Below are 144,179 nucleotides of genomic sequence, written 5' to 3' on the forward strand. Positions count from 1 at the left end.
ACGGATGGAGTTGGGAGGTGAAGTATTCACCATGGGTCTGGCGCTCAAGCTGCACCAGAAGATCCCCCCGGGGGCGGTACTGGACTTCGGTGAGTTTCGGAGGGAGAACTCGAACACGGCGGCCTTCATTAGCGACTGGGGCAGCGATCAGGTGAGGGCTGATTTTTTTATTTTTCATCAAACTAAACATTCATCCTAGAATATTGATTGATTGGGAATTTGTGGTGCACGTCTATCTGCATATCAAAGGCGTGGGAGTGTGGACCACCTGAAAAAAAAGTGTTCAACAGCACAATGTTGTTGTGGCCACTGCAGTGTGGTCAGATTGGGAGTATGACTAGAAGCTTACGTAAGACTACTCGCTAGCTGTGTATTTGAACAGTTGAATATTGAATTTGAAACTGCATTACCTATTAAGACAGTCAAAGTTTCAAGAAAACAATTGTCAGGAGATTGATAAAACACTAGTCTACCACAATGTTCGAAAAGAGAATTTGCTGTTTGTGTGTGTCTTTTGTGTTTGAGTGAAATTTTGTGTGGATTTATATTTGTGTGCGTGGCGGTAGGATCTATTTAGCAGTGTTCTTTAGTTTGTTATATTAAATTTCTTTGTAATACAATTTAAAAATCGATCTAAAAATGTGATATTGATCCAAATCCTACATATCGTATGACCGACTAATTTTACCACATTGAGCATGATTAAAAATTTATTTGTTTTTAACCTTCTCGAATTCAGACATCCTTTGGTCGTAGCTTTTTAACTATTTTGGAAGCTCAAGTTCATGTACACACACAGCCGATATTCGTTTTAGAAACAGGTACAGGGATACCTCGATATAAGACAGCCTCGTTATAAAACAACCTCGATATAAGACAATTCGATATAAGACAATTTTTGTCTTATATCGAAACAAATCCCTTTGACATGGCTAGTAACGATACCAGAGCTGATTTTCCATTCTGAAATCAGCGCCATGAAGATGTTCATTATTTCAAAATAACCCCAAAAATAGTAAAAACTAATAGTTCAAACAATAATGAATAGTTCAAAAACCGTAAACACATAACATAGAGCAAAACTGGCGATCGCTGATGCAATTTTTTTTTTGAAAAAACCATGTTTCGATATAAGACAACTTTTAGAAATTATAAATTGTCTTATATCGAGGTATCCCTGTATGTGTTACTCAGAATTATTAGTCGCTTTGATTTTAACTGCTAATTTCCGTTAAATATTACACATTGGTTAATCAATTATCATTTATTAGATTGTAAAAAAATGAATATTTGATGAATCAGTAGGTAATATTCAATTAAAAATCAGCAGTTATGGTAAAAGTGACTAATAGTTGCGTAAAAATTTGTATATGTTTATGTATAGCTCGGAATCACAATACCCAGGTAACCAATAAGCATTAAAATAAGCAGTAAATCAGTCGTTTATTAGCATCCCTGGCGTTTTATACTGCAGGTTGTTGTTTATCAGCTTTTTGACTGCATAACTGTTGTAAATTGGCATCCACAATTCTATTTAAATTCTTCTTGTTGGTAACTAGCTACAAATAAGCATTGTCGGCACTATAAGAGGGCTAGCAGTAAAGTAGCCGCATATTTTGCCAAAATAGTATTTAAGTAGCATTTAAGGCAACTTAAATGCTTATTGGCTTGCTTTTAAATTGCATTGGAAATGCTTATTGGTTACCTGGGTATGTCTCCAGCTGCGTAATTATACTCACAAAACGGTTAAAATATTGCAGTGTTGAAAATTCGGCTAGGTGAGACTTCCAAAAAATATTCTACTTATTATGCGAAGTTTGCGTACCTTTTTATATCAAGCTACTAAAGTGATCTTATAAACGAAAGTTTCAAACTGATTTTTTCTAGAAAACATTTCATGAAACGTGTGTTATTTTGGAACCAACGATTTTCGAACTTTGAACAAGACTTAATCTATTTATATTGAAGTTTTTTTTTGTGTGCAATAACGCTCAATGCTGATATTCATGCCAAAAATCAGAATGATTTGCTGATGCTAAATAATTATTTTTTGTCATCCTCTTTCAGCCACTTTGATTGCTGCATAAAGCATTTCAAGCGAGTGGACGCATCGATCCGAAACGACTTTTTTACGATTTGGCTCCAAATATTATGAATATTATCACCGCTATAACTCGTGTGCTGAACAGCATTCCAGGTTTCATTCCAGTTAGATCTGATTATCATCTTGCCTGAATATAACCGGCATTCGAAGGAAAATCAATGTCCACCAGTAACACACTGCACTATGATTCAGGTTTACAAATTAGCTGGAGTAAATTCTTAATGCTTTAGCCTAGTTTTTAAGTCATGCTGCATCGGTATAATGTATTGATTAATTTGAGGTATACTGTAATCTCAAATTTATGATTTGTTTAAATACTTTATATTCTTCATTGACAATCACTAAGCAACTATTATTCTGCAGTTTTGGCCCTAAACTTTGTGTTCAAGGTATTAGCAACTTCAGTTATGTATTTTTACTTTGAAAGATAAATGGTGAGTTCGAACTTATTACCATTTCCGTACAATTAGGCATATTCTTAATATCTTTTGTAGTCAGCATAACTAGCACCAAGTAACAATTCTAAAGCCTTTTGCTTTTACTTGAATTTTTTAAAAGTTTTATCGCGGTATCAATCACTATCAAATCATCGTTTATACTGACCTTAAAGCAGCCTTTGATAGAATTGATCATTGCATAGTTTTGCATAAGCTACGTCATCTAGGAGCCTTAGATAATAGAACACTACGCGTGAAATTGGGAGTTTAAACAATCTAAACATGTTTCATTTTGCACTTTACTAATTTCACTTCGCGCGGTTAACTTAGAAAGGATCGGAGCCCATCACTTGGTAGGCGTATGATTTCCCGCGTTTGTTACTACTGCCAATCGCCGATCGGACGATTCGCGGTTTACAGACCATTCGTCACCAGCTTCGAACCTAAGCTTCTAACTGACTGTTTTAGGAGGCCTATACTCTTAAATGATTTTACCTCTAAATAGGTCGGATTTAGCTAAAACTTGGTTGAAACTACTCAAAATGCCCATAAAGTTTACAGACTCAAATGTTGGGTAAAAAATTCAACCAATTTTGACCACTTGCTACCGATAATTGAATTATTCTTTGTGTCAAATAACTCACTTTTAAGTTCCTACTACTACTATTTTGGTTGTTAAATTACTCAAAATCTGAGTTTGTACACTTTAAGGGCATTTTGAGTAGTTTTAACCAAGTTTTAGCTAAATCCAACTAATTTACGGCTAAACTCATTTAAGAGTGTAGTTAAGGAATTGTCGTCAACAAGCGACATCCCTTAAGTCAGAAGACCTAGGGGTCGCGGTCGAATAACCTACCAAGCTTAAAGTTGGGTGGAAAAACGAAATTTATTTATACTCGACTTGTGACGATGATCGCATCATCACAAGTCGATATTTTAGATTGATACATCGGTTTTTTCAATAATTTCCTAACGCTAAAAAGAGATAGACTACGACAAAGCAAAGGTTCTATCCGAAATATATTTAAATATTCAATTGCATTTGCTTTATGCAATACTGAAATTTGACCCTTTATCAAACGCTGTTCGATGCTAAATCACTGACGGTGCGGGTCAGCAGAAAATATGCCCTTATTCGTGCATGCTTCTGCTGTGCACATCAGTGTTAAGGAATTGTCGTCAACAAGCGACATCCCTTAAGTCAGAAGACCTAGGGGTCGCGGTCGAATAACCTACCAAGCTTAAAGTTGGGTGGAAAAACGAAATTTATTTATACTCGACTTGTGACGATGATCGCATCATCACAAGTCGATATTTTAGATTGATACATCGGTTTTTTCAATAATTTCCTAACGCTAAAAAGAGATAGACTACGACAAAGCAAAGGTTCTATCCGAAATATATTTAAATATTCAATTGCATTTGCTTTATGCAATACTGAAATTTGACCCTTTATCAAACGCTGTTCGATGCTAAATCACTGACGGTGCGGGTCAGCAGAAAATATGCCCTTATTCGTGCATGCTTCTGCTGTGCACATCACCGGCGCCTGGTCACATAACAGCGAGCGGAAGGGTTTGGTCGTTTTGTCTTGAATGTATTACTTTGATATTTGATTATTTTGATTTCTGCTAATTCCGGGTGAAGTACGTCTAGTACAGGAGTGTATGTATTGCGTCACCGTTTGGTAACTCGAGTGGAGTACCTCAAGGGAGCAACCTGGGATCTTTGCTGTTCCCGATATTTTTTAACGATGTTGTATGTTTGCTCGATGGTGACTGTAAACTCGTTTATGCTGACGATTTAAAACTATATTCGATGGTCCGACTGTTTACAAGCATATTTTAAATATTTTTGTGGAATACCGTTATGACGTTTCATCGTATTGCACAGCCAATTATTATCAACTACCACATAGAAAAGTGATGGAGAAACTGTGGCCCTTGATGGTGTTCCGTGCAGCCCACGGACTGATTTGACGGATTGTGAAGGGGAAATTTAGGTTAAATTTTTAAATGAATTTTTAAATTTTAAGTAGAACAGCTATGCAAAGTTTCAGCTAAATCAAAAAAGATAAATTAAAAAATATGTTATTTTTTCATCACTGAGCTTGGAATCCCTCAGCAGTTTGCGCTCGTACACGGCAAGGGTGCGTATGTCTTCCGTGCGTCACAGCTTCAAGTCCATAAAGGACTAGGTACTGGTTTAATGAGGGTTTTCAACCAGGTCGACTTCTGAAACGTCTGGGAAATTAGCGACGATTGGCTCAAGTTCAAATTGAAGGAAGACGACTGCTTGGAACAGCATATAGTATTATTCCTTATTGTACTTATCCTTTAAACATAATCGCTAAATAAATGTCTTCGACTACGATGAGTGATAAGTAATCCTGAATTTAAAGATGTATTACGCACTCGATGTAAATTAACTCCGGTCATGAAATCCTAAAAGTTTCTCCACAAATCAAGTAGGTATATTTGATGGAAAAGATGCAGAAATTATTTTTGAAAATGGTATACGTATTTGATATTAGACATGTTTTGCAGTATGTTGTACAGAGCTATCCATCAATTGAAGTTATGTCTGTCCCCCAGAAAACACTTTCCCCTGATGTAGTTAGAGGATCACTTCTGATCTAACTTACTGAATAGAAATACTTTCCTGCTTGGTGTGCTATGCAAATGAAGTGAAATTTAAAATTTGTTCAATCAGATTAGAATATACTGGAGTACCTAGCAGTATTCAAACTGTATGCTTATTTTCTGGTGCAATAAAACACGCAGGCGGGTCTCCCAAACCTGACTAGCGAGCTATCAGCACTTTAAAGTACCACACTAGCTGCCAACACTAGCCAGTCGGCTCGGCTTCTGTGCCATTTGTGTTGAATTGAAAAGGTATACTTGATGAATGTGTACGCCGTTTTTAATGCATGCACGCCCTGAATGGACAAATGTTTGATTGGAATTGTGCATGACAAGAGCGAGTTTCCGCCTCACCGGCAGCGGCATGCAACATCGCTCGACGGATGGATACGGTGTTGTGCTCTGTAGATATAGAAGCGTCGGATCCTGAGTTTTCATGCTCTCCTTGAAGAGTGGGAATGAGTGTAGGAGAGCGCAGATGTGCTCCATCGGTGCACTGGGGCAAATAAATCAATATCATTATATGCATATACTATGATAATTTTACTACAAATGATTCTAGTTAGTATATAGTTTTACAACTAAAGAACATCACAAAGGATCAATAGTCTTAGTCCGATATCTGGTAGACAGCGATGTGTAGGCAGGCTTAAATTGTGTGGATTTTTACTAAAGAAATTCAATTCGGTATGATTGAGAAAAAAAAATTGAATTGTTTGTAAATAATTGTAAGTGAACCTTTCCAATTCTGTTTGTAAAATTTCAACATCGTTAGAATTGATTCTGACCGTCACATTAAGTCTCATGAAACTTGCATAGGAATTCTTCTCTATACAGATAGTGGGACAGAATAAGATGGTTTATCAATGAAAACGATTTCGATAATATATTTATATCATTCCATCCATTTTTTAGAGCTGACAAAAAACCCAAATGGATAACACTTGCCCATTTTCCCCGGTGTACGACAGGTGCACTTAGCTGTTCAGTCCGTGAGACCGTTGCCTAGTTTTGTTCGATTCCTGACGGCCCGGCATGGCGGGAAGCGTGGTATGCAGCAACGGCTGAAACTGTTTCATCCCCTGAGACCTCAATGCCCCCCCTGGAAATGCAAAACATTGCCCTCGAGCTTTTTTGTCGGCAAGGAAGGGTTTGCAGCAGTGACCTAAAGAAGCTAGAGCCTCTCTCTCTTAGACAGCATATCCAGTGTACGTACCTATTCAGGCCGGCATCGGAAAAAGAAATATCGAGCATTTGATTTGCTATGCATGACCCGCTGGATGAAGAAATGGGGCTAAATTGAGAAAATACGAAAAACAGAAAAGATAATCGTGTATACGGTTTAAATTTAAAACATACTGTAATTATACTGTCCGTCGGAATGACAGCCCCAATTGAAGGTTTTGGATTGATATATTATTTAAATTGACCTATGATTATGTGACGGGGTATTTCTAGACTCGGTTTTTGTATTTGATGCGGACGTTTGCTTGGTATAAAGCAAACAGTAGAGATAGTGATGGGAAAATAATCTTTGAATAATTTCATACACGATTAATCAGTTTACATCAACTAGCATCTCGTTTCGGCTTTGTTTTAAAACGAAATACAGGTCGGACTCGATTATCCGGGTGAAATTTTTTTTTTAAATGTATTCATGATCAAAACGTGTTTAACATTATAAAAATTTTTTTTTTCACCCGGATAATCGAGTCCGGCCTGTATACCAAAAAATCAACTTACTAGGCATTTGAGGTGAAATTCTAAAGTACCCGAGATTGATCTATGAATAACAAAAAAATCTTCTGCATAAATTTTTGCAGTGTAAGAGATCAGACCTATGATCTTTTGCAAACTCAACGTTGTAGCAAACAAAACAAAGTCTGTAGGCAATGCATTTTTGTTAAAAATTTTTGGTTGCTACTTTAGTTATTGAGTGGTAGTGCTGCTGAAACTGTGGAATTTCAGATTGTCATACTTTATACAGGTCGGACTCAATTATCCGGACGAAAAATTTTTTTTAATAGGCATTAAAAATTTTTTTTTTTCGCACGGATAATCGAGTCCGACCTGTATAGGGCTTTAATCTTACTCGTTTGGAACGCAGCTTGACAATTCGATTAAATTAGAAATGTTGCCATACTCTATATAAGTGGTTCCAAAACATTTTTGACTCGCGAACTCCCTGGCGGAATTTCATATAGTATTTTGCTGCGAGCCAAAAAAATTTGGTGAACCCCCATTTGGAAAACGCTGCTCTATCTTTTACAGCCGTTTATCTTTAACAGAATAGCGTTTTCGTTGGGTTCCTCTTATGTTCGCTACCTTGAAGCGAGTGATGTGCAACGTGCGGGTTCAAGGGGTACTATTAAACCCCTTCGAATAGCGCGGAGGGTAACGGTAATGCGATGGGCTGCGTGTACATTATACAACATCGCTATGGCTATCACCTGTGATTGACCAAACTCGTGTTTTAGTCTTTTGACCTTAAAATGCGGTCAGGCATATATTAATATCCAGCGCCTCTGTGGTTCATAGGTACACGGGTACCAACGAGCCACATGCCCTGGCGGGTGTTGTGAGTTCAAATCCGGTTATAATCTCAGATTATAGCTTGGTTCGACCCTTGCACCTTCCAGCATTGGACAAAAGGTAGGAGCCACAAAGACAACTTGTTAAGCGTAGCTACCTATTACCCCCACCCCCTTCCTTTCCACTGTTTCCCCTCCATTCCCAAATATCCTTCTTCATTACTTTTCCTTACCGTCCCTTCAGCAATTGTAGAACCATCGTTTCACACAAATATATCACCTCTGGCCAAGACAGGCTCTCTTCAACAACCCGGATGTCGCTGACTAAGCAGCGTCGTCATGAGCTTCTTCTACCTTGTCCTCTTCTACGCTGTCCTTGCGCATTCTAGTCGAGTGCTTTTCTGCAGATCTCATTCGCTCTTCTTCTCAAGATGTGTCCGATCCACTTCCAGTTACCATCATGAATTTCAATTGCTATCGGCCTTTGATGACATCGACGATAGAGTATCTTGTTTCTTGACCCGTCTACAAGCTCGTTTAACTGCCCTTTCCAGTTCGACGTATCGTTGATGGGCAGTTGTCTTAGCCGATTTGGTTCGCATTCGCTTTATGCTCCTCTTCCCGTCATTGGATACGTGAGATGCACAAACATATCTCAGCGATAACAAGGTGATGGCTGGATGCAATATCGACGCTGTGGTCAATTTGGTTTTCTGTTGTGCCGTCGCTGGAAATCCACATGACTTTAAGTGCTGGTCTATGGGGATAGAGCTATCCACCAATGCCTATGTTGTTATTACCAGTTCCGTGGTCATGGCCAGGCCATAGCGTCCCATGACGCGTTCAAGGTCCACGTTGTTTGAACTAATCTTCGCGTAGAAGCAGTTTTGAATTTGCCCCTCCGGGGTTTTCTCAACCACGCTGTTCAGCTGGCTGTAGAAATTCTCTTTCTCCTGAAGGACGGCAGCATCTATTGCCGCTAAAAACTAACTAGAAAAATTTAAAAGTTACCACAATGTGAAAAGTCGCGTCATATCAAAATTCTGCTCAGGTAACCAGAAGCCTTCGATACGATTTCTCCCAAAATTTTGTGCAATAAGCCGGCTCAAAACTTTGATTTTTCAAACCATGCAACTGAATTAGTACGATCGTACTTAACCGGTCGAACTCAGACAGTCTTTAATAACGGTGATTATTCTAGCTTTCTTTCCATATCATCAGAAGTACCCCAGGGTTCGATTTTGGGCCCAATTTTATTCTCTTTATACATAAACAATCTTCCTGAAGTGCTGAAATTTTGCCAAATTCATATCTTTGCGGACGACGTTCAACTGTACTTCGACTGTTTAGATAATCCTACATCGGTTATTTCCAAAAAATCAATGAAAACTTAGCTAGAATATATATACCGTGACCGCCCCTAATTCTGCGCAGCTCCTAATTCTGCGCATTTTTCTTTATATGAGTATTTTTCAACATTGTGCATAAGTAGGACCATTGCGTTATTTTTTTTATAAATGTCTGTTGAATATTACGCCATTATTCACTAACGGGCCATAATATTTGAGGGCCAAATAATTTAACGTGAAACTGAAATTATTTTATATGGCAGAAAACATCGTCGTTAGCACCAAAGCTAAGATTGTCCTTCTAGAAAATTAACAAATTTATGATCGAAATTCCTTGCAATGATCAAATTACCCAGCATAATTAGAAAGAATAATTAGTTTTAGTCATGTTTTAGACAAAAAGAGTGATTGCATGCATTGCTTTCCTTAGAAAAATGCGATGCAATAATGCGCAGATTTAGGCACAGATTTTTTATTCATGTTCCAAATTCTGCGCAGTAATGTATCCTACGAAGAAATCGCGAAAGAATACGCAACCTCGCCCAAATGGCTGGGGTATAGAGGCATGAAAATTCAAGTAGAATCTTTAACTTGCATTGATTGGCATCCTGTGCTGTGTCTCGGGGTCCGAACCTACGAGCGCCAATTCATGAAACCATGTGCTCTAATTTTTTGTTAATGTCCAACCTCATGGGGCTGTCAGAGAGTGGGGAAGTGGTTTCTATATGAAAACACAATTTTTATTATTAGTCTACAGTGTAATGTTCAGTATGCAGAAAACCCGAATCAATTCGCCCTGCACGTTATCGAGAATAAAATATTAAAATGAGGCAATCAAAATGATAACAATATTCCTTTGCCACCTGGACAGCACAAGAAGGCCGGATCATGGATTTAATTATGGTAATGGCTAATGCCGGATTTTTTTGTGTGCTTTCAGCATATAAAGACATAAAAAGCATGGCAAGAGTATTTATTTTCACTTTTTGGATGCGCAGAATTAGGAGCAAATATACGCAGAATTAGGAACATGGGCAAGAAAGTGCGCAGAATTAGGCACCGTGGATAAGTTTACAAAACGAAAAAATACTCAATTGTTGGTCGATTTATAATTCCCATATTTTTTACCAGATATTATAGACCGTACCACTACACGTTGCTGCTATCCACGTTGTTAATTTAAATCTAGGATACTTAGAATAGCGGAAGAATCATAAAAATGTCTTAACTGCGCAGAATATGGTACGTTCACGGTATGTGGTCCAATTTTTTTTTTATGGGCTTATCACTTTGACCACAACTTTATTGATCTATTGTAATGTTGTCCGGGTGTATGCTGTATTCTGCACTGCATTTCTGTGCTTTATCGTTATTGAGTAAACGATAAGCTTATATTTTTTTTTATGCGTGCTTATGTGTTGAGGGTTTTACCCATGCTTCGATGCATGTCCTACTATACCAAACCTGTTTCGCCTCGTTATAGTTAGCACTGGTGAGTCCTCCTGAGGTTCAAAACCATTTCCTCATAAGGTGCTCATACCAGTATACTAACCATAAGAAGCGTCTTCGGGATAATGTAGAACTCAGCATGAAGGAAGGGTGATGAGGGGCCAGAGAATAAACCCATACTAAAGTCACTTTGACATCGAATGGCCTGATTCTACTAAGATTCGAACCCATGACCATTCGCTTGTCAAAGCAGACTCGGTAACCTTGCGGCTACAGAGCCCCCCTCATGTGGTCTAATAGAAACAAACTTGTGTTAAACGCCAATAAAACTAATGCCCGGATGATGTCTTGTGTTCGCCAGTACCCGGCCAGCGGACTCAGCTCCAGGATTTCAAGCTTTAGGCGGCCAGCTTCCCTTGGAAGTTGAGTATATTCCATGTTCCGATTCGTGTCTGTGTTTTCATGCTAAAGGTCGTTGCCGATAATCCCGATCGATTTGTCATTTGTCATTTGTCATTTGTCATTTGTTCAGTAGTGTAAGGTTCTACCTTCTAAAAATACTACTTCCGGTTTGTCACAGTAATTACAATTATAATGCTTGTTTAAAACTAGTCACTAATAAATTAATTTACCAATCTAACTACGGTTCCAAAAACTTATGCAGCCACTCTTAAAAATTGCTTCCGATGAAGAACGTTTTACTATGGGAGGCAAACTATTCCAATTAATAACACCTCGAACGAACAGTGAATTGGCGTAACTCGTTGTATTGTTTGCAGGAATCACTAAGTTTTGTAAACGACGGTGGTGTGATTGTATCAGTTTTCGATGCAGTATGGCCGGGGTTTGCGTAGACATTAATTTTTTCAGGAACATGCAGGATTGATATGCGTAGAAAACTTGTAGAGAACATCCCAGCAAATTCTTCTGTAGATGGCTTACATGGTCATATCGGGTTAAACCATATACAAAACGTACGCATCAGTTTAATGCCACACGTAGTCGATCAAACGAACTTGCACTGAGGCGGACATGGAAGATATCCCCGAATAAAAAGTGTGGCAGGATTAGCGATTTAAATAGTTTCAGCCTAGTGTCGACCGGCGCAGCAGAAACACTGGAGTATAGTGTTCGTAGATCAGCGTAAATCTTTCCACACTGTTGGCCTATTAAGCCGTCCCACTGAAGATCACTCTGGAACGTATACCCTAGGTTGTTCACACTGTTCGACCACTGAATGATCTTATCGTCTATCTTGATGAACGATACCGGAGACACAGATCGAATTTCTCGTCGTCGTCGACTTCTTATAAACAGCGCTTTACTTTTGGTAGGATTGATTACAAGCCCACTTCGCCGTGACCACTCCGAATTTCTTTCTAGGTCCGCATTCATCATCCTGGTTATTTCCAATGTGCAGGGACCAAGGCGACTGATGTATAGCTGTACGTCATCAGCATACATCTGGATGGAACAATACTTAAGAACCGTCGGAAGATCGTTTAAGTAACAGCAGAACAGCAACGGTCCGAGGACAGAGCCTTGCGGTACACCAGATGTAGATACGGCGCAGCTGGAACAGCTACCACCACAGTATACTGTCTGTTTTCTGCCTTGTAGATATGCATACAACATGTTCAGAGCCGCAGAGGAAAAGTTAAATTGAGCCTCCAGTTTTGACAGCAATTTCCGGTTTCTTCCGGTTCATTTTCTGTAACGTAGGATTTTCGGGTATAGTAGGTTGTTAGCTTCAGGTTGTTGGGTTGTTCAAGCTTGAAGGTGTTATAAGACTTGCGGCGATCGAAATGCGGGGCACGATTTTCAATAAATCCAGTCAATTTATTTGCTTTGCTGATAAATACCAGCCGTGAGCCGTGACAACAATACCAGCCGTGAGATTAAAAGATGTATTATCAGCGGAAGTCGGGCCTACTACGGACTCCACAAACACTTGCGGTCGAACAATTTGAGCCCCCGTACAAAGTGCACACTGTACAAAACGCTAATTAGACCGGTTGTCCTCTACGGGCACGAAACGTGGACACTGCTAGAAGAGGACCTACGAGCACTCGGAGTTTTCGAACGACGGGTGCTAAGAACCATCTTTGGTGGAGTGCAAGAGAACGGTGTATGGAGGCGAAGAATGAACCACGAGCTCGCGCGTCTTTACGGCGAACCAAGTATTCAGAAAGTGGTTAAAGCTAGACGGATAGGTTGGGCAGGACATGTTGCTAGAATGCCGGACAACTATCCTGCAAAAATGGTTTTTGCATCAAATCCGGTAGGAACAAGATGAAGAGGGCACAGCGAGCGAGGTGGCAAGACCAGGTGGAGCGAGATCTGGCGGAACTGGAGGTCAATTGCCATGGACCGAAACAGATGGAGAAATTATACTGCACAGGCCTTGTCGTAAGACGTTAGGCCAATTAAGTAAGTAAGTATGGTTGTTAGCTTAAGGTCCCTATCCCGCTGACGAGGCTGCCATCTTATAGTTGGCGGGAGCCACTGTGCCTTCTTCCCTGTTTGTGTACGACAACCGAGGTTGCGTACCCCAGCCGACCCCACATGGAGGTAGGGATAGGAGTTGGTAAACAGAGATGATAGATTTGCACATGTTCACCCTTTGCCAGGCCTATGTTATAATTGTCGATGATAATATAAATTGTTTATCGAGTAACGGTTCTATTTTTATGTTTAGAATGAATGAAAATGCAATTACACTTCGTTGTTCAACAAGCACTCATCCATTCTACCGAAATTGAAATAAAATAATTTGTTTTATATCGTAGATGTATTTCAAGAGCCGTTTCCACTAACTGATGTTCACTTTTCATATTCCGATTCGAGTTTTTTCTTCTTTCCTATTCGTTTATGTCGACCAAAATCGTTCAATCCCCGGTGGTTCCGACTATCAATTGGCTCGAAGCGCCCGAATCGATTTTCAATTTGAATATGTTTCCACTGCGCTGTGCAATGAAACTGACCGATATCAATCGACTGTCGGTGACAAGATCAGCGACGAATCGTTGCAAAGATGACCGCCGTAAAATCAAATGGTGTTTAATTGGATAAAACTAGCGAATCGTGCTCTATCGCTATTTCTTTCACTGCGAGAGTTGCGGGAATTGTTGTGCACTCAGCTCAACGTGGTTATCGTTAGGAAAGGTCGGGGTTCGTATATTTAATAGAGGGTTGTTGTTCCGGTAATGCCCAATAAATGAAATGTGTTTCAACATAGGTACAAAGTTGCACTTTGTTCGGCTGAGCAGTGATGTGAAATCAGAACGTTTTGTTTTGCATAGTCGAATGTCACATCTGATGTTGACTTTTTATGGAGAGCAACATCAACAAGAAATTTAGGTTCTTTTTTTTTCTAACAAATGAATAATAAGTTTTAGGACTGTTATACAACGAATGCTCATTATTGTAAATATTTAAACCACCATTAAGGCATAGCTGAATATGTTAGTGTACATTTATAACAAAAGAAAAAAAAAACATAACAAAAAATGAAATAGAAACGCTTTTGCGATATGAAAACGAAAGCTGATATTTATAGGTATAGCGGAAATGTTGCCTAATCATTTGATCGAAAAAATTGTTGAATATATTTAACCTACCGCATGCAACAGAATGCATCCCTGTCATATCGTTTCAATCAGCAAACATTCAAAAATACCACCATCACGAATAGTGTTGCACATATGCTTAGCATAGTTTAGCATGTAGTTGGGCGGACAAGGTGAACGTTCGTTACAGTTCTGCCAAGTGAACCGCTCTATTTACCCATCACCTTAATTTGGTACTTACCATTCCAAACCGCACTTCCCGAACTTCTCGTTTCCTGACTCGCAATCGCAGGAATGCTTGCGGTTTGCAAACCATCAACGTTCTTGCTTAGTCTAAAATGGCATAAGAACTGTAAATGTTGTATCTTTCTTGATTCATGACTAAGCATCAAGGCGCACTTTGGACAGACCGTGTATAGCTGTTTAGCATATTGCATTCGGGATCGCGTGGGTAGGTGTTCGGTATGGGAAGAAAGAGCTAGATGGCTAACCAGTGAAAAGGTTAGCAATAAAATGATTTGAAATTCTGCTGTTACCAGATAGTAGAAAAGGCATATTTTTTCTAGTGATTTCGTATCAATGGAAAAGGTTTCGTCGCTGTGGTTGAATATTTTGATATTTTAAAAATATGTAAAAATTAAGTATATTTAAGGTTAATTTTGGCACTGCAGGTTGAAAATCAGCTAAGTTGCAAATTATATAGGTACTAACGGGTGCGAACTGATCTTGCGGACTTCTTTACACGAAATTATAAGGCTTTTAAGTTTTGTTTTCTCAAAACCTTGCTTGGTGTAGCTCAATAAGTGTAAAAAATTTTAAAAATAGAGGAAAATGAGCAAAATGGGACATTTTCCGATGGCAAACAAGAAAGAGGTGGGCACTACAAGAATCTCCGGAAAATTTTACATAAGATCACTTATATATTTTATCAGCCTGCTGGCCGTATCTTAATTGCGTCTGTTTTTTTGCTCGTTAAAACAAAAAGCGGGTAGCATTTAAACATTCGATGGGGTCAGTCCCGGCGAAGTGGTTAGCATTCACGCCGAGGACCCTGGTTCAAATCTCAACCCCGCAGAAGTCACGAATGGCCCAAAGCTGGTTAAAGTGACTATATTCTAATAAAAAAAAATTTAAATATTATGTAACATTTTGCCCAATACCATGTTGCGGAACACCACTTCTCGGTTGACCTTAACGTAGAATATAGAGTTATGCGAGATGTACCTTTTCATGGAAAATCTTTTCGTGGAAAGTACCATTTCGCAGGGGCGATCCAAGGGACCGAGATCGGTAGACATTACGGCAGGAGTTCCTCAAGATTCCATCCTCGGACCGACCCTCTGGAACGGAATGAATAATGGTGTGCTAACGCTGAAGCTACCCAAATGGGAAATGATCGTTAGTTTTGCGGACGACATAGTACTGTCGGTAGCAGGAAAGACATTGGAAGAGGTTCCCAAGTAGCACTTGTAACTAATCATAAAAATAAAAAAATACAAAAAGGTTGCACAGCAGTTACATTTAGGATACTTGTAACGAGTTAGGTTACATAAAATTAAAAATAGTTACTTTTAAGTTTTCTAGTGACAAAAATCTCAAAAAGTTACCAAGTAGTTACCAAATGACCAAATTGAAACCTTTTTTTTCGAACTGTCAACAACTTGGTCGTCGCAAAACAGTCACCTTTCAGTTACGAGTTACCAATTAGTTATCAAGTGACACATATGAAACCTTTTTCCAAACTGTCATCGACTTGCTAGGTCGCAAAACAGTTAATTTTCCGTTACGAGCAGTTACGAAGTCAAAAATAGTCGGCTAGTAACATTTTCGCAACAACTTGTTCACTGTTCCTTGTAAACACAACGGATTAAGCAAAAACTAGATCTCAAGAATTTTACTTATGGTAAAGATAAACAATTGGTACACGGGTTGTAAAATGCTCTTGTAAATGCGTTTATTTACTTAATTGGTGGTACTTGGCATTTTCTCCGCACAGGCATTGGTATTAAATAAACAAATTTTGATTATTCTCAAACGTCAAAACGATCAAGTTACATCGAAACGAAACCGGCAATGAAAATAGGTTACAGGGTAACTTAGAAATGACGACATAAGAAATAAGTGACCACAACAGATTTAATATTGGTTGCCGTAACGGATAGTCTAACCAGGTCGAAAGCTAAGGTTACGTGCAACTAGAATGTAACTGAAATGTAACCTTCTATGATTAACACTGCTGGTAAACTGTTTTATTCAAAGTGAAACTATTCTTTGATATTAAATTAACACTTTCTTTTCACAACAATCACTAAAAAACACCTTTTCCCGATATCTATGAACAATGTCTGCTTAAAATCATTTCATGCAATATGCCGAAAACGATACAAAACTTCAAGGACGATGATGTAGTAGTTAAAACCAAAGGCAAAATGGCTATGAATTTTACTAAGAGATAGCGAAAACAATTTGTTTTTAATGCTCCACTAATTCATTATTGCTAAGAATAAATTTAAAAATCAGAAAATTAAAATTAAAATTTTTATATTTGTACATATTTGTTTTACAAAAAATCAATTTTTCTAAGAAGTAAGTAACGAAAGCTAGATTAAATAAGAGCGCGTAATTTTTTCAAAGCTAGAATAATGAATCTATACCTATAAAGAAGGATTTCTGTCTGTCTGTCTGTCTGTCTGTCTGTCTGTCTGTCTGTCTGTCTGTCTGTCTGTCTGTCCGTATGTTCCTTATAGAATCGAAAACTACTGAACCAATCGGCATGAAAATATGCATGTAGAGGTTTTTTGGGGCCAGGAAAGGTTTTAGTGATGGTTAGAAACCCCTCCCCCCACTAAGAGGGGGGGCTCCCATACAAATGAAACACAAATTTCTGCATAACTCGACAACTAATCAAGCAAATAGAACAAAATTTGGCATGTGGGTGTTTTCAGTGACAAGAATTTAATCTATGGTAAATTGAGACCCCTCCCCTCTTTATAAGGGGAATTATAACTCCTCTTTTCTTTAAAAGGGGGGGGGGGGGGCTTCCATACAAATTTCCTCATAACTCGAGAACTAATCAAGCAAATGGAACCAAATTTGGCATGTGAAGGTTTTCGAGGGCAAGAATATTTTCTATAGTAAATTAGGACCCCTCCCTACTTTAAGAGGGGGGGCTCCGGTACCAAAGAAACACAATTTTCCTCATAACTCGAGAAGTAATTAAGCAAATGGTACCAAATTTGGCATGTGGGTGTTTTTGAAGACAAAAATTTTTTCTATGATGAATTGGGACCCCTCCCCGTTTTAGGAGGGGGGGATCCTATACACATGAAATACAAATTTCCTCATAACTGAAGGACTAATCAAGCAAATGGAGCAAAATTTGGCATGTGAAAGTTTTCGAGGGCAAAAATATTTTCTACGGTGAATAAGGACCCCTCCCCATTTTAAGAGGGGGGGCTCCTATACAAACGAAATACAAATTTCCTCATAACTCGAGAACTAATCAAGCAAATGGAACAAAATTTGGCACGTGGGTGTTTTTGGAGACAAATTTTTTTTCTATGATGAATTGGGACCCCTTCCCACTTTAGGAAGGGGGGCTCCTATACAAATGAAATGCAAATTTCCTCATAACTCGAGAATTAATCAAGCAAATGGAACCAAATTTGGCATGTGGAAGTTTTCTAGGGCATGAATATTTTCTATGGTGAATTAAAACTCCTCCCCACTTTAATAGGGGGGGCTTCTATACAAACGAAATACAAATTTCCTCATAACTCGAGAACTAATCAAGCAAATGGAACCAAATTTGGCACGTGGGTGTTTTTGGAGACAAAACTTTTTTCTATGATGAATTGGGACCCCTACCCACTTTAGGAGGGGGGGTTCCTATACAAATGAAATTCAAATTTCCTCATAACTCGAGAACTAATTAAGCAAATAGAACCAAATTTGGCATGTGGAGGTTTCTGGAGGCAAAAATATTTTCTATGGTGAATTAGGACCCCTCCCAACTTTAAGAGGGGGGGGGGGCTCCTATACAAATGAAAAGCAAATTTCCTCATAACTCGAGAACTAATCAAGCAAATGGAACCAAATTTGACATGTAAGTGGTTTTGAACGCAAGATTTTTTTCTATGGTGAATTAAGACCCCTCTCTTCTTTAGAAAGCGAGTTATGGCCCATCTCCCCTTTAAGAGGGTGGGCTTCCATACAAATGAAATACAAATTTCCTCTTATCTCGAGAACTAATCAATCAAATGGAACCAAATTTGGCATGTGGGAGTTTTAGATGGCAAAATTTTTTTCTATGGTGAATTACGACCCCTTCCCCTTTTAAGAGGGGAGCTCCCATACAAATGAAATTCAAATTTCCTTATAACTTGAGAACTAATCAAGCAAATGGAACCAAATTTGGCATGTGGGAGATTTTGGAGTCTTGAATTTATTTTACGATAGTTAGAGACCTCTCACCCCTGTGGTAGGGGGATATGGACTCTCATACAAATAAAACAGAAATTTTTGCGAAACTCAAAAACTAATCGAACTCGAGAAATTCGAGACTCTTCGAAACATTAGTCAATACAAGACCACAAAAACTATCTATAGTAACACTAGATCATTCAGGACGAGACGGTCGCGAGTGTTGCCGGTGACCCGCCGTCGGAAGCACCGCCCACTGGGGGGCTTGCAAAACTCGAGATTGTGACAAAGATCATCCCAGATTCATAATTTATGTTTAACACAGGTTAATTTGTGGCAATACGAAGTTTGTCGGGTCAGCTAGTTTCACCATAAATTTGAAACGGCACTAAAATTTGTGTTGAAATAACAAGCGAAATTTATACACTCTTCTATATTCAACAGTTAAATTTACTGCTTGACGTTGACAGCCATAGATTGAAATAATAAACCTGCTGCATTGTTTTCGCTATGCAATAAAAGTTTCAAGATAACTAATTTGCCACCAATTGAAAGTCAATTTATAGTTTATGTGTAACTTCAATAGTAACCATTTTGTAACTATATATGTTACATATTGGTTATTGAGTAACTGTTAATGTAACCATATTTAGTTACATAAGTTGCGCTATTTCGGTTACACAACTGTTATATTTTAGGTTACTGTAACCGAAGTTTTACATTTAAATTTGTCGCATATCAGCCGCTGCGACTCAATTGTGACAACGTGTGCTACTTGGGTTGGAATGCTGGCCACCGAGACGATCGAAATGATAGAAAATTGGATGCAGATAGTGAAGCTGCAAATCACAAAACGGAAGTGCTGCTGGTCAGTAACTGCAATGCGGTGCAACGAGTGAAAATCACAGTAGGAGAGTATGCCATACTCCCGAAGTGGGCAGTGAAGCACCTAGGGATGATGATCGACGATCAGGCCAATATTGTTAGCCCCGTGGACTATGGCTGTGACAAAGCAGCGAAGGCCATCAACGCAGTGGCTAGAATTATGCCAAACAGCTACGGACCTAGCAGTAGTAAGCGTCGTCTCCAGGCAAATGTTGCCTTATCGATCCTCAGATAGGAGGTCCGGCATGGATTCCAGCGTTAAAAAACAAACGAAGCGCAGCGAAGCTGAACAGCACAGAATGTAATCATTCGAGGCAGTATGCTTCATTGCCGGGATGATTCCTGTCAGTATCATTCTCGAGGAGGATAGGGAGTGCTACACAAGAAGGGAAACTAGAGAAGTTCGCAAGCTAGCTCGAGTGGAGTCCTTGGCCAAATGGCAAGAAGAATGGGATGCGGCGTCAAACGCCGCATGGACACACAGATTAACTCTTTATCTAACGCAGTTTCTATCAGGGTACGGTTGCTTCAGGCAATACCTGCATCGGTTCGGACACGCAACGACACCTGTCTGTCCAGAATGCGAACAAGCAGAAGAAACACCGAGGCATGCAGTTTTTGAATGCCCAAGATTCACCGATGTGCGGAACGATACGCTACGAGGCTGTGCGCTCCCGAGTGTGTAGGTAGCAGAATGTATGCATACACAACACTGCCGGTTGTTTGTCGTAGGTTTTCGCCAGTGGAGTAAACGTTGGATGCTATGCTTTTTACACACGTTCGCGTAAGAGTGGGCATCGTTCGATTTGCAACGTTGAGCTTCCTTTCACTGCTCTCATTTCGCAGCCTAAATATACTAGTATACTAGTTTCGAACATTCTTGTAAAGTTATCTCATTTGGAATCGTTACCAAGACTTCATTGAAAAAGCACATCGTTTTCTGTAACATCAATTATATAACAAAAATTTACACAATAGTTTTTCAAAACAAGGAATTGGACTTTGGAGAATTGGACAATTATGTTTCTAGAAAAAAAAAATTCCGCTTTCATGTTTATACACAATACGAAATGTGAAAAGAATAATATTAATAAAAAATAATGTAACGCATTCCTAAGTTTATCTGCTAGAATAAATGTAATAGTTTGGAAAAGTTTTCACCTTAATTTTTATCTTTTTAATACGAGAAGCAAACGTAAAGATAGGTAGCACAATGCATTGAAACATATTTTTCTTACCTTTTTACCCAATCGTCGTTTCTTTGGTTTAGTTTTTGCTGCATATACGCGCAGCAATGAAACAAAGTTTATGGTAATTCAATTTAAGAATTAAAATACTCGTGAAAAAACAACGAAGAACATTACGAATTACGATCCGGTCGTTACTTTTTGCCAGCTAGCGCTAGCGTTGTCTATGTAAAGCGGTGAACTGGGGAGTTTTCTTCCTGTGAGAACCAAGTCATAGTAGCGAAGTGAACAAGACAGGACTAGAGGACAAGAAAAGCGACATTTTGCTCACTATATTTCAGTCGTTTCTTTTTCGTTACACTGACTCCTACATATCAGTTTGGTTCATAATTGGAGCATTTTTAGCATACTTAGACTTTAGTTATTAAAAAATATTTAGTGTCCGAAAAAATTGGTGTCTTAATTCAGCTCACCGTTTTGAATCAAACAAAAGAAAAACAAAAATAGTACGGTGAGATAAATTGAAAGACAGTTTGCTCCATGGTTTGGATCGGAATCGCATCAGTATCGAAAATATCATCTGACTGTAATATAGTCGTGAAATGTATAATAGTTTCGAACATTCGTGTAAAGTTATCTCATTTGGAATCGTTACAATTCTATGAAAAATCTCCACATTTCACTTTTGTAGATTTACAAACAGTATATAAATTCTTGGTATCATATGAATCCATCACCGACAGCTGTAGAGGAGTTTTCATTTGTGCTTTAATTTTTATTCAATTTATAGCCCTGGAACAATTAGGCTTGAAGGCTTGAATGAATGGAGGAACTGTAAAAAGTCAATTTCGTGGTTCGATTTATTGTTTTACAGATTTGATGGTTTGAGCAGGAATAGTAGTGCTATTAAATTAACAGGAGTTTTGTTCAATGGACCATTATAAAGAAATTAATTTTAACTAAAAAACTATTAAACCTTCATAAGGCAATGGCAAGGTCAACACCGAAAAATATTTTTTCGCCTCTCAATGAATATCGTTTTGATACTCAATAGCTTCTGGTATCTGGCAGCATTTTTTGACGCCAGCCACTTTTGTGGAAACAAATCATAATTTTTTAGCATCAACAGTAAATTTGGTTATAATCGTATAAAACCCGTTTAATTGTTTTGATGGTAAAAATTTTAATTACGGCTATTTCTTATGATGGGCTATGCGTCTCCACTGAAACAAGTGGAAAAGGAGACGCGAGGTGAATGAATTCCTTCAATTTCAATACCTGTGCATCGGATTTTCAAGAAATCTCTGCTAAACGGCTGATATCTGTTGATCTGTTCAGTTAATTATATTTTTAAATATTAGCTGTAAGCAGGTAGTTACTATAATTGTAATTGTTCGAATAAAAGCAAAAAATTTGAAAATTTCTACTACAAGTATTACTTTCAGTTAACTATATAACTCTGAAAGGTAAATCATGGTAGGTAAATAACAGAATTCCAAAAATCATATGAAAGATGAAACCAGCTAAGATTTGTCTCTTTTCATGTAAACGGATGAGCGCCATTGCTTATGTCAATTCTATTCCCGTAGTCCTTACTTTTTGTTCACCGCTTTTTGCAACTTGTCAGGAAGTTTTTGATGTAAGCCCTTTGCATTCCTTTGTTGGAATTGTCTGTTTGAACTTAGGTGTTATGTGCTTTGCTCTTTCATGCCACTCATATTCATCCCTTGCATTTCTATTTGCAGGCCCAAGAGACGGCACTGAACGATACCAGCTTCTACGAGGATAATGAGCTGTTTTACCGTCACTCGTCTACTATGACCGTCGTGTACTGTGTGGCCTACTTTGTAGTGTTTCTGGTGGGCCTGGTCGGTAATAGTTTCGTAATCGCCGTCGTGTTCCGAGCGCCCCGGATGCGAACCGTAACCAACTTCTTCATCGTGAACCTGGCGGTGGCCGACGTGCTGGTGATAGTTTTCTGTCTCCCAGCGACACTCATGAGCAACATCTTCGTGCGTGAGTATTCTGATGTTTATCTAATCTAATTGTTTGATTACCGTTTCCAGACTTCATGCAATAAATAAAGAATTAAAGTGATAATCCGATAATGATCTAATTTAACCACCTATTAGTTAAGCGATAACATTAAATAGGTGAGGTTTATAATTATTTGTGGCTTTCTTTAGAAGTGTGAGAATGTGAAAAATTCCGTTTCTTATATAATTGTTTTAGTGGGATGCACACTTCTATAGTCAAACACGCAAACCTATTCAACAAACTCCGCCGCAATCACATATCACAAATGTTACATTTGTTACATCAATTGTAGGACCATCGTTTCAAGAAATATTAATATGAATGCCTGACCGCATTTCAAGGTCAGACTAAAAAAACACGAGTTTGATCAAAACTAATTTGATATTTGATAATTTAGACATAAAATCGATCATGAATGTACGTAGCCCTTTTGATTTTAAGGTGAAGGTGGCTTCTTTATTTCGTTCTGCACGGAACCAAGCTACTGTTCAGAATTTCAATACAATATGAAAAGTATGTTATGTGACATGGAGCTAAGAGTTTATGTGCTCGACTTCTAGATTAAATGGTATACTTTTGGCAAAATATTTTAAATAATCTACTCAGTCATCATTCCATGGAAATAAACCACTTGAGATGATTCTTTTCTCGGTTTCGTTTATAGAACAATTGAGAAGCGGGGCAAAATACTCACTTTATAGATTCCAGTCTTCTACGGCTTTTAGCCATCTTCAATGGTTGAAGTATAGTGACATCAAGGGGCTGAAGAATTCCTGTGCACTTCGCGGAGAGACATACAAAAATAATTCCTAACTTTTAGCATTATTCAGCAGTCTCCCAGCATATGGGAACTGTATCCATCAACAAAATATATCGCAGGCAGCATTCCTTGCTTCACGAGTTGAGGATGAATAATCTTTTTTCTATATTTCAAGAAATAAGTTATAAATAAACAGTTCATCTATTCAAGTCCCTATTCCGATACGAATCAATCTAACACTAAACATCCAAACGATGGCACTTAGACTATTAGTAACTTTCGAATAAGCCTAAAAACATATCAATTCATGTAGCAAATCTCTATATGACACATTTCACGCTCTTGTACACAAAGAAATCGGTATTTAAAACTGCATATTTCAACTCATATTATACTGGATATGAACCAGTGACTATTGAACTACAAAGAAAACGTAGTTCTCAACACAATTAACAAACAGAACATTTATTAATTAGCACATTGAACACATGTACACATATTAAAACATGGTGGAAAAAGTGGTATTTCTGCGATGGTGTCCCATTTCGAAATGTAATTTGTTATACCTACCTAAATACCAATTTGAATCAAAAAGTAAATACTATGTTAGAAAGTACATTTGAGAGACCTAATTTAAAACTTGTTTAATAACTTAGTCACATACAGGGGTTAGACAAAATGTTCGGGACAGGCAAAAATTTGATGAAATTCAAACGGTCATAACTTTTACAAAATTGAACATTTTTAGATGAAACGAATTGCATTCGACGGGGAAATTTTCCTAGTTTTCCAAAAATGCTTTAAAATTTGCAATAGTCAGCGGACACCGGAGATATTCCGGGTTGTTTGGAGGTATGTCAAAAACTGATTTTTTTATTCGCCTGTATCTTTTTCTATCATGGAAATATATTAATTTTCATATTTTATCCCCAAACTAGATTTCATTTCCAGTCGATTGGTCGAAAAAGAACGGAAATCCGACGAGAAACAACCAAGATATGGCCATTTTAGTGAAACCGGTTCTGGAAATGTTGCCAGCAATGTCTTACCTTTATGGCCATTTTAAAACATGACCAACACCATTCCAATATGGATGTCAAACTTCAAAAATTTACGAGGGTTGAAAATCCTGAAGTTTGACACCCATATTGTCATGATTTCGAATATTTCCAGAAACGACCACTTCCGCCGGGGTACCTAGAACCTGCTACAGGGTTACCATGGCACGCTGCGAATCTGGAAATGCTTCCAGTGTCAATGGCTCATAAAACCTTAACGTTTGATGCTTATATTGACATGGTTTGCGTCATGTCCTAAACTGGCTAGAACAATAGATGTTACTAGTGGTGATTTTGCGAAAATGGCCGTAACTTGGCTGTTTCTCGTCGGATTTCCATTCTTTTTCGATCAATGGACTGGAAATGAAATCTAGTTTTGGGATAAAATATTGATATGAATAAATTTCCATGACAGAAAAAGATACAAGTGATGAAAAAAATCAGTTTTTAACTTACCCCCAGCTAACCCGGAATATCTCCGTTGTCTGCTGACTATTAAAATAGGTTCGATCGTTTTAATCTCAGTGCAAACACGTACGATGGTGTGCCGAAGTCAAACAATTCTTCTACTTTTACAAACGTTCTAATACATGCTGTAGCCAGATGCGAATGCCGACCGATGGAATTGTGTTTGCAGCAGTCCTGTTGAGCGTTAAGTTGCGATGTCCGAAAATTGAGCATGGATAGCAGCTGTGAACAGTCCATTTCACTGTTTAAGGACTTTAACTACGAATATCACCTGTTTCATTTTTCGTCTGTGTTCGAGTGTACGTTTTGAGATCTAGATGACGATATCTATCTCCGTAAGGAGGAAAATCCAGATTTCGTCAATGAAGATGACGCAAAGCGCAGTCGAACGAACCGTAGAATCTAGGTAAGTTGCCTCGGGAACCAAATTAAGTTTCAGTTCTCCAAGAGAACTTGGAGATAAATACAAGTTGCCGAGATGCTTTAGAGATGATTAATTCACGGTGTAAATTAAATGTTAGTTTAGTATCCAGTAAGACATCCAGGTCACTAACTTGGTCAATTTTGCGTAACTCAGTATTATCAATAGTATAATTGAAATTTATCGGACTTTTGAAATGGGAAAAGCTCATCATTTCGCATTTTGCAACGCTCACAATAAGCCAGTTCAATTTGCACCAGTCAACAAACAAAACGAGGTAGGTAGTCGTTTTATTACTTATCGTAGCAAACAGTTTCAGATCACTAACGTACACTAAGCATACGCTAACTTTCAGCCAGTACCCAACGCAACATCGTTAAAGAACAGCCGGAAAAGCACAGGTCCCATGTTGCTGCCTTGAGGAACTTCAGATATATAATACACACACAAATCCAGATATATAATACAAATATACAGCATAGGATAGCACTAGAAAGAAATGACCAAGTTATTCATTTTGCATATAATGAAATCAAACAAACACTTCTCATCTACTTAGTTAATGCTCTTGTAAAAAAAATCTATCGTAAAAAAGGACGTTAATTCGAATCTTGGACGTAAAAAGAGAGGTCGTTAATTCAAAATTTGGATGTAAAACGAGAGGAAGTTAATTCACATTTTGGACGTAAAACGAGAGGACGTTAATTCAAATTTTGGACGTAATAAAAGAGGACGGTAATTCGAATTTTGGACGTAGAAAAGTGCACGTAAAAAGAAATTACGTAAAATGAATGAACGCAAAAATAGATTCGAATGTATAAATTTGTTATAAAAACTCATTCGAATGTCTGATTTCATTAATAAGTCAATACAAAGACATGAGGTTGATCAATAATATTTTTAAAAATGGTACTTTGTAAACAAAACTAACAACGAGGGCTGTATAAACCTATAAATTATAGAGTTTTCTTTACAAACGTTGCAATTTTTATTACAGAAACGTTTATGGTAACATGCTAGTGTCGCCAGTTGTAATAAAAAATAATATCTATAATCTTACTAAACAGCTAATGCTTAACGGGAAATTAGCAATCATTGACTTTTCGTCGGAGAGCCCGATTTCGGAAGCAGTTTTTGGGTCCAAAAGCGGGGTTCTGTTTGTAAAAATGTAAATACTGCATTCTTCTTGCCAACCTGAACACAGCGAATATATTTTTATGAACAGAATTTTTGTTTCAAACAAAAAAAACTGCTTTGGAAATGGGCAGAATCGATGACTGCTAATTTCACCTTAAAGTATTGTTTCAAAATTAACATTACCGTTTTCAACGATAATTTTAATAGCCATCAACGCCGGAGTACCAAGCTGGGTTTTGCTGAAGGTCGCTCCACGACGGATCAGATGTTTACCATGCGTCAGTTACTAGAAAAGTTCTGGGAGTACAACTTGCAGGATTTTAAGGCTGCGTACGCTTCAGTTATAGGAAATGAGCTGTGGCAAATAATACCAGAGCATGGTTTTCCGACGAAACTAGTTACGCTGTGTGGTTCAAAAGCATGCGTCTGGATGCACTCTCTAACCCGCTATTCAACATTGCCGTGGAAGGTGCAATACGAAGAGCAAACGTGAAATGGTAAGGCTGCGGTGGGCTGGGCACGTAGCCAGAATGCCCGATGAAATAGTAGTCAAAACTCTTTACATTAGAGAACCAGGAAGAGGTCGAAGACCTCGGGGCAGACCCCGCACCCGATGGATGTGCGCTGTCGACGACGATGCACGTTTAGCTGGCTTTCGAGGGGATTGGAGTAGGCTAGGATCCTAGGATCGACCGCACTGAAGGACCATAATTCGTTCGGCGTAAGACCGATTATCAAAATACTAAAATGATTCGAGAAACTGGATATAATATCAAATCTGAGTAAATTCATATTCATCCATAAATATGACATGTTTTAGATAAAAGAAATTACAATTTGAATAAAAATCTATGATGTATAAAATGCGGTACAACGGACGGTAAAATGCAATACTCGAGCAATATCTGTAGCCGCGTAGGTTGGTGTCACCAAGCGTATCCATCAAATCAAAAGTACAACAAACTTCCCCATCCCGACCCAAAACTCACCACAAATATCGGGACATACGTACAAAGTTCAATCATATACGGTTGGCTGCAGTTGCAAGCGGTAGAAAAATTGTCTGCCCTACTTGCGTCACGTCTTCGCTACTGTGATCTCCGTTTATCTCATGTACGAATGTACCGTACATATGCCCACTTCGTTGCACTCTAACGTACCATCAGGATACTCAATTCCAAGCTTTGTGGAATGAAATGGTTTCGAAAAATTCAACCGCTTGGCGCATACTTAGAGTAAATTTCTCATCAACCTACGTAGCAGTGAGACTTCTGACATGAAAATTTGTTGAATATTATATGTAGGTATGTTATGAAATATGTACAACAATACACCGTTCCGCTCTGTGCTTATGAAAATAGTTTACCCAACTTCAAGTTTTTCAGCTCTATCTCGTTCCGACCCGAAACGAACCTAGCCCTGAACGAACAGAAACCGACTGCATCTCTGCGAAAATCAGATCTTAAAGAACAGTTGCAGTTACGAGCAAGCATTCCACGCATTTTTCTTGCTAAATTTTCCAACCAGTTTAATATTCTTTTCCATAACCAGAAAGACAACTGTCATTCGGAAAAATACGGCAACAGTCGGGTTATGCTTCAATTGGGCCCAACGGGTGCACACTATCAAAGTAGAGCACGATGACAGCGCGTTGAGACCATTCTCAACGGCCAGGGCTAGCGTAAAACGAAGAACGAGTGAGTAAGTAGTTTGTAGATTTTCCAATTGATTTGCAGCGTCACAGCACAGGATACTTGGCTCTCGAATCCTCATATCAACCGAGCGAATAAGAGGCATAGTCCGATGACGAAAAACAGCCATTCAGCTGGCAATCGAATCAGGTGGACAAAATGAAGTTACGATTGGACGGGTTTTGTAATTGAATAACCATTCCACTGGTACAGGATGCAATTTAATGACATTTTATGAAATGCTTGCAAGATACGAATGGCATTTTAGTGGGAAATTGTCCAATACTTTTGTCGAATGTAGGTGCTTTCGCTCAAGTGCCGAGCCACCGAGTTTTAATTTAGTACTGCAAATACATATTGTAAATATTCTTCTTTTTGTTGCACAATAGTAAAGGCATCGAGAGGCTAGTACGCGGCTATTTGTTAATGTTTGAGAATTTGAAAATGAAACTACTGTGCAAATTTGTCATTTCCAATCAAATTTTTAATAGCTCTTTTTTCTCCAGCATAAACATGAAGTGAAAAATAAATTAATATACTTATAAAATCTAAAATTGTTTAATGGAGTGTTTTTGCAGGTACTTGGAACATGAGTAAAACAGTGTTTCAAATAAACGTACCAGTGCAGTTGGTCCACAATCATGGGTCACACACAATTATTGATTGTATGAGTCATTTTAACTTTAACTGTCGATTAATGTGTGAATGATATACTAAGTAGCAGTAACGATTTGATCAATTATTAGCTAATATAAAATAGCAGCTAAAGGTAAAATGACCCATAATTCTGCGTAACCCATGATTGTGGACTGACTATACGTACGCGACATACAATAGAAGCATGCATAACAGACGTTGTTTACGTCTCTTTGTACCAATTATAATTTATGAAAAATTATTCAATAAGATTGAATCCGCAATAACAATCAACGTTTCCTTGCAGGCTAGGCACGTATCCAATTTTTTTATTGGACTTGTAATTATGCCGATTCTGGTATTCGTCTCTCACGAGACTTAACTTTCTATTCAACATACTTCGCAACTATTACTGTACAGGAGAATCGTAAGGTTAGGGTTAGAATTCTGCCGACATTCACAATTCCTACCAACAACTAGCACTAATCGAATATGCAACGATTGGTCCGTTATATCATCATCGTATTTAAAGGCCAACCCACCCGGGATGATTTTTGGCATTAGCGCTGCGATTATCCTGCACACTGTCAAGTCAGCAACAAATCGAAAGGTGAAAGATAGTGCCTATCAAAGTTTCCTTTCCTATGTTAAGCAAAATATTGAGTTTCAATTGATAACTGCTGATTGTTACTCGGAAGGATCTTCACAATGTAAATAAATGAACATTGATACTAATGGCCTAATTTTTTTGTTTTTATTTGCTTGCTCTGGTGGTGTGATTTACAAAAAATCCTGCTTCTAACATCATAACACTGTCAGTACCTAGCAGCCGTGAATAGATTTTTTTTTAAATTTTAATAAAAGTTGTCATTTTTGAGCTCGCTTTTGTATTGAATCCAATATTCAACGTTAATTTTTACGTATTTGGCTCAAACTGCTAAGTTGTAAATTATTTCATAAACATATAGAAAAAGAATCAGTCCTAACAGAAAAAATGTTTCGGAAGAGATATATAGTATCATCGTCTTGCTGCACCATAACATGAATAATATTCATGTCGAAGAGTTTTCAAATCCATAAAGAACCTCTATAGAATTGCTATTAGATATACATACCTGCACTGCAAGTGTAATATTGAAATCAATCTCATGCGACAAGGAAGTCGTAGTATAGTCATGAATTTGATCCGATTTTGCATTGTCGCATTCAGAGCTCTCTGATCAAAAACCACTATACTCCGAGATGCGGATTGATTCGAAAACTTTCCATCCCTCGGCGTACAATAATACCGTCTCGTTTTCTCCAAATTCGCAAACAGAAGTCTACTCTGCTACCGGGTACATGCCATTCTGCGAAAGCAAGCATACATTGTTAGCACAGTTTCTGCTCCAACTTGACACTGCATCCAAGTGAAAAATTACAATTTCAAATAAGTTACTTCTATGTTTTGACAATTTGATTTCATTTCATACACCGGAAGCGATCGATCTCATACTAGCAAAACCGCTATCAGTGTGACGAATTGCAATACTAGATATTTTCAATTTAAATTGATTTAATTTAATTTTTAATTTATTAATACCGTGAAGGCACCTAATTCCGATCACGTAAAAGGCATGATTCAACTTTAAGCCCTCACTGAAAAATAACTCTTTGACATTGTTTTTGATTGTGTTTCATGGAAAGATATTAAAACGCATTAATTTTTTTTACAGAAAGTAACAAAAATGCAGCCGAGTAGGATTTATTTCTAATTACCGTCCTAGTAATTAAAGTCATTCTAATTTTAATCTTTTCTTTGATGGGTTTAATGAATACTCCAAAAGTTCTTGTGCTGATGTGATTTAAACACACTGACTTACCTTCCGATCCGTGCACTCTGAATTCATTAAAAAGCGATTATTACAGCATTTTATTGAAATTACGCAACTGACTTTATTTCTTAAATTCGTCGTACCGTTTTAAAATCCGTCCATCAAAATTTTTCATCGTCCGAATTGAAAATTAGAACAATGTTAACGAAATTAGCGCGCATGTATTTGTGTAGGACGGCATGACATATGTTATTCTGCAAAAATTTCCGCTGGTCATGCAAGTTTTCCCGGCTGCAGAATAACGACAATTCGTTGCATGAGTTATTTTCATCTTATGAATGACGAGAATTGAAACGATTAGTCGACATTTTCTTCTTCGTCGCACGAATAAACATAGGAAATTTGGCTGCTGGGAATTCTTTTATGAAAATAGCATTTAAATCAATCTCAGCTTACTTTGATTGATTGCTTATGATAGTCAGCCAGCTAAAATGTTGGGGAATAACTAAATTTGCATTATGTGTCATAAAAAACGCTGCTATTTTTAATAATTTGTGTTGCATAGGACAGGAATAGGCAATTACGACGAAGCAGCAACATACCCTATCATGTATCAGTGCACCTAATTCCGATCAGCAATTTTGAGGGGTGATTCCAAATCCGAGCACAAGTGCACCTAATTCAGATCACCAATTTTGACTCCAAATCCGATCACTAGTGCACCTAATTCCGATCACATCATAAAACATTATTTAAGCATACAATTATTATCCACTAGTTCTAAATGGATCTAAAATGTTTTGTGTTTATGTATTCTGATGTTAATCCCCCTATCCCTCTCCTCCAGCTTGCGTTAAAGGCCATTAATGATAATAGATCGATAGATTAATAATAATAAAATTCATGTATTTGAGCATTCGAAAAGCAAATCTCCAGTATATGCTTGAAGCAATTCTAGGTATGGCCCAGGTAACTCTCCCAGATTCATACTCATACAGTATCATTTCATACGGTTGATCACCAATTAGCTCAATACCTGGAAAATCCTTTTGAGTGTTCTTGCATTAAAGTTTATAAGGGTTTCCATTGCAAACTTCTCCCACGCTTCCGAAATTTCTCCTTTTTGTTTAGCACAATACAGTAACGGTTTAGGCGTAGTATTCAGTAAAAGTTGGTACTTGACAGTGGTATCAAATTATAATTCATTGATCGCAACGTTGAAGCCAACTATGCAGAAACACAAAATTCGAAACTTAAGCCTTTACGAAAGGTGTATATTATTAAATACATTTTTGTTATAAGCATAAGCATAACCATAAGCATAGGATACCGCCCGTGTGCTGCTACTCCGTTATTGACCAGAACCGATGAAAATTGCAAAATGATGGCTGGAAAGAGCATACTTGGGACAGCACGGTATTCCTCATTGTGCAACCTTATCAGGTCCCTGCATGCTGATCAATACCGACGTCGGCCACGTCCGAATGCGGGTCCTGGAGGGATGGGAAGGAATGTTAGTCCAATACTTGTTGCTACTAAAGACCAGGGAATCCTCTGCATCTTCACAAGTATTTCGGGAAAGGAATTGTTGTTAGTAAATGGGGGGAGTTATATGAGACTAACCTGACTGTTCAAAAATTTTCTGGTAAAGCCAGTAATTACGAAAATTAAGATACCTTTAAAAAATACCTTTTAATAAATTTAATATAATGCCATTGGTGCTCATATACAACCATAATTTGATAATTTATATCTAAAAATATTATGCACATGCGAGATTTAAAGTGACTCGAAAACCTCGTGACAAATTTGAATTTATTATACCTGAAAACAAAAATCAGGCATAATGAAACAAGCCCATATAGTTCCTAAGTTGATAAGCATTTCCTCCTATCAACGCTAATATGCAGAGATATAGCGCCCTACACGCTTTATTAAATACATTTTTGTTATCAACGCTTTAGTACTTGTCATAGGTTTTCCACCCCTTAATCGCCATATTGCGGAAATCAAAAAGGCTTGTGGAAACTTTATTTGGAATGGATATATTTTTAGAGTAGAACGCACTTTTTATCAAAAATTTATTGTACAATAGAGATAAGGACGGAAATTTCAGACAGGGAAAATATCTCCTAGAATTTAAAATACCACGAAGATTAACGAAAAACGCAAGAGAATGGATTACTATTGTGATAGATATTATGACTCGATTCCAGTTGCACTCAATAAAACTGCTCTATAGTTATTTTGTAGATTTGAATAATTGTGTTCCAAAAATTGAACGTAAAATTAATCTTGATTGGGCTACAGTGTGGGAGAATAGTAATTATAACTTCCTAGCGATAAACGATCGTTCTAAAGTGTTCTGCTTCGTAAATAACATAATTCCAACTGGAGAAAAGCTTCTAGTCTATAATATTCGGCAAACTTCACAGATGTGTAGCAAATACGGAAGTGTGGACAGTATATCCCTCAGAATTAAAAGATGTCATAGTGCGAAAAAAATTTGGGATTGGTGTTCTCAGGTCACTCGACCACGAATAGGCATTATAATCAATCACATTGAAGATATAATCCCGCAGAAAATATGCCTAAAATCAAAACAACAGAAAGCAGCGTTGTGGTTAACAATACGGGCTATTTCCTTCAATTTAAGATACGAGAATCCGTCCTTGTTTGTTTTTAAAAAAACAGTTGAGGGAAACACGGTGGAACAATCGGAAAGTTTTCGTGAAAGAATTCGGTAGTTATCTAAATATCTGTGGAAGACGAAAATAAAATTTAGAAAGAAGACTGATACGTTAATAGGGTAGAAAGATATAGACATAGGACACTGTGATTGAATAACATGTACCTACTAATCTCAAGTTTTTAGTCTTGACCTTGAAATGAGATCATACATATAAATTAATATTTTTTGAAACAATGGTTCTATAATTGATGAAGGGACGGTAGAGGAAAGAAATGAAAATTTTTGGTGAAGGAGGGGAAGAGCGGAAAGGAAGGGGGGGGGGGTATTGGTAGCTATGCTTGACAAGTAGTCATTTTGACTCCTACCTTTTGTCCAATACTGGAAGGTGCATGAGTCGAACCAAGCTGTAATCTAAGATTATAACCGGACCCTGGCGGGTGTTGTGGGTTCGAATCCGGTTATAATCTTAGATTACAGCTTGGTTCGACTCATGCACCTTCCAGTATTGGACAAAAGGTAGGAGTCAAAATGACTACTTGTCAAGCATAGCTACCAATACCCCCCCCCCCTTCCTTTCCGCTCTTCCCCTCCTTCACCAAAAATTTTCATTTCTTTCCTCTACCGTCCTTTCATCAATTGTAGAACCATCGTTTCAAAAAATATTAATGTACCTACTATTTTTATTTTTATTATTATTTATCAATAAAAAAACTGTTATATTGCTTACTGCTAGCATAGATCCGTCGGATGATCATTTCTCAGTTATTTTCTACTGATTTAGATCTTGATTTGTTGCCGAATTGGGCTGAATTCATGCGTTGTCTTGCTGAAAATCATTTTTCGGTATTTCGCTTCGAAGGGTAACTGGCAGCTATTCAGAACTTCTATAACTGACGAAATCACCTTTACCTTGAATCCCACGAACTTTCCAGGCTCACAATCACCAATCCAAACCTTCAAATCATGAGGTAGGGTACCCCGGGGTAATATGCACCGTTTAAGGAAATTGTGGTTTTTTCTTGTTAAAGCTAAAAACTAATACCAATTTTATATACTGAGCATAATCTCATGAATATTGGTTAAAAATTTCTGTAGCTATCATGCTGAAAACTTTCGTGAAAAAGGCGTGCAAAGCGATTTTTGATACAGAGGCAAAAGAATGAAAACGCAACTAGCCGGTGCAAAATGCACCCATGCATACTTTACATCAATTAATGAGAATATATTCAATGAATTCAATAATTGTAATAAAATTCGTGCGTGCTAACTGAAAATGTCATTTCTAGTTTTCACCGAATGCTCTAATTACACTTCCTAAGCGCGGTAAGGAAGATGAATTATTGGAGGTGTGTTTTCTTCGTAATTCCGTGTACCCGAGTAGCATAATTTTTGAAACACAGTATTTAATCGCGTCCAGTGCTGACTGCAGTTGTTTAACAGTACCTGACAACATATTAGACATTCGGACGTAATTACGTATCATTTTTAAAAAGAAGCAAAGTAAATAAAGCATGTTTGCTGACGGTGCATTTTGCCCCGAGTAACGGGGTGCATTTTGCCCCAAAATTACACAAAAAATATTTTGGTTAAAACGAAAGTAATAAATATCAAAACTTCTGATGTTTTATCAGAATTGTGTAGTCCGAACCACAATTAATCGAATAATATTATTTGCCGGCTATTTATATTGTCAGAGCAGTTAAACAGTGCAATTAACGAAACGAAGAAAAAAGTTACAGCTTATTTATAAAAAACATATTTTTGTTATTATTTACGTTTGCTTATTAGATAGAACTGCCAAATTGACACAGTACTAAAAGCAAACATCGACTTAACTGGCAGAATTACTTTTTTGTTTTTAAAATGTGTTTTAGCTTAGAAATGAAGGGAGTGCATTTTGCCTCGACGGTGCTTATTACCCAAGGTACCCCTACTTTTGATACTTTCGTAAATCCTGCCATTGCACAATGGGCAAAAACGAGCTCGTAATGCCAATAATTAGAAGCCGCTAGTTTGGAATCTTGCAAGATAGCTATTTCTATGTAAAAACCCGATTAAATCCACCTAGTGGTGAAAGGAACCTTTGTTATACGGTCTTACTTGCTATTTGAGATAGAAATCGACACGTCTTCGGAACATAATTCATCTATTGGTTGTAGTTGCGTAGTGCGTTGGTTTACATAATATTTTTGAAAATTGAATAAGTTTACAAAATTTGAACAAAATAGGAACACTTTTAAATTTTGATGAAAAAAGGATCATGAAATTGCTGAGTAAGGATAAGTAAGTTGTTATTAATCTGAGTAAGTGCAAATAAAAGTAAGTTGTAAGAGGAAATCTTATCCTTTAGCATATACATTGTCTAGTAAAGGTCTAGTTTATAGGTTTTTGAACTATGCATAGTTTCCTGTAATGCCATTCTATTTGAATCACATCAATAGAGTTTTCTTGAATAATTTTCATCAATTTTTATTAACTCACGCTGTTGTATTTTATACAACACGTGTAGGTTTTTCAACGCCATATTGTTATAAAGTTACAAATCGTTGTTTAACGTATATTCTTCAACAAACTTATTGTGAGCAAAATATCATAATTATTCAATGCATTAATAATTTTAATTGTTGGGAAAATTTATGCAGCAAAACTATCAGCAAATGTAAAATGTTTAAAATGTATCCGTCTGCTGATGGTCGAGTAATTCGGAGTCAAAATTAGGGTATTCTTTATAATCAAAGTTCTACAGTTCCTAAACAAGCAAACATACAGGTATACTATTTTCAGAAAAGTTGTGTATTTTTACTATTTGTACAATTTTGTAGTACATGAAAAAGTCATACAACAATCACAAAAAGAGCAAAAATAGAAAAACTGATTTTACAAATTCATATACAATAAATAAGCTTTTCTATCTTCGCTGCAGAGATAGAAGGTAACTGTCTTTAGCAAAATTTATTGTAATAATATGCTCTACAACTTTGCAGAACACATCAATGTGTTATATTGATACTGAAGAAAAATATTTTATTTCACTTTTAGGGGGATTAATCAAAATTTAAATTCCACCAGACGATAGAGCTTTCAATTTCAAGAAACTCTTCCAAAGGTTCGATAAACCTAAAACCAAGTTTTTCCAGTCAAAACTCTAGTGCACACGTTTTCTTTGGTTTGGGGCTATTTTGAGCGCGAGTAACTGTGTTACGAAAGTTGGCGCGAGTGTTCGAAGGTTAATATCTTTTAACCGGTAAAACCAATTCTTATGAAATTTTGCATATATATTCGTAGTCTCAAAACCTCTCGTTTGATATAAAAATAATTGAAATTAGGTAAATTATCTTGGTTAAAACCATTATAAATTATTGTAAATTTTGGTGTGGTGTATACGGTTGCTCATAACTTTCAAATTAAACGTCCAATCAAAAAACCATTCAATAGTGATCTATTAGGATATATTATCTTTCAAATGAGACTAATAGCGCATAAATCGGTTTGGCCATCTCTAAGAAACAGGCGATAATTATTACCTTGTCAAAACAGGTTTTTTAAGCATAACTTTTAAACTACTTGTTTGTTAAATTAACTAATGTTTATTTGAGCGTCTTAGTAGAATACCTGAAACAATAAAAAAAAAAGAAAAAAAAAACTTGTTTGTTTTCAATTAAAAATTCCTAAACAATTTAGCTTTAATAAGGGCTTTCATTTGATACTAAGATCGTTGAAATCGGTCATGTAGTTTTGAAGAAACCCGTGTCACGTATTTTTCACATTTTTGCTTATAACTTTTAAACGCAACGTCGTGTCACGAAACAACTCAATAGTGATCTACTAGACAATAACACCTTTCAAACAAAAGTAATAGCGAATCATTCGGTTCATCCATCTCTGAGAAACAGGCGATAGAAAAAATCATTACATACATACACACACACACACACACACACACACACACAGACATTGCTCAAATCGTCGAACCCTATCGATTGGTATATGTGACTTGGCCCTCCGGGCCTCGGATCAATTTCGTGTTTTTCGACCAATTTTTAAACCTTTGTTATAGTATAACAAAGGTAAAAATGCAAGGAATCGATTGCTGACGGCCCATCTTGTACAGACTTCGGGAAGTGGTCCATTTTGCCCTATTATCCTCAGAAATCATGTTAAAAGCTAATTAAATAATATAGAAACTTCTTTGCTGCCTATGAAATGAATTCAAACAGCTTCCAAATGTTTTTCAAACATCAGAAAAATCAAATCCCATCCATTTCATACTGTGCGAAATGCAAGAATAGTCCATTTTACCCAATTCACCCCTAACTACATAGTAAAACCTAATTGAAGTGATTAATTCAAAGGCCGGGGTCTTCAGGAAAAATGTGTATTTTTACATACTGGATAACTTGGGGGAACAGCTGAAAGCAATAAAAGAATTGGATGTAAAGTTATAGGACAGAATTGACTTTTAAGGCTGTGAACTATTTCGCGAAATTTTTAACTTTTTAGTTAACATTTGGCAGTTCGATAGTTATTTCTCCTCGAGTGGGTTAAAATCAGTTCAGAATGCGAACCAGTTCATATTTGACAGATTGATAGTTGTTTTGCTCCATGAGAGCACATAAGGTGAGGATGAAGATATGTTTCTGTAATAGCAAATTTTATTCAGTCCGGGTTGTGATTGGATGTATTTTTAGTGTTCATTTGGTAAACAAAATTCATCTCAATTCAACTCGGGTTGAATAAACAAATTCGTTAAACGATAAGCATCCATAAATTGGCAAAAAATCCAACGAAAAATTAGTGAAACACATCGAATTCCTCGGGGTCAATTCCGGCGTAGTGCTTAGCATTCACGCCTCTCACGCTGATGACTCGGGCTCAAATCCCAATCCTGCAGAAGTCACGAATGACCTAAAAAATGTTAAAGTGACTGTAATCTAATAAAAAAAAACATTGAATTCCTCACCTGTGCATATCTCATTGGCTCTCAGAACAACCATCGAACTGTCAAAAATAACCATGCTTCAGAGTAGGGTTATTTTCGACAGAAGATGGAATAACTATCAAACTGTCAAATTTTAACTAAAAAGTTAAAAATTTCGCGAAATGGTTCACAGCCTAAGTGTCATTTTTAAACAAATAATTATATTTCGCAACTAGTAAAAGCTAAGGACTGTATCGAAAAGTCTTTAGCAACAACTATCCGTGAATAAAAATGAAATACGATTATTTTTTCAATTTTTGTTTTCGGTTTATTGAAGATCAGTACGACTTGAAACAATAACATGGCTTACATTAGTCAAAATATTAGGTTCTAAAGATTGAGCGCACTTTTGATGAAACTCCCCCAGCAAATTCTGCACAGTAGCTTTTGTGCACTTCCTGGATGATACTGTTCAGTTTTTCTTGAATTCCTCCATGCTTTGAGAAACTGTTCCTTTCCTCCTGAAAATGCTCTTCACAATTGACCAATAACGTTCAATTGGTCGAAGCTCTGGACAATGGTGGATTGATGTTTATCTCGACGAATTGGATATTATTGCCAGAAAGGCACTGTAGTACAGGCTAAGCGCAATGTACAGATGCCAAATTCGGCTAAAAGAGAGGGGAGACTGATACTGTTTGCTGAGGGCCACAATCTTTTTTACAATTATTCATCTTTGTAAATTTGAACATTTATTGCCCTCTTTATGAAGAAAATTCGCATCGCAGACCACAAGCAGGCTTTATTCTCGGTTTTTTGCTCAGTAGATGCTCATTTGACTACAACGCCTCAACTAAACCGAATTCGAAAAAGTAGTGTAAAGGGCGATTGTGGAGCTAATTATTATCTACATTATTGTTGAAGAAAGTATAGTTCTATCGTTTGTATTTATGGCGCTATGTGGCTGCTACCCCGTTGGTAGCAAAAAGAGTACTCATTTGGCTACCAACGGGGTAGCAATCGCATAGCGCCGTAAATAAAAAAGATAGAACTATACTTTCTTCAACAATAGTGTAGATAATAATAAGCTCTACAATCGCCCTTTACACTACTTTTTCGAATTCTGTTTAGTTGAGGCGCTGTAGTCAATTGAGCATCTACTGAGCAAAAAACCAAGAATGAAGCCTGACCACAAGTACAAATAGCTTACCATACTAAAACCTTCTGCTAAATTTTTCCATCGTAATCGTACTGTCGGTATCGACCACCACCTCTTCCGCCGATTTCGTGTAGAATTTTGGCCCTGGAAACGCTTTTGAATCCTGTTTGACGTCAGTTTCGTCGTCCATATAGATGCAGTTGTTGTCGTTGTCTATTATCTGTTTATAGTCACCGTGCCCTTATTTGGGATCGAGATTGTTGCTCTCCGGACTTCTTAGAATCCTCATGCTTCTTATATGTCTTTACAGAGCTGCTGACGTTGATGCACTGGATTATTGCAACGCTTGTTTTAAGTTCTTCTTCTTCTTCAGCATAGAGCCGGGGTGGCTCGTGCTGTTTCAAGCACTCGTCTCCATTCAACTCGGTCTTGGGCTACTCGTCGCCAATTTCCTAGTCGTCTCAGAAGTTGCAAATCGCTTTCGACCTGGTCGAGCCATCGTACACGTTAGGCACCCCTGTTCCTGGTGCCGGTGGGGTTGTTGAAGAGGACTATTTTCGTCGTCCGGCATCCTTACGACGTGCCCGGCCAACCGTAGCCTGCTAGACTTTCGCTAGATGTACGATGGGAGTGTCCCTAAGCAGTGCCTGTAGCTCGTGATTCATACGCCTCCGCCACTCTCCGCTTTCAGTTTGTACTCCGCCAAATATCGTCTGCAGCACTTTTCGCTCGAACATGGCAAGGGCGCGTATGTCCTCCGTGAGCAGCGTCACAGCTTCAAGTCCATAAAGAACTACCGTTAAGGGTTTTGTACATTGTTGGCTTCGTGCGGCGGTGTATGTTTCTTGATCGTAGCGTTTTACGAAGGGCAATGTAGGCCCGATTTCCCGCTTGGACGCGGCGCTAGATCTCCTTAATAGTGTTGTTGTCCGCGGTCACCAGCGATCCCAAATACACGAAATCCTCTACCACTTCTAGTTCGTCGCCGTCAACGGTTACCGTCCGTGGAAGACGCGCGTTTGTTTCCTTAGAACCTCTTTCTTTCATGTATTTGGTCTTCAACGCATTTATTTTTAGCCCAATTCTCCTAGACTCCGCTTTCAGTCTGGCGTAGTTTGCCTCCGCCGTCGCAAAGTCCCTGGCTATGATATCGAAGTCATCTGCAAAGCATCACTCACTCGATCTAATGTAAACCGTGAAAACCATGTTCTTGCATTATCTGCCATAGCTTGTTTCGATCGACTGTATCGTATGCTGCTCTGAAATCAATAAAGATGTCATGCGTGGGCACGTTTTACTCCCGACATTACTGCAAGGTCTGTCGGATAGTAAAAATTTGGTCCGTAATTGCGCGAGCCCCCATGAAACCCGCCTGATAATTCCCTACGAAACCTTGTGCTATCGGTGACACCTGGCGTAACAGGATCTAGGAGAGTACCTTGTAGGCGGCGTTTACAGCGTAATACCGCGATAGTTGCAGCTTTTTTTCCTCCCAAATCCTCGAAATAACCCAGTGTAGAGCCTTTGCTAGCGTTTCTCCGCCATGTTTATAAAGCTCTGCCGGTAGGCGGTCCTTCCCAGTGGCTTTATTGATCTTCAGCAGCTCGATTTCTCGTTTGATTTCTTGGAGATCAGGTGCTAGGACATTACTATCTTCCATGGGCGCTCCTAGGTTAATTTCCGTTACGCCTCCTTCTGCGACTTCGTCATTGAGGTGTTCATCGAAGAACTGCTTCCATCTGTCGACCACCTCGCGCTCGTTTGTGGTTAGATTCCCTCTCTTGTCCCTACATATGTCACATTGTTTTAAGTTTCAGTTTACACATTGTTTTAAGTATTTTAGCCAAATAAGACGTTGTTACCAATCGGTGTCGTTTAATATGACTTTTTACTTCAGAATCTACCGGGGCTAACTGGAACCAGGTTTTCTTCCAGACCAAGGTAGATCCTTCAAGAATAACTCTTTTCCTTATATATTGATGATGTTTTTACGCTTGTGTGGTGCACTTTAAACCGTTTTGCGATTTCGTTGGTAGAAAACACCGTTTTCAGTGTATCAAGTGTGCAGATTTTTTTTTCTGATTTCAATATCAATCCAAGGCTTAGCGAAAAGTAACAAAAAATCGAAATAAATCGATTGCACAACTTTTTTTAAGATATTGAAACAAACTTTTGCTTGGACGCACATAAAAATTACTTTACCCATTTTTGAGTAAACTAATTTTAAAAGTTGCTAATTACTTTTCGGTACAGTCCTTATATAGTTACTATATTCAGCAAAGTTGCCCATTTCAGTGTGTTTTTCTAAAGAAAATTTTGAAGGTATCCAAAAAATCACCCTGATAAGTGAATTTATAATCACCCTAATGGTTTAAAGACATGCGCTGTATTTTATTGGTAAATTTCTCTAAAGACACTATCGTTGAAAACTTACGCATTTTTCACGCAATAGCAAATGAACGTTTTTTTGTGGATATAGGAGAAAATCAAATAAAACGGACCGATTGTGAATTCATCACGGTACGAAATCGATGACATTCAACTCTCCTGATGTTTTTCAAACAAATTGGTGCTATTCGAATTTATTCCCTGGCCTTTGAGTTTCAATTAATTAATTAAATTGAGTTTCAAGGTTGGACTATGTATTTCGGAGTGAATTGGGCAAAACGGACTATTCTTGGATTTCGCACAGTATGGAATGAATGGAATTTGATTCTTCTGATGTTTTGACAACATTTGGAAGCCATTTGAACTCATTTCACGGGCTGCAAAGAAGTTTCTATACTGTTTAATTAGCTTGTACCATAATTTTTGAGGATATTAGGGCAAAATGAACGTCTTCCCAGGGTTTGCATAACATGGGAATATCACTAATCGATTCCTTGCATTTTTTGACATAGGAATAGATATCTTGTAGGATTGCAAATTAGCGGCTTCTAATTATTGGGATTACGAGCTTGTTTTTGCACATTGTGCATTGATCGGGGTCATTCATCAGAAAAAATAATCTGTAGTGGTAAAACAAACACTAAAACGTTCAAAAGGCGAATAAATTATAATTGCGATAATTTGTACGAAAACTTCAAAGCCACAAAGATTTTATTGGCATTGGCATTTTATGCTTAGCGAATTGCAAACGTTTCTGTTTGTCCTTTGGGGCTAGATTTAAGGTTTGTTCTTTTTAGCCTCAATAATATTGATGCTGGGGTGCAAAATCTTATCAATTATTTCCTTACAAATTGGTAGATTCAGGGTAGTTGATTTCTTTCCAGGTTTCTGGGTTCTGTTTCTTTCCATTCCAAGCCAGATTTCTTAAGTCGATGCGTCTTATGTATTGATGATAAAAACAAGTGTTTTAAAATATTATAAATTAAAAATATTATAAATATCGCTATTATATCATAGGAAATGTGATGGTTGCTTCACGAATCGAAACCATAACTTCCGACAGAAAGCATTTCGCGGAAAGATTTGGCATTGCAAAGCTTATTTGTTTTGTCCTCTGTCCGTTCTCTTGCCGAAACTATCCAATTAGTTGCCCAGCGACCTATTCTGTAGATTAGATAACGGAAATAAAAAATGAAAACTCTAATTAAATTGATAAGCATTGCCATAATCATACTTGTTGACTAATCGGAAACGAAGAGTAATCCCCACCAAAACATTTCGGATTGCAAATACCACTGCGAAAACCTTAAAATATAGCTAAAATAATAAATGCACATTCTTTTTGTACAGCTTTGAATGTTCAGGCGTCACTGTGGCTGTTTATAGTATAGGTCCAATAAATATTTCTTGGGTTATGTGTATGAAAATAACGTGCGGCTGTAGAAAATAGCCACCGAGTATAATAGTTTTCCATTTTATGCATTTTATCAATTTTCATAACCACTTTTATTCTGGTGACTGGTTTATTGCTAAGGTGATCAAATTTCAGATAAAGTGGTATTGTTAGGTGAGCCTACGGGAATCAAGCACAAGCATGGATAATATTGATTATTTTCGCCAGCAAAAATCAGTACCTAAAAGTGAATTTGTCGGTGCTTTTATACAGAGCATCCATTTCATTCAAACACTTATCAGTAATTCCGTGACCAAAATAACGTGCACGTAGCATCGTATTCGGCATAAAAATAACATTAAATCCCTATCTCCTAAATGCCTAGCAAACCGAAGGTTTATATAGTTACCCATCAAGTGCACTCTCTTTCCCACGCTGCTCCATGTTTCAACAGCAACGACAGCTCAACCGAAACAACTTGGATATAAATGCACCACATCAGCGGTGATCCGACAATGCACTAAATCCGGTGCTGTCCGACTCCCATCAGACTCTTCGAGATCGGATTCAACCGGATTGTCTCCGTTCACCAAGTGGACAGCGCTTGGTGGCTCACTGGATGGTACTGACATTGACAGTGTGTATGATATGGTGGTGTGAATATGGTTTTACTCCTGAAAGCAGCAGCCAGGCGGTAGAAACCGACACGATGGCTTTTCTCCGCATGAGTTGCAGACAGAATGTTATTTTCAAGTTTTTAAATTGCTTTTCGGAAAAAAAATCAATTGAAGCGAGTGAATCCAAAAAGCTCGGAGATGTGAATAGATAAAAGTTTATGTTTGGTGCCAAATAATACAGATATCAGACATATCGTCTGTTCAGGATGCGATTGGTTTATTTTTTTTTGCTTCAATTCGCTCATGTGTTCCGTTCCTTTATATAATAAAAAACAGTTAACAGAATGCTTTATTGACGCACAAAAGAGAGTTTAGAAACTAACTTAGTTTTGGCAAAATACCAGTGATTTGTTGTAAAAGTTTAAGCGCACATTATTTAGACCTGCATTATGCTTTTTGTTTAGGGGGAAGTCCTGTATGGCCGGACAGGCTCTATGCCCGGATCTTTTGTGGATCCTAATCGTGTATGGAGCTGGTTATTTCTACTAGTCTAGAGACTAGAGACGGATACAAATGAAACATCCTGGATTCTGTAGCATTTTTCATCTAGTTTCTTATTCATGTTATATAATTTGTATATATCTGGTACATTCGGCAAATTTGTGTATTTTTACTAGTTGTACAATTTTATAGAACACTAGCTGACTCGACAAACTTCGTATTGCCACAAATTAACCTGTGTTGTACATAAATCATGAATCTCGGATGATCTTTTTCATAATCTCGAGTTTTGCAAGTTTCTGAGGAGTTCAACCATAGATGATTCATTTTGGCAGTTACGTAACTATTAAAGCATCCCAGGTAACCAATAAGCATCACCAATGCTATTCAAATGTAGGCCAATAAGCATTTAAGTCGCCTTAAATGCTACTTTAATGCTATTTTGGCAAAATATACAGCTACTTTACTGATAACCTTCTTATAGTGCAGACAATACTAATTTACAGCTAATTACCGACACGAAGAATTTGAATACAATTTTGGATGCCAATTTACAACACCTATGCAGTCAAAAAGCTAATATACAACAACGTGCAGTACAAAATGCCAGATACGCTGATTTGCTGCTTATGTTAATGCTTATTAGTTACCAGGAATGGGTAGTTTAATATACAAATTTACAATTTTTCCTCACAATAAAGTAGAAAACAACTCCCCAGTCCCCTCATTGCATAGCCGGAATGCGGATAGTAATATTCGCCATGATTGTACAACATTTCGCCGAATATCATTTTGCGAAAAACCTTAAGCGGAATGTACCATTTCACGGTAAACTTTTTTGTGGAAAGTACCATTTCGCGATCCTCTCCTTACTCGCTGTCGCTCGTTCCAGGAAACCCAGGTAGACCTAGGAAAACAAATAAACCTAGATAGTAGTGATTTCTGCGGGGAGTTGCCTCCCCCCAGTGGCTGGCGCTTCCGACGGCGAGTCACCGGCAACACTCGCGGTCGTCTCGTCCTGAATGATCTATTGTTACTATAGATAGCTTTTGTGGTCTTGTTATTGACTAATGTTTTATGGAAGAGTCTCGAATTTCTCGTGTTCGATTAGTTTTTTGAGTTTCGCAAAAATTTCTGTTTTATTTGTATGAGAATCCGTATCCCCCTACCACAGGGGGAGAGGTCTCTAAATATCATAAAATAAATTCAAGACTCAAAAATCTCCCACATGCCAAATTTGGTTCCATTTGCTTGATTAGTTCTCAAATTGTAAGGAAATTTGAATTTTATTTGTATGGGAGCCCCCCTCCTAAACAGGGGAGGGTTCCCAATTCATCATAGAAAAAAATTCTGCCCCCTAAAAGCCCCACATGCGAAATTTGGTTCCAATTACTTGATTAGTACTCAAATTATAAGGAAATTTGTATTTCATTTGTATGGGAGCCCCCCCTCTTAAAAGGGGAAGCGGTCGAAATTCACAATAAAAAAAATTCTGCCATCTAAAACTCCCACATGCCAAATTTGGTTCCATTTGCTTGATTAGTTCTCGTGTTATGAGGAAATTTGTATTTCATTGGTACAGGAGCCCCCCTCCTAAAGCGGGGAGGGGTCCCAATTCATCATAGAAAAAACTTTTGTCTACAAAAACACCCACATGCCAAATTTGGTTCCATGTGCTTGATTAGTTTTCGAGTTATGAGGAAATTTGTATTTCGTTTGTATAGGAGCCCCCCTCCTAAAGTGGGGAGGGGTCCTAATTCATCACAGAAAAAATTCTTGCCCTCGAAAACACCCACATGCCAAATTTGGTTCCATTTGCTTGATTAGTTCTCGTGTTATGAGGAAATTTGTATTTCATTGGTACAGGAGCCCCCCCTCCTAAAGTGGGGAGGGGTCCCAATTCATCATAGAAAAAACTTTTGTCTACAAAAACACCCACATGCCAAATTTGGTTCCATGTGCTTGATTAGTTCTCGCGTTATGAGGAAATTTGTATTTCGTTTGTATAGGAGCCCACCTCCTAAAGTAGGGAGGGGTCTCAATTCATCATAGAAAAAAAAATTGTCTCCAAACACACCCACATGACAAATTTGGTTCCATTTGCTTGATTAGTTCTCGTGTTATGAGGAAATTTGTATTTCATTTGTATATGAGCCCCCCTCCTAAAGTGGGGAGGGGTCCCAATTTACCATAGAAAATATTTTTGCCCTTGAAAACTTTCACATGCTAAATTTGGTTCTATTTGCTTGATTAGTTCTCGAGTTATGAGGAAATTTGTATTTCATTTGTATAGGAGCCCCCCCTCCTAAAGCGGGGAGGGGTCCCAATTCATCATAGAAAAAAATTTAGTCTCCAAAAACACCCACATGCCAAATTTGATTCCATTTGCTTGATTAGTTCTCGAGTTATGAGGAAATTTGTATTTCGTTTGTATAGGAGCCCCCCCTCCTAAAGTGGGGAGGGGTCTCAATTCATCATAGAAAAAAAAATTGTCTCCAAAAACACCCACATGCCAAATTTTGTTCCATTTGCTTGATTAGCTCTCGAGTTATGAGGAAATTTGTATTTCGTTTGTATAGGAGCCCCCCCCTCTTAAAGTGGGGAGGAGTCCTAATTCACCATAGAAAATATTTTTGCCCTCGAAAACACCCACATGCCAAATTTTGTTCCATTTACTTGATTAGTTCTCGAGTTAGGAGGAAATTTGTATTTCATTGGTATAGGAGCCCCCCCTCCTAAAGTGGGGAGGGGTCCCAATTCATCATAGAAAAAAATGTTAACTCCAAAAACACCCACATGTCAAATTTGGTTCCATTTGCTTGATTAGTTCTCGAGTTATGCAGAAATTTGTGTTTCATTTGTATGGAAGCCCCCCCTCTTAGTGGGGGGGAGGGGTCTCTAACCATCACTAAAACCTTTCCTGGCCCCAAAAACCTCTACATGCAAATTTTCACGCCGATTGGTTCAGCAGTTTTTGATTCTATAAAGAACATCCCGACAGACAGACAGACAGACAGACAGACAGACAGAAATCCATTTTTATATAGAAGATGAGAAAGTCATACAACAACTACAAAAAGATCTAAAATATAAAAACTGGTTTTACTGATTCATATACACTCAAGTCTCTTTTTACACGGTTTATTTTTATGATTTATGAATTAACCCTGGTTTTTATGGCGATTTTTGAATTAACACGATTTTTTTACATCATTTTTCGAATTAACGCGGTTTTTTTACATCATTTTCAAATTAACACGGTTTTTTCAGTTATTTTTAAATTCGAGTGGCTTTTTCGGTTATTTTTTAATTATTATGGTTTTTTACGACGATTTTTGAATTAACGCGATTTTTTTTACAACATTTTTTGTATCAACGCGATTTTTTTAAACGATTTCTTTCATGGGGCTCCGTAGCCGCAAGGTTACCGAGTCTGCTTTGACAAGCGAGTGGTCGTGGGTTCGAATCTTAGTAGAGTCAAGCCATTCGATGTCAAGTCTTTAGCATGGGTTTATTCTCAAGTCCCTCATTTACCCTTCCTTCATGATGAATTCTATATATTTACCCACTGAAGCCTCTTGACAGTTCAAAAGTCCCTCCTATAGTTAAGTGTACTGGTCAGAAGAACGAAGGAGTCCTCGCCAGGGACGGCTATAATATGGGATAGTGCTGGCAGCGAGGAATAAGTGGGTAAAGTAGTTCAAGCTTTGAAGGAAGGGTAAACCCCAATACACACAAGCACGCATAAAATTTAATAAGCATATCGCTCACTCAATAGCGATTATAGCAAAAAGAACGGCAGTGCAGGTCATACCGGGCGATATTACAATAGATCAAATGTACTGGTCGCAGTAATGAGTCCACACTACCACAATATATCAAAATAATGGTCGCAGTGGTCAAATCTTCCGGCAAAAAAAATGAGTCCACACATGAAAAAAAAAACGGTTTTTTTTACACGGCGCGTATCTTGAGTGTATAAGAAATAGGATTTTTCTATCTTCGCTGAAGAGATAGAAGGTTACTGTCTTCAGCAAAATTTCTTGTAATAATATGCTCTAAAGCTTTGCAAAACACATCAATGTGTTACATTGAAACTGAAAAAAAATATTTCTTTTATTTTACTTTTAGGAGGATTAGTCAAAATTTGGATTCCTTCAGACGATAGAATTTTTAATTTTAAGAAACTCTTCCAAAGATTCCATACACTTAAAACCAAGTTTTCCCACTCAACATGGAGAAAAGTTTGATAACACTTCCAGGAGGACAAAACAGTGATTTTAGAAACGCTTGTTGCATAATAAAATCATACTTTATCAAACAATATCATTTTCGTTTTGTTCTGTTACTCAAGTATTCAGGATATTCACAATATACCATACTTACTTACTTAATCAGCTCCAGGCCGTGGTTTCCTCTGCTGTACGAAGAAGTCGTCTCCATTCTACTCGGTCCATGGCCGCAATTCGCCAGCCACGTAGTCTACGTAGGGTCCGCAGGTCGCCTTCCACTTGATCGATCCATCTTGCTCGCTGCGCGCCCCGCCGTCTCGTTCCAGTCGGATCGTTATTGAGAACTTTTTTAACCGGGCAGTCGTCCGACATCCTCACGACATGTCCAGCCCATCGCAGGCGACCGATTTTTGCGGTGGCAGCGATGGGTGGTTCCCTAAGCAGCTGATGCAATTCATGGTTCATTCGCCTCCTCCACGTTCCGTCTTCCATCTGCACTCCGCCGTAGATGGTGCGCAACACCTTCCGTTCGAAAACACTAAGGGCGCGTTGGTCCTCCACGAGCATAGTCCATGTCTCATGGCCGTAAAGGACTACCGGTCTAATCAGCGTCTTGTAGATTGTTAACTTCGTGCGGTGGCGAATTTTGTTCGATCGCAGCGTCCTACGGAGTCCAAAGTAGGCACGATTTCCTGCCATAATGCGTCTTTGTATTTCTCTGCTGGTGTCGTTGTCTGTGCTAACCAGTGAGCCCAGATACACGAACTCTTCTACCACCTCGATTTCATCACCGTCTAAATGAATCCGGGGAGGGAGGTCAGCATTCACTTCTTTAGAACCTCTTCCTTTCATGTATTTTGTTTTCGATACATTAATGACAAGTCCTATCCGTTTGGCTTCAGCTTTCAGTCCGATGTACGTTTCCGCCATCCTCTCAAAGGTACGTGTAATGATGTCAACGTCGTCAGCGAAACCAAGAAGCTGGACGGACTTCGTGAATATCGTCCCAAGCAACACAGCTTGTTATAGAATAGTATAACATTACATACATCAGAACTTCTCTATTCCCAGAAAAGCGCAAAAAATTGAAGTCTAATCAAACAACAATTGAAAGAAGTATGTATCAGGTTATTTCATACCATTTTAAAACGTTATTATAGCATAAGCTACAACTTGTTCTTCCAGTAGTTGAGATTTAGTAATTGAGATATAATAAAAACTTTGTGTTGACATGTTGACAAAAACAAACATTATTCATTTGATATGAGCTGTCAAATAAATTCATGTTATCACAAAACATCTCAAAACCTTAATAATAACGACACATGTTTTCAAAATACGTTTATAGTACTCTTAAACGACTACTTTCTCTGAAGAACTTGTTTTGTGTGTTACTTGGGGTGCCACTCGTGTCTATACCCGCTCTTCTTATCACACCCTCCAAAGCGATGTTAAACAGCAAACATGAAAGCCCATCACCTTGCCGTAACCCTCTTCGAGATCCAAAGGGACTCGAGACTGCCCCTGATACTCGAACAACACACATTACTCGATCACAATATACCATGCGCCTCCATTAAGTCACATTCCCTTACAAATTTAAAGTTAAGTTTTCTCAAAAAAGTTCTTTAGGCTACACCTATACGAGCAGCAGTGAAGTTCTGGATCGACAGGACTACACTATGGTGTATACGGTTACCCAAGTAACAATTCCAAGTTTTATTACGTTCGTATAGTGGTTTTCATTACCAAAATAATATTCTACTATTTTGGTAATATGGCCCATATGGGCAATATGGCCTCGCATAAAAAAATGATTTTGGTGTTGAACCTTAGTATTCTTCATAATAGCAGCAAACAATTGTTTGGTCAGGGTGTTACCGTTTTAAAGCTCTATAAAACTAACAGATTCGCAGTTGCTTGTCAAACCACAATAAGATCAATTTTAATTGATGCGCCATTTTGTATTGTTACGCCACACTTATGGTAAGTTTATAAGAGACGTAGTGCAGCCAACAAGTTTGAACGTGGTTATTATGGTTTTCTAGCTCGCAATAAGGTTGTTTGGACTCACATCCTCTTGGTATTGCGCAATGTCACAATCAAACCAGAGGTAATGATTAATACCGCAATAAAACCTTTATAAAATTCAAGTAAAACCAAGTGGCTTTAGAATTGTTACTTGGGTAAGCTCTAAGCCTGTGACCGAGAGTGATGTTTCCTTGTTAATTACATTTACAAAACAACGTATTACAGCCTGCTTAAAGCTTAACATAAAATTTTATAAGATTCTTAAAAAAGTTGCTATAAAATTATTTCCAAACCGTATATTTTTAAAAAAGAAATCATACTCTTAAAAAAGAACGCACTAGCATAAACAACTAATTTGTCAAAATGTATGCCAAAACCTGGTAAAAATTGAAAACTAAAATTAAGCAAAAATCTGTCCAATATTTTGAACTCTTTTTTATCCGAATAATCAGCGAAGTCACAAAACGACGAAGATATACAGGATAGAGATGCACAACGTTACAGGTATGAATGTAAAACAAACAATATATACCTCGACGTCCCAAAAACATTCGTTAATGTTTTGTTTGCAGAAAACTTGGTTACTTTTAGTAAATCGAACAAGTTTTAAGCGCTTTTTCAAGAATACAATAAGTATAGGTGAACTTCTTGCACTCTTGGAAAAATATCCTTTGCCTTGTGCAAAAAAAAGTTTTCTTTGCCCTTCATTGTAGATTCTGATAAAACTGGCAAAGGAAAAATGGCAAATAAGGCTGTTTTGACTACTTTCGAAATAGAAACCAAGGGGGTGTTATGAGCGGTTATAAATATGGCGTCCTCCAATATCATAAGTGATCTAACTCTTGTAAATATATGTTTGAACAAAGAAGAGATTTTTTACTACAATTTATATAAAATTTGATTAGTATCAGCTTCTTCAAGAAATTATGGATTTTCTTTATTACTTTAATTTTTCAATAATCTGACAAAAATAACCAAAAATAATCGAGAAACTGAGCGCGACAAGAAATATTTATTTATGTGGTTCAAATTGAATGCTTTTATAATAGTTTTTCTTTTTTATATTCGTTTATATACTACTAGTTGACTGTCAAACTTCGTATTGCCACAAATTAAACTGTGTTGTACATAAATCGTGAACCTCGGATGACCTTTGTCACAATCTTGAGTTTTTTTTGTTTTTTTTTGGGGAGTTCATGGGTGTTTTAATATACTAATTTTCCTCACAGTAATATAGAAAACAACTTCCCCCATTGCTTAGCCTGATAAAATAAAGCGGATAGCATTCAAATATTCGCCATCATTATAAACCATTTCGCCGAATACCATTTTGCGGAACATCAATTCTCGGTTGACAATAACGCGGAATATAGAGTTTCGCAGAATACCATTTCGCGAAAAACCTTACGCGGGATGTACCATTTCACGGAAAATCTTTTCGTAGAAAGTAAATAAACGCAGATAGGTGATCTCTTCGGGGAGCCGCCCCTCGCAGTGGCTGGCGCTTCGGACGGCAGGTCGCCGGCAACACTCGCGGCCTGTGGCCCTCTCGCGCTGAATTATCTAATGTTACCATTGATCGTTTTTGGTGGTCTTGTTATTGATTAATATTTTATGAAAGAGTCTAAAATTTCTCGAGTTCGATTAGTTTTTGAGTTACGCAAAAAATTCTGTTTTATTTGTATGAGAGTCCTTATCCCCCTACCACAGGGGTGAGGGGTCTCAAACCATCATTAAAAAAATTCCGGCCTCCAAAACCCCCCACATGCCACATTTTGTTCCATTTGCTTGATTAGTTCTTGAGTTATGCAGAAATTTGTGTTTCATTTGTATGGGAGCCCCCCCTCTTAGTGAGGGAGGGGTGTCTAACCATCATAAGAACCTTCCCTGGCACCAAAAACTCCTATATGCAAATTTTCACTACGATCGGTTTAGTAGTTTTCGATTCTATTAACGAACATAGGGTAGACAGAAATCCATTTTTATAGGCAAAGATTTGCATGGGAGCCCCCCCTTTTAGTGGGGGGAGGGGTCTTTTGCCATCGAGAGAACCTTCCCTGGCCCCAAAAACCCCTACATGCCAATTTTCACACCGATCGGTTCAGTAGTTTTCCATTCTATAAGGAACATAGGGACAGACAGACAGATAGACAGACAGACAGAAATCCATTTTTATAGGTTTGGATTTAGAAAAGCAATATCTGAGGATACCTTTTTTGTTTGGCTTCCAGTCAATTTAAAATATGTCTTGCAGGTGTTTTCAAAGAGTGGAACTACGTGTGGTGGTTTTATTACAGTTTTAAGCAACTTTTTGAGTCACTATTCATAGATATCGAAAAAAATTATCAGTTTTAAGAAGACATTTGGAAATATTATTGGGATTTTTTTAGAGTGGGCCACACTAATTTTTGTCAAAGTGTCGTAGAATTACAAGTTTTATTATCGTTTCAAGGAGCAAGTGCTGAAAACTTCTTCAAGGCACCCTAAAACTAAATTTGCTGCTTAAGGCAAATTTCGTTGTCCACCACCACGCAATCGAACTTCGTCGGTATCGTGGTATACAGCGACGTCGTGTTTTGTTTATCGTCGTGATTTAGAGTCACTTTTTAACTCGACTGTCCAGTTTCAAGTTGTTTGGCGACATCTCGGAAAAGGAGCTTGGGGTTACGCTTGAAAGCTCTAACAGCTTTTTTGGACTCTGCAACTTCTGACTATCAGTTTTTCTCGAATCCAGGTTTCCTGGTTGTCAATTAACGTTTCCTAAAGACTTTTATTACATTGTTGACAAATGAATTTTAATTATTCGCTAACTTGACGTATCAGTTTGGATTTGTCACAATATGCGGACAAAATTTTGATGCCAAAATGCTGGGTCAAAAAAAATTTTGTTTTTCCATTTTACGTTTTCAAGTGGCATTAATAACTGTTCTCTTTGATAAAGTGTTGCCATACTATATCACTCTCTAGATAATATCCAGAGCTCATCAAATTTACTGCATAAAAAACTTTGAAGCATTGCTAGACTAATGGTAAACCAATTTGTCGACACGGAACTGATGCGCCGTATGGCAATGAATGCAACGGAGCTAATTTTCGCGTATTTATCATCAGGAAGAGCAAACCGATTCAAACAATCGGTTTCGAAGTCGAACCTACCGGTTACCACCGAACAGACATCCGCTCCTGCTCGCACCAGACCGTTACACCCATCAGGAAAAGCATCGAGCACGTTCATCAAATGCACATCGTATGTTTAAAACAATCCATCAACGGCTCAAGTACATCCTGTAACAATGCACCGTTGCGCAGTTCGAATACTGCAGATTTATGGCTACTGACCAGAGAAAGGACGAATGGGTATCAATTCGCATCAGCACGGACGGAAATCACTACCACCACTGCCCTTCCGTCCGGCCTAGGGAACCATACGTCCCGCAAGATGAAAGTTTGATGGCGGTAGAGGAAAATAGCAATATCAATCAACATGTGTTGCACAAGTTCATTAATTGTATGTAGGGTAGATGCTCCAGTGGTTGTGGTAGTACCAGTAGTGGTGGAAACGCGAAATATATCATAATTATGGCGGATTTCGAGATAATTTCAATTTTCTATTGTTAAATATATATTTGTTAACAGTTTTATCTAAGATACACAGTTAAAATTAAAGATGTTGGTGCAAAAATTACAAATTCCTTTAGAGCAGACCAATGAAGTGCAATTGCTTAAGAAATTCGTCACAATCCATAACATTTTAACAAGCCTACGCTGTTATTCACCTGCTGCCATGCTCACTGCAAGCGTTACTAAGGGCGGTAAACACAATTCCACTATTATAGGCAAATTTTCCACTATTATAGGAACATTACCACTACTTTGGGAGCACAGACTAATGTCAGGAAAAGCAATATTTTAGATATATAAACCAGCAGAATGGTATAAGTTTGGTATGTATTTAAAGCCAACATTATGGTGCACCATATTATCATGTAGTTCAATTGGAAACTGATAAATTGCGTGTTCAAATTGTCTTTAAACGCTATCCCCCGACATAATCCCTCCATTACTGGAGCATCTACCCTAGTATATTGGTTTGCTCTGATCACCCAGCAAGCAGTCTGCTGAGATCCGAGCAGATGTACCGTCCGGATTCGAGCTTCGTACAGTTAGTATAAAATACCCAATACCTGATCTATAACTTGGACATCCATTGCCATTCTAATAATAAGAATTCAGGTGATTGAAGCTTGGAACAGAGATTGAACTAGAACGGTACTGCATACGCGATGTTTCGAAACACTTTGACACTGTAACTATCCCATTGTATAAGCGCACTAGCTAAAGAGTAGCCAAAAATATCGTCGTATAACCGTGGTAGAAAATTGAATTTTGTTGCGGGCTTTTGAAGCAACAGTTATATTGGCTATTCGTTCTCAAGTTAGGCAAAAGGGGTAATGAAGCGAAAAAGAAATTAATGAATGCTTAACTCTCCCAGGACTGGCCTGTAAATGCCACGTGTAATACAGAAAACAAAAGAAGTTTTTTAAAAATTGAATTAGTGGGATGACACACATGCAAAATCCTTCGAGGATTCTAAATAATGAAAGCAGGGAGTAATTAACGCGAAGCAGGGAGCAATAAGGTTTGAAACCGCAGCTGGCGTCGGTTACATGCAAAGTACACTTGATAAATCGTTATCTACACGAGATCGACTCCATTCCCCATTATCATTCTATTCCCACCCACATTACTCCTCTTCCCGCAGATCTTCCTTGCCTGAAATTCCTCTCAGGAAATACGCTTATTACCAGATGAGATCCGACAAAAACCTCCAGTAAACTGCAGCAAATAGATGGAGTATCGAAGGTAAGTGTATTATCATGTGATACGCCATCTCTACGACTTACTTCCGACTCCCTTTACGAGGGAAGCTGTCAGCAGATTCCCACACTTTCTTGCTCTGTCCGTTAGACGCTACCGACAACCACCCAAATAATATGTAAACAACACACATTTCAGGTAAACCCTCTAAAACGGTATAAATACCAGGATACCACATCCTCCCCCTGCGGAAAATAAAGAATTCAATGAACAATGAACATGAATAATACGATATTTTCGGTCAATTATACTGCCCATAAATGGAAGTTAGTCACATGTGCAAAACCGTACAACTCCGAAAAACGCTGTTGAAACCGCCATGCGTTTATTTGTAACTTGTGACTAACATAGTTTGATATTTTTTACTGTTAGAAATATAGTTTCGGGGTACGATGGTGGCCTAACAAGCCAGTCGTCGTATGTTCGAATCTCAGCTGGGCGGCGCTGATATAGAGTCAGTAGGATTGTTGCACCAGTCCCGTAGTTGTCCTATACTCTAATAACCGGCTGCGAGGTCTGTCGATAAAGAAGTGGCCAAGTTCTTAAGGACCTTTATACCTATGGCTTTGCTTTGAGCATGAGGAAGCGTAAATCCTAGGAGTATCAATCTAAAAAGCAGAAGTACAAAAAACGGCTCATAAAAGTGATGGTCGCAGATAAAACATATTTAACATATTAAAACATATTTCTAGCAACTACCTTTTCATATGTGAAAGCTTACAGCACACAATGTTTGCCCGAATTCTTCAAGCTCGTAAAGAACTACCATGTGCATGATGATGTTGGGTTTTGGCCGGACCTTGCATCGCGTGTCATTAGAGCAAATAAAACGATTATCTATCCTATAGATCCCAGGGATCCTAACCTTCCCAACATTCCGCAATCGTTCAGTCGAGAATAACTGAAATAACGTGTGTAAAGAAAAATCTTTGCCGCCATATTTGTTGTTGAAAATACGGATGAATTGATCGAAAGGACGTTTGTTTGGCGCTTGTGTCATGTTATGAGATAAACGCAACGCTACACCGTAATTTCAGTGATAATCGAGAAAGGTACTAGGAGAGGTACTCACTGCTGTGTGAAGTAGCCGACCGACAACGTTAACTACAGTACCATCATAAACACGTAGCCCCAATAATAAAGCAAAGCAAAACTAAAAGTATAAGTTTGAACGCATAACTTATTCTTTTTATTGCGTGTGAAATCAAAGTTGCACTTAGGTACATGGTTTTTAATGTTCTTTTTATGTGCATGTCAACAAATGTAAATTTTCACGATTATAAAGTGTGCATATTGAGTGTATATTTCTGTTCAACATTGACATGAAGACAAGTCAAAATAAAAACACAATTCACAAAAAATATTTTTCCAAATTTGAGCTTCAGCATCACGGTGATTTAAATATTAGTAGGTTCTGGGTTAATTTACAAAGTTTAATTTACACTGCTTTTTATGTCGCAAATTTGAAGCCAAAAATCCCGCGAGGATGACATGTTTGCGATAGTGCATACGTTTAATCCAAATCAGGGCAGTAAATAATCGCAATTGCAAACATATCCGCAAGATTATAATTGACTCTCGCTTTTTCACATCGGTTCGAGTATTTCCAATCTTATCAGCCGTTCCATTTTCTGCTACGTCTCCAGGCTGTCTGCCAGGGTGGTTGATTTACCTAACCTTCAGCTGCAGTAACTAGTTATGCCCCATTTTATCGATCTTCCCTCCTCGTCAACCCTGTGCACAACACTCGATGCCGATGTTGTATAATGGTGATTCAGGAACTGCTTTGGTTCTTAGCGGCGGTGAAAGCGAAAAAATTCTAAATAATACAATTTTCCTTGCTGAGTTTTGCTGCAACCAATGGCAAACGTGATTTAAAACGGATGTACGGGCGGATTCGGAAGGAGCAAAATTTTCCCACATTGCATTGCGTGCATGAGCTCCGTTTTCCCACAGGCTGCACTCTGTTTTTCACGCGACGGCCCTGACCAGGTAAGGCAGTACATAGTTTATTGACCGATCGACCTAGTTTTAAGTCTCTCTTTCTCTTTGGTAGAATTCCATTTCCTTGTTTGCGCCTATTCTCTCACTATAGCTCGGATTGATCTCGTTCTATTCTCTGCTCTCGCTTGCTGGCATTCATATCGCCAACGTCGCGGGTGTCTCAGGCCGTTGCCGTTGGTTGCCACCCGGAACGAGGATTTGAATCCTTGAATCTGGCTCCACATGCGATACCGCTGAGTCCGCACTGCTTTACTGAGGGGAGATAAATGCATCTATTAACTATTAACCACCGGAGACTAATGTGTACGTGTCGGCTAGATAATGAGCAGTCGGTATATTCTACCGCAAAGGTATTATATAGCGTTTAAGGATGTTTGGCCTCGGAGTTGCTTATGTTCAAGATAAAAAAATGTATCCTTTGACGAAAAACTATTTCTTGGTACCTTTCAAATGACTGTTTGGTTCGCAAGTTGAGGTAATTGACAAATTGACAGTTGGACGGGAAGCCAACGTATCAACAATATGTTTATTAGTTATGCCCATATTGGATTTCTCCTTACTTGTCCATCTCATTGCAATCGATAGTTTACGTTAAATTAATCAATATTCAACCTTGCTGAATCAGCACGTTTATTCTGCATTTTATGTTGATGGCATATTCTGGGTCATGAAATCTGACGATACAGTGGAAACCGCTATTACAAAAGATAGCACTCTCCCTGCTATCATGACAACAACGCAGCCAAACAGATCACATATCCCGGTTAACCACTCGTGAAATTCATTTGTAGTTCTTTATGCAAAAATAAAGCTTTGTGACGATGAATCTTTACGTTTAACGGTTTTGTAAAGAGAAGAGATTGGGATTATAAACAAAGTGGAAAAAAATTGGCGGCCATTTTGGATTTGGCCACCATGTTGGATTTTATTAAAAAATCGCCGTTTTCGCCATGATCTCCCCAACCGACTTTAATTTCAAGACCATCATCGGAAAGCTAAGAAAAAATGCTATAAGAAACATTCATCAAGTTAGATGTGCAATGGCATTAACTAAATAAAACAATTAATTTTCTGTAGCAAAATATTCCATTATATGAGAGTTGTAAACCTTGATACAGATAATAGGCCGTATGAATAAAACAGTTCACTTTGCTTTTCCCGTTTAAATCGTATGGGAGCATTTGCTCTAACTCTTTTATTCATACTGCCTAATAAATTGTTTCGTTTATTTAATGCCACTACACATGTAATTTGATGAATGTTTGTTATAGCATTTTTTCTCAGCTTTCCGATGGTTTTCTTAAAATTAAAATCGGTTGGGGGATCGTGACGAAAACGGCGATTTTTTGATAAAATCCTACATGGCGGCCAAATCCAAGATGGCCGTCGATTTTTTTTCACTTCGATTATAAACCCTATCTCGTCTCTTTACAAAACCGTGCCGTTTGTAGTTTGTTTCATATTAAATTTTGGAAATATCACAATTATATGAAAATTGTGAACCTTGCTGCAAATAACTGGTTATTTTATTCAGTTAATGCTATTGCACACCTAATTTTATGAATGTTTCTTGTAGCATTTTTCTTCAGCTTTCCAATGGTGATCTTAAAATGAAAATTGATTGGGGGGCTCAAGGTGAAAACGGCTATTTTTTGATAAAATCCAATATGGCGACCAAATCCACGATGACCGCCAAAATTTTTTTTACTCCATTTGAAAGCCCTGTGCTTCTTCTTTACATAACCGGGCTATTTGTTAGTTGTTTCATGGCAAATTTATGAAATATCACATGGAATAGATCTCAAGATTTGCTCAAAATTCAACTTTTTTTGAACCTGCTAGGCCCCTTGGCGAACGAGGGGTCGACTATTTGGAGGTATCAAAAGCGTAATTCTTATTTTTTAACCCTTTTCAACCAATAAGCGTAAAAGTTCCAATATTTGAAGACCTCGTGTCAGTAGTGGCCCCGTTTCAGCGAGAATTACTCAAAGTAAAGTAAAGTAAAGTAAAGTAAAGTAAAGTAAAGTAAAGTAAAGTAAAGTAAAGTAAAGTAAAGTAAAGTAAAGTAAAGTAAAGTAAAGTAAAGTAAAGTAAAGTAAAGTAAAGTAACGTAAAGTAAAGTAAAGTAAAGTAAAGTAAAGTAAAGTAACGTAAAGTAAAGTAAAGTAAAGTAAAGTAAAGTAAAGTAAAGTAAAGTAAAGTAAAGTAAAGTAAAGTAAAGTAAAGTAAAGTAAAGTAAAGTAAAGTAAAGTAAAGTAAAGTAAAGTAAAGTAAAGTAAAGTAAAGTAAAGTAAAGTAAAGTAAAGTAAAGTAAAGTAAAGTAAAGTAAAGTAAAGTAAAGTAAAGTAAAGTAAAGTAAAGTAAAGTAAAGTAAAGTAAAGTAAAGTAAAGTAAAGTAAAGTAAAGTAAAGTAAAGTAAAGTAAAGTAAAGTAAAGTAAAGTAAAGTAAAGTAAAGTAAAGTAAAGTAAAGTAAAGTAAAGTAAAGTAAAGTAAAGTAAAGTAAAATAAAATAAAATAAAGTAAAGTAAAGTAAAGTAAAGTAAAGTAAAGTAAAGTAAAGTAAAGTAAAATAAAGTAAAATAAAGTAAAGTAAAGTAAAGTAAAGTAAAGTAAAGTGACCCATTATGTCAAGAGACCAGTGATTAGAATATTCACTCAATCACTAGATAACAGGAGTATCGCTCACACATCATTTTCATATGGCAACTGGATTTTAGTTATCTGCTTGTGTAGAGCGAAAGAAACCCATTTTTCTGCTTAACAGAGAAAGTTGACATTTTCTACAGTCATTCTTCCCAGAAAAATGTTTATCCTCTCTCGCTGAAGCATGAAAAGGGGGCCATCCATAAAGTACGTCACGCTTATAGGGGGAGGGGGGGTTTACCTAATCGTGACGATTTGTGACGTAGGGGGGAGGGGGGGGGGTATGAAGTTATGTAACGTCACATTAAAAAAAAATCAAGTGAAAATTTATTCGGGAAATTATAATTTAGCCTTCATTTTAAGATACAACTATTGAAGGCTTCTATAAAATTAACTTTCTTATAGATTTTAAAACAAATAGTTAGATTTTTTGAATGAAAACTTTTTTTTAACATATATGTGTGAACAGGACTCATTTATTCCTCTATGTAGTATGAAATCTCCATTAAGGCTTTATAGAATATGCAGTACACCGCTGAAGAGCTGCTTGAGTACCGTTCTGCCTAAAAGATTTTCGCAACCGCAAATAGCAGTCGCTCAAACTCCTGAGGGTCTACGGGGTGCTACCAGAGACCCATGGCAAAGTTTTCCCTTGATATTCGTGCTGAACTCAATCGATGAACATAAACTTATACCAAAGTTCCACGGCTGCTTTTAAGGTTTTTGCTATAATTTATACTGCCCCTCAATCAAAAGCTCTCTGAAGGATAGAGTTTATGCCACTTGCGGATTAAATTTCGCAGCTAAGGTAGTGTTGAATGATTGCACGATTGAATGACTACGCAAAATGACAAAATCCGTCAGAAAAGTTTTTCCAATGCGTGTGTTGCTGCAAGACGTCAGCAGGATGTCCAGATTTTTTCAACAGACGAATTTGAGTGGATGGATGTAAAAGACGTGGATATGCACGAAACATTAATCGACGACACATCAGCGACTTCTGAAGCGAATCCGATCGCAGCAATAGGAGATCATCTTCAAAATCCGTGAATCGATGACTTATAAGCTCGAAAATTTTCCTTTTTTTATTCGCTGACATTCATTTGATAGCTTTAAATAAAAAGGTTGGAATGAATATTTAATTTTTTTTGTTGTGAAGGGGGGGGGGGTTGCCGTGACGTGACATACTTTCTCAGGGGGGTCACGATTATGTGACGAAATGTGACAAGGGGGAGTGGGGGGCTTGATTTTGGTCAAAATTTGCGTGACGTACTAAATGGATGTCGCCTAAATATGAATCGCAAGCAGGTTTGGCGTGGATTTCTAATGCAATAATAGGTTTATATTGAAACTATGGTGAGGTCCAAATACAATTCACTCAGTTGTTTTATTTCACTCTCTTGTCAGCTGGTTGCTTGGCAAATTCAATAGCAACTTGTGTATTTTCGTCTCTGAAAGATACAGCTGTATCATCTCACACGAGGAGAGTATAAGCTCGACTTACGAATATTTAAAAATTAACAAATCTAAAGATATAGGAAAGTAGAGGTAACCTACGCGCACGAGCGACAATAAATACGTAGGTATAAAACATCCTCGATTCTCTTTTGTTCAGTTGTTATTCGCAGTAGGCAAATTTCACCAATTACCGTCTATACGAAGGATAAATTAAATGCCTGCAAGAGACCATTGGAGGAACTTAAAGCGTTGTAGAAGACCACCAAGCCTCGCAACGTCCCCCAGCTGCGAGCGATAGAAAGTTTTTGTGTGCACCGGAAACGGAGGATCTATTCCAGTAATTTTCATTAACCAAAACGGACAAGCAGCTGATCGCCAAAATCTCGACAGAGGCTCACATCTATCGTAATTTGACAGAGGTTGGAAAACTCGCAAAATGAATAGGTACGCCGAGCATCGGCAAACGGTTTTTATCATGATAAAACAGCTACGCGAGTGGTTCAATTCGCCTATAACAATGAGCAACATACCCTCACGCTTCATAGCATCGCTGAATATACGAATATCGTGAGCAACGCAAAAGTGCGAATTACTGCTTTCTGCTGCTTGTAAAGCCACTAACACTACTTTAAACTATTCTCTTTTCGTGGTAATATTATTTTGAATACTTTTCGGCGTTCCCGGGCATTCTATATCCGATAAATCGAACACACTCAATGTTCAATATTCAATTTTTGAACGAATTCTGATGTTCACATTGAGGTTCTGTTCGGGATAAAATTCAAAGCTGATGCGTGCATTATCGGCGAGACAGGTGAATAGTGTATGTTCATGAGGGATGTTCATCGATTCAAATGATCACTTTTTCGCGAATTCTCCAACCACTGTAATTTGATCAAAAAGAAATACTCTATTTCTTTCAAAGTATTTTCCATCGATAGCTATACATTGTTCCCATTTCTCTGGCAATTTGTGGATGCCACACCTAAAGAATTATTCCTCTTTAGAAGCGATCCATTCATCAAACCATTTTCATACACTTTTGTAAAAAATTAAGCGCTACTTAGCAAGTGCGTGTCCTACCGATAACCGGAGAAAAGAAGCAGACCCAAGTTGCTGCCTGGCGGAACACCAGATCGATTAGAGAAGCAATTGAATAGGAACAGTAGGAGTAGGAACAGTAGATCCTATTTTGACACACAAACTTCGATTAATCAAGTGAGATCTAAATCAACAGGTGGCGTCCGTCGAAATACCTAGTGGCTCCATTTTGGCTAGCAGTATTCCGTAATTTTTTTTGTGACGATAGTTTTGTATAATTAACGAAACGGACGGTAGAAGAGAGGGATGAAACAAAGATGTCGATGAGATTCAACAGATTTGGTACCATACGTGAAGCGGAAAGAGTGGAAAATCAGATAAGGCAGGGTCATTGAAGCAACGCTTAAGAAGCTGTGTACCACTCATTTTTGTCAAAGCTGGGGGATTCATCAATCGAATAAATCATAAATCGGAGCATTACAATGACCCTCACTTACCCAATTTTTTGCTCTTATTTATGTTTTCTAATTGTGATATAAATATTTCATTAAAGCGCTAATACAGTACGATAGTTAGGAAGATTATCTGTGCATACTTTCTTTTTTAAATTTACCCGGTAGTCACGAATTAGTATAGAGAAACAATAGATGCAAAGTTGCTTAATTACACAAAGTCTGTATGCACTCACGAAGTTTCATCGGGTTTCGAGAGGCCGAGTTGGCGCGAATGCCGACATCAATAATATTATGCCAGGCCAACGCGGTCACGTTCGGTGAGACCGTCCAAGCGAATCGAAAGGACGAAAACGGAGCTGCTCCACGCAGTGCTCAACTTAACCTCATCGAGGGGAAGGAAAAACACTTATCGTGAGTATAGGTAAGTGAACTGCAAGTACGTGATGGGAATCTCTGCTGAGAAGAGTAAATCGGACACGTTCCGAAGGTTTTACGCCACGTGTGTAAATTGAACTGAATGAATGGAACTCGACCATATCCGGATATTTTAGATTCTGGCAGGATTGGAAAACGGTTGTGGGTAAATAGAGCGAACGTGTACACGAATAGAGTTTGTTCGTTGCGAGCAAAGCACAATGCGATTTAATTATTCTGCCTCGAAATGATCCTGACAGAACGGGCTGTGTGTTGAAATCACTGGATTACTGGTTTTCTGGATGGAAAATTGTTAAACTTGCATTCTCATTATTTGATGTATTCAACTGATGATGAATAAATCTCCGGTATGCCATAAGGTATATACAACCTATTTGAGAATGTGCATAATTATGTTTCATTCTTACCCTAAGCTACTGGCACAAGAAGAGCTAAGCAATTTATACTCTTACAAAAGATCCTTGAGTGCACACGGTATAACGCTATTTGTAGCGCACGACCCATGCAAGAACCGCACTGCATTCATCTTTCAAGGCAAAGAGCTTCAACTTGAAGTCTGTTCTATTATTTCAACCCGTCTTCGCATCTGTTTCATTCTATCTGCTGTCGGTACTATCGCAGGCACTCTTGTCATATAGATAACAAGCAGGTGAAAATTTATGCAGTGCCATTTCCGGGTTTTCCGGTCTCCAATCATCGCCAGCACGCGGTACGCTTTCGCCGATCAAGATTCTCTGGAGCGGTTGCTGTGTGGTCCATTGCCGGCAGTGCAATCCGGCTTGTAGGGTGGCATGAGGTACGTGATAAATGAACACTTTGGAATAAATTTTCCAGCCAACTTTTATAAATCATTATTATTATTATCATCATGCGGTGGATCATTCGACGTCATGCTGCACCCCTAACTAGGATGTTACAATTGGCAGTCCCATGAAACTCGTCGACGCGTCTCAGGCAATGCAATGGGGCACAATATTCTGTTGAAGATGTGCACCTTGCTTGAACTCAAGCTCACTCGAATGACACTAGGAGAAACTTTCTGATAATGCATCAACCCAGACTGCCGCTGACGTAAGTTTCAGAAGAAGCAAGAAAAAAAAAGAATAACTTCGCTGCCAGCATTGCCGGCTTCAGGTTTCCACACGAATGCCACAATTTGGCCCGATTGTGGCTGCGGTGACTGTGAATGACGTTGATTTTTTGCGCTGCATTTCACCGAAATTGAATCATTCCCGGTTTGTTGAATAAATCGGAAGATGAATTTTATTTTGAGACTAATCGAGTCATCATATATCCATGAATATTAGTTGAATCTTCTTCTGGAGCAAATTCAGCATAGAATACGCGATACGTTGTAATTTCAAGTAAGTTAACTCGTTTAAGAAGATTTAACATGCTTTAGAACGAATTATATTAGATTGAATGACTGTGTTGAACACTACGTGTGCGATTAATTATGTTCTAAAGATCAACAATTTCATCACAATTTGATCGAGAATTCGACAGAACGATGTATTTCAATGAAACACTGCTTCATTCAGCGGTTATATTATAATACTTTATACTTGAATCGGATTTAGAACAAGATACATTTGCCATTGCAGTTTTCAAAAATGTTGGGATTCTATGTAATGTAATCTGTGTAATTGGGTTTCTCTGTAATTTTTTATTCTAGAACAAAAATATTAATTTCGGACATGTTTGGTACACATTAGTTTGCCATAGATGTATTGCATTATCGAAACTCAACCTTTAAATGCGCACGCTGAAAAAATTCGTTTTTAAAAAAATTTACTTATCTAAAGGCGGTAATAATAATTTACTTTGGGGATGTTTTTCACTATGTTGTTTTAAAGCAACATTGGGCATTTAAGGGTTAATTCTTAAAGAATGCACCTTAAAACAAAAAAATTGTATCTAAATTATTGCCTTTGTTATGCTAAAACAAAGTTTTAGGGCTCGAACAAAAAACGCGAACTTGATGCGAATACAAGAGCGCCAGGTGTCATTAATCAATCGATAAGCTTCGACGAACTAATTTTTTACGAGGCTTTTAGCCTTAGGCTGGTTCGTTTCAGCTCGACGAACTAAGCAATGACTTTAGTTGTCTGTTTCTTAGAAATGGCTGATCCAATTTGTATGCTACAGGTCGGACTCGATTATCCGGGTGAAAAAAATTTAAATGGGTTTTTTGAAATGTGTTTACGTTGAAAACTTGTTTACCTGAAAAAAAAAATTTTTTTTCACCCCGACCACGTATGTGTAAAAAATGGAGTTTCCGGAGTTTGATAAATTTCTCATGGAAGGTAAATATATTTTGGCTTACTTACAAAAAATTCTACGCCCTTGCAAGCGGCAGTTAACCGTAACATTCGCCATGGCGCACTGGCTTATTTCCTTCGTGGGGGAATTAAAATACGAAGTGCCCTGCCAGTTGTTGCCTCCTGACATGCATGTCCATGTTCGCCAGGTACTTTTTCACTGTTTCGCCGGTTGCACCGACCTCTCGACCAAGCGCACACAGCGATGTAGGCTCGGTCTTCCTCTTCAGCATCCTTTGGAGCTTCTTGTCGCTCAGGGTCGTCGGCCGTCCGGAACCGGGCTTTCTTTCGATGCTCTGATTGTTGTCTAATAGTGCTGTTGATATCGCTCATATCGCACGTTCTTATCCACGGCAAGCTGATAATTCAAGAAGCGTGGAAGTGATTACTGGCTGAAGTAGATTACACTGCTGGAAGGACTTGGTCAGATCCGCATAGACAGACCGTACTTTTCTGGACTGACATCGAACGAGCTGGGACCACTCGAACTCCATATCTTCACGCATGCGAATGAGAATGCATACGCCTGCGTAGCGTATCATAGAGCAGTGGTTTGTGGACAGATTCGTAGTTCTTTGGACATGCCCAAGGCAAAAGTTGCTCCGTTGAAAGCCTTGTCAGTTCCACGACTGAAGCTGCAAGGTGCGCTACTGGGAGCGAGGCTGGCGAATGCAATTTGTGAAAGCCACTCCCTGACTGTAAATCGGAGATTTTTGTGGACTGATTCGATAACTGTGCTGGCCTGGATCAAATCCGATCACCAAAGATATCGGCAGTTCATTGCCTTTAGGGTAGGTGAAATACTGTCAAAAACTAAAATTGTCGAGTGGAACTACGTACCGTCGAAGTGCGATAAGGGTGCTCAGTTGGAGATGGATAGCTCTAGGTTTCGGGCTCCGGATTTCCTCCATCTTCCCGAAGAACCGTGGCCGAAAGTATCGCCGGACGGGACAGAAGCAAGTGCCGAAGAATTACGACCCAGTATGGTGCATCGAGAGATCGCCAGAGAGCAATTGATAGACTTCAGCAGGTTTTCGAAGTGGGAACGGTTGTTAAGATGTGTGGGCTATGTTAAACGCTTTCTCTTCAACACAAGGCATCGGCACCGGAACTAGCAACGGAATTCAGAGAGACGTCTGACCCAGGTAGAGCTTGAATGGGCTGAGAACTATTTGTGGTCCTCGGTGCAGGCAGAGACGTCCCCAGAGGAAGTAGCAGCGCTGAAAGCTAACGTTTAAAAGAAGGCGATAGAGAAAACCAGCAAAATCTACAGTCTTTCTGCGTTTCTGGACGACCGAGGAGTTCTACGCGTGAACAGTCCGTTGTGCATGGCACCATATGCAACCTACGATTTTAAATACCCGATAGTCCTGCTGCGAGAGCACCGTCTGACGGATTTGGTCCTAGATGCGTACCATCGCAAGTTCTTACACGGATACCGCGAAACTGTTGTAAACGAGCTCAAGCAGCGGTTCCACGTGTCGAGGTTGCGTACAGTCGTTGAACGGACTGCTAAGAACTGCCAATACTGCAAGATCAGAAAGGCGAAGCCGTTTGTTCCTAGAATGGCGCCTCTGCTTACATCTCACCTCACTCTATACCAGCGCCCTTTTTCATTTGTCGGGATCGATTATTTTGGACCAGTATAAGTTAGAATTAGGCGTAGCGTCGTAAAGAGGTGGGTAGTTCTATTTACTTGTTTGTCCATACGAGCTGTCCACCTGGAGGTGGACATTGTCATCGGAGTCCTGCAAGCTGGCGATCCGTCGGTTCATCGCACGCCGAGGGGCACCGTGTGAAATCTACACCGACAATGGCACAAATTTCCAAGGTACTAGTCGTGAGTACACTTCGGAGGGATTTGGGAGCGATTAGTACGGAGTGTCAAAACCGCGCTCAACAGCCTGTCCAGTTCCCGGAATCCAGACGACGAGACGTTATTGACGATTCTCGTAGAAGCCGAGTCGATCGTGAACTCACGACCTTTGACGTTCGTCTCGGTGCAGCACGAGGAGACAGAGCCGCTAAAAAATATGAGACCTGGTGGTTATTGTGGACGAAGGAACTCGCAACGGTTGGATCCGAAGTCGGATTGCGTCCGTTATTCCAGAACGCGACGGAACGATACGTCAAGCTTGGGTACAAGCATTAACTGGGTTGCCAGTCGGCGTCGGCCAGTTTCGAAGCTGGCGGTGCTGACTGTGGAAGCAACTGGTAAAGCAGAACCGGAAGTTCAGCGTTACGGGTCGGGGAATGTTGAGGACGCAGCCTACGACGCGGTAATCCCTCGGCTGACCTAGCACCACTGTCAACGTCAACGGTGACAGGTGACGGATGGATAACATAAGGAATTGAAGGAAAAGGGTTAAACTAAAAACTTAAAGTTATTAAATTGATTAAACTACTTATATATTATTTTGCATTTATTGCTGGGTTTGCGTGATTAACGGAAACTAAGTTGTAAGTACTCATTTATATACTGAAGATAAAAAATAAAACCAACATATGGCATTCTAGCTTAAAGAAACGGCAACATAACCTCAACGCCTTTCTCTTAAGATTTCCCGAAAGAAATCCAACAAGTGCCAAGATGTTGTAGATACCGGAACGGGCGTATCCGGCGTCCACAAAGTGCCGCACGATGTCTGTTTTCGACGCGGCGGGGTACCGTTGCTTGAACGCGCACACTTGTGAACGGAGTAGCTTCACTGTTTTCGCCATCAGGGTTAGAGTTCGACTGATAGAGCTGTAGAATTTGTTTGCAAGTAAGCTAATGTAATTACCTTCCATGGGAAATTTATCACACCATGGGAAATTTACCAACATGATGAAAACCTCAGCAATGTTTTGAAATCGATCTGTAAACACTTGGCGATAAAAGAAACCACCACCCATTTGATGGAAACTAGGCGTATGAGGACTGGGAATCGAACGGATGGAAATGGCCTTATTGTCGTCGAATTTGCGCTGAAACAATCCCGTGACGAATTTTACAGTGCATACCTACCAAAGCGTGATCTCTGCTTAAGGCATATTGGACTAAACTCGGATCGTCCTGTGTAGGGGAACTGTGGGTAAGACGAACAGGGTGGGTAAGACGGACAGGTGGTTGATTCTACCAGTTAAGCATTAAAATTCGTAAATATTTTGATGGGCATCCAACCGTCTTGCTATCTCATGATGTCTGAACGTTCCCATCATCATTTAGAACTTTCAAATTTTGATAAAGTACAGAAAAACTGAAAATTGGAAGTGATTCTGCGTTTGGATGTAACTTTTTTGCCATCGAAATTAAGCTTTTTGAGTGGTTTAATTCTAAATTTTTAACCATAACATGAAGTATTTCGATTTTATACCTTTTCAAGTAACGTCTGCATTGAAATAATACGTAATTTCATTTGCGTATGAAAAATTGTGAACGCTTTAAAAAAATGTATAATGATGGGGTGAAATGGACAACTGCTAGTGTGGGTAAGATGATCAGTGAACATATTATAATAAAATTGTGGATTTTGCTTCTTAGTGATATCTCAAGCATATAAACGAAAATTTAACCGGCAAACGTGAACTTCAAACAAATTAGCAGCGGCCAGGCATAAAACAGTATTTGGAATGCTTGTTCATATTGCCGCTGCCAAAAAAGTTTGTATTGGTTGCCTCTAGTGGGAGGGGGTGGACTGCCCCCTTCATTTTTTGCACGCTACACCACTATATTTTACATATTCAATTTGCTAAAGGTCTACAATAATAATATGCTTTCAGTTGGGGCGATTTACAACACCTGTCCATCTTACCCCCACACATTGTCCGTTTCACCCGCAGCACTAAAAAAGCACACTTTTTCGGACCATTTTTAATACTCAAAATACACATTGAAAAACATGTTTTGCTAAATATTTCACTAGCTGCTTTTGAAAACAATATATTGAACTGAAGTAAACTGTATTTAGGTTTTATAAATCATAAGTTCTCTGTATTATATTAGCTGTTCTTCTTAACCTGTTCGTCTTACCCACAGTTCCCCTACGTCAACGAAAGTCTTTCCAGTGAGGCGCGTAAAGCGAAAGTGGCAGCAATACGCTTAAAGAAGGATGGTAAGCTGGCATCGGTATACACTAGGTTGGGAGTCGTATTGGTGAAGCAAACTGTAAACGGACCATCAATCGCAATACGGACTGAGGAGGAGCTGAATGACTTTATGTAACTATTCTGTTTGTTTTTGAAGTTATGTGTATTATGTACTTTTTATATTGTAATTGACATATGAAGACTGTAATTTTTAAATGATTTATGTATTGTTTACCTCTACAATGATGCAGCCCTCTAAAAATTGTTTCCCCTATTATATCTAATGTTGCCTGCACATAATGACACCTCGACGAACATATCAGGAGTAGTGTTAAACGCGGCTCTGATTGCTGGCAAGCTAAACATATGCCACGGTAATGCCCAAAGTTTATGTGCGCGTCAGTCTACAAAATTGGATGAAGTTCGAAATGTTCTTATTAATTCTAAAGTAGAAGTGGCGTGTTTCACTGAGTCATGGCTTACTACGAAAATCAGTGATCGGAGTATTGGTATCGCCGGGTACAGTGTTGTGCGCAATGATAGATCATACAGACGTGGTGGAGGAATTACAGTTTACTACAAGAACCAACTAAAGTGCTCTAAGGTTTTTGGGACGGTGCTAACAACGGATTTAATCGATCTGACGGAGTGCCTGGCATTAGAGTTTCGGGTGTCCGGCAAAAAGATTCTGCTGATGGTAGTTTATGAACCAGATAATGATTGTTCGTCTTTTCTGACTGAAAAGCTAACTGAATATGCTGTTAGTTATGAAAATATTTTCATCGTAGGGGAGCGCTTCAATATACGCTTCAATCAGGTCAGTTTTCCCGGGTTGTCACAGCATGACCTTATATTCGCTTCGACAGACTTTAGTGTCTCAGAACCCGTACACGTGAACACTTATCGGGACTATGTCAACTTTGACCCGCATGCTTTGGAAAATGCAATACTCGCGATTCCTTGGAATAGTTTCTATGAAATTGAAAATGCAGATGCATCCTTGGAATTCTTCAATTTCCATATCAAAGAAGTACACGATTGCTGCATACCTCTACGAACCAGGACCAGCCGTCGGAGATCCAACGCGTGGTTTAACGACTGTGTTCGACATTGCCTACTCGAACGTGACCTTGCATACAGAGATTGGTTAACAGCTACACCGCAGTTGAAGGGTTTCAAACGACAGCATTACAAGAGGCTACGGAATCGTGCGAATGCGGAAGTTGCCCGAGCCAAAAAGTTGTACCTTGAGAGGTACCTGGATAGCAGGATGTCTTCAAAAGTTTTGTGGCAGCGTGTGAAGAGCCTGGGTGTTGGGAAAGATCAGACAGCGCAGCTCAGCGAATTCGATCCTGACGAAGTAAACAGTGTTTTTCTGTCGAACTATACCACCAGAGACACCATAGAAAGAGGTTCTTCAAGCGCAACATCCCCATCGCCGTACGCTTTCACTTTTCGACAAGTACATTGGTGGGAAATTACTAATACTATCTGGGGAATCAAGTCAAATGCTGTAGGACTGGATGGTATACCTATCGGCTTTATTAAGGTCATCTTACCGTTGGTTATCCAGCACATAACTCACTTATATAACCATCTCGTTGCGTCCTCTACGTTTCCGAGTTGTCGGAAACAAGCAAAGGTTTTGCCACTAAAAAAGAAACCTCATCTAAACGTCATCACGAATTTACGTCCTATAAGCATATTATGCGGATTGTTAAAAATATTCGAGAAACTTCTCAAAGAGCAAATGACTTCATATATTGACAGAAACAACCTACTAAGTGAATACCAAGCTGGTTTTCGTGTAGGTCAAAGCATCAAAACTGCCGTGCTGAGGGTTCACGATGACTTAGCGGGAATAGTCGATAAAAAAGGAGTAGGCATACTGCTTTTATTGGATTTTTCGAAAGCTTTTGACACCATTCCTCATCGGGAACTATTGGATAAATTGGGAGCACAATTCAACTTCTCTTCTGCAGCTGTGAACTTGCTCCAGTCGTATCTCCAAGGAAGAAAACAAACGGTGTTCTGCAATGGCCGCTTCTCGAATATGGTAGAAGTAACGTCTGGTGTACCCCAAGGCTCAGTACTTGGCCCTTTGTTGTTCTGTTGCCACATAAATGACCTTCCAACGGTTCTCAGGTATTGCTCTATCCAAATGTATGCTGATGATGTTCAACTCTACATTGGACGACTCGGCCCGAGTATGCGCGATATAATCCGCAGTGAAGACCTGGAAATGATCTCTGATTGGTCCCAGCGAAATGGTTTGGTGATTAACGCGGACAAAAGCAAGGCACTGTTAGTTACAAGCAGACGTCGAAGAACTGACAGGTCAATGTCATCGATACCCGCCATCATAATGGACGGCAAGAATATTCAGTGGTCAGAAAAGATTAGTAATCTGGGATTTATATTCCGAAGCGATCTTCAATGGGACGGTCTAATAACACAGCAGTGCGGAAAGATCTACGCTGGTTTGCGGACGTTATATGTGTGTATGTCTGCGGCACCGGTTGAAACTAAACTAAAAATGTTCAAATCGCTAATCCTACCGCATTTTCTTTTCGGAGATGTCTTTCACGTTCGCCTCAGTACAGCATGCTTCGATCGCCTTCGAGTAGCTCTAAATTGCTGTGTGCGCTTTGTCTTTGGGCTAAGCCGGTATGATCACGTGACCCACCTCCAAAAAAACTTGTTGGGATGCCCGCTGCAAGTCTTCTACTCGTATCGTTCCTGCATTTTCCTGAGGAAGCTGACAGCAACACAAGCTCCAGCCACACTGTACCGAAAATTGATACATGCCCGCGGTTGACGTTAGCAAAATTTAGTTATACCGGCAAATAACACCATGAATTACGCCAACTCATTGTTCGTCCGGGGTGTAATAAATTGGAACTGTTTACCATCTATAGTAAAGCGTGCAAATTCCGAAGTAGTTTTTAAGAGAGGCTGCATCGAATTTTGGAATCGTAATTAGTGTAATAGTTTTAGTTTAAGAAATTGTGTAGAAATGTAAGACTTTAACTTTAACTTTAACTTTAACTTTAACGACAAATCGGAAGTAGCATTTTTAAAAGGGTAAACCTTACGCTACTAGACAATAAAAGACAAACAAACAAACAAACAAACACTCAATTAGCTGTCTTAGTTTTTTCATCACCAATCGAAAAATGTCCATTTTTTAATGCATACGTTATGCTGGGTATGTTGTACTCTCGACATTTTTGAAGGATTGGTCGGAAAGCGAATGGCTAAATTGAATGTTCACTGATATCTAGGTCTCCGCCAGATTTACTATATGTTTTACTCATTTGGACGAATTTTATAAGAGCATGAACGATTTACACGAAAATAAAAAGCTTCTGAATGTGACCTCCGGTATAATTGACTTCAAAGTACAGACAAAGGGTTAAGTAACATATACCCGGGTCATTCCACGGGAAATTTACAGTCAAAATTTTTTTTCTCTTCGGAATATTTTTTTTACGTTCTTTGTTCAAAAAAAATCGACACGTATTTTTGTATTTCGATGTTACTGTTGAAATTCGCAAGATAAGGTTTTTTAAAGTATTGTAATCCGAAAAAATCACTATTTTTTAAATACTGATTGTAAACATAGTTTGTATATCAAAAAATGACTTTCTACCAGATGTGTTCACTATTCCACAAGCTTTCAAAATTGGTATACCATACCTCCTCTCGATTGTTTTTCAATAGTTAAATAGTGCATTTTTATAAACAATTGCATTTCAACTCATAACATCCAGAGTTTTCATTTCTCCATTTCCAAATTTTGCATGCTTCTTCGAGAAAGATGAACAAATATTTTAAAATAAAAAAAATCGAGGAAAAAAAGTTCCAATTTTGAAAAAATTGCAATTGTTTATAAAAATGCACTATTTAACTATTGAAAAACAATCGAGAGGAGGTATGGTACACTAATTTTGAAAGCGTGTGGAATAGTGAACACATCTGATAGAAAGTCATTTTTTGATATTACAAACTGTGTTTACAATCAGCATTTAAAAAATAGTGATTTTTTCGGATTACAATACTTTAAAAAATCATATCTTGCGAATTCCAACAGTAACATCGAAATACAAAAATACGTGTCGAATTATTTTGCACAAAGAACGTAAAAAAAATATTCCGAAGAGAAAAAAAAATTTGACTGTAAATTTCCCGTGGAATGACCCACCCGCATGGAATGTGTAGAGAGTTTCACTTACATAAATTTCATAACGAAAATATATGTGTGTGTTTATCTACTTATATAATGTCATACGATGAACAAACATTTTCGATAATGGGAACAACCTCTCTGGCAGTAGTTCGATGATTAATCAATTAGTAAGCTGGTTGTTTGCTTGGGCGTAGGAAAGGTTTTCGTCAATCAACGGCTGAGCAGCCAAAAATATAGGCGTCCGAAAACTAACATAAAACTACAGGGATACGTGGCCTATACACTCAAGTTTTTTTTTACACGGTTTATTTTTTTCGATTACTCGAGAACGGTGCCACTAAGGAACTATTTGCAATCTACGTGAGGAATGTCCAGCCACTCCCAAATGTATTGAGAGATAAATTAATGATCCCTAATTTACCCCGTTCTTAATATTCAAAAAACCAAATCGTGTAAAAAAAGTACTTGAGTGTACACTAAAGTCTTTTTTTACACGGTTTATTTTTACAATTTTTGAACTAACGCGGTTTTTAAGACGATTTTTGAATTACCACGCTTTTTTTATGACGATTTTTGAATTAACGCGGCTTTTTTAAAATCATTTTTCGAATTAAGGCAGTTTTTAGCGGTTTTTTGGGAATTTTGAATTAACGCGGTTTTTTACGTCGATTTTTGAATTAACACGGTTTATTTTATGACGATTTTTGAATTAACACGGTTATTTACAACATTTTTCGAATTAACGCGGGTTTTTTTACACGGCACGTATCCCCCGTGTAAAAAACCGATTTAATCCACCTAGTGGTGAAAGGAACCTTTGTTATACGGTCTTACTTGCTCTTTGAGATAGAAATCGACACGTCTTCGGAACATAATTCATCTATTGGTTAACGTTGCGTAGTGCGCTGGTTTTCATAAATATTTTGGAAATTGAACAAGTTTACAAAATTTGAACAAAATAGCAGCACCTATAAATTTTGATAGATCCTTTTTTTCATGAAATTACTGAGTAAGGGTAAGTTGGTTGTTACTAATTTGAGTAAGCGCCAGTAAAAGCAAATTGTAAGAGGAAATATTATTCTTTAACATATACATTGCGTAGTAAAATTCTAGTTTATAGGTTTTTGAACTACGCAGAAATTTCTATAAAGCCATTCTTTTTGATTGACATCAATAAAGTTTTCTTGAATAAATTTCATCAATTTTTATTAACCTTCGGTTACTCACGCTGTTGCATTTTGTACAACACGTGTAGGTTTTTGAATGCCATATTGTTATAAAGTTACAAATCGCTGTTTGACTAACGTATATTCTGCAATTAACTTGTTATGAGCAAAATGTCATAATCATTCAATGCATTAATACCATAAATTGTTGGGAAAATGGATTAGCATAAACTGACATCACAGAAACGAAGCAATCAGCATGTGAGGTGTACCGCGATTGGCCCTGGAATTTTCTCTCGTTTCTTCATGAATAAATGGTGTCTGTATGCAGCAAAACTATCAGCAAATATAAAATGTTCAAAATGTATCTGTTGGTAGTCGAGTCATTCGGGGTCAAAATTAAGGCACTTTTTTAATCAAAGTTCTACAGTACCTAAACAAACAAACATAGAGGTATACTATATTCATCAAAGTTGTGTATTTTTACTATTTATATAATTTTGTAATACATGAAAAAGTCATACAACAATTACAAAAAGAGCTAAATAGAAAAAACTGATTTTACAAATTCATATACAATGAATAAGATTTTTATATCTTCGCTGAATAGATAGAAGGTTACTGTATTCAACAAAATTTCTTGTAATAATATGTTCTAAAACTTTGCAGAACACATCAATGTGTTATATTGAAACTGAAGAAAAATAATTTTTTTATTTCACTTTTAGGGAGATTAATCAAAATTTAAATTGCACCAGACGATAGAACTTTCAATTTCAAGAAATTCTTCCAAAGGTTCCATAAACCTAAAACCAAGTTTTCCCAGTCAAAATTCTAGTGCGCATGTCTTTTTGGTTTTGGGCCATTGTGCGCGCGACTAATCGTATTACAAAAGTTGGCGCGAGTGTTCGACGGTTAAAATCTTTTGATCGGCAAAATCGATTCTTCTGAAATTTTGCAAATATAGGTTGTGTTTTTTATCGACTGGATTCAATTGTAACTGTTAATATTCGGCAGGGCAGTCTTCGGAGAAATTTATCAAGACTGAAGTTTGATGTTTTCCCGACGTTTCGACACTTTGTTGGTGTCTTTTTCAAGGGGTAATATCATTTAGTCTTTTGTTCTGTTTTTTGGTTTGTACATATTACGGTCATGGAGGGTAGTAGTTGGTACATGAGCTGGAATTGGAATATTTAAAAATTCAAATAATTTTTCTTGCTTTGACCTGTACTGCGGAGCACTAAACGCTTCTTTACAAAAAGAAAGTTTTGTAAAGAAGCGTTTAGTGCTCCGCAGTACAGGTCAAAGCAAGAAAAATTATTTGAATTTTTAAATATTCCAATTCCAGCTCATGTACCAACTACTACCCTCCATGACCGTAATATGTACAAACCAAAAAACAGAACAAAAGACTAAATGATATTACCCCTTGAAAAAGACACCAACAAAGTGTCGAAACGTCGGGAAAACATCAAACTTCAGTCTTGATAAATTTCTCCGAAGACTGCCCTGCCGAATATTAACATTTGCAAATATATTTACAGCATTAAAATCTCTAATTTGATGCCAAAATAATTCAAACTAGATAAATTATCTTAGATGATCTCGTTATATATTATTGTAAATTTTAATGTGTTGTATTCAATTGCTCATAACTTTCAAATTAAACGTCCAATCAAAAAACAAATCAATAGTGATCTATTAGGTTATGTTACCTTTCAAATGAGACTAATAGCACCTAAATCGGTTTAGTCATCTCTAAGAAACAGGCGATAATTATTACCTTGTCAAAACAGGTTTTTTAAGCATAACTTTTAAGCTACTTGTTTGTTTTCAATAAAATTTACCCGAAAAATTTGGCGTTAACAAGAGCTTTCATTTGGTACTAAGATCGTTGAAATCGGTCATGTAGTTCTGGAGAAAATCGTGTCACGTAATTTTTACATTTTTACTTATAACTTTCAAACGAAATGTCGGACCGCGAAACAATTCAATAGTGATATACTAGGCAATAATACCTTTCAAACAAAAGTAATAGCGAACAAATCGGTTAAGCCATCTCCGAGAAGCAGGCGATAGAAAAGTTGCGTCGCGCACATACACACACACACACATACACACATACACACACACACAGACATTGCTCAGTTCGTTGAACCCTGTCGACTGGTATATGTGGCTCGGTCCTCTGGGCCTCGGATCGATTTCATGTTTTTCGACCAATTTTTAAACCTTTGTTATAGTATAACAAAGGTAAAAAGACTTGAGTGTACCATTATTTGATTGAAGTATAGATGTGCAGACAGTCTTAGGCCCGAAGAGTTGAAGCATCATCTGAAGATTAGATTTGAAATAATAACTGGCTGCAAATAAAGAATAGTCAGGTCTTAAATACGCTTATACCTACGGCTTTGATTTTAGAAAGCATGATTTATGAATATTTTAAATGAGATTTCTGCTATTTTTATATAGTCTGCTGATTTCGATTTCATTAGTAATGTATCTAATCCTTTTGTGTGTGAGACCAGGCACGAAATATTTGTGCGATTTGATAGACGTTACAATTTAAAACATATTATCATAGGAATGTACATCAATTTCAAGTATACGAAAATAAAAAAAGTCGTAAGCTCTGTAGGTATTTGGAAGTCACATGAAAAAGTGCGTTGCAAATACATGCATAAAAGGATTAGATGAATCGTTGATTTCTCTTAGCTAAACAGGAAAAATTTTCCACGGTGCTCTAATTACGCCTTGTATTCACGTTCTTTGCTCTTATTTTCCCAACCACAGCGTTCATCTTTGGGTGAGCTAAGCGGTAGAAACAATAAATCGATAGCATCAAAGTATGTCTAATCTATCACCAACGTTCTTATTTAGTGATTTAACTTTCTTATATCTGCCACCTGTTAACACTGACATAACAGCAGAAAGTTTTACAGTACCAATACCATTCCCATGTCGTATTACTGGTAAAAAAATAACTTAAGCTTGTTTAACCACGCACACTAACCCTGACTGAAAGTAGAAGTACAACCCAGCTCCACCTTCTCACACCCATCCGTTTTAAAACCCTTTCCTGTCTCCGATGTCTTTCTGATGGTTTCTATATTTATCCTGTTTTCTAGTCCAGTTTTTCTGCGATTTCCTGGTTATGGCTTCATAATTCTGCTATATTCCGCCTAAATCTTCGAATCTTCTTTTGCTGCTGTCGGCCTATGTTTACCTCGTTGTCCCACTCAGCACCTAAAAGATATCTTGGCCCGCACTCCGGAAGGGGGTGATGGTGAGTGGCAGAACGAGCAGAGAGAGTCGTGGAAGGAATATCAAATTCGGAGCGAATAAAATAAAATAAATAGGTCACGCTTCAGTCGTACATAGGGGAACCACAGCGCTAGCCGGGAAAACATAGCCCGAAAATAAGAACCTTGTTTCGTGTTTGGGTTTCGCCGACCCAGCTGCTGACTGTGTGCCTGCCGTTTACGTATACGCACATTGCCACCCATGCGAGAAATGGGAGACAAGTTGATCCTGTCGAAAAAAAAAGAACGCACTGCGGCACTCGTTGGGCTATGGACTGTGCTTTTTTCTGTCCCCGGACAGCCTGTAGGATACTTGGGAAGTATATATTACGCACCATGTCATGCCATTTTCTTCTTCATTCTTTTATATGTATGTGCCTTTTCGAAACAGCAATCTGTTGCGAAGTCGATAAATGGTTGATGATGATAATTTGAAGATTGCCTGTGACGTTTTATTTTTTACGGCGAACAGATTTCTTTCGTTGGTTTTTTATAGGGATGAGTCTTTTCTCTACGTATGTATTGATGTGGAAAACTTTGAGCGGCTTATGATTTTCTAAGAAGATTATTGTGTGGGTTTCAATCGAAATCTCAAATTCAAATCTCTCTGCGGCAGCTTGTGGAATTGTTCCTGGTATCCTTTTTTGAGTTGGAGGAGTATTTCTGAGTGGACGAAATAAATATATGAAGTAGGCAATCTAAAAGTAAACTCTCGTTTAATCGTAGGTTCAGCCTTATTCAGTCAAGAAAAACTGTCACAGTTCAACAAATTTTCATACAAAAAATTCGGCTCAATGGGGTGCTAACGAGGCCAATTCACTATCCCTACAATTGTCCTGAATTCGTATCACTGGCTGTGAAGTCTGTTCTTAATAGTGTCTAGTTTCGAAAATAGCACCTAGGCTGTATTTTACTTTTTACCCTGGTTAAGGTATTTGTGCATAAATTTGTTTTTGTGTTTAAGTGTATATAAGACATGTTTAGTAAAAGAAATCAACTAATTTAAATTAGCTTTGTACGACTTCAAATGTTCTTTTATGCTGTAAAACTGGTAAACTTAAATGCAGTTTACTCATATAGTCCCTGAGATCCCGCTGTCATTTATACATATTCTTATACATGAAGAGTGGATGTTCCAAAAACATTATAAGTCAGCTGCTACATTCTGCTACTAATCAAAAAATATCCCCTTAAAGTTTGCAATAAAAAAAGCAAAAAATTTAAACAACTTGAAAACCGGCTATTGTAGGGTTTCTACACATTCTACAAAAATGTACAAATTATCATTATATACAACTTTGCAGAACACTTCATGTTTATAGGAGTTAAAATAAAAGAGCTATGTGAAAAAACCCACATTAAGGGGGTACCCGCAAGTTTCGCTCCGTAACTTTTTTCCCTTAAGAGATAGCCACTTTCTTTCTTCAGTGCAGTTGCTCAAAATAATATTATCTACAAACGTTTCTTACCCATCGAAGACGTTAAACTTGAAACTAAAAGTTATTTTTTTGTCTGTTGTATTATCCCCTTAATCCCAAATTTTCCAATACCACAAACATGTTCTTATAAAGTGAAGAAACCTTGCAGAAGACATTAAGGTGATATCTTTAAAAGTTTCGTCACAAATATCGATGTCCGTCTTCTTTTTAATCCGTCCCACTGTGGGGCGTGAGGATCCAGACCCTCTAAAACCCTACTCGAGTCTCTAGCCTCAATCCTCTCTGGCGCCACCTTATCGGTATTACTTCAGGGAGGGGCTACTGTGCTTACCGCACCCTCTTAGATAACTACTGGACTATGGTAGTTAGGCTATTTACTGTTAGGCAGCCGCATTGACCGCACCCCAGACGTCCGAGCTAGAACACATCCTTTGGACTAAGTTATCCGGAGTAGTGTCCTGCATGCATGTTGCTTCTTGCGCTCACGAAGCGAGTGCATATAAAAAAAAACATGTTCTGCAGTTTCTTCTACATCCACGCATTTGGGACACGCGGGGGCTCCGCATACTGTGATACTGTCTAAAACAACGATGCCCTGACAGAACCTGTGTCAGGTGGAAGTTGACTTCGCCGTGGTGCCTGTCGACCCACCCGGATACTTCCGGAATAAGTCGGTATGTCCACCGGCCCTTTGTGGAATCAGACCATGCCCGCTGCCAAGTGGTCATCGAGGCCGATCTTGTGGTACTCCGTATGCCTCTAGTTCCACGTTGGTTGAAGCACTCTACGTCCTCATTGATGATGATGCCAATAGGCATCATACCCGCTAAGACGCAGATTGCGCCATGTCAAACTGTGCGATACGCACTCGCCACTCTCAAGCACATGAGACGATAGGTACTTTCTAGCTTACCTAGGTAGCTTTGGGTTCCTAACGCTGATGACCACACCGATCCGCCATACCTTAGTATGGACTGGACTACGTTGGCTAAAAACCTTCGCTAGCTGCCATATACCGCAGAGCTATTAGATATCATATGAGATAATGCCGAAATAGCTGTGGAATCCATCTTACAGGCATAGTCGACGCGGCTCCCGAACTTGAGCTTGTCGTCGACCATGACTCCCAGGAGTTTTAAGGATCGCGTTGCCGAAATAGTGCAGTCTGCACCGACTTGCGGTTGTTCACCACGATAATCTCCGTTTTATGATGCGCTAGGTCCAGTTTACTGGAGCGCATCCAGTCTTCGACAATGCTTATAGAGTGGGCAGCCGTCAAGACTTTCAAGGTGATGTCGTCCACAAAGCCGACAATCACAACCCCTACCGGGAACTTCAGCTTCTACATCTCGTCATACATGACGTTCCACAACACCGGGCCCAGTATGCAACCTTGCGGAACCCCTGCGGTGATTGGAACGCACTTCTGACCCTCCTGCGTGTTGTAGCACAGCACCCGATTCTGGAAATAATTTTCTAGGATCCTGTACAGCGACACCGGCACTTGGACGTTCCGTAGCGAATTGGTTATGGAGTACCAACTAGCGCTATTAAACGCATTTCTCACGTAGAGCGTGACAATTGCGCAATAGCGGATACCTGTCCTCTTGCGCTGGATTGCCACCTTGGCTGTCTTAGTGACAGACAAGATGCCATCCACCGTAGATTTGCCTTTCCAGAAGCCAAATTGGTTCCTTGACAGACTTTCGGGTCTTGGTGGGATGGGAAAGAATGTTAATCTAATACTTGTTACTACTAAAGACCATGGAATCCTCTGGATCTTCACAAGCATTTTAGAAATGGAATTGTTACTAGTAGAAAGGAGGAGCTATATAAAGATACAACTTAATGCATAATGTAATCTGTCGAAAGCTATGTGCTGTTTCGGTGTTGTTTCATTAAAAAGCCTGCGAAGTCTCTTAGCACCGACAACCCCGAAAATGCAATTGTTTCAATCGAGTACATGCTACCGATATCGTAAACTTGCTTCGTCTATCCTGGTAAATGAGTTACTTATTCATGCTGGTACACGAAGTATTGTCTTAACCCTCTAGCGCCCAAGTTTTTCATTTATTTGAAATTTTTTTAAAACATTCATGACCAGACCAGACTTATGGAAAAAATATTCCCTGACTACTAAGTTCAGGAATAGTATGATTATTTATAAACAGTGCTAGTATTGTACTAGTCATAATGAGTAGTATGGAACTAGTCATAATGAGCTTCAACTGAAATTTTTATATGCATTTTGGACTTCGTGTCTTAATTTTTCGAATTTTCTAATACAGAACTCTGTATTATTTTATTGGATTATTGTTACTCAAAGAACATAAGATATTTTATTAAAATAAAAAATTGGACAATACCGTACAGGTGAAGAATATTTGAATGATGGCAATAGTAGAAACATTCACGGCGAGCAATGACACACAAGTGAATTATTACATTGGCGACATTTTACGTGAGTTTCCGTTGTGCAGTCAGGCATCTTATACGTTTTGCCTTTCTGCTATATAAATATATAGTACTAGCTGACCCGACAAACTTCGTATTGCCACAAATTAACCTGTGTTGTACATAAATCATGAATCTCGGATGATCTTTGTCACAATCTCGAGTTTTGCAAGCCCCCCAGTGGGCGGCGCTTCCGACGGCGGGTCATCGGCAACACTCACGACCGTCTCGTCCTGAATGATCTAGTGTTACTATAGATAGTTTTTGTGGTCTTGTATTGACTAATGTTTTATGGAAGAGTCTCGAATTTCTCGAGTTCGATTAGTTTTTGAGTTTCGCAAAAATTTCTGTTTTATTTGTATGAGAGTCCATATCCCCCTACCACAAGGGTGAGAGGTCTCTAACTATCGTAAAATAAATTCAAGACTCCAAAATCTCCCACATGCCAAATTTGGTTCCATTTGCTTGATTAGTTCTCAAGTTATAAGGAAATTTGCATTTAATTTGTATGGGAGCTCCCCTCTTAAAAGGGGAAGGGGTCGTAATTCACCATAGAAAAAATTTCTGCCATCTAAAACTCCCACATGCCAAATTTGGTTCCATTTGATTGATTAGTTCTCGAGTTATGAGGAAATTTGTATGGAAGCCCCCCCCCCTTTTAAAGAGGAGAGGAATTATAATCCCCCTTATAAAGAGGGGAGGGGCTCAATTTACCAAAGAATAAATTCTTGTCACCGAAAACACCCACATGCCGAATTTTGTTCTATTTGCTTGATTAGTTGTCGAGTTATGCAGAAATTTGTGTTTCATTTGTAAGGGGGCCCCCCCTCTTAGTGGGGGGAGGGGTTTCTAACCATCACTAAAACCTTTCCTGGCCCCAAAAAACCTCTACATGCATACTTTCATGCCTATTAGTTCAGTAGTTTTCGATTCTATAAGGAACATACGGACAGACAGACAGACAGACAGACAGACAGACAGACAGACAGACAGACAGACAGACAGACAGACAGACAGACAGACAGACAGACAGACAGACAGAAATCCTTCTTTATAGGTATAGATTTGTATTTCATTGGTGTAGAAGCCCCCTCTGTTAAAGTGTGGAAGGGTCCTAATTCACCATAGAAAATGTTTTTGCCTCCAAAAACCTCCACATGCCAAATTTGGTTCTATTTGCTTGATTAGTTCTCGAGTTATGAGGAAATTTGTATTTCATTTGTATAGGAGCCCCCCCTACTAAAGTGAGGAGAGGTCCTAATTCATCATAGAAAAAAATCTTGCCTCCAAAAACACCTACATGCCAAAGTTTGTTCCATTTGCTTGATTAGTTCTCGAGTTATGAGGAAATTTATATTTCGCTTGTATAGGAGCTTCCCCCTCCTAAAGTGGGGAGGTGTCCCAATTCATCATAAAAAAATTTTGGTCTCCAAAAACACACACATGCCAAATTTGGTTCCATTTGCTTGATTAGTTCTCGAGTTATGAGGAAATTTGTATTTCGCTTGTATAGGATCCCCCCCTCCTAAAGTAGGGAGGGGTCCCAATTCGTCATAGAAAAAATTTTGGTCTCCAAAAACACACACATGCCAAATTTGGTTCCATTTGCTTGATTAGTTCTCGAGTTATGAGAAAATTTGTATTTCATTTGTACAGGAGCCCCCCTCTTAAAGTGGGGAGGGGTCCTAATTCATCATAAAAAATATTCTTGCATTCGAAAACCTTCACATGCCAAATTTGGTTCCATTTGCTTGATTCGTTCTCGAGTTATGAGGAAATTTGTATTTCGCTTGTATATGAGCCCCCCTCCTAAAGTGGGGATGGGTCCTAATTCATCATAGAAAATATTCTTGCCTTCGAAAACCTTCACATGCCAAATTTGGTTCCATTTGCTTGATTAGTTCTCGAGTTATGAGGAAATTTGTATTTCGCTTGTATATGAGCCCCCCCTCCTAAAGTGGGGAGGGGTCCCAATTCATCATAGAAAATATTCTTGCCTTCGAAAACCTTCACATGCCAAATTTGGTTCCATTTGCTTGATTCGTTCTCGAGTTATGAGGAAATTTGTATTTCGCTTGTATAGGAGCCCCCCCTCCTAAAGTGGGGAGGGGTCCCAATTCATCATAGAAAAAATTTTGGTCTCCAAAAACACACACATGCCAAATTTGGTTCCATTTGCTTGATTAGTTCTCGAGTTATGAGGAAATTTGTATGGAAGCCCCCCCTCTTAAAGGGGAGAGGAGTTATAATTCCCCTTATAAAGAGGGGAGGGGTCTCAAATTACCCTAGAATAAATTCTTGTTACCGAAAACACCCACATGCCAAATTTGGTTCTATTTACTTGATTAGTTCTCGAGTTTTGCGAAATTTGTGTTTCATTTGTATGGGAGCCCCCCCCTCTTAGTGGGGGGAGGGGTCTCTAACCATCACTAAAACCTTTTCTGGCCCCAAAAACCTCTACATGCAAATTTTCACGCCGATTGGTTCAGTAGTTTTCGATTCTATAAGGAACATGGGACAGACAGACAGACAGACAGACAGACAGAAATCCTTCTTTATAGGTATAGACTAGCTGAGTGTCCGGTCTTACTCGGGGCGCCTTTATCTCACAGCCACTTGTACATCATTGGCGTAGCTAGGAAATTTTCCTGGAGGGGGCCTAGGGGGTGCCTTCCATAAAATTTTTGTTTATGATCCTGTTACTCTGGCTATCACCGATACCACAAGGTTTTGTAGGGAAATACCAGGCCGGCTTGATGAGGGTCCGCGCATCACATGTTTATTGATTTCAAAGCAACATACGATACAATCGATCGAGACCAGCTATGGCATATAATGCACGAACACGGTTTTCCCAATAAACTGATGCAACTGAGCAGAGCTACATTGGAGAGAGTGTTGTGTTTCGTGTGCATCTCGGGGATACTTTCGAGTTACTTTGAGACGCGGCGAAAGCTGGGACAAGGTGACTGCTTATTTTGCATGCTATTTAACATCGCACTTGAAGGGGTGACCCGACGAAATCGAAATCTAGGACGAGTGTTCTAAACATAAATGCGGCCAAGACCAAATACTCAAAGGAAACAAACGCGTGCTTCTCGCGGACGGTAACTGTTGTTGGCGACGAACTACAAGTGGCAGATGGGTTCGTGTATTTGGGATTGTTGGTGCACACGGACAACAACACTAGTAAGGGGATCTAGTTGCGCATTTTAGCGGGAAATTAGGCTTCCTTTGCCCTTCGCAAAACGCTATGTTCGAGCGGAAGGTACTGCGGATGATATTTGGCGGAGTACAAACTGAAAGCGGAGATTAACGGAGACGTATGAATCATGAACTACAAGCACTGTTTGGAAAGATTGCCTTCGTCATCTGGCGAAAGTCAGTAGGCTACTGTGCAACGAAAATAGTTCTCTTCAACAACTGCACCAGCATTAGGAACAGGGAGGCTCAACGTGCAAGATGGCTGTAGGGTACAAGCTAAGCTAAATGAATCAGCGAGAAAACAAATCTAATAGAACTAAGTCTTTTGCTTCAGTGCAGTAAAACCTCGTCTGAATTTGAGGAGAATATCCCAAATGAATGAGAAAGAGAGGGAAACAGAGAATGTTCTATGCGAGACGCTCTGCGTGTCCGAAACAAAAAAATCAGTTTTTGGAACAAAGTTATAGCGATCGGACGTGAGCTTTGACTCTTGGAGTCTTGCTTGGACACTACATTGCCGCAGAGGAAACCTGCTCCTTGAAACTAAGTATATTGCGAAAGTTACAGCCACAATTGGCTGCTGTTTTTATTTAGTGATACTGGATTTCTACGACAATGGACGTTTCGGTGGTAGTTGCTGTTTTTTGATCGGCAGTTGCCGCTCGGAGCTGTGATTCGGCTGCATTGTTTGTTCGTGGCCGTTCGTGATCGTGGCCAATGATAAAACCTGTTGCTGCTTGTGCAGGAAAGAAGATTTTCCTCATCATCTCTATTCAGTAGGCTTGGATGGTATTACACCAGTCACTCAGTCAGTGGTAGTGATCATATAAAATTGATTTCTGTACATAGAATATGCAACGTTTGTGTGCGTGCAACTAATTGAAACCGCGTTCTCTCGGGTGAGAAGGGTTGAAATAGACCGCGTTCTCTCGGGTGAGAAGGGTCTAAATAAACCGCGTTCTCTCGGGTGAGAAGGGTTTAAACAAACTTCCCTCGTGCGGGAATGTTCAGATTATGTTCCCTCGAGTGGGAAAATGAAAAAATAAAATAAAATTCCCTCGTGCGGGAATGGTTTAAGCTATACGTATCTTTGACTGGATGAGCGAAGTTTTAATATTGTAATATGATTTAAGTTAGCGCTGGTATGCGCTGTCATCAATTTTACTAGCAAAAAAACAAATACTGGGAATCGTTACTGGCGGTATCGATACTTTCTCAAAGAAGTATGAAGTGTTTGGTAGAGATACTTCTCGGAACTGATAGTCAGTGGTATCGTTCATTTTAAGATTACACTTTTGTCAAATAAGGAAGACACAGATTTGACGCAAACCTTAATACCTTTTAATATAAGAGGAATTCCGATACCTATACAGTGAGATATTAATTTTGTTGTGGATCAATTTCAGCGACAAAATTTTTACATTTTCAAAATATGCTGAAATACCAATTATTTGGACAGGATTTCGATAATAATTACGATAAAATAATGATGGTGATGAAGATGAATTTAATTATGAAGATAAATTTAATAAAGAGAACGAATATGATGATGAATAAGAATACAATGCTGAAGATGAATTTAATAATGAAGATGAATATAATGATGAATATTAATGTAATAATGCAGATGAATTCAACGAAGATGAATATAATGACGAATATAATGTGCAGAATTGAATGGTGAAGATGAATCTAATTATGAAGATAAATTTAATAAAGAATACAAATATGATGATGAATAAGAATACAATGCTGAAGATGAATATAACGTAAATGAATGTAATGATGAAGATTAATGTAATAATGAAGATGAATATAATGACGAATATAATGTGATGAGTGAAATTATGAAGATTAATATAATTATGAAGATAAATATAATAATGAAAATGAATATGATGATGATGAATAAAATGATGCAGTTGAATATAATGATGAACATGAATATGAATTTAATGGTGAAGATAAGTTTAAAAAATGAAGATTAATATAACGCAGAATATAATGATGAAGATGAATGTATCAGATATCAGAGTTTTTGGCTCGAGTGGCACGTTCTTCATATTTATTTTGGACATTCGTGCCTCTATGAAGATGAATGTAACAATAAAGATAAATATAACGAAAATGATAATGATAATTATTAATATGGGTTGAAGCAACCAAAAAACATTAAATAGTAATATTCGATTTACGACATGTTCCCTACATATCTACTGAAAACGTTATGAATCTGTTAAGCATAAGGGCCGATGTTATTAAAATAATGGTGCATATAAATGCCGGACATTAGTGGCAAATAGTTCTTTTTGGTATCCCTCTACAACTGCAACTGGATGCAGTGAACGTACTTTACTCGAAATCCATCGATGAAAGGAATAATTCTCAAGGAACAACGAAAGTTACAAGCGATGGTGCAGTTTCGACATGAATCGAAGAAATACGTAATGTGAATATTTTTGGTTATTAGATTGTGTGCCTTCGACGGCGAGCAATTGATAGCAAATGTAGCGAAGTGCAACATGCTGCTCGTACTTAACATTAATGCGTGTTGTGAGAAGCTATCAACGAAATGCATCATAATAGGTACCTGACAGAGATCATCGATAAAATCTATAGGTGCAGATAGGACAAATGAACGAGGGACGATTCCGGAAGATATCTGCTATCGTTACTATGTTTAGCCCTATTGCAAGGTGATAAAAACCATCATGAGCATTATCGAGATGGACCGTCAAGAAATCGAGAAAGAAATTATCTATTCAGAACATTCAAAAAACCAGCAAGACAATATTTGAATAGAGGAGGGGGTGAATGTAGGGTACAAGCTAAGCTAAATGAATCAGCGAGAAAACAAATCTAATAGAACTAAGTCTTTTGCTTCAGTGCAGTAAAACCTCGTCTGAATTTGAGGAGAATATCCCAAATGAATGAGAAAGAGAGGGAAACAGAGAATGTTCTATGCGAGACGCTCTGCGTGTCCGAAACAAAAAAAATCAGTTTTTGGAACAAAGTTATAGCGATCGGACGTGAGCTTTGACTCTTGGAGTCTTGCTTGGACACTACAATGGCTTGACCAGGTCGAAAGTGATTTGCGACTTCTGTGACTCGGAAATTTGCACGAGTGGCCCAAGACGTAGTTGAATGGAGACGAACGCTTCAAACAGCATGAGACGACGACGACAACTACGCATTTGCGATGCCTAGTAAAAAAGAATATATCTACACAGCGGGAACATATATACACTGATTTTTTTCCCGGTTTCCAATTCCAATGAGCCTCCAAAGATTTCTGGAGGGGGCCTGCAGAATTCTGGAGGGGGCGTGGTACCCCAGGCACCCCCTCTAGCTACGCCAATGTTGTACATCAGTTATTGTAACCGAAATGCTTATAATCAGGGCTGAAAACAGTTGACAGAAAACAATGAGTTTGAAAAAAGGAAAATATCAGTTCATTATATTCCCTCTATTGTAACACCAACATCAAATCATAGCACTCAGAGATATTTGATACCTACATATCCAAAGGCAGATTTTGAATTTGCGCGCGTTTTACTTTCCCTACGCAGTCTAGTGAGCTACTTTCAGTTATCCAAAAAATCAGCATTCAACAAATGAAATGATTTTTTCAGTAGCGCCTCTAGACACACAGGCAGTTAACATGCATTGCGCCTATATTCGCAAGAATTTAGTTTCAAGATTTTTTACTTAACACTTTAATTATAATCACAATAATTGTACAACTAAACAAAAACTTTTGCTGCATATACCTAAAAAAAGAAATTCTAATAGCGTCTGAACTAACCATTCATGATTGAACACACAATGTAAATTATATTATAAGCACTTTTATGAACACTCTTGATACGCATAGGCGCTCCCGGAAAAAAATCATTTAGATGAAATGACAATGATTTTCTTTAAAGTCCAGACTCAGTGATAGCATGTGTGAGTTGACTGCCACAATCGCTAAAGGAAAAACAAAGTTCACATACTGGACGGCGACGTTCACGATAGCGCCCTTAATTCATTTATCAGGTAGCACGAATCATAGGTTGCTGATTTCGTAGCTAACTCATTTCGGCGCATTTTAACAGTATGATTTTGAATTTTTGCAGCTCTGCTTATAATGCAAAAATATAACGCTTGTTCCTCTTTTGCACGTTCCTCCCCATTTGTCAGCTCCCCCTCTTTTGTCTACCCGGCCACTTAGACACCTGTTTTCTTTACGGAAATCCCTATAAAACCCTATAAAGAAAGAGAAACAAAGATATTTATCCTATTTGCACCTTCCGCTAACAATGGCCACCCCACCCATAGGTAATGAATAGTTTGGTTATTGTACTTTTTAAAAAAAGTAGAAGGTGCGACAGTGTTTCTTCCATGGATACAAAAAACCTGTCATTCCTTTCATCTCACTTCAAGACAAAACATGTTTGTAAACAATGTTTTTAGTTTCACCACCAGGAGCAAGCATGCACAAACTATTGGCCGAGCCCACTCTGGAATAAGCCACATAAAGTTGACCATGGGAAAAACATGGTGTTTTCAGATCAACTCCACACTGTTTGAATGATTGCCCCTGTGACTCAAATAGAGTCGGCCAGCAACACTTAGCACTAATGGTCGAACACTTTTTATACGGGTCACTTTGATTCTTTGACCCATAATTACACTTGACAAAACTACAGCCGCGAGCATTGCCGTTTACTGTATCGTATTTTGATTTTTTCTGTTGTATGGATAAATTGTTACAGTCATGTGGGCGTTACTCCCTCCTTCCTGTCAGCAACCTCCTGTCATCAGCTCCCTCTTTTGTCCCACCGTCACTTAAGGAAGAACCGTCCAAACATTTCGGAGTCTTCCCCCTGTTACTTCCCCCTGTTTTGTGAACCTCTTCAGTTCATATTCCCTTATATCAAGGAACACGTATGAAAGTTTGATAAAGAACGGTCAAGGCGTTTCGGAGTTATAGTCTCCTCCCATTAGGGACCCACCCCCTATCGGGGAACCTCCCTCCCTCGTTTTTGTTTACCCCCCAGTGCTGATTCTCTTATGCCTAGGGACAATTGTGTCAAATTTGATGAATAACCGTCCAGGCATTTCGGAGTTATGGCCTCCCCCTGTTACGAACCCCCCTTTGTTAACCACCCAGTACTGATTCTCTTATATCAAGGAACATGTGTGCCAAGATTGGTGGAGATCGGTCGAGGCGTTGAGGGTTAATTTTAAATTTTCTGTATATATTCATTCAAGTCTGCAAAAATTATCTTTTGTCACAAAGTTTTGTGTTTACATTATGTTTCTATAAATCACGTAAATATTATAAAACTAAATCATGTTCATCATCAAGTAACATAAATGACGCTTAGAAGTATTTACATACCCCAGGAACATACGTTGTGAATTTTACTTGCAAATGTGGATTTTGAGGGATACGGAACGGATATTTAAAATTATAGTCTAGTTAATTATAGGTGTTCAGGTCCTTAATAAAACTATCATCATCATCAATTATAGATGTTCCTATTATTATTATTATTATTATTTTGCCCCCCCGATTTTTGAAGCCAATTTCCAAGGGGGGGGGGGTGACAAAAACTTTAAATATGATTTGCAATGGCCTAAATGATAAATGATAAATGATAAATGATAAATGATAAATGATAAATGATAAATGATAAATGATAAATGATAAATGATAAATGATAAATGATAAATGATAAATGATAAATGATAAGAAAATTGGCTTGAAAAATCGGGGGGCAAAAAAATAATTTGTAGGATATGAGTCAAATTTCTTTTTATAAAATCAATTGTCTGTGGGTTCTACAGTCTGAAAAACTCGAAAAATGAGTCTCCCAGTTGAATTAACGCTTCTAGCACGAAGCAGAAATAGAAATTCGAACAATGGAATTTCCGAAAATCGTCAAAAAAAATTTCCTTCGTTTTTGTCTTTTTTCGTATTTTTTTGCATAGACAATAATAACGTATATATTATAAGCAAGAAAAGAATCGGTTTTCAAGTTTAAACCTTAAATAAAAATTCTTAAAATCCATGTTTTTTTTTGCTCGATAAAAATATTCACTTTGTGTTTTTTTCGCCCCCCCTTCAGTGGCCGAACACCGGAAGGACAAAAACTTTATAAAATATTTGTAATGGCCTAAATGATAAATGATAAATGATAAATGATAAATGATAAATGATAAATGATAAATGATAAATGATAAATGATAAATGATAAATGATAAATGATAAATGATAAATGATAAATGATAAATGATAAATGATAAATGATAAATGATTAATGATAAATGATAAATGATAAATGATAAATGATAAATGATAAATGATAAATGATAAATGATAAATGATAAATGATAAATGATAAATGATAAATGATAAATGATAAATGATAAATGATAAATGATAAATGATAAATGATAAATGATAAATGATAAATGATAAATGATAAATGATAAATGATAAATGATAAATGATAAATGATAAATGATAAATGATAAATGATAAATGATAAATGATAAATCATAAATGATAAATGATAAATGATAAATGATAAATGATAAATGATAAATGATAAATGATAAATGATAAATGATAAATGATAAATGATAAATGATAAATGATAAATGATAAATGATAAATGATAAATGATAAATGATAAATGATAAATGATAAATGATAAATGATAAATGATAAATGATAAATGATTAATAAGAAATGACGAACGATGACTGAAAAAGGCTCTTTTAATGTGTAAACTATGCGTGCGTCTACTGTGTCTACAAAATACATTCAACCCGTTTCACCACCATGTTCATGCTTTCATTTCAATGGACAGGGATTTTCCCATTTTCCCGAAAAGCATACCGGGATAATTGCGTCGTGGGCTTGAAATACCCGCATGTTTGTTCCTTTGAAGGCCTGAAAGGACATTCCCAAGGCCTTCCTTCCACTGGCAATATACTTTTATATCCTCGCTGTGTTTATGTACATATGAGCACGAGGCTACGGCATATGTACATAGCGATTCTTTGGGCTTCAGTTTGATATACGCGACGTAGGCACGGGATATAATATCGCTGCTTACGGGGGTGAGCCGTAATCCGGGAGGCGCGCGAAGGTCATCCAGAAATATGGCTGAAGTTTGGCCATAATTGTCTGGTTTATAGAAGAGCTCCCACCTTTCTCGTTTCCCACGACCATTAGGAGTGAGGGCGCGTCGTTTATTATTCACCACGGGAGTAAATCCTATTTTCCTATATTTTAATTATTCCCAAGTTGATGCTTCTGTTTCGTTCAGTTGAGTTAACTTTTCCTTTTCGTCCCTTCAGTAGAATCCTGAAACACGAAACAAATCGAGTTGTTTACGTTTTTGCACTCCCCTGTGAGCTTTGGTCGACTGAAATGAAGAGAAAAATTCTCAATTCGTATTCGTACCTGGATACAAGCATGCACACAAGTAAAGCTATATATGCACTGCTTTTCCTTAATCATAGAGGGAAGGACATTAACTGATTTTCATAACCGAAAATGGTGAAACACCTGTCAGTTTCGTAGTTTGATTTAATTATCGACCCAATCTTAACTGAAGTTATTTCTACTTGAGTGTTCGTAAAAATATTACCCGATTATTTTTGTGATTATGTAACAGATGAATCGAGAGTACCTGCCAGTCAGGTCTTCCATTGATTAATTACAGCAACTGAATAATTGCTGTTTTGTTGCAATTGCTGTCGATGCATGTTTTGAAGGGTAAAACAGAGGTAAAGTAATTAACAATCACAATCACAAACCAGGGAGGTCGAAAACAAAAAAAAGCATCGTGTGAACAACCGCCTTCCTATTCAGCGATTCTTTTTTTTCACCATAACCATAGCAATTTCCTGCTCACTTCCGTATCGTAGTCTTCCTACGCCGCGCCTCCTGGGCAGGGCCTCCCTACTTGTTCCAGTTTGCCGAGAGTCACTATGTTGCCACATTATCCGCATCCGCTTCATCGTAGGTCGGGATACGGACTCGGTCGTACAGAAAAGCATGCCAACAAAAACATAGGTACAAAAAGGAGAAAAAAACAATTCCAAATTCAGAGTGAGCGACGGACGTGATTGCAACCGACCTGAAGGTACATAAGCCACTCGCTACATTTCCTGACACGACTGTTACGTTACTGAATTCTGACGGTACCCATCCGTATAACTCCCCTACGGTTACCACCCACCGCCGCCCATTGTCTGCTCCTTCTCGACGGTCCGTAGTCTCGCATGTTATGTCTGGCAGCGCTCTGACGACGAGTACTACAACGACGATGGTGACTGCGACCGACTGGAGCAAAGTTTGAACTCATAAATTTAGCACTTGTCGGTCGGGAAAACTGGTCGTCGGAGACGACCGTGGAAAGAGGAAGCGATTTTCCCACGGAGCAGCACGAAGGGAACGGTGTGTGTTTCACTGGGTCACGCGAGAGAACGGAAGATCGTCCCGAACAGCTGAGTGAGCGGAGAGCCTCCGTGGAATCTATAGGGACTCGAGTGCGAAAGGAGAAATACCCGAGTGCAAAACGAAAGCAATACGAACATGTTCGAAAGTGCATTTTCGAACCTCGTGCTTATATGCTCTCTCGGCACGATCGCTGCGTTTTGGTGTTGCGCTCTTGCCGATTCTTGCGCTGGGATTGTTTACGCGAAGAGGTGAAGGTTGCTGCAGGTGATGGATGCATACGGGGTGTTTGACCTGGTTAACAGTGCACCGAACACCTACCCATCAGAGCAGGTGCATTCTGTTCGGTCAGGGTCGAATTCGGTTTTTAGGGCATTTTTTTTCCGGTTGACCTTCGTGCCGTTTTGCGAATGCAATAAATTACACCAACTATTTCTCCTGCCGAATTGTACCCACATGACATTGGAAACGACGATAATATGTGAGGTGATAAAAAAATAAGCTTGGAGAAAATGCCACAACGCTAAGACTTTCAAAGTTGGTTAACTTAAGAGACTAGTTTTAAAGTTACAGTTACCAGGGGTTATCGGGGTTTTATCCACATATTTAGACATCGTCACCATCAATGTTTTATCGAAAAAATCAATGCTGTTTATCATAATTCAATTTAATTTTTGAACTTTTCATCAATATACTGCCTTGTTCTGTAGCAAACTGTCTAGTCCTATTGCAACAAAAGCACTCTAATAAGAGAAAAATTTCAGGTTTTCGTAATAGATCCACAAGATTTGTGCGCCATCGATTGCCTAGCTCTTCGCCAGATTTTAGAGCATAAGTTAAACCTTTCTTAAAAATGTGGCAAATCTGAGCGGACATATTTGAGAAAATTTTAATTTTAGGGTTTTCATCGTGATTTTGCGAAGTTTTTTCATTCAGTGTAATTTTTTTTCGACGGCGCTTAGCTGCAAGCGGCCGGGCGGGTTGTAGGTTGCGGATAACTAAGGGCCATTAGATATAGTGGTTAGTTGCTAATTAAATAAGCAATCCCAGACAAGCAGCGGGGATGGTCTATGGGTGTGGTGGGGTTCAACAGCGGGCTCTGTTTAGTTTCCATGGAAAACCACAATACCCGAACACCAGTCCTAACAAAGCGAGCGGGTACCGCTATAAGTACCTTAGTCCATGACATCACTAACCGGTTAGGCTTCCGGAAAAAATAGTCAATTTTAGAAATTAAGGAGTTCAATTTAAGAAATCGCGATATCATGCGATCGCCCGAGGAGGGAGCCCCTACTAGAGCTGGTCCTGGAACAGGGGACAGAGCGAGCGGCCAACGGCTGGAGGATGATCAGGTGCAGGAGCGACCTTCCATTCAACGGGCTCAGCCCGTAAACCGAACGCGAAACAGACGAAGCAGCAATACACAACCCCGGCAATGCTACTCCTACTAAGATGCTACGGTTGACCGACGTCAGTCGCTCACTTTGGCAGACCTCCCACGGCAACGGATCATGTGGACGAGAGAGATGAATATATATGTGATCCTCTGCTACTACGTTTGCACGAGGTTGGAGACGGATATGTCCGGCAAGCCAATGATGCTGGACATGTTCAACGAACGGTTCCCTCTATTTGCGAACCAACTTGATCGGAACAAACTGTACACTCGACGACGAACAATACTGCTGAATAACACGCTCACTACCACAGAGCTAGATACCATCAAGTTGGGTGCACAGGGAGCTCGAAGCAACAGGGAATGGATCGAGCGATACGTCGAGAAGGAATTCTGTTGGAATAGATGCAGCAAGACACACACACCAGTTGAGGAGTTACGCGCTCCAGAACAAGACCTGGGTCGACAACAACAACAGCTACGAGACGAACTAGCTTTCCAAATGGACGCAGCGGTTACACAATTTCGAGGAACAGATCCCCTATCTCGACTCCGGATACCAAAGCTGCAGTATTCCTATCGGCTGACGAATGCAGTAAGCACCCTTAACGAGGGTATTTTGCCACGGTATTCTGAGGCCGCCGAGAACCTTGAGGAACTGCAGTGTATAGTTTATTCCGCAGCTGTAGCCGTTGTGAGGATTTTGGATATGAGGACTTATCTCCAGGAGAATGGTAAAAGTCGTGTTCGTCGCAGTGAACAGAAGCCAGCTTGGCAGCGACGAATGCAATCAAGAATTGCATCTTTGCGGGTAAAAATCGGTCGATTAACACAGTATGCAAGGGGAAATCGATCGAGAAGGCTGGTTCGTCAAGTAATGGAAATTGTTAAACCCGCAGTGCTCCAAAATCTCAGTGAACTAAAAGTCACGGAGAACCCCGACACCCATGTACAGCGGTGGAGTGCTCTTGCAAAGCGAATGCGACGTTATGTTGAATGTTCGAAGCGGAAAAAACATAACCGAATGTTCAACACTAACGAAAGGGAGTTTTATAACCACTTCAGAAAAGAGAAACCCAACTACAGCGAATGACTTCCGAAGATTGGCCAAGTTACACAATTCTGGGCCAATTTATGCGAGAACCCCGCTCAACACAACAATGATGGAATGTGATTGGTAGAAGAGGAGGAAAATAGTGATGGAATTGATAGCATGGTCGCTGTAGTATTGATCGCCCAGGATATTCGTGAGGCTACACGGTATGCTAGGAATTGGGCCGCACCTGGACCAGACTTTGTCCACAATTTCTGGTATATAAAGTTCTCCACAATTCACGGACGGTTAGCGGAATGCTTCAATATAGTCTTAAGAGACTCCCGAACACTTCCAGAATACATCACTAAGGGGGTAACCTATCTTCTACTGAAGGACCGAAACACGGCTGACCCAGCCAAATACAGACCAATAACATGCTTGTCAAGTCTGTACAAAGTGATGTCGTCGGTAATTAGTAGTAAAGTGCAGGACCATTGTGATGCCAACGGAGTAATGACAGAAGAACAGAAAGGCTGCCGAAAAACACACAAGGCTGCAAAGAGCAAGTCATCATCGATGCAGCTATTGTAGGTCAGGCAAGCCAAAACAAAGGAAACCTTGGTATGGCGCACATCGACTGTAAAAAAGCATACGTCTCCGTACCACACTCGTATCGCATTAAGGTACTGGAACTGTATAACATTTATCAGGTATAATTCCCAGTTCCATTTGGAGTGGAGTAAACGTTGACAGAAAAATGATAGATTCACGCAATCGTTATTGTCCAGGATGTTTTTAAGAATAGATTGCTTTAGAGCGTTAGATCGAAATTGAGATCGAAATGAACTGCTTTAGCGTTCTGCTCAATTCTACTATTCCAACTGACAGTTTGACCATCAAGTTACTGTGGTTTAATATTGCATCCTGTAGGGTAACGACCCCAGAAATCGCCCCTTTTATCAGGTTTTTATGTTGTAAAATGAATAAATCGCCATATTATTATAAAATCAGCCCTAAACTCAGACAAGTATGACTATATATTAATAATCTATCTATTTTGGCCAAACGGAATAATGAAAACTCAAATTTGATAGCAAAAGACTCAATTTTGAGCAGGAACCTCTAATACCACATTTCGCCCATAGCGATCCAAAATTCGTCCCCCATGTGACCCAAATTTCGCCCACTTGTTATTTGTTGCAAATTGTCCAAATAAACTCAATTATTTTGTTAGAATTGTTGTTACTATTATTTAACGTTAAGATTATGTCTATCCAGTGCTTAATATGGCAATCAATTTGTATCAGGAATTCGTTAAATGTAAATCTAAATTGAAATGAACTGATCACCTCCTGATACCTAATGCGGTAAAACTAAAAAATACAGAGAAGGTGAGTTTTTACTAAATGTTTATTTTCATTGCAGTAAAATAAGGCTTGTGATACTCGTCAAAGATATTTAAAATGAATGGTCCGGCTGGTTCTTTTTCTGGTCATTTTTTGAATTCATTGATATGTGGGCGAATAAATACAATTCAGTGCATACGGAATGGCACAATGTTTATTTTGATAGTTTAAATAACCTTATACCTATAATGATTTACTGTGAAAAAAATTGTTTAGTAAATCACTGTCTGTAAATGGGTATGCCGGTTTACTGTATTAAATATTCCAGCAACTGGGAAGCATACCCATCTTACCTACTCAACTAGGAATACTAGGATATTTTTTGACATAACTTGAAATTCTTAGCTAGCATTTTTGGTTAGACCGGGTTTGTAATGCTAAGATATTAGAGATTTCATAATATTATCGAAATATTCTATTTTATCACCACGATTATTTCTTTGTTGTCTGCATTGCACTTTAAATACTTTTCAAAGGCTTATCCATCATAACAATTTTTTGCTCTTATCTGCTTTAAAATAGTAGACGGTTTTTTCGCGTGATTTTCCAATAGTCAGATTTATTCTCATGACAAGAAAGATTGTGATTTTTGAGAATATTATGCACGTCTTACTAATTCGTGCGGTTTTAATCTTATTATCAATTTAGATGTCGATTATTGCTAATTCAACATTTCGTTTGGTAAAAATCCTTATAAGCCCATGTTTAGAAGGTAATTCTTTTGTTAAATGAATTCAAGTGAAGATATGATGTGGTTTCTGCATCAAAATATTATTTATTCGATACTTTTACTCACCATTTTGTTAAACGTAAATCAGCGAGCAAACTAATCGATTGTGACTTGCCTTTGTTTATGTGTGGCATATTTGTAAATGTTTGATAGATGAGGGCGAAAACTGGTTCCCGCAGTAAGTTCGGTTAAGTATATACAGATTCGACCGGGGCGAATTTTGGGACTCATATGATTTACAATACCCAGTTTTCGCCCAGTGCATTTATGTTCTATTTTCAGCAGAATTGCGATAAAATATTAAAATAAAAGCACAATTATGACATTTGAATCAGATATAACCAAATTGATGCTAAAAAAGTGCAAGGAGATACAATTTTCCGTTACTTTTCCTCAATTTTATTTTGCGTGCTCGTTCTTGAGAATGGAAAAATCGCGTCTTAAATACAATACCTATTTTTAAAACCACAATTAATCATAAAAATAAATAAAACAACACAATGAATTCTATTCAAATAACTGAAACTGAGTTAAATTGAATATAAATTAGACTAACAACTTAAAATTCAACTATGTATTGAGTTAAATCACGGGAATACCAATAAGAGGGCAAATTCTGGGGTTCTTACCCTACTAGCAGGTATGTGTCCGAAAGCTGACCGAATACATTAGGTTTTTCGTTCAGCAATTGTAACCGAATGCGGTTTGTTATTGGGCCATAATATCTTGCTGCATTAAGATTGTGCTTGTTGTTGGTAAAATTTTATATTGTCTCCACTATTCGGCAGACTGCTAAAATGTTTTCGTTAACTTCTCTTAATGACATACACATACATTATTGAATTGGATAGAGAAATTTGGAATTTCGTGCTTTAACCAGATAGATGAACACTTATCTTACTGGTCGCAGTTTATGTATCAAGACTCGGACCCGTTTTGCAATCTATCAGGAGTTCCTCAAGGAAGCAACTTGGGCTCTTCGCATTTTACACCATTCATCAACCACCTCTCTATACTGCTAGCATACGAATGTCGCCTGTTTTTCGAGGATGATGTTAGGATTTGCACTGGGTCGACCCACTAATCGGTGTCAATGTTATTTCTTGGACATGTGACACTGGTTTCGAGCTATTCAGGGATATCTAATTATGGATGTCTAATTACGCCGCGATCAAATGATAACTCCGGCAACTTTACTAAACAATAACCGCTTTTGCATTATTTGACGAGACAGTTTGTAGCACCTCGCATGTCTAACTCATTTGATGGATCAAGCTGAATAGACCGACACTCTGAAGTTTTATTATCTCCAGGTTCAACCTCCAGGGAGACGTCTGTTTTTTTTTCGGTTGTTTTACTGCTACCAAATAAAATTTGCGATGCCGTGTTTGGTAGCCACGGCGTTTCGAAATGGGATTTATTTAGAGAATTTTACAATGCTAGGCCAAACTCCTACCATGCAAATAAATATACGTTTTGTTCGTATTTCTTCTTAATTTAATTTTATAGGATATTGCAAAATGTTACAATGGGCTGTTCGATCTTCTTTGACATCATCTTAGAGGTTTTCGTCTCGCAGAGACGATACTCTGTGGCACTTGTGTGCTTAGAATAATTTATGAGTTTTAATTGTTTGTTACATTGAATTGATCGCCGCAATTCAAATTGCTTGCTTTTTGTGATGGGCGGTTTCCGGTTGGAAACGTACGAACTGACTGGCACTCAGGGATGGTTCGATCACTTTGACTCAATTTTGATTCATTTGACACTACCGTCTCAGCCGAGCAAAATTTGACAAAGTTATGTATGAGACATTTGTAGAACTCGTTATTATTTACAATTTTGCAGAATAAAGTGTTTCAGTATCTTTTGTAGTTACGGCGCTACAATGCTAGTACCTCTTTAGTAACTAAATGAACGTTCATTTAGTTACTAATGAGATACTAGCATTGTAGCACCGTAACTACAAAAGATACTGCAACACTTTATTCAGCAAAATTGTAGATCTAGTTATTATCTACAAATGTCCCATACATCAATTTGTCAAATTTTGCTCGGTGAGGACGCTACTGTCAAATGAATCAAAATTGAGTCAAAGTGATCGAACCATCCCTGCTGGCACTTGAATTTAAATTTATTTTCGCCGAAAACCTCCGATCACAAGAAGCAAACAGTTTCAATTGTTTGTAACTGTATTAGTGTCGATTAAGACCTTACTGTGTCCAATGTATCTTTCAATGAAATGACAAATAACAAATTATGCTTGACCACTAATATTTCGAATGATTGACGTGTAAGGGTTATGTTACCGCATTATCAATATAATTTTAATCTTCCGGTCTGAAAGACTGCAGCCACCTCACGGAAGTTAGTAAGTGATGATAAAATCGAGGTGGGCTGAGCATCATCAGCCTTGCCGGCAACCATTTAACCGTTGAGGCGAGCTTCCAGAAAAAAAAAGAATATGAAACCATCTGCCGGTCGAGATTCTAGAATTCGTGTCAAGTAGCTTCAACCCTCGCCGTTTCTATTGTTCAAACTAGCAAGGCAAACGAACGAAAACATCGTTCCACATGTGCATGTCACACATGTATGAAAAGAAATTCAATTTCCACTACATGCATTACATGCCCGTAAATGTACATTGATCGGAAAATAAAAAGGAAAATTGAAAAGATCGCCCCCAACAATGGTTTGCCCTGCTGCTTGCCGGCGTCTTATTGCGGTATTGTGCCGGAAGAAGTACACTCTCTTATCGAAAGGGCGCCTTCACCTACTTCAAATCCATCTTCAGCCAGTCCTAATTTTTCCTTCCGCTCACATTATGATAGTTTTTTTTCTCATCTACTACGAGGTCAAATGAGAGTTATTAGAATTGTGTCATACGCAGCAAACGTTGTTCTTTTGAAGTGTCCTTTGAATCATTAGGTGATGCTCTCGTGAATAAGACCTAGCTATAGATTCCATTTGAATGGGTTAATTTCTTACCCAACTGAAAGTCATTATCTTAGACTCTTATTCTCAATCTCTCGTGAGAAATAATTAGTTAAAGAAAACTGCACGAAAACGAAGAGAGACAATTAGTATCGAAAGATTGCTTTAATTAATTTTAATCTATTTTCGATATTGACACATTCCATGTATTTCACAGCGAATTTGCAGTAAAACTCTTGTTAGCTTCTCTTTCCAATGCAAGCTGGTTTGGTCTGGTTACAAATCGATTATGTTACTTACTTCGATGTAGATTAGCAAGAGGATAAAGATGGGAATTGAACTATTCATTCAATCAAGGTCAACGCTTCACTTACTCTCGGATTATTCTTCGCAGGAAGAGATAAGCTCGCTCAAGTGTAAAGACACCGATGTTCGTTCTGCAGTACAGAAGTTCCTAGTAAAACAGATACATGACAAAATTTGAACCTCTCCCATTTATATTAAACTTTACATATGTTTTTGATAGGAGAAAACATGCACCTTTTATAAAGGGTGTTCCACATCAAATTGTACCACGGAAGAAACGCTGTAGAAAATTACCCATTGGGTATTTTCTCTTGAAAATTTGGGTAGAAGTAGTTTTGAGTGCATCACCCGAACCCGAACAGCAACGTCGTGAATTGATTTTGCGCAAATACCTGGAAAATCTTCAACTCTCTCATCGGAAAACCACTCGGAATCGTGCAGTCAACGGTGAGCCGGGTTGCTACGAAATTCTGAGAACACCGCCCAGCATAATTTTGAGGTTCCAGAGAAAGTAAGGAAGCCGAGACTTTCAAAGTTTGACAAAAAATATATGATTTGGTAAGCGATCTGCTTATGTGGCAAACGGAGTGCGCCGTTCGTGACTATCGAAACTGTAAACGGGCAGATCTACGTCAAGGAGTGTCTACAGAAGCGTCTGCTTCCTCTTCTGAAGCAACACGAGGGCCCTACGGTCTTCTGGCCGGATCTAGCTTCGTGCCACTATACGAAGGATGTCCTGGAGTGATACAAAGCCAACGGGGTTACTTTCGTACCCAAGGACATGAACCCCCCAACGCACCGGAACTAAGGTCCATCGACTATTATGAAGCAGACACTACGAACACATCCCAAAGAGGCCACATTTGAGGAAGACATGAGGGAAAAGTGTATTTCTGAAGAAGAAGCTGCAGCCAGATGTTGTATAGAATCTTATGAATGAAGTAAAGCGTAAGGTATGCTCGTACAGTTATGGTATCGAAGTTGAATGAAATAAATATGCCAGAAGCTTACTAACAGATTATATTTTATTGTCTGAAAGTTTGAAAAGGATCGGTCAATTAGGTAATTTTCTACAACGTTCCTTCCGTGGTGCAGTTTGATGTGGAACACCCTTTAGATATTGGTATTATTTTGACTCATTTTTAAAGGGTGAGTTGCAGAAAATTGATTTAAAACAGTCATGAGTCATTGAGTAAAAACAAGTTAGATTAAAACTTCTCGGTCGATGGTTTCTACAGTAGACGGAGGAAGAGGCACAATTTGTGTCTAAAAAATAACCCAACCAGATACGTCGCTACATTAATAAGGCGGGTTGCGCAGTCTCCTTTTGTCCAGCGCCTCTATGGTTCAAAGGTACACGGGTACCATCGAGCACACGCCCTGGCGGGTGTTGTGGGTTCGAATCCGGTTATAATCTCTGATTATAGCTTGGTTCGACCCATGCACCTTCCAGCATTGGACAAAAGGTAGGAGTCATAACGACAACTTGTTAAGCGTAGCTACCTATTACCTCCCCCCCCTTTCCTTTCCACTCCTTCCTCTCCATTCCCAAAATTTTCATTACTTCCCCCTACCGTCCCTCCATCAATTGTAGTGGTTCGTTTCAAAAAAATATTAATCCCTTTCATTTCAAGAATTCCTTCTCTCGGTCGCATTCCCGGACTCGCTGGAATCCTCTCGGGCTACACTTTCATGACTGCCAGCAAAATGCAAACCAAGAGTCGAAGTAGAACTCTTGATCGTGGAGTGCGGTTCAAGGTCATTTGGAAAGTCATGTGTAATCCCAACGTTTTGAACTATGATTTGACGAAAAAACAAATGTTGAATGATTTGGCGAAAAAACTGAATGGTGCTGATGAAACACGATGGATGTATCTTTCTTGGCGATAAAATTTATGCGAAAGTCAATCAAATCCCAGGGTCAAATTTTGCAAGGCCCCTGCTCGTGACAAGATGTTCCGCGTTTGTTTTCGCGGGTAAGTTTGCGAAAAAATTAGTGATTTGACAAGAGATCTGTTCCTATTAGTTTATCAATTGTTAGTGGATTAGCGGCATTGTACCTACTTCTGCATTTTGCTTTTTAGCTTCTATATTCATAATGACCCAAAAATCCTGCGTCATTCTAGGTCAAAGCTTATGAGGTGATTGAATATTCGACATATTAAGATGAAGAAGAAATTAGCTGGAACTATAATTTGATCAAATTTGAGCGAAATCAGTTCGTTTCCAAATTTTTATGTTTGTGAATAAATCTAATGATCATTGAAATCGGTTGAAATCGTATTAAACGTTTGATATTGGAAATATCCAAGTATTCCCACAGAATCACATAGAACAGCAGCTATTAATTAAACAATTTGCTCTAACAAACGATAAATCAAAGACACTATACGCTGCAAGGGCAATTACGATTATCGTTATCGTCATCATCATCATCATAATCATCGTCATCATCATCATCATCATCATCGGTACCATCATCTGGCTGCCCTGCGTGAATAGCAACAACCGACGGTTGACACTGGCATCGAGCTCTCGGTTGGCGGCAAACGCCATCGTAGACTCGTAGGTAGCAAAATCAGAACATGTGAGTTTAGGAGGATGTAGCTCATAAACGTAACAGTTCACATCCGCCAACACCAGCCACAGTTTCCGTGGCGGGTTGCATAACCAACTGCTTGAATATATAGGTACTTCCACCTTATTCACTGGAAGATGTTCGAATGTCGCATGATGCCATCGTAATAGCAAAGCATTGGAATGGTTATGGGAATTAATAGCCTTGTTATGGCTTGCAACCTGCGGTAGCTTTCTTGCATAGCGATAGAGCAGCGAAGCTGAGGAACGGAACCGTAACCCTGGCCATTCAGAGTGCAGTCTTGGAAGCAGGGTAGTGAGACGCCCCGCCACCGTTCCGTCACCTATTAATAAAGTGCAGATGGGTAATAATTCAGGACATTTCATCTCTGGGATTCCTTCTAAAGCCCCACCGTTTAGTCAAGGATCAGTACACGTAAGAGACATTCCTCATATTTTCGTACCGCTCATAAGTTTTCTGTTATGCAATGACACACCATTATCCACATTCTGTTTGTTGCTTCCCGTTCTGGGTTTTAAAGGATTTTTCTACTGGTAGCATATCAGAGCCATTCGGGCACACAACTGCTCGCGACATAGTACTTATTTTAATTACCCGGAGCATTCTAACAATAAATTTTCGGAAGCGTTGCCTTTTCCAACGTTATGTATAACGAAATGATTCAAATCCAATAACTGACACGAAACGTAGGTATAACTATGTACACATAGATGCAAATTTACTTCCTTAGAAAACTACTCAAACAAACGTTCTTTCTGAACTAACAAAATTTGAGCTGCAATAACCAAGATTTTTGGTGCGTTTTGGGCGCACTGCTGACAAACGATACGCCTATACATAGGCAATTTGTGTGCTTGCGGTTTATGTATTTGCTTCAACCCGGGGCGCCTCGAAAATATAGAGGTTTAAACACAACGTATACGGCTTTTAATACGTTGCGAATATTTTACAGCAAATTCATGGAAAAATTGCCAATTTTCGTAACGTATTAAAATCCTTGTTTTGTTTGGGTCTATACAGCATGTAAGTTGTTATCAGTTGTTTTACCTTTGGTATACTAATCTAATCATATCTGATCTAATCTACATCCTCTACCATAGACCTTCTAATATATATATATTTTTTTATTTAGACCATTGCAAATTATTTTTACAGTTTTTGTCTTCGGATGGCGGAAGGCATAATCCGTATTCGTATTATTTTAACAGCCTTTTTGACATTTCAGTTTACATCGCACACCTATTCTTTCCGCACGTTCATTTAGTTTTGCCGTGAGAACGTGGGGAAAGGAAATGTGCGATGTATGCAGAAAATGTCAAAAATGCTGTTCAAATATTACGAACATGGATTATGCTGTCCGCCATTATGGTTCGTAAAAAGCTGGATGGATCTATTTAGATAATAGGATAAATTTTGAGAATTTCTTGGGGGGTCTCGATCACAAGAAGATGTCAGTAAAATTAGATCGACCAGTCACGGTCCTTTCCTATGGATGAAAAACTAACCAGACCACTCAAAAACCGACCACAAAGTCAGTCGCTAAGCTTATGGCTACATTTGAAAGCTATGCTTTGAACTATTTATATGGCGTACCTAATGAAAGAGGTGTTTCATTTACTAACCTTAAACATAACAGTAGGCTTTTTCACGAAATGGTTGCATGAAATGATATCACTCGCACAGTATGGATACGAGTTTAGATTATCCGACAAATAATGCATGCCGCATAGTTTTAGGCGTTTTCAAATTGATTTTCAAATTGATGGGTGTTTCTCTGGGAGCCAACTTGTTTTCCGTGAGATAAGAAGTTTATTACGATGTTTTGATGAAATTTCTAAATTTTAACCTAATGATGAGGTCTGCATAGGCCCACATAAAATACAGAACAGCAATTTGCATATAATAAGTTAAACATATATTTAATCAAAGAGTCCATTAAAAAATAGAATTGAACCTCAAAAATTTGAAATAGTTTTATGAAATATTATTCCTGTAATAGATATGCCCATCTCAACTAAATCTATACCTATAAAGAAGGATTTCTGTCTGTCTGTCTGTCCTGTGTTCCTTATAGAATCAAAAACTACTGAACCAATCGGCGTGAAAATTTGCATGTAGAGGTTTTTGGGGCCAGGAAAGGTTTTAGTGATGGTTAGAGACCCCTCCCCCCACTAAGAGGGGGGGCTCCCATACAAATGAAACACAAATTTCTGCATAACTCGAGAACTAATCAAGCAAATAGAACCAAATTTGGCATGTGGGTGTTTTCGGTGACAAGAATTTATTCTAGGGTAATTTGAGACCCCTCCCCTCTTTATAAGGGGAATTATAACTCCTCTCCCCTTTAAGAGGGGGGGTTTCCATACAAATTTCCTCATAACTCGAGAATTAATCAAGCAAATGGAACCAAATTTGGCATGTGAAAGTTTTCGAGGGCAAGAAAATTTTCTATGTTGAATTAGGACCCCTCCTCACTTTAAGAGGGGGGGCTCCTGTACAAATGAAATACCAATTTCCTCATAACTCGAGAACTAATCAAGCAAATGGAACCAAATTTGGCATGTGTGTGTTTTTGGAGACAAAATTTTTTTCTATGATGAATTGGGACCCCTCCCACTTTAAGTGGGGGGGGGGGGGGGGGGCTCCTATACAAACGAAATACAAATTTCCTTATAACTCGAGAGCTAATCCAGCAAATGGAACCAAATTTGGCATGTAGGTGTTTTTGGAGGCAAGAATTTTTTCTATGATGAATAAGAACCTCTCCCCACTTTAGGAGGGGGGGCTCCTATACAAATGAAATACAAATTTCCTCATAACTCGAGAACTAATCAAGCAAATAGAACCAAATTTGGCATGTGGGTGTTTTCGGTGACAAGAATTTATTCTATGGTAAATTGAGACCCCTCCCTCTTTATAAGGGGAATTGTAACTCCTCTCCCCTTTAAGAGGGGGGGCTTCCATACAAATTTCCTTATAATTTGAGTACTAATCAAGCAAATGGAACCAAATTTAGCATGTAGGAGATTTTTGAGTCTTGAATTTATTTTATGATAGTTAGAGACCTCTCACCCCTGTGGTAGGGGGATATGGACTCTCATACAAATAAAACAGAAATTTTTGCGAAACTCAAAAACTAATCCAACTCGAGAAATTCGAGACTCTTCCATAAAACATTAATCAATAACAAGACCACAAAAACTATCTATAGTAACACTAGATCATTCAGGACGAGCCGGTCGCGAGTGTTGCCGGTGACCCGCCGTCGGAAGCGCCGCCCACTGGGGGGCTTGCAAAACTCGAGATAGTGACAAAGATCATCCGAAATTCATGATTTATGTACAACACAGGTTAATTTGTGGCAATACGAAGTTTGTCGGGTCAGCTAGTAACTTATAAAGGACAATAAAATTTGCGAAGCATCGCAATAAACGTTTGTTTTTTTTTGTATTTTTTTATTATAGTGATAAACATTTATTTTTCGTTATACCTATTCGTTACAGAGGAAATAGACGGAAACAAATACATTCACGTGTTCTTAATACATTTGCTTTCCAAAAACTATTTTCATTTCGATTCGAGTACAAACCTAACTTGTAGGTATCTGTAGTTTCAACTGCTTTGATAATAAAGCGACTATTGTTAAAATAATTAATTTTAAATCGGCCTCTTTGACATGGTAATATTGAAGAAAATATTTTTTTCTATTTTCACTTTTTTTCAGCGTGGATGCTCGGCTGGCTGATGTGTAAAACTGTACCTTACATACAGGGAGTTTCAGTAGCTGCCTCCGTCTATAGTCTGATAGCGGTTTCGCTTGATCGGTGAGTACAAGAGTGTTTCTCTAATAGAATTTGACGGTCCACTAGGTACAAAATTTCTTTCCCTGATTGCTTTCACTTTCCGAGAAAAATTTGAATCTCATCTTCCTGTTTCTCTAAGGCTGGGATTTCGATTCATTATCAACTAGGTCCTAGTCCGGTACCATTCTGAAACTTCTATGAACATGCAACTTCTAGCAGCGAAAACGAAATCTCTGGTCACGACCTTTCAGTTATATTTCGGACGAGGTAGCCTTTATAGCTTCCGACGTTAGTTTTGTATATTTTTTTCAAGCGAAATGTTTCTTTAATATCGCACATGAAATTTTATCGTTAGTTTATTCCCTTATATTATCTATTGAACCAGAAACACAGACGCGCTAAACCTTGACAACTGGCAATGCGATTGCTAGAGAATATCATATTACGTTATTAATTATAGTACAACCAAAAAGATTTTTTTGATAATACGACATTAAAAACTACTCGACCAGATGATTCTAATAAAAATATTAAAGAACTGTAGCTCCAGTGGATATTTCTATCAACGTTAATTATGAATGTCGGGTACTTTTTTAAAAAGACGTAAATAACAATGAGAGATTCTCTTAGTGTTTCCTCTCTTTCGCTTATTACGGCGATGCAAATGCATTTAACACGTTAGTTTTGCATAAATCGGTTGCTGGTATGACTAGTTAGCTGAGTGTTAATAATTTTTTTAATCATTTGTATCGCTGTAATAATCGAAAGTGAGGGATACGAAAGAGAATTTCTCAATATTATTTAGGTCCCAGTACCCGAGGAATGTGATAGAAAAAACTGCGACACACAAAATGTTTTACAAAGGTTGCAACTTGTTTTGTTACCTATAACATGGGTTGTCATACTTTGGTTATAAAGGAGTACAGAGTATTGGTGTTTGTAACAAACCTTGATGTAATTTGTAACAAATAAATTAATATCAAATAATGCAACACATATATTTGTGTTATACTCAACACAGCTTTAGTCACAATTTTTGTTATTTCAAATATTAACGAGACCAAGTTTATAACACAACTCAAAGAAGATTTTATTATAAAATATTCGATATTTGAACTCATTTGATTTTAAATTTGCATTCGGTTATTTCAATTGTTCGGACAATGGCTTCGAATTAAAATAAATTTGGAAGATTTTAAAAAATTGATCGGATCGGATCGGAATTAAAATTATCTCCCGAACAAGGCGACGGCTGTTGCCGTTCCACCATGTCTACCAGTCGCAATCTCCTGACTTTCTTCTAGTGAACCACATACAAACAAATCCGTTTTGAGCAAGTTCGTAGCTTGCTGATTCGTATAGTCGCTCGTTTTACTTAATGCATGACAAGGCGCCTCCATTTGTTTCAAAAATAAAGGATACGTATGGGTGCTTTGGACGAAGTCCTTGTCACATATGTATTTTGCGATTAAGTTCAATTAATACACTAGTTTGCGTTATGACTGCATCAGAGGCTTTCCATAAAACATGCCATGTTTGGGTAAACCTATTTAGGCCATTGCAAATCAATTTAAAAGTTTTTGTCACCCCCCCCCCCCTTGAAAATTGGCTTGAAAAATCGGCGGGCAAAAAAATAATTTGTAGGATATGAGTTAAATTTTTTTTATAAAATCAATTGTCTGTGGGCTCTACAGCCCAAAAACTTGAAAAATGAGTGTACGAGTTGAGTTAACACTTCTAGCATGAAATAGAAATGGAAATTCGAACAGCGGAATTTCCAAAAATCGGCCAAAAAATTTTCTTTCGTAGATTTTTGCATGGAAATTAACAACGCATATATTAAAAGCAAGAATAGATTTGGGTTTCACGTTTAAACTTAAAATAAAAATGCCTAAAATCCATATTTTTTTTGCTCGATTAAAAAATTCACTTTGTTTTTTTTTTCGCCCCCCCCCCCCCCCTTCAGTGGTCCAACACCGGAAGGACAAAAACTTTTTAAAATATTTGTAATCGCCTTATGTGTATAAAAAAATCATAAAATAATTAAGTATGTAGCTCCATACAACTAAATTTTAATAACCATTCTTCAACATTAAATTATTACAGGTAGTTACAGAGTAGATTACAGATTACAGAGTAGTAAGCTCACTGGAAGGGCACTTTATTATAATTATATGGAAATGATGGGAAGGTTTTGTACCTGTGGGAAAAGAGCCTATTGCTTCATTCCCAGGAGCTTTCCTTCTCCTATTACTTACTAATAATAAATCATAAACAAATAAATAAATAAATAATAAATACTATACTGCTTATGGTTTTATAGTTGACGTCACGACCAACGCCATGATTGTTTAGAAAACATATTTCTATCGTAAAATACGTTTAAAGCCATATAATCTGAACTGAAAACTTTTACAAACAAATAATCTGTCAATCTGTCAGTTATTGGTAAAAGAGGGCTGGTCGAGTTTTTTGGTTTATTTCTCGTTTAGGCTGCTTGGTTGGTTTCCAGGTACGATACGATGCTGGTCTAACAAGCCAGTCATCGTATGTTCGAATCTTGACGTTTTTATATTGTTAATGCATGGAGAAAACCTTCATAGACAGCACCTTCACGGTGCCGAATAGGATTCGCAAGGTGCCAACACGCCCCTACCTACTGAAAACTCTCCTGCTCCCCGTTTCCTGAACCCCTCTCGGAACTACCGTTAGGTTTTACTTTAGGAGGGAGAACGTGCGTAAGCACTCCGTCGTATCCGTTGCTTGGTGTGGGTCCAAACAACACCCTTGTCACTGCATACCGCTACCACCCTTCACCTAGGGCCTGGGTTGCCCACTCAGCCCTTTACTGACCCTAGCTAAGCTATATCGAGCCATGTCGTTGCAAACGTTCTAGCCGTTGCAACTCCGTTATCACGTCCGTTACCGCCCTATCGACAACGTCCCATGCACGCTGCACCGCGCACATTCTGTGCACGATGTTGCCGGCGTTGGTGTCTTCTCTAAGGCGTGGTACACTAATTACGTAACGCAAAAATTTCGGTTTTTTGACCCCTTCCCTCCCCTATGTAACATTAAGTAACGCTTGGTATAACCCCCCATTAAATTACGTAACGTTAACCAAACCTCCCCCCCTTCGTACCTCAACATTCAATAAAAATGACTTGAACCGCATATTTTTTTTAATTTTTAAGAAATTCACCCAAATTAGCAAGCTTCATATTAAAAACAACAATCAGGCATCGGCCCATGTTAAGGTGAAACGGTACTGAATCCAAACATGGCCAGAAAAATGGCGCTCATGTAAGGCAAAGCCATGTGTATAAACGTCCTGTTGAGAACTTGACCCTTCTTTATCGACAGACTTCGCAGCCGGCTATTACAGTACAGGACAATTACGGGGATAGTAAAACGATCCTACTGGCTCTATAGCAACACTTCCCAGCCGAGATTTGAACATACGACGGCTTGTTAGGCCAGCATCGTACTCCGAAGCAAACTGGGCAGCATGAAATAGTCTTCAACCGTAATAATTGGAAATTTAGTAGGATTATCTTCATCAGCTACAAACCATAATTTTGTATCATAATTTCATTAGTATAAACCGATTCACTGTCTTCCACCTACAACATGTGCTTTCCTCATTTGGCAACTGCCTTTTTAGTATTCATATATTTCTTACGTAACTATTCTCATGACTCCCCTCCCCCCTATGTAACAACAAGTAACGCTAACTCGACCCCCCTCCCTCCCCTCTAAGCGTTACGTAATTTGTGTACGAAGCCTAACGACCGCAAGCATCACCCGCCGAGTGGTCACGAAACGCAGGCAGTGAAACTTCACACGCTCCGCCGTTTCCTCGGTTACTGTACAAACGGGGTAAAAGGGCGAGCTTACCCGCCCACGCGTATGTAGATACTTCTTAAAGCATCCATGGCCTGACAAAAACTGGGTAAGGAAATAGTTTACCTCACCATGAATCAGTCTATGGGTCCACCTGCCATGCTCGGAATGTGATCACATTTCGCCTGCCAACGCCTAATAGAGTCCAGCCCTGTCCCTAGCACCCCTGACGCTCCTTTGCCTATGGTACTCGATGGCCTCACCTAGAAGTATGCATATGGGAATCATAGCTGCAATGACCTCGATCGCATCCAACGATATAGTACGGTAGCCGCACACTACACGCAATGCCAACAGCCTGAACACCTTGTTCAGACAGGCTTGATTGCACTTACTATCCAAAGTCGGAGCCCATACAGGTGCACCATACCTTAGAACCGACATGGCAACGCTGACCATCAGACGTCTCTTACTACTGCTAGGTCCAAAGCAGTTCGGCATAATCTTGGACAGCGCAGTAACCGCTGTTGACGCTTTACCGCAAGCAAAATCCACGTGTCTGGTGAAGTTCAGCCTGTTGTCAGCCATAACACTCAGGTACTTCACACTTCGTTTGGAGACAATCACTTGTCCTCCAACGATAATTTTGGCCTCTAAGGCCGCCTTGCGGTTACTGATCATCACCGCTTCCGTCTTATGGTGGGCCAATCGTAGATTTACGCCAGCCATCCAGCCCTCTATCATGCTTATAGCGTCAACCATCGATTTCGATGGCGCATCGAATGAGATTCCCAGAAGAAATCGCAGTGCTATCACACAACCGTGACAAATCTAGAATTATTAGCGACGTGACAGGTATTCTGCTAGTGGATGGACGGATAGAAGCAACGACAAATGTGTGAACGCAAATGAAGTTTCCCGTGATTCTGCCCAAGTGGTACCGTATAACAACTCTCTTAGTGGACGCGTGCTACCGGCGGTTCCAACATGCTAATTCAGAGACTGTGGAAAACGAGATCCGTTAACGGTACCAGGCCCGTGGTACCTACGAGCAGTCGTTCGAAAGGTTGCGAGCGGATGCACCATATGCAAGCTGCACCAAGCAGCGTCTCGTATCCCACGCATGGCTTCATTTTCTCCAGCTTGCTTAGTTTCGTTCACTGGGCCCTTCAAATATGTCGGTCTGGATTTCTTCGGACCATTATTGGTGAAAGTAGGACGCAGTAACGCTGAAAGATGGGTGGCACTCTTCACCTACCTTACCATTCGAGCGGTACACTGCGAAGTAGTATGCAGCTTATCAACCGACGCCTGCATAAAGAACATTCGTCGCTTTGTATGCCGCCGAAGAGCCCCGGCCGAGATCCATTCCGATAACGCGACCAACTTCTACGGTACGGAAAGAGTGTTGGCAAGCCAAATTCTGCTGGGACTTGCTGCGACTGTGACCAGTGCGAACACTAAATGGTTATTCATTCCTTCATCAGTTCCACACATGGGCGACGCATGGGAGCGCATGGTGCGCTCCGTGAAGCATGCGATGTTGAGCGCCTACAACAGTGACCGGAATCTCAATACCTTGGTTATCGAAGCGGAGGCCATTGTCAATCACCGTCCCCTAACATATCTGCCTTTAGACTCGGAAGAAAGCGTGGCTTTATCTCCTAATCACTTCCTGTTGGGAAGTTCGAGCGGAATTCGGCAGCCTGCGGTGGAGCCAACGACTAGCTCAGAAGCGATAAAGAGTTCGTGGAGAATGTTGCAACATCAACTGGATTGTTTCTGGAGGGAGAAGAGAACGAAATGGTTCGGGGAAGAGCGCATGATAGCCACTGGCGACCTAATGCTCCTCGTGGAGGACGACAAGCGAAACAGCTGGACTAGAGGGCGAGTGCTGGAGGTAGTAGCGGGAAGTGATGGCCGAATCCAGCAAGCCATCACTAGAACTGCGAGGGGGCTTCTGCGAAGGCCTGTCTCCAAGTTAGCAATATTAAATGTAGGTGGTAAAACTGGAACCTGTGGCAGGTGTTACGGGGGAAGGATGTTGGCGCTGAGCGCACTGCACCGGCGATACGTTACGGTGACGGTTGTCAACTGACGTTGGACGGTCTAACGACTGACAGCGAGACGGATAAAAAAGAACAACCGGCGGAACGACATTATGAATGTCATCGTGTGAAAAACGTGTTAAAACTCTTATCGAACTTGACCTACGAGCAACTGTTCCTTTTTTCTTAAAAGTATCTACTTATCTACTTATATCTACTTAAATTTACTTAAAATTATTCGATTACTTAAAACTAGTGGTTCAACGAATCACGCAACGTGATTAAATGAATATTGCTTAAATGCCTAAAATCTGGTAAATAATGTGTAACCTAGAATCTATTGTTATAGAGCCTTAAAGTGAAATTAGTGATCATCAAGATATCATCATTTTATATTTGTATTGTTTTGCGAATAGAATAGCAACTGTAAGCGACAAATAACCAAACGCATTGTGTGTGTACATGCAGTTGTATAACATATGATGAATATTTCAGCTAAACTCACGCGAGAGCTTAACACAAAATTCACTAGTATTCTTTACCCAATGTAATGTTACCATATCCTCAGTTCGATTTCTTTATTACATGGCGAAATAGCAACAATCAGTATTTTGTATGGCCCCACAGGCTTACTACGAGCAAGAGGCAAAAGAAAGAATACGAAAATCCCCTTGACGCATGAAATAGATGCACTCTAAAAAATCGATACGTCCATTTACCGGAATAATTTTGGAAACATCTGGTTTGCAGTCGGCATGCAATTCGTCTTATGTTTAAGAATAAAGTAAATAAACTTGCCAGATTTTTGGATGAAATGACTTATCTGAGTAAAGGCCGATGAAACGCAAATTTTAAGTGAAAAGTTCGGTGAATGAAAACTGCGCATGTTTTCACGACAGATTTTTGTCGAATTTATTTTAATAACAAACCACTATTTTTCCACGATATTGTGGGAATTACTGCTGATAAGTTTAAATTTGATTAAAGTTTATCTTAATTCACCTCAAAGTGCACTAAGTGCACTAAGTGCATGTGCTCGTTCTCGTCAGAAAACTTTGAGGTGAATTAAGATAAACTTTAATCAAATTTAAACTTATCAGCAGTAATTCCCACAATATCGTGAAAAAATAGTGGTTTGTTATTAAAATAAATTCGACATGAAAATACTGTGATGTTCGCGTGACAATTTAAAAAACACTTGTGAATGTGGTAAAGTGCAGTAAACTTAAATCGAATCTACAATGTATCATTGAATTGATAAAACGGGTCTTCCGCGTTTTGCAAAAGCCTGGTGTCCCCCTGTCAACTAAAATCTGGGCATGCGAGTGCTGGTCATAAGAAAGTTCTCGAGGAACTGATCTGATGAGAGCAGTTTTGGTAGTTTTGCGCGATGACTCTCTTCAAACTCCACCCTTTATCCCATAGTCAATATCAGCAATTTCGCAATTTCGTCTGCAGTTTTTAGGCAAAACGAGAATATAGAAAACAGAAGAATAATGTGATTTCTTTTCAAACAAGTTGCTGAAGATTGGGGAAGGTAAATTACCAATTGAGGCACCCGGAAATGTAAAACTCGCATGCGATTTTTGTAATCTGGTGGTGAGAACTGACAGATTTAGCTGTTACAAATATATAGGTTCTCTGTTCAGATGTTACTTGGTTATATTATAATGAGACCAATATGACGCCTATCGTCATCGTTTCATCAGTCTGCAATCAAGTTGATTTCAGTAGAGAAACACTCTTTTCGCGTAATTAAGCCTGTTAAGCTTATTACATTATTTATTTTTATTTTATGAAGCAACTTCGTCTCGTATTTCATGAAAAAATGACTTAATTCAGCACTCGTTGGTTCCGATAGCTTTTACCTTGTCTGTCTCAAGTGTAATCAACATCGTCATAACATCTACTACTTGCTTTTAGTTTCAAACCGGGTCTGACCTAATTCATATTTGGCAAACCACTTAACTGCTGTGCGGTGTTCGCTTGCACGAAACTAAACAAGTTTATGTAATTTATCTGGCCTGAACGCAGACAGGCCAGCATCATTCGGCGTTTGATGAACCGAGAAGGGGATTTCAGTTTCAAGAGACGCAGCGGCCAGCTCGTTGCATAGCAGGTGGCGATGAAACGTAAACTGATCTTGACATTGACAATGTCTATCGCGAGTAGTTCGACCGTACGCGAAGTTCACGGCACTTGCTATGAGTCTCGACACACTCGGAACTCGGAACCACTCTGTGAGGGGTTTGCGTAAGGATAGACGAGATACCGGTAGTCATGTGTCGATGATGTGGAGCCGAAGCTCTGTGCACGACGAGATTGTCGTGTTTCAGTTTTATTCACCGTATGTTTCATGCTTGCTCATTAGATGGACACATGCAAGGATGTGAAATGATTTTAGAGAATTATTGCAAACCTAAGCTGTTGGTTCACCTGATAATTTTTTTTTAATTGTAAGTTTCCGTCAGTTCCTCAATTGAAACTCTTTCGCATTTAATATTAACATTGACAATTTTTACTAAAACTTTCCATTCATCACATTGTTTCTTCTATTAATCCATGATTAAACTTTAGTTGGACGTACATTAATCCACCTGGTATGTGTCTGTCAAAATCAAAATCCTCACTAGTATAAGGCGAGTCGTATATTTTATCATAAGACTTCCTCGATGGCGTCACACGGCTATTCGATGGCTATTTTCGTCGGTTATCGATTGATAAAGTACGAATGGGTCACGTTTCGCAATGGATGTCGTACCAGTTTAGCCATAAATCATTTGCTCCTGAGGATAAACAAGCTCGAATTGAATATGACCGTTTGGTGTTCTTATCATAAATTGACACATAATTGGATCATGGTGTTTGTTTCTTCGCTTCGTATCGAAAATGAAAATAATCGTTTTCTTCATACTAATGTTGCATTAGTGTTATGGTGGATGTAGTGACATGTTATATACCCAGAAAATGTATCTTCAAGTTTTAACTATCTATTAATGTTGAATATTTCGGTTTATCATTCTGTTTTGTTTGCTTTATTGAACTTAAATTGTTCATCGTAGTTGCAGAAAAATTCTAATAACGCCACCAGAACAGCAATAATTAATGGATAACTAAGCACCGCTATCGAGAAATAAAAACCCAGTTTTCAGCACTTATGCTATGAACTCGATGAACAGTGTTCAACCCATCGCCACTGTACCGGATACAGAACATAATTGCATCGCCAACAGATTTACCATTTGCAACTGAAACTGATCCACTTGACTGCACCGAAATTAAGAACAACTTCATAACTTTGCAACCCATCATCGTAAAGAGGGCGCACATTTCTGCAGTGTACGCCCCTCATTCAGTTTCAGCTGACTTTCACCCCGACATAACTTGTGAATACTCGGTTCCCACGGACAACCAGCTTCGGTCCTTCTGTTGCACGGAGGAAATCTGCTAAATAAATTTAATAATTTATTTCTCAAGTATCCTTCAATTTACAATTTTAAATTTATATTATAACAATGTTCATCTGTAGCTGTATGCTGACCTGATCGAAATCGCAAATCTTACCATGCAAAGCTGTTGCTTTGCCTAACAGTTCCATTCGGTCGGCTGGTGCGCTTCTGGGTTGGTAAAAATCATTTTCTTCACATTCCATACAAAAGGTATACATTTCTATGCCTTTAATGCAAAGCTAAGATCAAAGCGAAAGCACAATGTACCAGCATCTGTAGTCTTCTAGTTAAGCTTTCTACTAGACGGACAGTTTACAGTTTTCATTCACGGGTACAATAATTGCAAATATAGAGGCATAATACACTGAGGTAAAACGTGGAAATGTGCATGCGGGAATTTTCTTTTCGCTTGTAAAGCAAACTTGTTTGAGCTCATTGCCAGCATCTGAGACTGAAATCTTTTCGTTTAATTAGAAATTTTAAATTATGAGCACGTTGAAGTTGAATTAGAGGAAAATGATTTTACTGACCGGGGGCGCCATTAAAAATCGTCAAAAAAGCTGAATGTAAGTCTGTCGATTTGCTAAATTTGTGTCCAGCAATTGGTTAAGGAATATTTATCTCATAAGTCCTAAAATGCTCTTCATGCTAATGAGACCAATAACAAACATATTGTGACGATGTCAAAAGATCGTGTTATGTAAATACGCGTCATAGAGAATACTCGTTTTGTCGTCTGTTTATGGTGGGACCAAATAACCCCTTTTTTATATTTACTGGAAAAGTTAGAATTTTTTACATAACATACCTACTATCTAAATTTCAGAAATGTACAATTTTAAGACTTTGAGATACAACACTTTTAAAGAAATAGAATTACTAGAGTGCAATTGATACGCATGATGTTTGGTTTTTACTTGCAATTAAACCTACATATATTTTTGGCAAAGACAAACCAGAGATATAGGTATTCCAGAAATATTTGTTTCATTCCAATTAAAAGAAAACATGGAGACGCATGATCAACATGACTTTTCGTAGTTTTATTTCTTTTTTTTTTTTTTTTTTTTTAATTAACCCTCCGCTCACCCCCACACCAAAAAGCTCACACAGAGAGCCCCCTGGTAATGGACACATTCAATTTAAAATAACAAAGTATAAAATAATAACAAGTGAGAAAAAGGAGTAGATTTTAATTACAACTAATTCTAATAATCAATGAGCACCCAGTGGAATTAAATTTCCTTTTAAGGGGCTCTAAATTACAGAAAACAACTAAGCTACTGGTTCAACAAAAAACAAAAATTGATATCCGGCTATCTTAATGTTAATTCTATTCTACGTGGGTTAGGTTGATGCGCTTAAATTATATAATTACTTATGTTTAACTTGAACAATTGCTTTAATTTGTATTTGAAAAGATCGATGTTGGTGATCTGTTTGATTTCATCAGGTAGAGTGTTATAAATTGAAGGGCCAAAAAACGAAATGCACGTCTGGCCAAGATTCGTGGTTGCTCTATTACGCTGTATAAAGTTTGCTCGTCGGGTATTTTGAAGTCTGTTGCCAACATTTAGAGACATATTATGATGGTAGTTTGGTTGGTGAAGGACCTTGTGGATATGAATAACCGTCTGCATATCACGTAACGCTAGGACAGGTAAGATGGTATGGTTATCATTCGAGTACAATTGAATAGTTGAGTAAAGCATCGGCAGTTGAAATATGGTTTTCAAACATCTGTTTTGCACGACTTGTATTTTTTTAAGTTGTGATTTGCTGGCGTGACCATGGCATGCTAATGCTAGGTATTGGATTTGGGAATGCATGCAACCGTAGTAAAACAATAACAGTGTTTTTCTTGGAACGAAATAACTCACTTTCCTCATGGCTCCGGATAAAGTTGAGATTTTCTGCTGTAGATGTTTGATTTGCCGATCCCAAGATAACGTTGAGTCAAGGTAAATACCCAGATATTTAAAGTCATCAACTTTTTCTATCACAGTTTCATTGATACAGAGGCTTAAGTGATTAGTTATTTTTTTCCTAGGTGAATGGAATACCATATATTTTGTTTTTGTCAGGTTAAGTGAAAGTAAATTTGCATCAAAGTAGTGTGACAGAACTTGCAGATCATCTTTCATTGACGATAATACACTGCCAATGTCAGCACAGGGGTAAAACAGTGCCGTATCATCCGCGAATAACCTTGGTATCCCATTTAATTTTAAATTCCCAATGTCATTGATATAAATTAAAAATAACAATGGACCAATGTTGCTACCTTGAGGTACACCAACTTCTATTTTTTGCAATGAGCTACGTGCATCGCCGATCGTCACAAATTGCATTCTATTTGTTAAGTAACTGCGAATGATATTATTTGCAACTCCTCTGATTCCGTATAACTCTAGTTTTTGCATTAGAATATTATGATTTAGCGTATCAAACGCTTTTTTAAGATCGAGGAATAATCCCCCGACAAGTTTTTTTGATTCGATTTCTTGGATTATGCAGTCTACTAGCTCTGTGACAGCTATCATAGTCCCACACTGTTGTCTAAAACCGTACTGAAATTTATTTCTTTAATAAATAGTATTTCAAATACTTGGAATTATGCATACATATCTGAATTTTGATATATCATAAATAACACTTTTAGCTTTCCAAAGTGAGAATTAGAAAGTAAGAACATACAGTTTGTGATTGAATTCCCTCGAAATAATTATCCTGTTAGCCTTTGCACAAGACAAATGTATGATATATGAGGGAAAACTATTTTTTTCGTTTTATCTAACCAAAAATTAAACATTAACAAATGATAAACCTTTATTCTTTTAAGAAGCTGTTTCAAGAGCACCATAAATCTAAACTAAAGTTCACTTGATCTTAACCGAACACGATTTTTACCGTGCGATAATCATAAGGACGTTAGACATAATGGACGATAGGCTTGATAGATGATAGGCATAATAGACGTTAGGCACTGTGGACATTGGCATAATTTACAAAACTTCGCATTCCTATGGATAGGCCAATAGGCCTACCGACTTTCGCCAGATGTACGATGGGAATCTCTTCCAGCAGTGAATCGTGTCAGTGTAGCCTTCATCACTCTCCGATTTCAGTTTGTACTGTGCCAAATATCGTCCGAAGTACCTTGCGCTCGAACACGGCTTCATTTACATAAAGAACTGCTTATCTAATAAGCGTTTTATACATCGTTAGCTTTATACGGCGCCGTATGCTTCTTGATCGTAGCGTTTTGCGCAAGGCAAAAAAGCCAAAGCCTTGGGTTTATACCGTCTTTAGACATTACCCTTCGTTATCGACAGACTTCGCAGTCGGCTGTTAGAGTACAGGAAAATTACGGGACCAGTGCAACGATCCTACTAACTCTATCTAGCAAGCACCACCTAGCCGAGATTCGAACATATGACGACTGGCATTGTTAGACCAGCATCGTTCCTCGAAGCTAACTGGGCGGAAGTAAGCCCAATTTCTCGCTTGAATGAGCCACTGGATCTCCTTAGTTGTGTTGTTGTTCGCGGTCACAAACGAAAAGCAGAGCAAAGGCATGGGTATAAACCTTCTTAAGAACTTGATACCTTGGATTTTGCTCTCGCTTTTCTTCCTTTTCCTTCCGTTTGGCTCTTTTTCTATCGTTTGCTGCCCCGTATTTCCTGTATCCTAGTTTCAAGTCCAATTCTTAAGTCCAACTCCAATTCTTATTTCATGTCCAATTTCAACACTGATTTCAAGTTTAATTTTACCCATACTCATAAAAATGGATTTCTCTCTGTCGGTATGTTCCTTATAGAATCGAAAACTACTAAATCTAATGGTGTAAAAATTTGCATGTAGGGATTTTTGGGGCCGAAGAAGATTCTTCTGATAGTTAGAGACCCATTCCCTCCTCCTTCTTAGGAGGGGTCCAATACAAATGAAACACAAATTTCTGCATAACTAGAGAACTAATCAAGCAATTGGAACCAAATTTGGCAAGTCGGGGTTTTAGGAGGCAGGAATTTTTCTATAATAAATTATGACCCCTCTCCACTTTAAGTTACAAAGTTCCTCAAAACTCGAGAACTAATCAAGCAAATGGAAAAAATTAGCATTTGGGGGATTTTGGAGGCATGAATTTATTTTATGATGGTTTGAGACCCCTCACCCCTGTGGTAGGGGGATAAAGACTGCCATACAAATAAAACAGAAATTTTTGCGTAACTCAAAAACTAATCGAGCTCGAGAAATTTTGGACTCTTCCATAAAACATAACAGTCAATAACAAGACCACCAAAAACTATCTGCAGCCCCCCGCAGAAATCTCCTCTGTCTAGGTTTATTTGTTTTCCTAGGTCTAATGACCTCCATTACTTTTCTCCAGTTGGGTCCAAACGAGCGACAGCGAGTAAGGTGAGGACCACCCCGAGGATCGAAATGGTACTTTCCACGAAAAGGTTTTCCGTGAAATGGTACACATTCCGCGTAAGGTTTTTCGCGAAGTGGTATTTGGCGAAATGTTATACAATCACGGCGAATATTTAAGAGCTATTCGCTTTATTTTATCTGGCTAAGCAACGGGGGGTTGTTTTCTACTTTACTGTGAGAAAAAATTCAGTTTCCAAAAGTGTTCCAGTACTCTAATAACCGACTGCGAAGTCTGTTGATAAAGAAGGGTCAAGTTTTACAGACGTTTATAACTGAACTGAAGGCTTTGCTTTTCGCTATAGAGCAGCACTAGTCACTAAAGTCACTAAAGATGTCTGACTCTTCAAAAAAGTAAATTCACAGCAACTTGGAGACTACATGAAACAATTTTCTGGTACGCGTAAAGCAACCATTACCATCCTAAATGACAGTTTCCTGTTATCTCGCCTCAAAACGTTTTGTAAATCGACGTGAATTGAAATTTATTGGAAATATTTTACGCCTCGTAATTGTTTAACACGACTATTTGCTAGACCTTGCTCGACTAAAACGGAAATTAATATAGATTTATTGGTTAAGCAAGCTCCGACCGCTCGTGGATTATTTACCGGAGCTGATTGCAGTCCATGGTTCATTCACCGCACGCAAATTATCGACGGGTTGGAAAACAATTATGCTCCCTCTGCGTACATACATACACTCGAAAGTCCAACATGAATGCGTAAATCGTCGATCATAAGTGATTCATCGGCAACCGGTTGCCGTAAACGGTAAATTGCAAGTTACAATTTATGAGCAGCGTTCTGATCAAACGATAATTAAAAAAAAGTAATTTTGTCACGTGTGCTAGAAAAGGGCGTACGACAATTGTGTAAATAATTAGCTTATAGGCGGCGGCACCAGTTGCATTTACGCGATGATTTAAATTGATCTGTTTAGCGATTAATTTTATTATGGCAATTCTTGGTATGAATTTAAGAGATGGGGATTTTATTAATTGATTTTTAGCTTAAATTATCTTGCATCATAGTAAATTATTTAAGAAACTGAATTTTTATTCACAGGATGACACATAAAATTTGTTGGTAGTGCATTGTTGAAATAAAGAAACAAATCCACTTAAAATCCGCAACAAAGAAATCAGCACTATTGATGCAATATAAGAAAGATGTAAGAAAAATAAGAAGCAGTAAAAATGAAAGCACTTTATTGCACTTTTATAAAGTATATTAGTAAATTGTTCTCAGGCGCTCCGAATAAAATTGTGGACTTTTTTGGAATATGTCGCCAAGTGGCTTATTCCTGTCTTTTTCAACTAACTTTTGCCACCGAAGCATCTCTCGGCTGTAATTGCAAATCTTACCTTAGGGTCTTAATGTACCTCAATGAATTCTTTCAGGGGCTCTTGCTGGTACACCTTTGAGTTCCATCATTTTATTCGTGACGAAACAGTTGGGTTTTCGTCCAGTTATGTTAGTTTCCGTACAAATACAAGTTAGTTTTGCCGTTTTTTAGAAAGGCAACAAATCGTAGAGCATTATCGTGGAATAACTTCCGTGTGCGGCTGTTCAAAAATATTTGTCTACGATCAGTTATTGTTTTGTGCCATTCTGTTTCAACCAACTTATTAGAACTTATCTCGCTGTGTCTGCGCATTATGGAGCAGGGCAATCAGATCAATACCATTCATACTAAATTGAAAGCAGCATTTGATCAAGTCGACCATCAAATTTTTTTAGCCAAATATGACAAATTGGTAGTTTTGTCAGCATGCATTCCAGGTTAAGCTTTTATTTTTGTAAACATGATAATACCGTTTAACTTGGTTCTTCTCAATAAAGGTGGTAGCAAAACATTTTTGAAGTACCTCAAGGGAGCATTTTGGAACCTTTTGCAGTTTTCCTGTTTATCAATAATGTTACCAAGGTTCTGCCCTGTGGATGTTGATTGGTCAACAATTCAAAAATTGGTTGATTTGTTTGCGATATGGTGCACATCTAACAGCATGTCAATTAGCATTCACAAATGCATTGTAATTAGCTTTTGTCGTATAAACGGCCACTGGTAGCTACATTGTTAATAAAACTCGTTATCTGCTGGGAAGCATCTTCAGATTCGGCAAAGAATTCTGCGATTACAGGCTGCGAGACAAGCTGTTTGGAATCCACACTTTGAATTTTGGACTCTTCGTATAAAGCGAATTCAAAAATGTAATAAAATAAGGCTGCCTTTGATCGCAATGACCATCAAATTTTGATGGTAAAGTTGTACCGAATGGGAGCATCGAATGACTTCGTTTACTGGCTTCAAGTGTATTTAACAAATCGTAATCTCTCCGTTAAGCTTTATTCTATCGAGTCAAGTAATTTCTGCAACAAGTTCAGAGTTTCACAGGGGAGTAATTTAGGACCTTTACTTTATCTAATATACTTTAACGACGTATATTTTGTAATTCCACCTGGATGCAAGTTATTATATGCCGATGACCTTAAAATATTCCTTGATGTACGATCATTAGAGGATTGCAAACAGCTGCAACATTTGGTAAACCGATTTGCTGATTGGTGCCACATGAAAAGCTTGACTATAAGCGTTCCCACATGTTCAGTCATCTCTTTTACCAGACGAAAAACTCTAATCTTATATGCATAGAGGATTAATGGATCCAGGGCCGGCGCTTTCCTTAAGCAAAACAAGCAGCTGCTTGGAGCGCCACCTCGAGGAGGCGCCATTTCGCCTACATTAAATAAAACTGCAGCATTAAATAAATACGTGGTTAATATAAAACTTTCTTCCATCTAACTGGTCGAGCCATCTAGTAAGTTGGGTCTCTCTATTCCTAAAGGCCCTCATACACGTACGGAAATGTTGGCCGAAAATGTTGGTAAATTCATGTTCGGTCAACACTCTCGCCTGTGTACAAGCGCCACGAACCAAGCAGTAGATCTCTACTGCGGAAAATTTGCCCGAAACCCGCGCCCGTACCCGTACCTACCGGGTTCGGGTCGAATTCGGGTATTGAAAAAAAAAATTTGCGAGTTCGGGTCGGGTACGGGATTTTAATTTTTGTTTTTGAAACCGGGTACGGGTCGGATCGGGTATCTCTATTGATCACATTTAACACTAAAGATGGTCGGGTACCCGGACCCGTCCCGTACTCAACGGGTTTCGGTCGGGTTCGGGTATCAAAAATAATAAACTTGCGGGTTCGCGTCGGGTAGGGGTTTTTAATTTTATTTTTTTCGTAATCGGGTATGTGTCGAGTTTGGGTATTCAAATTTTCATACCCGACCATCTCTACCAAGCAGGCAAAAGAAGAAGTTGGACTTGTCGCTCGACCTGTATAACCCGCCAATATTTTATTCATTTCCAACCCAACATAAGCGTTCATACACGGTTCTTAAGGCCGATGAAGTTCTAGAAGAGAACACAGATTCACTGCATGGATATCCGGTAGTCTTGCGACGTGACCGACCCATCGTACTCTCCCAACTTTTGACAAGTGTACTTTGAGAATCATTCGAAGTAGTGCCTGCCATTCTTCGCTTTCCGTTTGCGCTCCACCTCCTTCTGATGAAAATCTATTCGCAATAAAACACAACAATCAAAACACTCAGATAAACGTGGTGGGAAAGTGGCATTGATGATATTAAATTATTTAGAAATTTTCCGGGAGAGATTTTCGAATCTTTTCAGAATCCGCAATCAGCAGATTCATCTTCGATGAAGTAGCAAGGTATAAGGACAAATTTTCTGAAGTAACAGGAAATATGAACCGAACTTTTTCACTTTTGAAGGTTTCTCATTTCTAATAATGGGTTTCAAGAAACCGACAATTATTCAAAAGAAATGGCTGTTGATTGTGACCAATGTTGCGAAACCCTACGCGTTCTAGTGAACACACCGCCATAAGCATCAATTATTCGATTACCGATTAATCGGCGAGCGTTGTCTGCACTAATCGATTAATTCAACTATTCGTACTAGTAGTATTCGATTAGAAATATTCGAACGTCGTCGCTTTCGCACGTTATTGCAACCTGAGCAACTGATAGCGATCACTCGCGAGGACTCGCACTCCTACCCGCGTATAGAATCGAGGGCGTAAGACGAAGAAGAAAACAAAAAGAAATGCAAAATCTGTATCCCAGTGTGCCGCTAGCCCTCACGGGCAGCTGGTTACTCACGAGTTGTTTGCCTCGTGAGTGGTTATGCAGAAAAACACTGCGAGACTGTGCGTTTGCGAGTGTGTAAGTAGTAAAATGTCTGCACACAGCAACGCCGGCTGTTTTTCGTTTGTTCTGGGGGCGCCATTTTGAGAATTTGCGTGGAGCGATAAATTGGCTAACGCCGGCCCTAAATGGATCTATTCTGCAACGTGTTGCGAATGCGAATTTTCTCGTTCTCAAGTTGCACCGTTCTTAATAATCGAAAAAACAAACTGTGTAGAAACTGTGTAGAAAAGTACTTGAGTGTAACGCCAGCAACCGATTTATGCAAAGCTGATGGATTAAAGCGCATTTGCTTCGCCGTAATAAGCGGAAGAGAGGAGGCACGAAGAGAATCTCTCATTGTCACTTAGGTTGAAATGAAAAAGTACCCGAGAATTGGACTATTTCTTACCTGGCGCTTTTTCCAATTAATTATAATTGTATGAAAATCAAAATTTCCCAACAAGCATTTTATTTAGATAAAAGTTTATTCAGCTGTTATACAGCCCATATCAAGCAAGCAAACGCTTAAGGTGCAATTATGCAACAAAAATGTTAGTTGGGTTGAGTTTTTTAGCCTACTTTCATGAAAAAAATAGTCATGAACTGGACCGCATCGTTTTACGATGTTGCCCTATAGAGAGTTAAGTATTTGTTTTGATTAAGCTGGGTCTTCTTCTCGGTAGTTTCCGGCATTTTACGGTTGGTGATTTAATAAATGCTACGCTCATGCCCAGCTTGAATATCTATTTTGAGAATACTATTTGCAATTCATCATGGCTGAAGAGCACTACATTGGTATATCAGAAACTCATCTAGGTTAGATACTATGTAGAAAATTATCTAAAAAAGCTCAAAAGCTTAATTTTCAATTTTTAGATTTTGACATTTCTCGAGGGTAGCTGAGCTTGAGACAATTATTTGGAGCGTAAATCTAGTCTAATTTTTAGGCAAATCACATGGATTGGGTGTTTTTTTTTTGTATGCTAGAAGGGCGTTGGGTTAAAAGGCCGCTACTACAGTCTTAATGATAGTCTTTTGTGGCAATCGATTGGGTGTTACATTTAACATATTCATATCCTGATGTAATCATATAATTCTGAATAGTATTGTTTTATAAAGTCATCCTTTTAATTATTGCTTGATTGGCAACACCGCACAGTGGTCCAATCAGCGAAATACGTGATCGTTTGATATAGCGCCGAAACGTGAAGTTTTTCGCATATAGTGTCTTTAGGAACATTTCTTGGTATAATAAGTCCCTTCTTGTGAGAGAAAGCTTTGGGTGATTAATTCCCTTAAAAGTGAGATAAGAAATTTATTTTCTCATATATTCGAGATACAGGTTTGGTACTTTCGGCAAAGTTGTAGTAAATATCAATACAAACAACTTTGTCAAAAACACCATACTTGTATCTCTCCATGGAAATTGTCTATGAAGCGTTATTCATGGACAGACCCTTGAAAACAGTTTTTAAACCCTGAGTTATTCTGGTCAACTTTTACGTGTTCATAGTGTTCTAGAAAGTTATTTATTTTGCTAAAATCAACGTTTTTGTAGAACATTATTACACGTGATTTTCTGAAGTTTCGGAGATATTGAGCATTTTTAATGAAAAATAGTACTACTTTGAGCTTAAATATTTCCCAAAGTGGCAAATGGTGGCAGATCAAACAATTCGTACTTAAAAGTATAACAAAAAAATGTGTTGCTTATTTTATTTTTTGTTTGAGTAAAGTTAACTGTTAACTGCTTGTCAATTCGTACTTTCTAATTAAATAGACTAAAAAGTCATTCCGAGAAAATTCGGTCTTCTGTGACTGTTGTTGAAATCCGGTCATTTGGATTTCGGCCATTCGTGATTCGACCATTTGTGTTTCGGCCATTTGGTACCAGCCCATTATGAGTGGGATCTTTTGAAAAGACACCAATCGAAGGTATTGAACAAAATAGACTTAAGTTACTTGTTTGGAAGCTTTTCTGTTATTATTTGCGTCAAATAATTTTGAGTCTACATTCATTTTCGACTCGAAAATAGGCGAAAAAATTGCTGGTAACTCAACTTGTTAGAAAGAGATTGTCAACATAAACAAACTGGCGTTTATTGCATCCGAAGTACATTTTAATTGTACGATAAACATGACTGTGAAGGATTTTTAAAACAACTATAATTTTTGAGGATACAAACAGATACAGTCTATTGACACTTGATTTTAAAGGTTTTTTGTAGTACTTTTAAGTAGGATTTGTTTGGTCTGCCACCATTTGCCACCTTGGGATATATTTAAGCTCAAAGTAGTACAATTTTTCATCAAAAATGCTCATAATCTCCTAAACTGCAGAAAACCACTTATAATAATGTTCTACAAAAACGTTGATTTTAGCAAGATAAACAAGTTTTTAGAACACTATGAACACGTAAAAGTTGACCAGAATAAGTTAGGGTTTAAAAACTGTTTTGAAGGGTCTGTCCACGAATAACGCTTCATAGATAATTTCCATGAAGAGATACAAGTATAGTGTCTTTGACAAAGTTGTTTGCATTAATATTTACTACAATTTTGCTGAAAGTACCAAACCTGTATCTCGAATGTACGAGAAAATAAATTTCTTATCTCACTTTTAAGGGAATTAATCACCCAAAGATTTCTCTCACAGTAAGGGGCTTGTTATACCAAGAAATGTTCCTAAAGACACTATATTCGAAAAACTTTACGTTTTGGCGCAATATCAAACGATCACGTATTTCGCTGATTGGACCACTGTGCACCGATGCTAAATCAAAACACGTTTGGAAATACATAAAGTTTGCTTCATTTAGAATTGGAACAAACTTCTGCTCATATTGTGGCGCTCTTGGTGGACGGATTTAAAAGTTCTTGGCGCCCACGTGTCAGAAATTTTGTTAGCTTAACCTATGTTTTTTGACTTTCCGCAAAACGACTGTAATTTGTAAACAAACAACATGGAAGCCGAAAGAAAGGAAAAAATTGTGCAGTTATTCGGAAAATCCATTGTGGTCTGCATCTAGGCAAGCTAAACAGCTGAAATTGCTCAGAAATACCGTATGGTGCGTCATCAAACGTTATGAGGAAACATTGACGACGATTCGGAAGCCTCAGGCTAATCATCGGAGTGAAACTGTCGACCGGAAACTGTGTGGTAAGACTTTGAATACCATCAAGAGGAGTCCCAATCTGTCGGACCGTGATTTGGCCAGGAAATTCGGTGCAGCCTATAGTACCGTGAGGAGAATTCGACTTCGGGAAGGAATCTAGTCGTATCGAGCTAGTAAACAGCTAAACCGAACCATAAAACAGAATAGTTTGGCTAAAATCTGTGCTTGAAAGCTATACGACCGAGTGCTAACCAAGTTCGACAGGTGTCTTCTGATGGACGATGGACTATGTCAAGGCTGACTTCGGGCAAGTACCAGGTCAAAAATTTCACTTGGCAACGGCTCGGGGAGATGTTGCAAGCAAATTTAAATTTGCTTTTGCCGACAAATTTGCACGTAAAATTTATGATTTTTGCAGGCGGGGCATTTGCAGCTGTGGCTCAAAAACGAAAGTTTTCGTTACAAACAAGACAATGACGTCGGAACTGTACCAAAAGGAGAGTCTCCAAAAACGAATTTTACCGTTCATTCGATCCCACCCATCCCATCTCGTGATGTTTTGGCCAGATTTGGCAAGCAGTCATTACAGCAAAGTCGTTTAAGAATGGTATGCAGAGAGGGGTCCAGTTTGTTACGAAAGGACCTTAACCCACCCAATTGTCCCTAGTTCCGCCCTATTGAGAAATACTGGGCAATGATGAAGAGGAGACTCAAGCCAAAGGGAAAAGTTATCAAAGATATCAATCAGATGAAGACCTGATGGAATAAGATAGCAAAAACGATGGACGAAGAAAGTGTGCGCCGCCTGATGAGCTATTTTACAGGTAAAGTTCGAGAACTCCTTCGAAACCGCGACGAATAATTTTATCCGTATTTTTTCTGAAAAGTATGAAGAAAACGCTACATTTTGTGTAAGAATAGATCTTGAATTCAACAGCAAATAACTGAAAAACACGCAATTGTTTTTGTTCCAATACTAGCTGAAGCGAGCTTTAGATATGATAGAAATACATAGATGAATTTGCTCAAAGTTGTGTCAACATGCAGCCTAGTTACGAATAATTTATTTTGATATAATATCGATCGTATCAACCAGGTAGCAGGCACTCAATTAAATCATCAAAATAATCTTTTAATAATTCCATCAAAGTTGGTGAAGCGTGACCCGACCAAATAAGCTTTACCTCGAACACTGCCATCTTCCCGGTCGGTTCACGAGCGGATAGATCGATGATTGCTTGCTTATGTGCTGCCACGACCTTTTAATCTCATCGATACCCTACTACCATACACTGGTGGTGGTGGATGCCCCTGTGCCATCGTCGTCACCCCGCCCCCTTTGCCTATTGATTGGTTGAAAATTCAGGTTCGTCAGCTCTATGCGCCGACATAATTGGAAAGCAAATTGATGGAAAATAGTAATCATAATTACTACCGTGCTCGCGGTTTGCTGTGAAATATACAGATACTTATAGTATATGGCGTTTATGTTGGTGCTGTAAGGATGCTTGAAAGTGGTGGATTTTTTCACTCCGTTCATACGATGAAACACTAAACGATAAATATTAATAAATGTTGAAACTAGGCATATGAAGCTCTTTGTCTCATACACTGTTGTCGGTATTTTACAGGGTTTCTATGTAAAAAAGCTTTTTGCACTGCAGTAAATCTTTCAAAATTCTTTTAACAATTTTTTTTTCAAAATATACCACACGTTATCGAAAGGCTATTATTTACTATTATACAATAAGGGTAACTTGAATAAATCCTTGATCTAAGTGCGTGACATTATGTTTTACTAACATTTCGTTTGACAAGTCAAGCAAATAGAAATAGAATTTAGAAATTGAAAAGCATTATATTGATTTGATATAAAATAAATATAATACATAATATAAACACTATAAAGCATTGATGTTCTAGTCGCTCCAAATAGTATATTTTTCTCATGATTTGAACGAAGCCTTGAAACAAAATAGATTTATCTCATAGGTTGGTCAGGCATGTAAAGAGCACAAAAGTAAACTTGATAATCTTATTACGGTTTTCAGCTCTCTTGCAGTGCGCATCTGGTGCATTGTCGAATTCTGTAGGCGACCTTAACCTTGCGGATAGCTTTACCTACGTACCGCACCGACGCGACGTTAGTTAGACAGATTTCGACACATCGTTTGTTCATTTGTCTTGACCTAAAATCTTTCAACGAAGACCATGATGAATGCCACCATGATGAGGTGTAGTTTTAGATGTCAGCTCGCAGCCTGCGAAGAGTAAAAGAAACCTGATCAACACTCTTGACGAAGCCCTTCATCCGTTGAAAAGGGCTCCATGTACGGAAAGTAAGATTTTTACGTTTTCCGCTCCAAATAGGTTTATAATCATTATGACAGAGTTTATTCAGTTTGTTTCAGAATCAATTTGGTAACTGAGTAAGTTAGAATTTCATATTGTATCCTCAAGGAAAGTTTATAAGATATAACTAATTAAAACTCTGTTGAAATGTCACCTCATTTCGTTGACAGTAAATTATAAACCAGCCTGATATGTGGATTAAAGTAGGGTTTCTGTTATTGATGGATGGATGTTGATTAGACTTACAAATAACAATGGCTTACGGCCAGCTGTTGAACAGCTGTTTAGTGACATTCAAAACAGTATTAATGAGATTTTGGTTCCAGTTTCAAACTTTTGCATTGCTTGTTAAATCTACCGTGGTCCGTGGTATATGCAGCTCAAAGTTCACTGCCATCTACATTGTTGTAACGCAATGGTAGTATACAGGGTTATGGGGATAAATAGTTATGGTCTTTTTTACGTTTGTAAAAGGTAATTTTTTAACTTACTTCATGAAGTAGGCACGTCTTTACAGCATCATAAAACATAGAATAGCAGCAACCATCAGTTCCAAGGTCCTGCCAATGTATCTGGATAGGCTTAGAGTAGATCCAAATTTGGTTAATGAATAAATTTCCCACTGATGCTGTTGCAAAAAGCGATTAGGTGGAGTCTCAAGCAGAAAAACTTGTGCGCATTCCTGGGTCATAAGAAGCCTTGTAATAATCCATTTCACTGCGCCTGCTTTAGCCCACGTGATGGTTTCTTTGTTAGAAGGGTACGACATATATCTTAATTCAGACCTTCAGGAGTTCCATCCTAGCAATTCCGGTTTACTACCCACTCCATCCTACACCCCTGTATTCCCAATTTGGATTTACCATATTCATGCATTGTCAAATGGTATGGAATATAATGAAAAAATAGAATAATCTCACTAGCAGTCCTTTGAATCAAATACGGAACTAGTTGAACTATAAGAACATGTTCATTATTCAAACTTGTTTCTATACTGTTTCCTCTTTACAGTATGAGGTGTTTGAAGAGCTGAAACGAAACAAATAACTAAAATAAGACACATAAGAGCTTATCTGTTAAGAAGGCCGTGCGGCTCAACCGTCTGCCAAGTATGTACCACTATAAGATCTGTAAGATTAAGCAGCCGGGAACCACGCAGCGACGCAGCTCCTACCTTTGATACATTATTTTATCGTTAGTGTATTACCAGGCATAGCCACGTAGAGGCGGTAGGTAGGAACTAAAGATAACCAGAGCTATGTTGGGCGGTTCATCATGTGCCTTCCGCATTTTATATCCTCACCAGCCCAGTTTGAAATTAACGGCATAACGTGCAATTTAGTTATTTTGATAGTTCCAGTAACATGTTATCAACGGGATGCAATACATTTTAGAATTTTGGCAGATTGTCATGTCTAACTTTAGAAATCCTAAAATTTTACTACGATCGACAGTCAGACGTTCTTCGAACCGTATGCAACAGAAGAAACCGTAGAACTCGGGTTTCTCAACTTTCCGCTCTGCTTTAAGTCTGGCGTAGATTGCTTTCGTCGCCGCAAAGCTCCCGGCTGTGATATCCAAGTCATCTGCAAAGTCTTCCACCAGTTGGCTACCCTTGGTGGAAATCGTACCTCTCGTTTCAATGACCGCTCAACCTCAACCCTCGCCGCGTCTTGAAAGGACTCGAAAGTGGCTCCGTGATGCGTACGAAACACATCACTCGATTCAATGTCGCTCTGATTAGTCGCGTCAGTTTATCTGGAAAATCGTGTTCGTGCATTATCTGACATAGCTAGTCTCGATAAACTATATCGTATGCTGCTTTGAAATCAGTAAAGATGTGATGCGTGGGCACGTTGTAACGGGTGGTAACTAAAATTTTAGAATTTATTTTCCAAGTTGTCAAAAAAAAAATATTTCAAGAAGATCTGATTTTCCGAAATTAAAGACACATTCACCATTGGCCGTCATGTCAGCTTTGCGAAGGCATCTCTTGATTCTACCAATCAACTGTTTGCAATTACAAGCTCTCCAGTTACACGTATTGTCCATCTGCATGATGTTTTTCTAGAAACGAAATCAATTTTTTTTTTCAAACATTCGTTCTATTACACATCTGAATTGATAGCCAAACCAGAGGCCCCAGAGGGCTTGAATTATGACTTAGAAATACCTCTTTCGGAAATGGTAATTTAAAGCAACACTTTTGGTTCAAACTTATTGAATTGAATTGAATTGATTGAATTCAATTGAACTATCCATGAAATTGTAACGATCAGCGACAGCGGTATTGGGATTTCAGCGTCGAAATTTGTTTCTCAGTGTATTCCAGGGCACTTGTCCTCTTTCGGCACTTTATTCTGATTCTTTTCAATTTTTGCAGGTGTACAACTGGTGGGAACAGTTGAACTTTTTTGCGATATCCCGTTAACTCAGGGGATCCATGTTGTTGAAGTACGTCCATAATTTTGGCAGGTCTTCCACTATCTTGCTTGCGAGTAGTTGTTGATAATCTTAGGATATTGTAAATAGTTGAAGCCGCAACATTTTCGCTTTCAAAATGTTGTACCGTATACTTTTTGCCGAGATTTTTGTGCAATTCGTAGAAGTGTGTAACGCGCTCGCGAAATAGTACTTGTTTTGACGCCATTTTGAGCAAAACTTGCAAACATAAACAAACCAAAAAATATTGGCAGAAAGCAGGCTTCATTTTCGGTTTTTGGCTCAGTAGATGCTCATTTAACTACAACGAAACAGAATTCGGAAAAGTAATATAAAGAAAAATTGTAGAGTTAATTAGTATCTACAAAATTGTTGAATAAAGTACAGTTTTACCTTTTGTATTTACGGCACTATGGGCCTGTTAGTGACCAAATGAGCGCTCTTTTTGCTACCAACGGGGTAGCAGCTCCATAGCGTCGTAAATACAAAAGATAAAACTGTATTTTCTCCAACAATATTTTAGATAATAATAACCTTTTCAATTGCCCTTTACGCTACTTTTTAGAATTCTGTTTCGTTGAGGCGCTGTAGCCAAATGAGCATCTACTGAGCGAAAAACCGAAAATAACGCCTGCCAGAAAGATGCGAGAGAGAGCTACATATATACTCTCATTTCTCTACGAGCTCGTTTGTTATTGTAAATAGGGGCCTCGAAAAAATTCTAAACTTTTAGTTGCCACCCGTTATTCCCGACATTTCTGCAAGATCTTTCAGATTATGAAAATGTGGTTACGTGAACCGCAATGAAGCCCGCCTGGTAATTCCCTACGAAACCCTATGCTATCGGGGACAGCCGGTGTAACATGATCTTGGAGAGTACCTTGTAGACGGTGTTTACCAGCATTACGATGCAGATGATGCAGGTGATAATTGCAGCAGGCGAGCCGATCACTCTTTTTATAGATGGGACTCCTTTAATCTATTCCTCCGGTAGCTCCTCCTCCTTCCAGATGTTGGAAATAACCACGTGTAGAGCCTTTGCCAGCGTTTCTCGGTCATGTTTATAAAGCTCTGCCGGTTCTTGAAAGCGGTTTTGTTGGTCTTCAGCAACCAGATATCTCGCTTGATTTCTTGGAGCTCAGATATTGGGACATTACTACCTTCCATGGGCACTCCTACGTTGACTTCGGTCCCGCCTTCTTCTGCAACTTCGCCATTGAGGTGGTCATCTAAGAATTGTTTCCACCTGTCGAGTAGCTTGCGCTCGTTTTTGATTAGATTCCCTCCCTCGTCCCTACACATGTCAGGTTTTAGTGTGTAGTCCTTACGAGTTTGGTTCACCTTCTCGAAAACTTGCGCATGTCATCATTAGCTCGGAATAGTTCTAATTCTTTACGATCTCTGTCCTCCTTTAGGTGGTTTTTACTTCTTTTGCTCGTGGTTAGCTGGTTCTTTGTTCGTCGGTATTTGACCATGCTCTCCCAGGTGATAATGGTTATAGTTTTTCCTCTTCATCGTTGGCCAACATTCCCCGTCAACCAATCATTTAGTGACCTGGGGTTCATTAATCTAGCAACGCGGTTGCGGTCTTATTGACAATCGAGAGTATTCTGCTCCATCCGTCTTCAAGGGTCGAAGCACCCAGCTCAACACAGAAAGATAAAGTTTCATAAAGTAGGCGCGCATAATTTTGGACAAGCTGCGGGTTATCTAATTGCCATATGTTTAAACGAAGAAGGCACCTTTGTCTCGAGGTATATACCGGGGATAGTTTCGAGCGCACATGTAATGCTACTAGGTAATAACCCAAGTCGGTAGCCGGAGCAAGAGGGTGTATGTTGGTAATGTTCGAGAAAAACCAGTTATCAATGAGAATATGACTGATTTGGTTCAATTTCCGTTTGTCATATGATCTCTAGGTGGCTTTGCGGAGTATTGGAGACGTGGACATCCATACATCGTTACTGTTGGAGACGTTGACATTCGTAACATCGTTACGGCCAAGGTCTCTGCTCTGTGACAGCTGTCATCAGTTGATATTAGCCTGTGCTGACAACAGGACCGTGACGTGAACATGAGACACGTGACTTTGTACCTCGTCATTGTCCAATAAATTTATGTTTTAATATGTTTAATGTACGGGTCATTTCATTGTTTACATATTTACAAACGCGAAGCGTAACACGGAGAAAGAAAATACTTCTGATGACCAGGCAAACATTATGCATGGGTCCCCTTTATAGTTTGTCTTGGTGTGGTGCAGGTTATGGGGCCGAATTACCGGTCAATACATCGCTTTCCGGCAGATCTGGGTGTTCATTGTTCATACCCCCGATGACGATCTTGATGTCCCGTGGCGAACATCTATCGTACGTTGCTTCCAGCTGCGCATAGAACGCTTCCTTCTCGTCATCGGGTCTACTCTCGTGTCAACACCATTGGCGGAACTAGGGGGAAATAGGGGGAGAATAGGGGGGCTTAGACTCCCCTAGGAGAGATTTAGCCCCCCCTAGAAAAATGAAGTTGGCCGACCGAATAAAATGGCCAAAAAAATGCCGGAGGCCATAGCGATCTAACTCGTTCGTCACTCTACCGCTCTGGTAAAATTGAGCCTTGCCGGCACGACGGATCTCTTGCATTACCTCGTTGCCACACTTTCGGGGTTTTAGCTGTTCGAGCTCATCTTGTTGCAACCCAGGAAGTTCCGCGAACTGCAGTTTCAGGTACTAATTTTTAGGGAATACAAATCTTGAGAATCAAATTTTTCTGACAAAGTTTGTGCAATTTTAAGTTAAAGTCATAAGATCGAGTTCTGAGTTGCATCAATGAAGGCCCACAAATTGTCAAACCGCTATAGCTGTACAGGGTGCTCAATAAGTTCCCCAGCAAACCAGATATCGTATATTCATGTCGAGATTTAATCTTATATAAATGTATATCACATCGGACTCGTATAAATGTACACATGTTGTAAGCACATTGTGTAAATTTCATCGTATGTAATGCACACGATGATTAATATACGAATCAATAGTAAAAATCGTAAATAGGTCGAAAGATAATCGGGTTATGCTTAGCGAATATCGAATATGACGATTTCTTAGATTTAGTTACCAACAATGGCTATCATGAAGATATAATCGTATTTAATTACAGTTTATATCGGATTATGTTTTGCAAAATGTCTTATATGACATCGTTTTAGATTTATATACAAGCAGTGATAATCATGAGATTCTAGGTGCATTAAAATGTGATTTCCATCAAAACACGTTCAAATTTGTTGTTATTTCTAAACAACAAAAACAACAAAATAGAGAGATTTCAATGATACGTTCTTAATGCAGATTTGTCAACCAAAAAAATTAACGGTTTCTTCGCTTTTATTTTAAATTTAAATATCTATTTAATTCTTTTGTTAAAATTGAACTTATATTCATTGTGGCGGAATATTCAAAAAACTATTATCTGGTTTGAAAAATTTTTACAATTACTTTTTTAACTATTTTAAAAATGTTAATAATTCAAAAAAGCCCGCCCAAATATTAAGCAGCAAGCATATAATGATTAAGACATACTGACAAGACAATAAAAGATCTTTTTGAAAAAGCACTCTCTGAGGAATTTGATTGTTTTTTGGCGTATTAAACGTATTTTTGGCGTAACGTTTTAAAAATTAAAAATGTTAAAAATAGAAACTCATAATTTTTTAGATATTTCTCTGATAAGTAAGTAAACGAACGGAAATCTTAAAATTTACCAAGGAGAGTATTTCTCAGAACTGGGCAAGTCTAGATTATGATCCATTTCGCTAATCTAAATGCCTTAATATCAGTGCATCTTATGGCTTTTCAGACGAAATGCAAATGTTAAGTGGAATTGGAAAAAGACATTCAGCATTAAACTGGTACAGTAAAAAATAATGTTTTATGCTTATTGTTGTAAGCAATTTTGAGCTGTTCTATGGCATCTAAATGTTCAGCATTCTATTTTAAATAACTTTTAATTTCTTTTTAAGAACTTCTGAAATAACAGACAACATTTTTGTGCTTGAGCCTTAATAATATCATCTCCATGTAATCAAATATGAATATGCATATAACGTATTCTAATGTATATTTAGAACAATCTGTACCGCGGAATGCTAACAACGGTATTGCATATCGTTCCATGAAGTCAGCATTTTAATTTAATTTTAATGATATTACCGATCAAATGCAAACTTATTTACGACACTGCAATTCAGTCACAATTGACACAAACTCGTATGTCGGATGAGAATGAATCAAATCCGTTCTTACATGTTCAATGCATCAGATAAGATCTCATTGCTTACATGTACGATGACGTCGGTTTAAGATGTGCAAAAATATCATTGAGGTACTGATGTACCAGTAGCTTAAAGGTAATGAACAAATACTGCGGTACGGGTGATTCTTGGTTCTAAACCAGGTGAGTACAACTTGTTTTAAATGATATAGACAAAAAAAGTTAAAAATTGTGACAGGTCGGTAATATCTAGAAGCTTATGAGAAAAGCTTTCAGCAAAGCTTTTACTTTTTTGTCTCATTAACTTTCAGGGCGAAAATTTGGCTATAAATAGCCTGCTCTGTATGCAATTTTTGACACTTGCCATTTACCACATGGGGAAAGGCGAAGAGTAGAGTAGAAATATTATCGTAACTGTGTCGAAATGCAATCCAGTCAATCGGCTCAGTCGTATAAACTGTTTTGTTTTGTCGGCATTTCAATTATTCTGAAGAACTAAATCATGTATATCGCCTCCACTTTTGCATGTATATGCCGTTTCTGCGCATGATATATGATTTGATAGACCTTATATGCTGACGTTTATCTCATTTAGAATTAAGTTATACAGACCAAAATGTTTGCTGGGTCGAATACAACTTTTCATCCTTGTGTAAGTGCGCATTATGTGCATTCTGTGCATTGGTATTGGTGTCAGCTTTAGCCTTATATATAGGCTAACCGACGCGCAAGGTGTCGTCGACTTGATGTCATTTGTTATTTGTTAACCGCGCGCGATGAAAGAAGGAGTACCGCAACGTCGAAGTAAAGTTGTTTACGAGAAGTGAGCGACCCGGCGACATATTTCGGCGGTTGCAATCCCACGGGGTGAAACGGAATTTCATCCATAACACCATCCGTCGGTACCGGGCGACGGGCTCGGCCAGGAACCGTGCTAGACCCGAGCGGGCGCGTTCGGCGAGAACGCCAACAGCCATCAAGGTGGTGAGGGAGCGGGTTCGTCGAAAAATGAACCGGATCCGGAAGACCGCTGTTGACCTGGATGTGTCGATCGAGACTGCCCACACCATCAAGGAGAAGGACCTGAGATGCAAGCCGTACAAGAAACGGGGAAGCTTCCACTGGTGTTTATCGAGAAAAACGTGAAAATCAACGCCGCGTAAGACCGAGGTTCTGGAGAAGGTTGTGGCCCCGGTACTTCGTGACCTCTACGGGAAAGATCATTACGTCTTTCAACAGTACGGCGCACCGAGTCACTAGGCGAATATCGTCCAAGCGTGGTGTCGGAAGAATTTGACTGATTTTATCGATTGTGGCCTCCCAGCTCCCCGGATCTTAATCCCTTGAACTTTTATGTATGGTCGCACAAGCTGACCAAGCAGAGCGTACATAAAGTAAGCACTATGGACCAATTTAAGAAGCTCATTTCCAAGATCTGGGACGAGATGCCCATTGAACAGGTGCGTGCCGCGTGTGATTCTTTTGCGAAACGTCTCAAGCTCGTCATAAAACATAAAGGGAGGTGCTTCCACCAAATATGTCGTAAAGGTTCTCAATAAACACTGCTTCAATAAAAATTGACTCAGAAAAGGATATCTTGTATTTTTATTTTATAAACACATTTTTAAAGTGTATTCAAACTTATTGAACACCCTGTATATAACTGTGTCATTCGGGAGTTGAGGGATCGTAGAGAAAATGACTCAAATGAAGTTTTCAACAAAATTTTCAAAAGAAAGAACTAATTTACTCTTCTTTATCAAGCGTAGGTTTGTCTGCAGCTGCACTGAAAATACTGAAAAACTGATATTTGTGCTGGTGAAATATATCATTTAGTTTACAAATATGCTGAAAATGACTAAAATAAGATATGACATGAGATTGGAGTCCCAATATTATCTACTAACCTACAACCTTAGTAGTTAGGGATATAATGCAATTTCTAGACTCACAATATCATAATCCCAAATATAACATTACGTTCATTCCATGGACGAATTTCAAGTCCAACCCTTCCAGATAGATCTATAAGCATGTGCTATTAATATCGTCAAAATAATATTGTTAAGCTGCTGGCAAATCCCACACACTCGCTTCTGTCGAATGTTTAGTGGATTCCTGATACAAGACTCGACAGCAATGTAATTGCATTTATTCGTACCTACGGTTTTGCTGCAGACCGCGTTTCGACCGTGTCTCACAATCTTGTTATTCATACTCTACCTCAACCAGAGAAGACCGGTGCGAGTAAAACGGGCATCATCCTAAAGCCGTGGTAGTAATTGCGGAAATATTCCCATTGCTATATGTATTATAAAAGACAGTAAATCTTTATCAATGAATGCTTTTATTATTCTGAAAAGCATGTTGGCAGAAATGTTGTATTGTAGTGAAAAAATTCCCGTGGTATCAAATTGAATCACAACCGGGTTTGTCAAACTTCATTTTCCTCCATACAAAAGTTTCGGAAAACTGGCACCAGCCACCGTCAAACCATTTATTGAGCGGTAGTCTTGCCACATCCATTCGGTTGGCTTCCGTCATACCGCGTACTCTTCGGCATGCAAATACCGTTCTCCGACAAATTACAGCATCCCACTAAACGGTGAAGATCGTGTAGCAGTCCTGGTTCTGCATATTATGAAACGTTGCTGTTATTGTTGGTAGGTAGGTACCGGTTGTACAGCTCGATGCACGATGCGCTTCTCGTTACATTACAACCGACACCAAAAATCGATTCCAGATTCGGCAGTGCAGCATATTTGTGGGATACGAAGCCAACCCAGAGGAATTTGGGGATGGCATTTTACCAAGTAATACAGCAGTGCCTCTGATGAAGCGTGTACCGGTTGTGAGACATACTTTGCAATAAACTGTTACATTTGCAATGCATTATTCCAAGTCAAATGTTGATCCATATGGAATGAGCCCTGATTTCGGCTTTTTATGTTTGACCAACACTTATTGGTTGGCATAGTTGACCCATCTTAATGTGAAACAGTTTTTTTCAGCCGCAAATTCTGTGATTGGGCCAAAATAGCACACTATTTGCACCATTAAGGGTGTACGCACCACCGTTTCGAATTCGAATGAAAAGTCTGGCAGAGCTTGGGCGGCAAGCATCATTATCGTCGATTTATAGCAATAATAGTCATATTCGGAATTTCGCTGTTGGCATATTCAATAAAATCAGTGACAAATTCAAATTTTAATGTCATAATATGACGACGGAGATGCCATTTGGATAATGATCATTTCATTGTCATGGGTTATGCAATTTTGGATGTACGGTGTGGTGGTATTTATAGATTGCAGACAACAAATGTGTTGTTTCGAATGTCAGCCGTAATATTAATAGAGCTGACCTCAATTATAGGTGACCGAGTCGAGGGTATTGCTCTAATAAATTGTGTCGTACTAATTCTAGCGACAAATCAGCCTTTGCAGTGTGGATGCACAAAACATTATTTAGGCAAAGTTTCATTTCGTTTTTCTTTGGAATCGATAGTGACGTCTTGGTCATTAGGGTTACAGCTATGCTGCCATTTCCCTCACGGTTACAGTGAATGATAATTGGAATCTGCAAGCGATAAACTTGTTCGATAAGTTTGTTAATTGTTCAACTTCGTAATTATTAGCCTGCGGATTAACAAAGAGTCGCTCAAGTTATCGATGTAATATCGCAGAACACTGATAAACAACGACGCGCCGCTAAGGGAGAAGGGGAAGTTTTTACGGTATTGAAGTTCCTTATAAACGCCAAATATGACTGACAACTGCAAATTTGGTTCATTAGAGAGTAAAGCCTGAGGCCTACTATTATATTAAATCTTTTTATTACAAGAGTGCTTTTCTAAAGCTGAACGCAAACTTCTCACTTGAGCAAAGCTTAAACCAATTTATACCGCCTACGTGCGATGGATAATTCCAGCTATAAACCACCACTTATTTCTGATTTCATGGATCTTCTGCAATCGGAAGACAAACCCGCTATGAATAGTTTTATATTCAAATGAACGACTATGTTTCGTGCTAATGAAAAAACGAAGTAACGTGCCGTCTACAACATCGACAAAACGTCTCCAACTAACGCTTCCGAAGGATTCCGCTCCGGAAAACTCAGAGTACCCGGTATGCACGCTCTGTATTTCCTTCTCCTTTCTGGGGCTGCGAAAACTGCACGAGATGACAATTCGACCAGCTGGTAAGCAGATAATTTATGCTTCCTGGCGGTTTTATGGTGGCACGTAAGTCACGAAGTCGTCGTCCTTTGCCCCACCGGTTCATCTGTGTCGGAGTAATCTGGGCTTATTGCAAACGCAACACGGCTTGACATGCAATCTGCAGCAATTGAAAAACGGTTTTATTGTTCCGTTGGTAAATGAAGAAGGTGATTCGTGGGATGAACGTAGAAATAAATAAAAGAATTCGATAAAATTCTATTAAGTTTCAATTCTGGTGTATGTATTTATAATACAAAATCAGAATTAAAGCTCATGGTGAAATCAATATTAAACACACGTACCTCTATTAGTGTTAGCGCAACCGTTTCCGTGTTACCACAAACTATAGTTTGTGGTGTTACTGTAATCATGGGTTCGGATATTTCGGATGCCAATTTACAAACGCTTTGAGGTCAACAAGCTAATACAGTATCACCTCCCTGATCAGACACCCAATAATCCGGTAACTCCAAATTAAAAATCATTATACTTCGTCTGGTTCCAGCTGAAAATGGTAGATAGCGCTCCTTTCGGCTACGTTTAATTTGGTCAGGTCAATTTTTTATCGCTCTTTTCAACAGAATGACGTACCTGCGCTTGTTTCGAAGCTGACTAAGAATTTAAATGTATTTTATTTATTAAATTCTCGTCGGCACTTCACTGCCGCAGGAGTGGATGGAAGGTGTGGTCTGTCCCATCTACAAAAAGGGCGATCGGTTATATTGTTGTAATTACCGCGGCATTATGCTGGTCAACGCCGCCTATAAGGTGCTTTCCTAGATTTTGTTGCGTCGTCTATCCCCAATGGCAAGAGAATCCACAAGGCAGTATTAGGCGGGCTTTATGGAACCCCGTACTACTACGGATGAAATAATTACTCTCCGACAAATCCTCCAGGTATCGTATTTTCGTGGATTTCAGCACAGCATACGATACAGTTGAACGCGAATAGCTATGGCAGATAATGCAGTACGGTATGAGTAAGGTTTTCCAAACAAACTGACGCGGTTAATCAAAGCTATCCGAGCGAATGATGTGTTACCTGCGCATTTCGGGGGCACTCTCGAGTCCTGTCGAATCGTGCGGAGGGTTGCGGCAAGGGGACTGCCGTGTTTGTTACTAAATATCCCACGGATTGTGACTATTGACGGCGATGAACTGGAAATGGTTGATGAGTTCGTATATCTGGTATCTCTGGCACCAGGAATAGAAGGGCCTAGCGCGCCCAGAGCCGAGTACAGTGGAGAGGAATTCTTGATACGGCAAGAGCCACCCCGGCTCTCGGCTGGTAGAAGTAAGAAGAAGTATTAAATAAATTCAGCATTACTGAGTATGAAATTTACGTACGTACGATAAATCTTCGAAAATTTTCGGCGTTGTGTACGTATGGATGTAAACATGATCAAATTACAAACCCACAATGATATTAATTTGACTGCCGGATTATCGAGTCAAAATTTGATACTCCGGCCATAAATTTATCGGATTAGCAAAAAGGTGCTGTACATAATAATGTGCAGCTGAAATGCCAT

At 38.6% G+C, this 144,179-nt stretch overlaps 2 protein-coding genes across 2 annotated transcripts; one reads left to right on the forward strand and one right to left on the reverse strand.

Annotated features, from left to right (window-relative positions):
- Positions 1 to 22,392: 22,392 nt before the first annotated feature.
- On the forward strand, positions 22,393 to 108,282 carry LOC128743746 (neuropeptide SIFamide receptor-like). The gene is made up of 2 exons (XM_053840400.1): positions 22,393 to 22,591; positions 108,179 to 108,282. Exons 1-2 carry the CDS (start codon positions 22,393 to 22,395, stop codon positions 108,280 to 108,282), a joined length of 303 nt encoding a protein of 100 aa, XP_053696375.1.
- Positions 108,283 to 112,295: 4,013 nt separating this feature from the next.
- LOC128739826 (uncharacterized) lies at positions 112,296 to 112,844 on the reverse strand. Its single transcript, XM_053835325.1, has one exon. It carries the CDS (start codon positions 112,842 to 112,844, stop codon positions 112,296 to 112,298), a length of 549 nt encoding a protein of 182 aa, XP_053691300.1.
- Positions 112,845 to 144,179: the final 31,335 nt, after the last annotated feature.

This window comes from Sabethes cyaneus, chromosome 3, assembly GCF_943734655.1.
Source record: "Sabethes cyaneus chromosome 3, idSabCyanKW18_F2, whole genome shotgun sequence".
NCBI lineage: Eukaryota > Metazoa > Arthropoda > Insecta > Diptera > Culicidae > Sabethes > Sabethes cyaneus.

Bases quoted from the DNA above. Each gene is read 5' to 3' on its own strand.
- LOC128743746 (XM_053840400.1), top strand. From the start codon at position 22,393: ATGACCGTCGTGTACTGTGTGGCCTACTTTGTAGTGTTTCTGGTGGGC. The intron at 22,592-108,178 runs GTGAGTATTCTG...ACTTTTTTTCAG, and splicing joins CATGAGCAACATCTTCGTGC to CGTGGATGCTCGGCTGGCTG.
- LOC128739826 (XM_053835325.1), bottom strand. From the start codon at position 112,844: ATGATAGAGGGCTGGATGGCTGGCGTAAATCTACGATTGGCCCACCAT.